General features: G+C 33.1%; 3 protein-coding genes and 3 long non-coding RNA genes across 6 annotated transcripts; 4 read left to right on the top strand and 2 right to left on the bottom strand.

Annotated features, from left to right (window-relative positions):
- The first annotated feature begins 272 nt into the window (after positions 1 to 272).
- Positions 273 to 18767, top strand: LOC134257288 (uncharacterized). The gene is made up of 5 exons (XM_062739924.1): positions 273 to 377; positions 9077 to 9098; positions 14842 to 14969; positions 16713 to 16760; positions 16847 to 18767. The coding sequence occupies exon 5, from the start codon at positions 16975 to 16977 to the stop codon at positions 17470 to 17472; it is 498 nt and encodes a 165-aa protein (XP_062595908.1). The 5' UTR covers positions 273 to 377; positions 9077 to 9098; positions 14842 to 14969; positions 16713 to 16760; positions 16847 to 16974; the 3' UTR covers positions 17473 to 18767.
- Positions 18768 to 35433: 16666 nt separating this feature from the next.
- On the top strand, positions 35434 to 48970 carry LOC134257294 (uncharacterized). Its single transcript, XM_062739926.1, has 6 exons — positions 35434 to 35634; positions 40554 to 40661; positions 45631 to 45652; positions 47199 to 47326; positions 47692 to 47739; positions 47832 to 48970. Exons 1-6 carry the CDS (start codon positions 35442 to 35444, stop codon positions 48968 to 48970), a joined length of 1638 nt encoding a protein of 545 aa, XP_062595910.1. The 5' UTR covers positions 35434 to 35441.
- Positions 48971 to 61031: 12061 nt separating this feature from the next.
- On the top strand, positions 61032 to 117058 carry LOC134257291 (uncharacterized). The gene is made up of 4 exons (XM_062739925.1): positions 61032 to 61200; positions 115663 to 115770; positions 116054 to 116075; positions 116992 to 117058. Exons 1-4 carry the CDS (start codon positions 61035 to 61037, stop codon positions 117056 to 117058), a joined length of 363 nt encoding a protein of 120 aa, XP_062595909.1. The 5' UTR covers positions 61032 to 61034.
- On the top strand, positions 62121 to 67211 carry LOC134257289 (uncharacterized). The gene is made up of 3 exons (XR_009989892.1): positions 62121 to 62265; positions 63655 to 63747; positions 66528 to 67211. It is a non-coding gene; the product is annotated as an uncharacterized LOC134257289 (long non-coding RNA).
- On the bottom strand, positions 69975 to 72078 carry LOC134257290 (uncharacterized). The gene is made up of 3 exons (XR_009989893.1): positions 71939 to 72078; positions 71145 to 71248; positions 69975 to 70344 (listed from the first exon to the last, which is right to left on the bottom strand). It is a non-coding gene; the product is annotated as an uncharacterized LOC134257290 (long non-coding RNA).
- Positions 78204 to 80064, bottom strand: LOC134257292 (uncharacterized). Its single transcript, XR_009989894.1, has 3 exons — positions 79910 to 80064; positions 78876 to 78956; positions 78204 to 78529 (listed from the first exon to the last, which is right to left on the bottom strand). It is a non-coding gene; the product is annotated as an uncharacterized LOC134257292 (long non-coding RNA).
- Positions 117059 to 131163: the final 14105 nt, after the last annotated feature.

The following is a 131163-nucleotide window of genomic DNA, read 5'->3' as shown; positions in this document are numbered from 1 at the left end:
GACTAGTTTTACGCATAGGTCTATTTGTCCGACGTGTTCATGAAATCAAGTTATTCCATTTGAAGACTCGAATCTCTACATTGATTAAACGCTGGTAACTGTTTGTAATTACGAAATAAATGAATACTGTGTAATTTGTATTTTGATTACGTGTGTTACAGCACATGGTTTATTATCTAAGTCCTTATAATAAATGCTTTATTGTCCCAATAAACAAAGTAACTTTAAAGTCACGTAAAATAAAATTGCGCTGATTTTTTTTTTACAAGATTACTGTCCAGAGTACAATAGAGACTCCAATAATGTGAACACTGTTCCATGTCATGGGACAACTGACTGTCCAAGTAAAGCATTCAAATCCAATGAGGTTTATGAATGTAAGTATCAACTCAATAAGCATTTATTACATTTATCTAACTAATAAAACAGGCTCGTAGCATCGTTTTTGAAAGGTGGGGCAGCCAGAGAATTTTTTTTACGTACCTGAAAAAAGTTGACAAGCAAAAAAAAGGAAAATTTGCCCAAAGACGAAAATCCTATTTTGTGGGGTTGGGGGGGGGGGGGTGTAAGTATACTTTTTCTGAGTGTCAGTACCAATTCTAATACTTAACATTTCCTATAGTATAAGTAAGGTTGGGGAAAAAGTGGGGGGGGGGGGGGCAGGCCCCCCCTGCCTCCCGTTGCTACGCCCCTTTAAATCTGTTAAACACACATTTTTTTTTATTCCAGTGCCCATTGGAATAGTAAATTAATACTTAGAAACCTTAAGATATAAAAATTCAGTCGTACAATGTTGTTTTTTTTTTCAAATATACATGAATACATATACGAGGGTTGTCCAAAAAGTTCGTGGAGAATGACGTTTTTGTCAAAATAAATGGTTCTATATGCATCTATTGTATATCAAAATATTTCTTATGAAAAACCAAGTCAGAATGGTTTAATTTTTATTGATGGAACGTAATATTTTTGTAAAAATCGGGGTCTTTTAAGATCGCAGGTTGTGCGCACGGACCAGTCTGACGTTAAGATAATTTCATTGTAATGTCAAACATTTTGATTTTGACTTTACACATGTACATGGACATGGACACACACTTCATTTATTTTTTAAAGCGCTATGCACTTCCAAGTGCTAGCAATAATCTTTAAGTATAGATTTTGATTTATTTTATTTTTGAAATTTAAAACAATGCATACCTAGATGCTGTCATGAGACAGTAATACCCGCACTAAGGTGTTTGCCTCTAAATACACACTCCTTCATATTGAACTCTCCAAGGAAAAAGTCAAAATAATTCTATAATTATCACCGTTCATGTATTCATCTAATTAAGCATAAATTTTTCAGGTGACCATATGATCTATGAGCCTCATATATATGTATTTTGTATACTTAATTCCTTACCAGTCTGAAATAACAGAATTTAATTAATGAAGTAAATTACTTAATTAGATTCTGATAAATAGTTTGCCCATAATTTGGAACTTTTTAAATTTACTTTCTCAACGACATAAAATATTATTTACGTACAAAGCGTTTTTGATAAATTTAACAAAATGCAAACTGATTTTAGTACTTGGTCAGGAAAAAAAAAACCCATTGAAAGTACAACTTAATTAATTTGTCAATGCCTATCCCCCCACCCCCCACCATCACACACACACACACTCTCTCTCTCTCACATTTTTTAAAATAGACGTAGATGGCAAAGTTATCTTAAAACATCATTTATTATGATAGTTTGAAATTTGTTCTTGTACTAAACAGTTTTTCGTGTGAACATCTTAATTTCTACATTCACATTGGGTTTGCGTCACATTATCATATTTTTAGATATCACTGCTCGGCACACCTCGGCCGATTCATACTTTATCTAATGAAGGCGACGGAATCGGCAAAGGTTTGCTGAATGAAATTATTTAGCACATATGTATGCTGACGATGCAGTTTGGTCAGTTAAAATCATTTGTGTTTTAATTGGATTATATGGATTATATTTCATGAATTCGTTGTCTGGACATATGACATTCGGTAAGTACAAGATTTAGTATAGATTGCATAAAAATAAATAAATGCAAATGGTTAGGTTGAAGTTCAAAAAGGCTCAAAGATCATCGCATGCCACAGTCGACAAATTTCACATTGTCAAGTTATCTCCCATTGTGGACATTCAGTATATACAGGCGCAGATCCAGATTTTTTTTTTCCCGGAAAGAAGGGGGGTGTCACACCTCAGTCAAAAAAAAAATCCAGTCCAAGATTTCCTGAGAAGCAAATTAAAAATAATAATAAAAACAATGATGGTGGGGTCCCTGTTTTCTAAGGGAGAGGATACCCACAGTCATTCTTATTCTCTTCAGTAAATAGTCTTATTTAAATAACTGCAAATTCCGGGGGGGTGTCTGATCTCCCTAGCCACTGAATCCCTGTACCTGAAATGACAATTGATCTTATGACTCTATAATAGTAGAAAACTTTTCCATTTGACTTTATAATTATACATATTTTGTTTCCTGTGTTTATGTCTGTTTGTCTGTCCACAGAAACTTTAACCTTGCCCATAAGTTTTAAGTGGATTGGGCTATACAAATGGCTTCCACATTTCATAGGTAAATTTCTTTTGGCAAAACCTTTTAATGGGTACCACCAATTTTGACCTCTTGACCTTGGAGTTTGACCCACTTTTACAAGAAAAATACCTTAAACTTGGCCTAAGTTTTGAACAGGTGGTGCTAGGACTTTCATGCTCTTACATGTGTAATTATTGTGAACTTTCAACAGGTATAAATATTTTTGACCTTGACCCTAGATTTGAACCCAATTTAACTTTAATCTTGGCAATAACTTTTGAACAGGTGAGGAAGTAGTCCGAAGTACTAGAGATTTCTCTCTTATTTCACATGTGTATTCCTTGTGACAAGACTTTCCCTTTGATACCAACAATTTGACCCTTTGACCTTGACCTTGGAGTTTGAGTACATTTGAGAAATTTCAACTTTTGCCAAAAGCTGCCATAACAGTTGCTGTCACAATAAACAAACAAAGTACTAAAAAAAAACACAGTATACATATTTCATATTCAACAGATATACTTCTGGTCATATCTCTAGTTCTCCCTTGAATCAAACATGGTGATATAAATATTTTAAAAATAATTATTATAAGAGTTGAAAAGGTTGTGCATATTAAAATATACTAAGCTCTGTGGATGAATTAGATATACCAGTTTAGCTTTATTTCGCTACCCAAAGCACCTTGATTAACTATTTACAAGCATATTCTGAAATGTACTGTTTTCTGTCATCCATCTGTTTGTCTGCAAACTTTTCACATTCTTAATTTCTTAAGAACCACTTGGCCAATTTCAACCAATGTTACATGTAAATATGCAGGGGAATTTTTCCAACATAAATCCTCTCAAGAACAGCAAGGACATTTATTGTCCCCCATTTTCGCTAAAGGTAGGGGACATTAAATCTCATTTGTTTGTCAGTCTGTCCATCTGTCACAATAAATTTATCCTTGGTCATCATGGTCATATCTTTTGAATGAGAAGAGACAGGACTTATACATTAAACATGTGTATTAGTTTTTTACTGGGACAATACCATTCTAAATACACTATGATTTTTATTACCCATGACCTTGAAGTTTGACCCACTGTCATAAGCAAATTGTTTTAAATTGATCATTTTGAAAGAGAAATGAAAGGGCATTCATATTACCTGTGAAAAGACCTTTCCAAATGTATCATGACTTTTTGACTCTGTGACCTTGACCTTGACCTTGAAGTGTAACTTACTTTTCAATAATGTTGTATTTCCTTTTCATTGAGAAGAGATACGACTTTCACATTTCAAATGTACATTACCCATAACAAGATGTTTCCCAACATGCTATGATTTTTACCCCCTGACCTTGATGTTTTACCAAAATTTCAAAAGAGTGAACTCTCCCAAAAGAGGATTAGGCCACTGTGTAAAATGAAATAGAAGTTTAGGGAAGACGGGGCTTTTTGCATAAAAAACGTCATTTTTCGACCTCCATTTGACCCCCGGGGCAAAATTAAAATTCCGAAACCTTACTACACATCTACATGACACCACCAACCATCTCTTAAAAGATGATTAGGCTGCTGAATAAAATGTAAGAGGAGTTCAAGGAAGAAGGGGCTTTTAGCATTAAAAACGTCATTTTTTGACCCTCATTTGACCCCCTGGGGCAAAATGAAAATTCCGAAACCTTACTGCACATCTACATGACACCACCAACCATCTCCCAAAAGGTGATTAGGCTGCTGAGTAAAATGTAAGAGGGTTTAGGGAAGAAGGGGCTTTTTGCATTAAAAAAAGTCATTTTTCGACCCCCATTTGACCCCCCGGGGCAAAATCAAAATTCCGAAACCTTACTGCACATCTACATGACACCACCAACCATCTCCCAAAAGATGATTAGGCTGCTGAGTAAAATGTAAGAGGAGTTCAGGGAAGACGGGTTTTTTGCTTAAAAACAGTCATTTTTCGACACCCATTTGACCCCCTGGGGCAAAATCAAAATTTCAAAACCTTACTGCACATCTATATGACCCCATCAACCATCTCCCAAATGCTGATTAGGCTGCTGAGTAAAATGTAAGAGGAGTTCAGGGAAATAAGAGAGGAATCCCTAGTACTTCCTCACCTGTTCAAAAGTTATTGCCAAGGTTAAAATTAAATTGGGTTCAACTCTAGGGTCAAGGTTAAAAATATTTATACCTGTTTAAAGTTCACAATGATTACACATGTTAAGCATGAAAGTCCTAGCACCAACTATTCAAAACTTAGACCAAGTTTAAGGTATTTTTCTTGTAAAAGTGGGTCAAACTCCAAGGTCAAGAGATCAAGAGGTCAAAATTGGTGTTACCCATTAAAAGGTTTTGCCAAAAGAAATTTTTTGACTGAGGTGTGAACCCCCCCCCTCCCCTTTCCGAAAAAAAATTCTGGATCTCCGCCTGTATCTACTGAATGTCCGCAACGGGAGATAACTTGACAATGTGAAGTTTGTCGACTGTGGCATGCGATGATCTTTGACCCTTTTTGAACTTCAACCTAACCATTTGCATTTATCTATTTTTATGCAGTCTATTCTAAACCTTGTACTTACCGATTGTCATAGGTCTTGTCAACGAATTCATGAAATATAATCCATATAATCCAATTAAAACACAACTGATTTTAACTGACCACACTGCACCGTCAGCATACATGTGCTAAATAATCTAATTCTTCATTAGATGAAGTATGAATCAGCCGATGTGTGCCGAGTGGTGACATCTAAAAATATGATAATGGGTGACGCAAACCCAATGTGAATGTAGACATTTTCAATCAGATGTTCACACGTAAAACTGTTTAGTACAAGAACAAATTTCAAACTATCATAATAAACGACGTTTTAACATAACTTTGCCATCTAGGTCTACTTTAAAAAATGTGTGTGAGAGAGAGAGTGTGTGTGTGTGTGATGGCGGGGGGGGGGGGGGGGGGGGAGAGAGAGAGATAGGCATTGACAAATCATTTGGGTTGTATTTTCAATGTTTTTTTTTCCTGACCAAATACTAAAATCAGTTTGCACATTTTGATAAATTCATCAAAAACGCTTTTTACTAAAATATTATTTTATGTCGTTGAGAAAGTAAATTTAAAAAGTTCCAAATTATGGGCAAAATATTTATCAGAATCTAATTAAGTAATTTACTTCATTAATTAAAGTCTGTTATTTCAGACTGGTAATGAATTAAGTATACAAAATACATATATGAGACTCATAGATCATATGGTCACCTGAAAATTTTATGCTCGATTTGACGAATACATGTACGGTGATAATTATAGAATTATTTTGACTTTTTCCTTGGAAAGTTCAATATGAAGGAGTGTGTATTTAGAGGCAAACACCTTAGTGCAGGTATTACTGTCTCATGACAGCATCTAGTTTTGAGTTGTTTTAACATTTTGTCTCTTACGTCGTTTCCACCGCATAAAAACTTATTTTTTTGATCGGATGCTGCCCCGTGCGGACGGCCGACGTCGCTTTTTTGTCGAGTTTTGACACATATTTGTTAGGGTTTTTGTTTAGTATTTGTACTGTATTACTTTGTATACGAGGGGCATTTCAAAAGTTCTGGCAACTGTTTAATAAAAGATTAACCGTTTTACGGCAATTATTGAGTTTGATATCATTGGAAAGATCAGAAAAATATACACATATTGTGACGTCACTTTATAATTTTTATGACGTTATAACTCCGAAAATGACGTCAGAATATAGAATGATAAGCATACTGAAAAGTCGCGTTTTTATCCACATGAGACGATCGTAAAAGTTCTGTCAAAGGCTTATTTGAAAAAATATTTCAAAGAAAATTTTAATTTCAAAAGAGGTAGAGGAGGACTATGATATTATTTATCAGCACTTCCATTATTCATTGTATGATTTGTTTACGAGCATGGTTTATGTCCGGTTTTGCTATCATAGACATTCATTTAAGATTTTTATTTACATGATATGGCTGACTTTTCGGTCTTTTATGTAGCTCTCCATTGTTTGAAATAAAACATGTCCTGTATTAAACTGAAGTATATTAATGCAGTTTTCATCAAATATATTTTGAGTAACAGGACTCTTACCGTTTACGAATAAACTGTACTAAATCTTGTCCCGGATTGGATTCTGTGCGTATTTTTTCATATCAATTCAACTTCGGCGCCCCCAAACTCACTACTGCTTTTGACTTCTGAATCCAAAAAATGAATATAAGTTACTCAGAATGTAAAGTCTTATTTATTTTCCATGCATTAAAATTTGCGAATTTGTGGAGGTACGGCGGGGTTACAACTGCGCCGCCGCCATTTTGGATTTTACGAGAAAATATTGGGCACACTAAACTTAACTTCTCTTGAGCCTTCATCGATCCCACAAATCTGGTTAAAACACCTGACGAATTTATGCCATCTAAGTTTGTAACACGATCGCCTATTTTTCTTTGATTGTCAGCTTTGTTCTTTTTGTCACATTTAGGTCTCTTTTACGCAAAAGTTTGAGCGAGATTCGATAAAACCATGCTAAATTTGACACTCGCTAAAACCATTTCAGAACAAGAAGGTCTCCAAAATAAAATACCATATGATAGATTGTAGTCTATGTAAACATTCCACCAACTGGCATTTGCGTCCGTTAACTTGCGTCCGAGTAATGAGCAAAAGTTTTCTTGAAAATTTTAATTTGATCAAATTGTGTCTTTTGTTACGTCATTTTTATTGTCAGTATGCTAAACATTTTATATTCTGACGTCATTTTCGGAGTTATTACGTCATAAAAATTATAAAGTGACGTCACAATATGTGTATATTTTTCTGATCTTTCTAATGATATCAAACTTAATAATTTCCGTAAAACGGTTAATCTTTTATTAAACAGTTGCCAGAACTTTTGAAATGCCCCTCGTATAGTAAGCGATACTTAAGATATCATAAAAATGATAAAATGATTATTGCCTCCTTATTTGTGTTACATAAAATTTTTATTAATTTTTGACTTGTCTTATATAGAAAATAATCAATGTAATCCGAACACTTTATATCAGCGTTTATGCCATTTTAACCTTGGTTCGTGCGCACTATCCGCGACCTTTAAAGACCCAGATTTTTAAAAAAATATGCTCCATCAATAAAAATTAAACATTCTGATTTTTTTTTTCATAAGAAATATTTTTATATACAACAGATTTATATAGGACCATTTTTTTCTTCACAAAAACGTCATTGTCCACGAACTTTTTGGACAACCCTTGTTACAACGCACTTTGAAAAATTACGCACTTTGAAAATTTTTTTCAAAGTGCGTTAAAATTTGGGACCAAGCTAACGCACTTTGAAAAAAAATATTTTTTTTTCAAAGTGCGTTAATATCGACCATATTAACGCACTTTGAAAAAAAAATGTAAAGATTGATCAATATTGCTTCAAATAATCGGTATGATAAATAACAGATCCTGGTTTGACATTTTTTTTTTATGATAAAGTCACTGTAGGATCTGAGATATTGACGTTTTAAATATTTAAGGTTTTGATAAAATAAAAGGGAAAATTAAAGGGTCTTGAAAAAAAGAGTTACGAAAGTTTAAGTTCATTAAATCATGTCTTCTTCTTTTTTTTAATTCTAGTCTTTGATAAGTAGATGTAAAGGTGTATAGGGGGCACTAACAGAGGACAGCTTCAAGCAACTTAGCATTTATCATAATAAAAAGGGGCCAATTTGATTGTTCAAAACTATGAAAATTCTTTCTCTCTCATACGTTTTACTGTACTTAAAAATTTCTAGTTTTCATCTGTTTTAATTAACTCATTTATTATTGAAAGTTTTCAACGTCATACCAGTTAGGTAAATACATAATTATATGAATGCTTTGAGTATAGCATAGACATCGAGACTGGGCGAAGGGCCAGGGGAGGGGATGGGGGGCTAAGCCTCCCACTTATTTTGGAAAGATATATACATCGTATAAGCATTGAAAATGCAGCATACCTTTTTTAGGTTTATTGCTCCCCTCTCCCGTTTGTTACCGACACCTTTGTATTGGAAAGATAAAGATTTGGACTGAGGGATCTTATTCCCGTCTTCTCCTCTTTTCGACGGGAGTAAATCAATTCATTTTTGAGGTTAGGGTTAGGCTTAATTTTTTGAAAAATAAATAACAAATAAAATCTTTCCATGACTAAAATATGATTTTTTTTTCAAAGTGCGTTAAGGGTCTCCATGGTAAAATATATTGATGTAGACTCTTAACGCACTTTGAAAATTTTTTTTCAAATTGCGTTGATTTTGTCCCAATTTTAACGCACTTTGAAAAATTTTTTCAAAGTGCGTAATTTTTTCAAAGTGCGTTGTCACAACCCTCGTACATGTATATACTGTTTGAATTTAACATAGTTTTTTTTAATTTAATTCAGGTAAGAAGAAATACTATTTGAATAACTTACCTTCCTCAGTCATTATATTAAAGCGTTTTTATTGTTAAATGGTGAATTTTAGATCCAGTTTGTGTACAGGAAGGGTATGTATACCAAGGAAAAGAGAATTAAATTATGAAAATGATAGAAAAGATATTAGTAAAGAACAAATTTTTCAACATCTGGTGAATTCAGAGAAACGAAATTTAAGTTTAATGGCATTTTAGCATTGTAACTGATCGTTGTCTTCATTTTCTACTGGCATGCATACTTAGTTCAATATTTATTATTTAAGTGTTAAGTGAAAACCATTTCTAAAAAGACATCAAATAGATAATAAAAATGTTATATACATGTAACTAGGAAAAAATAACAACATTAGAATACTTACACTTCTTTCCTTGGTCTGTCTTCAGCTTCTATAGTTTCTCTATGGCATTTTTCTGCAGAAAAAAATACTCGTAAAAATTATTCATCCATGAATTTTAGAGCAAATATAAAATTTTATCAATATAGTCAAATTTACTCTCCTGAAAAAGTAGACAAAAATATAATTCCTGGAAAATCTGTATTATCCAATTGTTTAATTAAGGATTCATGGATTTTTAGATATAACAAGATTTGTATGTGAAACACTGATGCCCCCGTATGGCAACATAGCGAAGGTTAAGCTTTCTCAAATGCAGATCAAATATACTGGTTCCCAAAGAAGGGCCTTTTCAAAAGAAATACAAATGTGAAAAATAACACCCTAGCACCACCTGTTCAAAGGTTATGTGAAGGTTTTTGTTTTTAAAGATAGGACAAACTCCAGGGTCAAGGTCAAAATGTCAAGGGCGTTGGTTTCCAAAAAAAAAGGCCTTGTGTTTAAGATTACAAATGGGATGTATGAAAGCCCTGGCCCCTACCGTTCAAAAGTTATGGCCAAGATTAAAGTTTGTAAAAGTAGGTCAAAGTCTAAGGTCAAGGTCAAAGGGTCAAAATTGTTGATATCCAATAAAACGTCTTCTAACAAGGAAGAATGTATGAAAGCTCTAGCCCTTACCGTTCAAAAGTTACGACCAAGGTTAAAGTTTTTTTCATAAGTACGGAAATCTCCAAGATCAAAACGTCAAAATTTTTGGTTTCAAATAAAAGGTCTTGCCATAAAAAATTGGGATATGAAACATGAAATTCCTAGTATCTACCGTTTAAAAATTAGGGCCAAAGTAAAATTTGAATTTGTTGTGTAAAAGTGGGTCAAACTCCAAGGTTAAGGTCAATGTGAACTTTATGACAAAAAAATAAAAGGGGCACAAATAAGATCAAAAGCAAAATGGATAGAGAGCGGCGAAAAAAATACAAAATATTTTTTAAATCTTGAAAAACAAAATCAAACGTCTAATGTAATTAAAGAACTTAAAACGCCTACTGGCGATTTAATAAACAATACAAATTCATTAATCGGAGAAATGAATAATTATTATACGAATCGTTTAAAACTACAAATATTCCAACCGCTAAGATTTCGAGTTATCTAAGCAATATTGAAGTACCAATGCTGAACGAGAAGGACAAATTAATGTTAGATGAATTCCCTACACTTGATGAATGCAAAAATGCCGTACTTGAAATGAAAGGAGAAAAGTCTCCTGGCTTAGATGGTATACCATGTGAATTCTACCAATGTTTTTGGAACATTATAGGGCCCATTTTTTATGACGCACTTAAAGGAATCTTTAAACAAAAAGAAATGTCTGAATCTCAAAAGTTGTCTGTGATATCTTTAATACACAAGAAAGGCGAAAAACAATTGTTAAAAAATTATAGACCAATTAGCTTAACAAACACTGATTATAAAATCATAGCTCGTGTTTAAGCTAAAAGGTTACAAAATATATTATCATATACAATCAATAAAAATCAAACGGCTTATGTTAAAGGCAGATACATGGGTAAAAATGCTCGGCTAATCTTAGATATTTTTGAATATTGTAATTCCGAGAAGAGAGACTGCATATGATTATTTCTCGACTTTGAAAAAGCTTTCGATTCCGTAGAATGGAACTTTCTTCTTGAAACATTAAAAAAATTTAATATTGGCGATCAATTTATTACATGGGTAGAGATATTATATAAAAACCCTAAATTCAAAATGAAAAATAACGGATGGTTATCTAAAACATGTAATATGACGAGAGGAATCCGACAAGGATGTCCAATATCAGCTTTACTATACTTATTTGTAGCTGAAATTTTATCCATAAAAATCAAAAACGAACCAAATATATCAGGAATTAGTATAAATGATAAAGAAATTATTAATATACAACATGCAGATGACCTAACAGTTGCTCTGAATGACAAGAAATCTCTCGATTTTAGTTTGAAAATTATAAACGAGTTTTGCGATCACGCCGGATCAAAAATCAACATAAACAAGACGGAATGTATCCTGTTAGGGGGGCTCAAAGATATGTATGATGAAATCGACGGTATTAAAGCAACAAATAAAGCAATAAGATGTCTAGGTATTTATATAGGACACGATAAAGAAGAATGCTACAATAAAAATTGGATGAAAATCTACCACGACATTGAAAAGTTATTTGAATCTTGGAAGCGTAGAAAATTAACGGTTTTTGGTAAATCGTGTATAATCAAAACATTAGCAATTTCAAAACTAGTTTATGTTGCATCTATATTGTGTATACCAAATAAAGAATATATCTGTAAGGTCCAAAGACTTTTATTTAATTTCTTATGGGACAAATCGGAAAGAATCAAACGAAATACACTGATCGGCGATTTAACTGACGGAGGATTATCAATTACAGATATTGAATGCAAGTTCAAGGCTCTGAAAGCAGCGTGGATACCGCGACTGATATCTTCTAAGGGCACTGTATTTGAAATCTTTGAGAGTTTTTTGAAAAAATCGAATTTAAATCTGAATTACGTCTTACAATTTTCTGAAACTAGTTTAAAAGCGCTTGACAGAATAGGCAAGCTTCCGCTTTTCTACAAACAAATTCTAATCTCATTTAACGAATGTAAAAAAATGTGTAACTTCGAAAATACATTACCTAATGATATTTTAAAACAACCCATTTGGAATAACAATAATATCAAAATAAAAGGAGAAACATTATTTTTCAACAACTGGGTCAACAGTAATATTCTCTATTTAAAAGATTTAATAGATGATAACGGAAACATAAAAACACTACAAATGCTTTCCACTGTTATTAAAAGAAAGTCGAACTGGCTTTGTGAATATAAAACTTTATTATCAGCAATTAAACCATTGTGTAAAAAATGTGACTTATCTAATGCCAAATATTTAAACATAAAGAATGAAATGAGATTTCATTTTGCAACAGGGGATTCAAATCTAAATGGTAAGAAATGCCATTTTTTTTATAAAATTTTGATACATAAAAAATTCGTGAAACCGTGTTATCAAATTAAACTTTCTCAAGAGTTTTCAATTCCTGTAAACGACTCAAATCTATGGCAAAATATATACATGAGAAAAATCAAAGATATAAATGACAACAAAGTCGCTGAATTTAATTATAAAATGCTTCATAATATTCTCTGCAACAATACCTATTTAAGTAAATGGATAAAGGACAAGGGGGACAACTGTACTTTATGCAAAACAACTGAAACCACAAAACATTTACTTTTTGAATGTAAAATAGTTGAAAAGATTTGGAAAAAATTAGGAACTTTTTTAACTATGGATATAAAATGGAAACACATCGTTCTTGGCTTTTATCTAGAAAAGAACGATAAGGTTGAATCTTTGAATTTATTAATATCTTTTATAGCGTATAAAATATATAAATACAAAATGTACTGTAGAATTGAATCTCTGAAAGAAACTGAAATAGATTTGTTAAAATATGTCAAAAATACACTTATTCAATATTCTTCTGTATTACGTCTTATGAATTGTGATAAACATATTTTTTCAAAATTTGCAGAAACATTAAGAATATGATGTATACATGTTTTTTTTTTTTTAATTAGGCAGCTACTTCGAGAGAACAGTCTCAAGTAGCATCGTCCACTGGGGAGTGTTTGGACTTTTTGTGGTTTTAGGACCCCGGTGGACCATAATTGCTAGTTCAACTCTGTTTCAGTATATATTTTGTATATTTATACTCTGCAACACTTTGTCTTTAAAAAAACATGATTCCATTATATGTATATGCACTATAAAAAAATGTTATAATCGAAAACACATCGGATTTACTCTTTATTTTTGTAATAACTTGGCAAAAATATGTAAACAATTGATGTATTTAACAACATATAGATTTTCATGTTTCTCTATCATTATTTTTGTTTATGTATTGTTGTTATTTATAAAAAATACTGAATAAAATCTTATTACAAAAAAAAAAAAAAAGGTCAATGTGAAAGGGTCAAAGTACTTGGTATCCAATGAAAGGTCTTCTCACAAGGATTACATATGTGAAGAACATTATCACTAGCCCTTAGCTTTCAAAAGTGATGGCCAAGGTTTAATGTTTTTTCATAAGTACGAAAATCTCAAGGTCAAAAGGTCAAGGTAATTGGTATCCAATGAAATGTCTTGCCATAAAATGTACATATGTAAAGTATGGAAGCCCTAGCCATATCCATTCAGAAATTAAGGCCAAGGTTAAGAATTTTAAAAAGTAGGTCAAACTCCAAGATCAAGGTCAAAAGATCAAATGTTTTGCTGTCAAATGAAAGGTCTTGTCACAAGGATTAAGTATGTAAAGTAAAAGTACTAGCCCGAACCCTTTAAAAGTTATGGTCAAGGTTTGATTTAAAGTAGGTCAAAGGGTCAAAGTTCATGGTATCCATTAAAGGGTCTTCTCACAACGATTACATATGTAAAGTATGAAAGCCCTATCCCTTACCCTTTGACTTTAGAGTTTGACCTACTTTTAAAAAGCAAACCTTGACTATAACTTTTAAAGGGTCAGGGCTGGTGTTTTCATACTTTATATATTTAATCCTTGTAACAAGACTTTCATTTGATAGCAAGATCTTTGACCTTGGAGTTTGATCTACTTTTAAAAAATTTTAACCTTTGCCATGACTTTTGAAGGGTTAGGGCTAGGGCTTCCATACTTCACATATGAATTTTTTTGTGCCAAACCCTTTCATTAGATACCAATTACCATGATATTTTGACCTTGGCCTCGGATATTTCCAAACTTATAAAAAAAAAACTTTAACCTTGGCCTACTTTCATATTTCAGAATTGTATTTCCAGAGAGTTTGCATTTAAGAAAAGTTTAATCTTCGCTAAGTTGCCATATGGGGGCAGCAGTGTTTCACAAACACATCTTATTTAAGTAGTTTCACTGAATTTTGTAAATGTTGAGTTATTTTGACTTTATTAGTGCACGGTCTTGTTTCTTTCCTTTTTTTCCATATTAGCATGACACATTTGTACCAATTTATCCTTATGTTTTTTTATGTGTATATTCGTTTTATATGAGTTAACGTTGTAATGTTAATTAAGTTTGATATTCATGTCGGTTATAATGCTGTAAATGCATGATTCTATGTGTACATTAATCAAACTCAAGCTATGTTTGCTATCATTCTCAAATTTTGCAACCTTATGCCACCTGAGCACAAATAATCGCATCAGTATCAATTTAAAACAGATTTCATCTATAGTTTATATGGTCTGTGGGAAATAGTAGACTAGTATTGAGTAACATATATATATGCTTTATTGAAATGAAATTTGTTTCATGATTACTTACAAATTATCAAACATGAAATAGAAATCAAATCTACCATATAAACTATCAAGTTGTTTATTTCTTTTCTTTTTTTTCTTCCTTGTTAAAGTACAACTCTGATTGATGGTGGACCCTCATCCTTGCCGAAGGATACCATAGCACTGAGCGTGGCAGGGGGAGTCCTTTTAGTTGTCCTCAGTGTGGTAGCTCTTCTGTGTTATAGATTCAGAAGATCACGTGAGTAGAAGTTTTAGCATTATTCAATATCAATAATGTAGAAGATCAAAGTTAACCATATCAATAAATATCGAAAGATAAGGAAGGATAGTGTATCGTAATAATTCGTCAGATATGCAAATGTTTTTGAAGGTTCTTCGTGAAACCAATATTTTCCTGACCTTGAATAATATTCCTCGTTAACATTTTTTCAATATCAATGTTTATTGTATTCATACAAAGGATCTTTTATTTTTAGCTCACCTGAGCCGAAGGCTAAAGTGAGATTTTCTGATCAAAATTTGTCCGTTGTCTGCCGTTGTCTGCCGTTGTCGTTGTCGTTGGCGTCGTTCTTGTCGTCGTCGTTAAATTTTCACATTGTCATCTTCTTCTCTTGGCCAATTTAAACCAAACTTGCCTCAAAGTATCCTTGGGTGAAGGGAGTTCACGTTTGCGCAAATGAAGGGCCACGCCCTCTACCAAGGGGAGATAATTATGAATGGTATCTTTTAAAAACTTCTTTTCAAGAACCACTTGGCCAGGAAAGATGAAACTCATTTGGAAGCATACTCAAGTTGTATAAATTCAAGTTTTTGCACATGTGCGGGGTGGGTCCACATAGGAATATACATAGGAAAAAATCTTTAAAAATCCTCCTCTCAAGAATCACTGGGGCAGGAGATAAAACTCATGTAGAAGCATTCTCTAGTAGTGAATATTTAAGTTTGTTCAAGTTGTGACCCCAGGGGTAAAGTGGGGCCACAATAGGGTATCAACGTTTTACATAGGAATACTTAGGAATTTTTTTTCTTTAAAAATCTTGTTCTCGAGAACCACTAGAACAGGAAAGAGGAAACTCATGTAGATAGAACCATTTTCTGGTAGTGAATATTCAAGTCTGTTCAAATCATAATCCCCCAGGGTAAAGTGGGCCACAATGGGGTATCAAAGTTTAATATGGGAATACATGTACATAGGAAAAAATCTTTAAAAATCTTCTCAAGAACAGCAAAGCCATGATTGGTCATAGTTATATAGAAGCATCCTCTGGTAGTGTGTATTCATTTTTATTCAAATCATGACCCCTGGGGCAAGGTTGGGCCATTATATGTGATCAAAGTAGGATAACATTGAAAAAAAATCTTTAAAATTTTCCCTCTTAAGAACAGCAAAGCTGTGATTGGACATAGTTATATGAAACCATTCTCTGGTAATGTAAATCCAAGTTAGTTCAAATCATGAATCCTAGGGGTAGAGTGCAGCCACAATGGGTGATCAAGGTTTTAAGAAGGCATACATGGGAAAAAATCGTTAAAATTCTTCACAAAGCCATGATCGGTCATCAATTAAAAAAGCATTGAAAAGCGTAATGTAGATTTAAATTTGTTCAAATCATGACTAATCAAGAGAATAGAGGAGCCATCAAATTGGATGATAACATAACAAAGGAATATATATGCTATATTTATAAAAAAAATTGCATCTAATAAACAGCAATGCCATTAAATGTCATATTAAATCAAAAGCATTCTTAGGAAGTGTAGATTAAAGTTTGTTAAAATACCCCCTCTTCCCTCGAACCTACTTTTATAATATATTTAGACTTTTCAATACTGAACTGATTTTTGCTTTTACCAAGGTAGTTGCTCAGGTGAGCGATGTGGCCCCGAGGGTTTTAGTTATTCATAAACGAGAATAACTATTAATATTTTCAGATACGTGTATATTTGATTGAAATTATATCTAGAATGTTATTCATTGTAGAGCAAACCAGAAATAGAAAAAAAGAAAAAATCCATTTACTATCTCGAGGTAAAATTTTAAATAAAGAATATTCTCAATTTAAAAAAATCATAGCTCATTTTTTCACTGATTAATATAACATTTAAATTTGTCAGATATACCGCCATTCTACAAAACTTCAATATTCGACAAAGCAAATGCTTTTCTAAAAAATAATGGGAAAATTCTGTGTTTGATTGGAGAATGGGGATCTGGGAATTCGACAACAGCCAAAGAAGTTTATATGTCCATTACTGGTAGGACACCAGTTGTAATAGAAGACATACTGAAGTTTGATGTGAGTACTTGTCAGGACTCTATCATCGTAGAGGAACCATTACCAAGAGAGAACATTTCTGAAATAGAAACAAGAGATATTTTGGAAAAGATAATCTCTTTATGTAAACAAATACAGACATCTAATGACATATTTCTAATAATCACTTCAACTGAGGATGCCTGGGGAAAAATAACAGGGGAAATCAGGGATTGCGTAGAACAAAGTAATGATTTATGTTGTCTTTATACAAATTGGAAGAGTTTTACAAACGCAGACCGGATTCAGATCCTTCACACCATTTTCGAACATTACAATCCAGATACACCGTTTTCTAATGTAGAACAAACTGCATCAAAGAAGCACACTGAATCATTAGGTTTCCCAGAAATTTGCACATTGTTATCGAGATGTAGAGAATTTCAAAAAAATCCTGTTTTGTTTCTGAATAGACCATTGCGTTAGTTAAGTTTATATTTAGAAAAAATGTGTCAATCTCCAGAGGGAAAAGAAAAGTTTGCAATATTGGTATTTATGAGTATAAGTGATATGAAAATAGATGTGAATAAATTGAACGAGAAGCTTAGGGAAATATTTAGAACGTGTGGTCTCAACGCAAGCAAAAATGTACAGTTACAAAGGATTATACCACTGGAATTTGTATTGCAGGTAGAGTCGTCAGTTTATGTGTTACAACATGAAATTATAAAGAGAATAACTCTATTAACATTTGGAAAGTTCCACCTCCCAGATTTACTTAGGTTTTCTTCGAAGAAAGATTTGGTAGGCTGGATTAAACTCAAGAAGACACATATTTTTACACCGTTGGTGGACGGTACACAACAAGCGTCGGATATAGAACCAGTTCTTGAAATTAATGAGGAACAATGGATCGAATATCAGGAGAAAATGGAGCGCACATCTCAGCCAAGATGTGAGAAAAGTAATTAAATCAACGACAAACATTATATTGACCTCTAAAACATATAGATCTTTTGGAATGTGGATTTTTCATTTGCTCGTAAACATGGCTTAAATTGAAGAATGAAAAATCTATAGCGTTGATTGACTGTATGTTGTTTTACGTTCCATTTAAGAATTATCACCTTGTATAGAGACGGAATCATAGGTCAGTGAAGGACTTCAAATTTGACCTTTACTTGGCACTCAGGGTCATTGGGTCATTGAGCAGTTAGGAATCTTTATGGTGCCAACGCCTGTCGTGACGTGGAGCCTTAGTTTTTAAGGTCTCATCCGAAGGACCCGTAATTTTCACTTCAAAGTGTCTACCAGTGAAGGAACAGTTGTTAACTTTTTTATCGACTTGACTTAGGTCTATGGCAGGCGAGATTCGATCTCACGATCTTCCAATCACGGATTGAGCGCTCTACCGACTGAGCTTCCGTGATATACCAATAAAGCAAAATGCATACTTGTTACTGTACAAAGAAAATGTTTTATTTTCATGAATTTATTCCCTATAGCTATATAATTGCATTTAACTTATTCTTTACATAGAAATTAAATAAAGTCTGGAAATATTCTGTAGTAACTTAATGTTTTTTACCATGTCTCGATATGACAATCAAAATGTTTTTCCGGTCAGATGAGATTTCTCAAGTAAAAACATTAACTAAGTTCGCTCCTGAGCTTTTGAGCAGATTTATATCTTAACCTACATTTCTAAAAATTGTATGTTGTTATGTATGTTAAAATTTTTTAATATTCCACAGAGCCATAATAAATTTGAATTACCCTAATATTTGAGGTCAATTAATTAAGCATGCGGAGAAATTTGTTATATCTTTCTTGTCCAAATGTCTTTTTTGTCACAAATTTAAATGTCTCTTTGAGGAGGATCTCTACACCTATGAAGTATAACTGATTATATTGCATGCATTTGTTTCTAATAATAGACTCAACATCCGATAAAATAAGGTTCCCTTTATTTTTGAGAAATATTCAAAATATTTTATTTATTTTGTTAACATCCCTCCTTTCTATATTTTCAAAAGCCCAGTGCTTTAAATATTTCTCTTCGAAGTTTAATGTAATAAAATATTGAAATAATAACCAACAAAGTTATAAATAAAATCTGCATAATTTTTATTCAAATGTACAAAAATAGACAAAAAAAAAATAAGTTAAAACAGCATTTTCTTGAGAATAGCTGGTTGGATCTTCTCCAATATCTGAAAAGATACATAATATTAGAGGATAAAAACAATGAAAAAAAGAGAAATTGGACAAAATTTAAAAACTGTCAAAAATTTCAAACGTCACAAAAATTAAGGTTTGAAAGACCTGCTTCAACAGGTTGACCCCACCAAATGGTCAGTTATCCCCCGTTTGGTGAACAATCTCCAATATCGGTGACGGATTTTACTGACCGATTGGGAAAGAAAAATGTTTGTGCTCAATTCTATAGACTGGCGTGGAATGGCGCATAATTTTAAACAATGAGGAGTAAAATATAGATATTTATCGGTGTTTTGGGTGAAAAAAATCGGAAATTCAACATGTAATTTTTTGTGCAGTGTCGTTCAAAGAAAAAAAGTCACGCACGTAAAAACAAGTGCAATGTTTCTTACTTAAAAAGAAAATTCCCTCCTTTTTCAACGATGCTGCATCTGTCAATCATGTTTTTTACTTTCTATTTCGATTATCCGGGCAACCAATCAAAAAATGCTTACGAATAAAAACAATGATCTTTTTTTCACCTGGTCAAAAGTCGGAAATTACTACGGAGGCATATTTGTGTCAATTTTCAATTAGGAAATCAGAAGAAAAATAACTTTTCGCCATTATTTTGTTTATTTTGTGTATAATAGCTAATATGTTCTCTATAAAAATAGTAAATGAAGTTACTTTGTAAATCTTTTGTTGAAAATCTTTTGTCATATATGAAATTCATCTGTAATACACATATTAAACCACAAAAGGTCTCATGGAATATGCAACTTCATCCTGAAAGAAAAATAACGAAAGATATTACGCTCAAGTCTAGGAAATTTTAACTTTATAGCAATAAGTGACCACCATACCAGGAAAGTAATGAGGAGATCTTGTTTAGCGGGATTTTTTGGAAAGATCCAAAAAGCGATTGAAACTTAACTTATTAAGAGATAAACTACTTAATAAAATATTATCTTTATCCTACTTAAAATCAATATTTTTGATCGATTGATCAAGAAGTTCAGATGTGTTTACAGACAACTATGAGTATCGTTTTTAGAAGTTACGGAGAAATTTCACATGGAAATTTGATCGAACTATGTTAATTGTGGAGATTTTGGAGATTTCATGAAGAGTTTAAATTTCACCGGGTATAACCACACATTCAGGTGTACACAAATCGTAAAAAAGTATCCACTAGTCGATGGGAAGATGATACATGTCTTATCTTATCAAATTGCATTTTGGGAGATATATATTGCTGGAGTTTTTTGAAGAAAAAAGAAATTTCGGAGTGTATGGCGTTTTGACACGTAATGACGAAATAGCATATGAACAATGTTTTATATTTTTTCTTACCTAAAAATCATATTTATTCTAATAAGTTTGTAAATGTATTTTTTAATAATTAAATAAGTAGAAATTGAATAAATTGACAAATACAGTGTAATTCATTTTTGAAGAAAATATACGTATTGGGTACTACGCTGTATAAATTGAGGTGATACAATGTACATTCCATCCACAATATCGCACGTTGTGTTATACTCGGTGATTTAAATTATCGGTGTTAAGTGAATTTGAATCACATCATTTGGAACCAAAATGGCGTTTCAGCGGAAGTACGCCATGTTTTGACGTGTAGAGAGCCCCTTAGGATAAAATAAGACTGTGTTTGCACCCGTAATTTATTTGAACAAAAATATTGGAGGAAAACCTTTAAAAAATGGTTTATGTGTGCGACGTATTTACAGTGCAAAATTATCAAACTAAATGCTCTGTAGTGACAACAGACGCACATTTATCCCCATTTTTTATACCCCCCGCTTGTTTGTTTTGATTTTTGATAAAACTATACATGTATAAATTCTAAAATTATACTTGATATGAAATTTTCATTATTTTTTATGACAGGATCCAGCCTCCTTAAGCACAATATTAGTGAAACAAGCAACTTTCGTTTTTTTTTTTTTTTTTTTTTTTTTTTTTTCTTTTGGTTAAAATCATATACATTAAAATGAATTTGATTTTACAGTAAAATTCGGTTATAAAATAGTATATCTGATTGTGTTTCCATAAAACAGAGATCTTCTTTTATATCAAAAATTATGGTGGCATATTTCTGCGATCCACATACCATACAAATTATGTACCAGTCTATATAAAAATCATGCAAAAGGTGATTCACCCAGGTTCTCAGAATTCAATGATTTTCTACACATAGATTTCTCTTGACCTATGATCCATGTATGTAAAATAAAAAATGTTTTGAATCATGGTTATTATGGAAACCTGATCAAAGTAATTTCCTTAGCAACCAGCCAATTTTTCTATTTGAAGGCACTGAAAATCACTGATCTTTACAGCCTGAAATTATATATAAAAACTTTAACAATAATTCTCATTTATTGGTATGATAAAGACACATACTTTATTTGTTTAAAACACACAAGACATTGATATTTTATTTGAAGCCAGTACTATGGTAGACATTAGAAAAAACGTGGGTTTTTTTAAAAATTCTATTCGTTGCCTAGCAACAAAATTGGATGTTTTGATAACTAAAAAGTGAAAAATGGCAAAGGGTTGGGTCAAAAATCTTATAATTTTTTTCTTTTTGTGGCAGATACAATTTTTCAAGCAATAGAAAATAACTCTCATATAAGTTTAAAATGAAAGAATAATTTATAATCATTAATCTCCATGGCAACAGAAAATTTTCCCTAGCAACAAGGCAAAAACAGTTATTTTTTGGCCTTTTTGGTACAGATTTTGATACTAGTAGATTCAAATAGATATCTTTTCTTTAAAATGCAATTGGGCATAAATGTCAATTTAATTAGGTTCTGATAAAGTTATTTTGGTACTTTATTAACCTATGGATATAATTCTGAATACCTAGCGACCACTTTTGTAACCACTTTACCTTTTTACATACAGTCATTTATTTTGGAAGTTGAAATGAGATTTTCAAAAAAAAAAATGCCTTCTGAATGAAAAATTAAAACAAATAGATACAAGTAGTATATATCAAAATATCTCTGTTGATAAAAAGATTCCATAGAGTAACTAATTCTTGGGTTGCCCTGGTAATAAGTTGCACACTGGCCAAAAAAACAAACTTTTTGTTTGCAAAGTACACTACAGCTGTACTTGGCCCCCAGTTTTTGCTTAATGGACAAAACTAACTGGTTCTTCAAGTATCTTTAGCATTCGTTTTTCCACAAAAAGTATATTTTTATGATAACCATGGATATAATAACGTGATATTGAATTAATGTAGCTTAGGTACTATTCTATTAGCCGCAGAACTGTAGCTCTCTGCTTGAGAAAATTCGGACAGATAAAGCAGAGAGCTACAGATCCAAGCGTTGTAAAAACTTTCAGTTTACGCCGACCATTTTTTGTCGCTTCCGTCAGGTATTTTTTCTTCTATTTTATACTTCCTCCAGCTTTAAAAAGGTATCTTATAATTATAATTGTACATGTAACTTAAATTCTTGATAATTTACATACCATTCAACGCTAACAAATAGCTGCTTTTGGTTACGGACGTCAAAACGGAACTCTTTTAAACCGACAAACTATAAAACTACATAAATATACAGGACCGTTTAAAGGTAAATAAACTTCAATAAATTAAAAAAAAAAAAGAAAAAAAGAGTTAAGTATATTATTAGTTATAGGATGCGATTCTAAAAGCCAGAGAAAGTTTAAACTACACGAAATAAATACCTGAAGTAGCGACAAAAAATCATCGGCGTAAATCGAAGGTTTTTGCGACGCTAGGATCTGTAGCTCTCTGCTTTATCTGTCCTAATTTTCTCAAGCAGAGAGGTACAGTTCTGCAGCTACTATTCTATGTAATAGATAAAGGCTCTCACCAAAATTTGTTAAATTTTACAGGCAAGAACCTCTACAAATATTTGTGAAACCTCGTTAAGATTTCTCTAAAGGTTGAAAGTTATTGATGACATTTTTTTATGAAAAGTCTATTGGTTTTGCAAGTATCCGGAAATCAATCGCTGTACTTTGAAATTTAAGTGACTTTTACTTTATATACATTTTTATGCCCCCCCCGTTAAACGAAGTTTCAGGGGGTATATAGTTTTTGTCTTGTCCGTCCGTCTGTCCGTCTGTTTGTCTGTTTATCCGCAAAAACTTGAACCTTGCCCAAAACTTTTGATTTAGTGGAGCTAATTTTCATATTTCACATGTGTATTCCTTGTGATGAGACCTTTCTTTGGGTATCACTAAATTTGAACTTAGAGATTGACCACTTTTACACAAAAATTCCAATTTTTTACTTTGGCCATATTTTTGAACAATAGATACCAGGACTTTAATACTTCAAATATGTATTTTTTGTAGAAAGACCTTTCCTTTCATTGGATACGAACACCTTGACCTTGGATATTTCCTTACTTATGAAAAAAAAATTAACCTTGATGTACTTTCATATTTCACTATTGTAATACCATTCTTTGGGTACCAATACATTAAATTTGCATTTAAGAAAAGTTTAATCTTCGTTATGTCGTCATATGGGGGCATCAGTGTTTGTTTCACAAACACATCTTGTTGTACATGGTATAACAGGTAAGACAACAAAACAGGGAACTTCAGATCATATGTATTTTCTGATGATATAACGGAATTTACATGATACAGTTTATTGTCTATTTGTATTACCAGAATGCAGTATTGTGATGCTGAGGGTGTGTATCCTTATAAACAAGATGTGTTTGTGAAACACTGATGCCCCCGTATGGAAACATAGTGAAGATCAAACTTTCCCACATACATTGGTACCCAAAGTAGGGTCTCCTGACTGGAAATACAATTGTGAAATATGAAAGACCTATCACCATCTATTCCCAAGTTATGGCCAGGTTAAGTTTTTTCATAAGTACAGAACTCTTCAAGATGAAGGTCAACAGGTCAGGGTTATTGGTATCCAATAAAGTCTTGCCACAAAGAATACATATGTGAAGTATGGAAGCCCTAGCCCTGAACGTTAAAAAAATATTGCCAATGTTAATGTTTCTACATAAGTCCGGAAATCTCTAAGGTTAAGGTTAAAAGGTCAATGTTATTGGTATCAATAAAAGGATTTGCCACAAAGAATACATATGTATAGTATGGAAGCCCTGGCTTTTACTGTTCAACAATTACTGCCAAGGTAAAAGTTTTATATAAGTACAAAAATCTCCAAGGTCAAGGTCAAAAGGTCAATGTTTTTAGTTTCCAACAAACGGTATGGCCACAAAGAATACATGTGTGAAGTATGGAAGCCCTAGCCCTCACGGTTCAAAAGTTATGGCCAAGGTTAAGATCTTTAAAAAGTAGGTCAAACTCCCAGGTCAAGGTCAAAGGGTCAAAGGTCTTGATATCAAATGAGAGTTCTTGTCACAAGGATTAAATGAATAAAGAATGAAAGCACTAGCTCTAACCCTTAAAAAGATATGGTCAAGGTTTGTTCTTTAAAGTAGGTCAAACTCCAAGGTCCAGGTTTGAAGGGTCAAATTTCTTGGTATTCAATGAAGGGTCTTCTTACAAGGATTAAATATATGAAGTATGAAAGCTCTAGCCAGACCGTTCAACAGATATGACCAAGGTTAAAGTTTTTTCATAAGGACAGAAATCTGCAAGGTCAATGTCTAAAGGTCAAAGTTATTGGTATCCAATGAAAGGTCTTGCCACAAAGAATAAATATTTGAAGTACAAATGCCCTGCAATCTACTGTTCAAAAGATATGGCCAAATTAAAATATTAGAATTTTTGTGTAAAAGTGGGTCAAATTCCAAGGTCAAGATCAAAAGATCAAATTTGGTGGTACCCTAAGAAAGGTCTTGTCACAAGGAACACACATCGTCAAAATGAAAGTCATAGCTCCACTAAATCAAAAGTTATGGACAAGGTTAAAGTTTTTGCAGACAAACAGAGAGACAGACAGACAGACGGACGGGCACGAATTTGACCTACTTTTCAAATACAACTTTGAACATAATTTTTGAAAGGTTAGAACAAAGGCTTTCATATTTCAAGTATTCAATCCTAGTGACAAGACCTATCATTTGATATCAAGATCCTTGACCCCTTGACCTTGGAGTTTGACCCTATTTTACACAAGAAATCCAAACTTTTACTTTGGCTCTAGTTTTTAATCGGTAGTAAGAATTTCATATTTCAAATATCAATTCTTTGAGGCAACACCTTTCATTTCCAACCAACAATTTTCACCTTTTGACCTTGACCTTGAACATTTCCATACTTACGAAAAACTTTGGATCTTTCATACTTTACATATGTAATCCTTGTGACAAGACCTTTCATTGGATATCAACAACTTTGACCCTTTGACCTTGGCCTTTGATATTGACCTAGTTTTTACAAACTTTAACCTTGGGCATAACTTTTGAACAGTAAGGGCTAGAGCTTTCATTTTTTTTTCACATATGTAATCCTTGTGACAAGACCTTTCATCAAATATTAACAAATTTGACCTTGACCTTTGAGTTTGACCTACTTTTTTACAAACTTTTACCTCGGCCATTACTTTTGAACGGTAAGGGCCAGCACTTTCATACTACACATATATGTAATCTTTAGAACAAGGCCTTTCTTTAGAAACGAACAACCTTGACCCTTTGACCTTGCCCCTGGAATTTTTCCTACCTTTAAAAGCGTTAACCTTGATCATAACCTTTGAACAGGTGGTGCTAGGGTTTTATATTTCACAATTGTATAATTTTTCAATATTTTACCCCAGAGAACTACATTAGTTCAATATGACTACATTACATGCCTTTGTAAAGGAAACATAGAAATATATGCTTGATTATTTCTTAATTTGATAATTATATAAAATTAATTCATCTAATCATTTGTGTAATTATTATTGAAAGCGATACTCAAGATATATATTCATGTACTGTCATTTTCAATATGCATTTTGATTTCATATTAATTTCTTCATTTTTAGGAGAGAAAAGTGCGTTATGTTCTAGAAAAAAGAGCCAATAGGCCCATATTACTCACTTAAGCACATTTGCCTTGAAAGAACAGAAATCAGATCAGTTTGAAATGTCTCTGGGGACAAACTTGAATTTACACTATCTGAAGATGCTTCCATTTCAATATTACTAATCACAGTTTTATTGTTCTGGAGCGGAAGAATTTTCAAAAAACTTTTTCCTAATATATTCTTTTGTAAAGTTTCACCCCTTGTTGTGGCCCTGAACTACCCTCGGGTGTCATTAAATCTACACTACGTAAGGATACTTCTGTATTAATATGACTAATAATGGTTTTGCTGTTCTAAAGAAGAAATAAGATATTTCTTAGATATTCCTATGTAAAACTTTAGACCCCTGTTGTGTCTGTGCCCAACCCCTGGGGTCATGTTTTGTAAAAACTTGATTTAACACTACCTGATGATACTTCTCTATATGTCTAATTATGGCTTAGCGGTTCTTGAGAATGGTATACTTTCACCACCTGTTGTGGCCCTGCCCTACCCACAGGGGTTATGATTTGAATAACATTGAATCTCTATAACAAGAAGATACTTCTATGCCTAATCATGGTTTGCAGTTCTCGAGAAGAAGACTTAAAAAGACATTTACTATACATTCATACATTAAACTTTGAATTCCTCTTGCGGAAAGTTATGGTAAAATGGTTCTTAAGAAGTTACAAATGTGAAAAGTTTAGAGACAAACAGACAGGCAGATACCAAACAAAATGTTAACAGAAAGAACTGAAAGAATTAGAGTAGAAAAATTTCTTTTGTTAAAAACTGGCAGGAAATAGTTGAAAAACTTTAAAATTTTTCTTACCGTTACTTATTCAATAAAATGTGTGCCCCCCATCTTTTTCTCCCCCCCCCCTTTCTCTTCCTCTCCCTCTCTTTCTCTCTACACAAACTTTCACACTAGTTTTTATTACCTCTTTTTTGTCTTTGCTCCATTTCATACTGTCTTGTATATTTATTTACATGTATGTCTGTTTTGTATTTGTGTAATTTGTGTGATTTGTGTGAAAGTAAAAATAAAATCTTAATAAAAAAAAATGTTCACAAAAAAGCATTTATACACCAATGAAATGTTTCTAGAAAGCTGTAGAATTTTTTAAATAAGAATTTTTAAATGATGAATTAATCTCAATGATAATAAATTGTTTTAACCCTAAATAAATAGAAAATTTCAAAATTTGGTTATATTACACAGTTGCTAAGCAACACTAGCTTCAAAGCATATTCATGGTAACCATAAAATATATAATTTCTTAAAGTAGGAATTTTAAAGCTTTCTGAGTGTTTGCTGATTGCAATGCTAGCAAAAGAATTACTAGTAATTATTAATGGAAGCTAAAATTTCAAATATTTTGGTCACAGATCGTTTGCTTTGTGGTCATTATGCATTAAGTTGAGATGGCAACCCAAGTATAATTTGATTATTGAATCTTGTCATCCATACAAATGTTTTCTTACACAATAATATTGTATCTGAAGCTATTTATTTTTCATTTATAACGTCTTTTGTGGAAGATCTCATTTCAGTCCTAAGAAATTTAGCGAAAAAAATGCCTGAAAATAAAAGTAAATTGTAGATAAAAAAGTGGTCGTTAAGTGTTCAGAATTGTACCCATGGGTTATTAAAGTACCAAAATAACTTTATCAGAACCAAATTAAATTGACATTTATGCCCAATTGCATTTTAAAGAAAAGATATCTATTTGAATCTATCAAAATCTATACCAAAAAGGCCAAAAAGTTTTTGCCTTGTTGATAGGGAAAATTTTCTGTTGCCATGGAGATTAATGATTATAAATTATTCTTTCATTTTAAACTTATATGAGAGTTATTTTCTATTGCTTGAAAAATTGTATCTGCCACAAAAAGATAAAAATTTATAAGATTTTTGACCCAACCCTTTGCCATTTTTCACTTTTTAGTTATCTAAACATCCAATTTTGTTGCTAGGCAACGAATAGAATTTTTCAAAAAACCCACGCTTTCAAAGTCAATCTGTAATAGAGAAAGTTCTCTACTTTTATGTGAAAGTCATGCAAAATCTGTATTAGCTTGGTATTTTTTTTAGATTGACCTTGAATATTGTCAAAGGAAAATCAGCAAAATGCAAAAACATACATATTTTCTAATGTCTACCATAGTACTGGCTTCAAATAAAATATCAATGTCTTGTGTGTTTTAAACAAATAAAGTATGTGTCTTTATCATACAAGTAAATGAGAATTATTGTTAAAGTTTTTATATATAATTTCAGGCTGTAAAGATCAGTGATTTTCAGTGCCTTCAAATAGAAAAATTGGCTGGTTGCTAAGGAAATTACTTTGATCAGGTTTCCATAGTAACCATGATCCAAAACATTTTTTATTTTACATACATGGATCATAGGTCAAGAGAAATCTATGTGTGGAAAATCATTGAATTCTGAGAACCTGAGTGTATCACTTAAAGATCACTTTTGCATGATTTTTACACGGACTGGTACTTAATTACAATTTTATTTTTTTTACGCAGCACAGTTAAGGCTACAATTAGACGGGGGTATTATTTATATGGGAAATGTTTACTATGACGTCACACAAAACTATTAGGTCTTCAAATTACCGTAAAAGTTGACGCAGTTTGTATGCAGTGTGAGGCTGATAAAGCTACATTTTGAACAAAAATAATCTGTTGTAATCAAATAAAATATTATTTGCAGATATATAAGGTCATTAACTTGGATGCGATGTCTATTTTACTATTTAATGCATGGACCGTCCGTATATTCTCAAGGCAAGTGAGGCTGTCGTATATTTGTATATTTGTCCTAGATTCATTTAAAAAGTAACAGAAGGGTCCTTTATAGCAATGGCACACCCTTATATGCCAAATTTGTTTTTACATTTAAAATGAAGAACCATTAAGATATTTGAAAAGTGCTTTGAACCTAATGTAATCTTACAAAATAAGTTTATATCTAATTTAAAAAAGAATTAAGGAAAATTTCGGTTACTTTGTGATTATTGCTGAGGTAAACGGTAAATCTAATCTTCTTACCATTCACAAGACCGCGTCAAGCATACTTTATGGTTTTTATCACTAAGCAGAATCAACAACAAAGAATCAGAGAAGAACAGAATAATCAAAGGTGCTGCAAGTTTGATAAAGCTTACGTTTGTTTAGGAGATGATCCCAAAACACACTATATATATGCCCATCAACTTAAAAGTCTTCTGAAACAAACTTTTAATATGTACCAGAGAGTTTGCATTTGTTTCTACAGGTTTTGATCACAAGCATTGACACTATATTAAAAGCATCCTCCGCTGGACAAGCAGTAATGGAATTCACAGGACCCTGAAGTATCAGAGCTCCATTACAATTGGGCTTGGCATTCAACTCCATCATCGTTTTGATTTAAAGTTTCCTACTATAAAATATACTTTGCATAGTCTTGGTGTTTCCTCAGCTTACTCAGTAGTGCTTGAGTATGAAGTCAATGCTGCATAAACGACAGAGTCTATACAAAAGGATAATTTAAGTGGCAACACCTCGGACTAGTTTGTTGCTGATTATTTGGACCAAAACAATCGCACTTTAGATAGACACGAAACATGCCATGACATAAGTATCATTGTTGGATTCACACGGAAGCAACAAAAGGAAGTCATCATTCTACGAGTTGGAATTACGACCAAAGAACTAAAAAATGCAGAAATTGATTTTCACTTTTGTAAGCTAGACCAAAGAAATTAAATCGATATTTTTTCACAGATTTAAACGTCACAGAAGTTGAAGATACTTCATGTAATAATTCATTTCACTGCAGCGTTGTTTGGCCAAAGGGAATTCCAAGCCGGTCTGCTAACTGTCATATGGTAAACAATAGGGATTATTCTTGACAGTCAAATGTTAAGATCTTGCCCATGTTACACATGAACCTAAGCGATGCTTTTTGGTATTTTTTCACGCTAGATTTTGTTTGCAAAAAGGCTAGAAAATATCAAAATATTCTGGTACTGACATTTGAAGAGGCTTTATATTGCAAAGCATCGAATATTTTACAATAGGAGGCGAGGCACATAGGCGTTGGAACCTGGGGGAGGGGTGCAGCCCGCCCCCACACTTTTTTTGCAAAGATAGACATAATATAGGGATTGAACACTTGGGCGTAGGTTTATCCCTCCCCCCACTTTTAACAGGCACCTTGCATTTTCCGTTTTTTTAAGCTTATCAAGTTTTTGTTAGGTTTAAAATTGTTCTTTTCACTTAGCCCCCCCCCCCTTTCAATTTGCTTCCGATGCCAATGCATCAGGAGACAATTATGATAAAGTCGATGCAGAGATCAATACAGTAGATATACAAGAAGACGTGGATGTATTTGATGATCTATTAAATGGAAGCATCGCCAGCAAAAACTTACAACAGATTGATGCCTTGAAAAACATTTAAAAAAATGCATCTGTTTGAAGAATCAAGACTTACGACAACTCTTGTTTTGTTTCAGTAACTTGTGATTATTCGAAATGCTGCAAAAGTTTATCACAGCTGAAAGGGTTGGATATTGGTACCTGCATCTAGAAACCCTGAAAGATATGTTGCCGTACTTTGCTGCAAATGGTCACAACAAAAACACACTAAATGCGACCATCTTTATTTATCATCAGCAAATGCTTCACCTTGAGAATACTCATCTTACTCTTCACAATGCCTTTATAACGATGGTTATGATAAATCAAGCACAAAGGCCTCATCTCATTTACACAGGTCAAAATGGCTTGTCTCTTCTAAAATACTTTTTAGTCTGCAAACGCTATTCCGATCGAATAAACAATCTTTCCTGATAAATCAAGAGAACGAGCAGCATTTTATTGAAATGCTTTCCAGAAAACTAAAAGAAAATGCATATCAACTATGACTACGTAAACAAAAAAAAAAATGATGCTAATGTCAGCATAGCAGAAGCTGCATCTGAACACACTTCATTGGTTTAAGATTTACTATTTTTATTGATATACATTAAAGAGCCAACATGTCAGCCCATACAGTTCCGATTAGACCAATGTCGACAATCTACTCCTCAAAATATATGGAATATATAGAAGACAAAAATGTTCTAGGAGAAAAGTTTGGCTTCTTCTGCCATCCCTGCACGCATCTACAGGTTGTGATACAACCTCTCGATTCTTTGGCGTTGGAATAAGTAATGCATTAAAAAGCTTCGAGAAAGTTGTCGATTTCAATCTAGATCTCAGCTTTCAACTTTGAGTAAGCTAATGTTATTTCATGCCGAAATAGAGAAGATTAGAGCAGAAGCCATTTCTTTTCTTCATGGCGGATTACAACACGAAACCTTGGACACTCTGCATCATCGAATTTACGCGAAAGGCTATTTCTTATCAATATATTACCACCTACATCCGCTGCAGCTATTAGTAAATACCACAGTTTCCGTTCTTATTATCAGGCAATGGAATTGATGAATAAGACAGCAGCTAGACTAGATCCCCTGGGTTTGGGAGTTGTCCTCTGGTGGAAAACGGATCTATTAAAACTCATCTGGCCCCTGCCCCAGAAAAATTGTTACAAATAATCAACTGAAATTGTACCTCTAGGATATGTATTTCCCGCAAGCACGGAATCGACTGCATTGAATCTGACACATCTGTTTCTTACTTGGTTATTACATGAAAAAGACATTAATGGTTAATCTAAAAACCAACCTCTATGATAAACGTGATGACTTTTACTTTTCTATCATAAACTTCCCTTACCGATGCAGCAATATACCTTCATCATTTGCATATGGCGTTTATATATCTCAGTCGATTCGATATGCAAGAGCATGCTCTAGGTATGACCAATTTTTTAAACGAGGGAAATTATTGACAAACAAGTCGATAAAACAGAAATATCAGCAGTCTCGTATAAAGGCATCATTTCGTAAGTTCTATGGTCGATACAATGACCATGTCAGCAAATACAATTTATCAATGAGTCAAATGATGACTGCCGTTTTTTATACTTATTGTTAGTCCATTCTTTTAACATTGGATTAACGACGCATTTTTTCATTATCTACCGATAATTACAATGTGCACACGACGGGTGACCGGTCGGCAGAGGATGCTCACTCTTCCATGGCATCTGATCCAACTCTGACGCTTTGGAGGTCCGTGTTTGCTCTGCTCCTCTTTTGTATTGTTTTATGGACTCTTAATTTTGAATACGGTTCGTTATCTCATGTGTTTCATATGTTTCATGTATGAGGAATGGGAGGATAACTGTTTAAATAGATCTAATGAAGAGGACAATAATGACCAAATAAAAGAGCTCTTTTCCATTACAAATGAAGAATTACAATTCGATTTTTCATTTTGTTTGATAAAAAATATATTTGAAAAACTATGTATATTTTAGGCCGATATTTTGATTAAAACATTGTGAGAATTTAAAACGAAGATGTACATTTTTTCTCTCTTGTAAATAAGTGGAAACGTAAATGGTATGTGACTTTACAGAAAAAGAATTTTCGATAATCTACTTTTAAACTATGCAGCTTAAAGTGTTGAGGAGGGGAAGAAGAAGGGGATACTGAATCAACAAACATAAAATAAAAAATGATAATGAATACATCTTATACTTTCATAAAATACCTAAAATTTATGTCGCAATTAGTTTCAGGTTTCACAATTTTCGTGCTAATTTGACTGGAATATATAACCAAGATTTTCTCAACACCGTGTTTTACCGTAAATTTCGACAAAAAGTGGTGATAAACAAATGATGGCATAGAAGAAAACCCCAGTATTATTTCGATGAAGGCAATTGTAAGATATTTAGAAGATTAACATAGAAGAACCTTTGGTCAAAAAAGCATTTATGACATTTTGGGAGCGTGAGGAAGAATACGTACTCTATTTATGTTTTACAATACGTCGAATTTATTGCTCCTGTCATGGGATATCTGGGTTATATGAAGTTATCCCTTTCTCCAACTCATTCAGTATTTGCCTTTTGTCGGGACTGTTTTCCAGACCTTCTTTCCGTGGTCTTGTATAGCTGATTTTAGCAATAATAGTTAAATTGATAATCTTAGACGAATTTATCAGATGTTTATACGCCCAACTTACGAAAGAATTTATTCCTTTCACACAGAGAATATTTAATTATTAACCGTTAATCCAATTCCATGTCATACTTGTGGACAATAAGCTTATTTTATATCTGTGTATACTGATGTCTTGTAAAACAAATTTCAGTTTTATGGAAATTGACAGGTATTTTCAATTGAAAAGTTTTATCCATGAAGTGGAGACTCTACATCTTCACCGTTTCAACACCTGCGTGGCGCAGAGGTTAGAACGTCTGCTCTAGCGTCGCGGAGTAAATTGATCCTCACGTTGCAGGTTCCAATCCCACTGTGGGACTTGGAGAGTATATAGGCCCCGTGTCGCAGTAGTCGCTAGCGCGTAAAAGATCCCTCCCAGCTCACTGGTCCTGAGTGCCGAGTATCGGACGAAATTTTCAGCTCTCCAACGGAAAGTGGTTCCGTCTCCATAAGAGTGAAAATTTCTCGAGAGGGACTTAAATAATATACAATCAATCAATCAAAAAACTTATGAACATATAGGTACTTTATTATATTTAATCTGCAAAACAGAAGAGCATAAAATTAATCAACAGATACGAGGGTTGATCCAAAAGTAATGTCACAACTTTGATAAAATTGCTATAAATTGACGTAAAGCAACAAAATTATACATGAAGGAAGCTTTATTTATTTCAAATCAGACCTAAAAAAATTCAAAGGAATATGATGTATACTTCTCAAAATATCGGATTTTAAACAATGCGCGTTTATAATAGTCGCCGCACCTAAATATAACGTCATATGACGGATACACCCCGTCATACTTTTAAGCGTTTCCCCTTCCTTTCGTTAAAAAATATTTGTAATTCGCAAACACTTTCATCAGTTCCACTTTCTTTAAGAATTCTTGGTACTATTATACACTAACTCTTTTCATAATTAATCCCTCTGTCAAAATTTTTTGAACAGTAGCATAAGATAAACTTAAAATTTCACATGTCACTCTATACGCCTGTCTTTTTTCACAACGTCAGACACCACTTAACGTTTCCGTCCGATCTCCTTTCTTTCGGTCTTTTTGTCCTCTGCTATTCATTCAGTGACCAATCACCCGCCCAAAATTGCTGAAACCATCTATCAAGATGTCTCTTATTTACATTCTTTATTCTGTAAGTCTGATTGATTAACGAAAATGTCGCTAGTGATGATTCCCATATTTTGAAGCAAAAATGCATTACAACTCGTCGAGCCTTTTTTTCCCACTTCGACAATCCCTTTGCTCAATTCAATAGAGTAAAACAACAATGTTTATGATCAAAAATACCAATGCTGTCATTTAATTTTCATTTAAAGACTAGAAAATGACAAGAATTATGTCTTTAAAAAAATTGGGAGATTAGGTACTTTTTTAAAATCTTTTTAATATGTTTGTCGTTTTTATTCCAAGAAAAAATACACTTTAAAACGTGACGTTCCGTTGTGACGCGGCGACACCCCCTATGCTCTATGTTTTAAATATCTATAAAATAAATTCAAATTAACATTATTAAATTAAAATTTAAATATTAAATAGATTTATATTTGTGCATCTTTTGGTATATTGTATTTGATAATATGACGCCAAATATAAAAGATATGGACACTGTGACATTACTTTTGGATCAACCCTCGTATCTGACCCACATTAGCAAAATAAAACTGACGTAAAAATTTATAGATTTATGGTACTTGTATATCAAGACACAGATATTTCTCTTTCAGATTTTTTTTTTTTAAAAAGACCATACATTTATCGTTTTCTTACTATCAAAGGACTATCAAAGGCTAATTTAAAGTTTTAGTAATAGGAGCAGACTCAAAGTCAAATAAAAGTACTCAAAGGTATATTCTTTCCATCGCCAAAAATACTTTATATCTTTTTATATATATAATGATCATCAACAAACTGTATTGCTCTAAAAGAGGGATCCCAGGTGGAATATCCTAACATTTTTCAAATATTAAAAGTTTTTTTTTTAAACTGTCTTCTCTGAACAGTTTTTTTTAAATCGCTGATAACCTTTCATGCTATAAATATTTCCGTCAGGTAAAATTGATATCCGTATAGTTAATCGGCCATTTTGATCGATGTGAACAAATAGTCGAGTATTTATGGTGCAATTGAAACAAACCTATATCATGTTTGTGAAAACTAAATCATGTCCAAAAGATGTGGGTGAATGGAAAACTCGTGAAAAGAACTTTAATTGTTCTTATCCAAAAGAAGTTTATCATTGTTTATCTGACGGATACGGAAGTTTGGGAGAAACATGTATCAAAGGGCTTGCAAGCTGGGTTGAGAAAGGTAAATTGTTTAAAACGAAAGTATGTTAAGAAGTATATTATGTAAATTATTTATTATAAGAAATAGGATTTGCCTGATTTGATGACTAAAAAGATAAATCATAGTATGTTGTAATATATTATAATTTAATGCGCATTATAATAGCATATTAGAAAGATTTAATTGTCAAAGACTATCGGAAACTACGGAAGCCCTATAGTGTAAACCAAAAATACTAGTAAATAAAGAAAAAACGAAATTATTAGATAAAGAAAAAACGAAAGTATTAAATACGAAATCATTAAAATAATTTGTTTTTCTTTATATATTAATTCGTTTTCCTTTATATTTTAATCTCGTTTTTTTTAATTTAATAATTTCGTTTTTTTTATATGTTAATTTAATTTTTCTTTATATTGTAACGTGATGATTTCCACAAGAAAGGCAAATGTTCTATTTACCGTTTATTTACATATATATACACATTATAACACAACACTTATATTGTTAGACATCAATACATCGGTCCATCTGCTTAAAACAGAACTGACATCCATTTGCATTAAACTCCACTGCAGAATTAACTCATTAAATTCAAGGTTCCAAGCCAAAATCATAAAACACCGATAGTGACCAACCTTAATCAGGAATATAAACAAAACCCCCATATTCCCATGAGAAACATCAGCGACCCCAGATTGGACGCTGACAGACCTATCCCGTTACCCACTAGAATAACAGTGCAGAGCAATAAATGCTCAGCATGCATGATTAAAAGATAAAACAAATAAATTGTATTAGTGAAACTCTAAATTATGACATTATATTAATTTTTTTTTTATTTACATTTCCATTGTATATAAACAAAATTCCATATAAATTGCTTGCTACATAGTGGTATATATACAAAGGATTTTAAACTCACACACACACCCTCCCTTACATTCACTCACACATATCGGATTTAACTGGAATTATACAGAAAAAATTAAGGCTGCTTTTATAATTCCCTACTTCAATTGTTCACCAATCATTAAAAAGCGATTATCAAAAGCAAACATACTTAAAGACATTAAAATTATAATCAGATCAAAATAAACATGTCAATTTGATTCAAAGATTTTCTTCCAGGAGTCCCATTTTTTATCAAAAAATGACAGTTTAGAGTTATTAATTGATACACACCTCTCAATATTATATTTCAATTTTAAATGATTTATCAATCCAAGAAAATTTGGTTTTTTACATTGTAATAAGCAAGTAAAAATATATTGCTTAGTATATAATATAACAAAGTTTATAATTATGTTATCTTTAGTGAATGGCAATTCACCCAAAATAATATTTTTGAAATTAAAACCAATTCTATTAGTAGTTGTTCTATAGATATGCATACTCAAATTTCTCCATAAATTCACTACATCATAACAAGTTACAAATACATGTTGAATAGTTTCAATATCCTCTTTACAAAAGCTACATGAATCAGATGTTTTTATATTAATTTTTTTAAGATAGTACCCGACAGGTAGAATTCTATGAAGAAGTCGGTATTGAAGCCATTGTACTGAAGAATCATTTGTTGTCTTGAAACACACTCGAAAAACATCTTGAGTGCATATCTCATTCACTCCATGAGAAGACAACTCTGAATTCCACTTTGAAATTGCTGTAGGCTTTAAAACAATTTTTGTTTAGGACATTATAAATAATTTTTGAACATTTTGTATTCGAAAAAATATATTCAAAATAAAAAGGTAAATAAGGTAGACAACTTTTGTTCAATATTGTTCTCTTAATAGCCATATTTTTAAAACATTTTGCAATGGCACTAATAACACTATTGTACTGCATTACATTTACAGTAGGAAGATTAAAATTTTTTTGGAAAGCAGACTTTGAAAGAAAAATGCATTCTTCAGACAGAAAATCTCCAACAGTTTTGACACCTTTCTGATACCAATTTTCTATAAAAATACTCTTATTTTCAATCTTAATGTTTGAGTTGTACCATATTGGAATATTACAAGCCTTAGTTTTTATGTCCATGTCATGTTCTACCTTTTTCATAACATATTTCCAAGAACTAAAAACATCCAACCAAAAAGGGTTATTCTTTGACATTATGACATTAGAAATGTATTCATCTCCATAATCTAAAATTTGTTTTATAACATAATTTCCATTAATTGCCAGGAATATATCAAACCATGGTTTGTTTGTTGCAGTCAACAGTCTTTTGACCCAAGTGCATTTCAAGGATTTCATAAAATTGTCAATATTTACCATCTTTAAACCTCCAGACAGATTATCCTGAGTAACTATTGTTCTCTTAATCTTATCACATTTTGATTTCCATATAAATTGAAAAATATCTTTATTTAATGAGGAAATTTTGTCAATGCTAGGTGCAGGAAGAGAAATAAATAAATGATTCAGTTTTGGTAATATTAGGGTTTTAACAACAGTAACTCGACCAATGGATGTTAGTATTCGTCGATTCCATTGTTGAATCAATGATTTTACCTTAGGTAGAATTAGATCATAATTTATGTCAGTTATTGTTTCTAAATCTACTGAAAAATTTATGCCTAGCAAGGAGAAGGTTGTTGACCCCCAATCTAACTTCCATCTCGGGTGGTGAAAAACTTGGTTTGAAAATTTTTTTGAACCAATCCAAATAATTTTTGTTTTAGTACTGTTTATTTTCAGCCCAGATAACCGTGAAAAAAAATCTAAAGTGTCAAGAGCTGCAAAAAGTGATTTTGGTGAACCATCAAGGGCAAGCGAAGTGTCATCAGCATATTGGGAAATTTTATGTTCTTTCTCCTGAATAATAATGCCTTTAATGTCTTTATTTTGTTTCACAAGAATAGCAAGGATTTCAGCACAGAGGAGAAATAAATAAGGTGCAACAGGATCTCCCTGTCTACAACCTCTTTGAATATGTATTTGTTCAGATAAATGTCCACATTGCAGAACAGATGCTTTAAAATTTGTATTCAAAATTTTGATCCAATCAATGAATTTATTTCCAAATCCAAAATAATTAAGTACTTTGTAAATAAAAGACCATGATATTGAGTCAAAGGCTTTTTCAAAATCAATAAGAACTAAGAGACCTGGTATATTTTTCGACTCAGTATATGACATAAGATCATAAATAAATCGTGTGTTTTCCCCTATATATCTACCTTTGATAAAACCAGATTGTGTATCTGAAATAAGGGAATCTAAGGTAGTCTTTATTCTATGACTTAGGCAGCCAGATATAAGTTTATACAGCACATTCAATAAAGTTATCGGTCGCCAATTCTTTAAATTATATTAATTTTGCTTTTCTTTATTTAATAATTTTGTTTTTCTTTATTGAATAATTTCGTTTTCTACTTTTAATAATTTCGTTTTCTACTTTTACTAATATTGTTTTTCTTTATATATTAATAATTTCGTTTTTCTTTATGTATCAATTTCGTTTTTCTTAATTTAATAATTTCTTTGTTTATTTTTGGTTTGCACTATTGGGCTTCCGTAGAAAATTTTGAACCGGATATAATTACCACAAGTTTAACGAATCGTTAAAAGTTTTACCTAGTTAAAACCATTTACCATTCTGTCTTTCATACTACAGAAGTGAAACTAATAATTAGAAAAAAACGATCAGTATGTACTTGTCCTATCTCTTCAAAGCAGGTAACATTGTTCATGTTCGTAGGGCTCATTATTTGAATTTTAGATGACTAGAATTTAATTTTTCAATTGGTTATCAAACTTACACATATAGATCTATTGCTAAAGGAGTAAATTCTTTATAAGTATCAGTATGTGCCAGTTCTATTTCTTCAAATATTCCCAACAATCAAAATGAACATTATTAAGGCCATCATCGAAAAAAAAAATTGTTTGATGTAGGTAGGTAGGACTTCTTTTTTTTTTTTTTTTTTTTTTTTTTTTTTGCTTTACAAAATTGGGCAAAATGATTTCCGTCATATAAATTACAGACTCAGAAATTTACTGATGTTTTCATTACACACTGGATATATATATATTGATTTATAATTTATTGCTAAAAATTTTCAATTAAAAAGCATCCTAGAGAAATTATAAGTGCTATGGAAACTGCAAAAAAAAAAAATTCAAAATTCAAAATGCTGAAAAAATGATTGGGAAGGAGCAATTTTGACGGGTCGGTCGGAGTACATCAAACAAATCGTTTTTATTGTTGGCCTTCCAACACCTATACTGGAACTCAAAACTCCATAAAATCCTTACAAAAATATGAACAAAACGGGTTTCGGTAAGTGTTCTACCAAGCCTCTTTCTTCGCTCCTCACTAGCAGTAGAAGTGAAAATTCAGGAGTACTGTACAACAGAAATTTGAAAAGTGGTGTAATTCAGATGTGAATATTAAAGAAAAACTCCAAGGAACTTTAAAAAAAACCCAATATTTACCAAAATACATAAAATCACATGTACGACATTTCGTCACTTAATAAAACCTTTACCCACGATGGATTGAAGTTCGGGCTCTATGATATCAAAGACAGCCTCTTTTTATCATAAAAATCGAACTCATAAATATCTTTAACTAGTCCTTAATATGGTTGGATATATTGACAAAAAACACTGAACATGTTAAAATTGTATATACGTTAGGCCACAGAACCATAGAAACTACTTTGACGTAGAGGTGTATTTGTCAACTCATTCATGAGAGCAAGTAATTACATTTGAAGACTCGAATCTCTACGTTGATTACACGCTGGTGACTGTTTATAATTACGAAATAAATGAATACTGTGTAATTTGTATTTTAATTACGTGTGTTACAGCACATGGTTTATTCTCTTAGTCCTTATGATAAATGCTTTCTTGTTTCAATGAACAAAGTAACTTTAAAGTTACGTAAACAATAGAATTGTGCTGTTCCTTTTTACAAGATTACTGTCCGGAGTACAATAGAGACACCAATAATGTGAACACTGTTCCCTGTCATGGGACAACTGACTGTCCAAGTGAAGTATTCAAATCCAATGAGGTTTATAAATGTAAGTATCAACTCAATAAGGATCTATTAAATTTATCTACCTAATAAAACTGTTGAACACACATTTTTGATTCCAGTGCCCATTGGAATAGTTAATTACCACTGAGAAACCTTTAGATATAAAAATCCAATCGTACAATGTCGTTTTTTTTTTCAAATATAAATGAATACATATTTATGTTCTAAATTCACCAGATCAAACGAACAAAAATTATTTATAAATAAAACTCAAAAACACTTTAAATAGGATGAGCTCGCATGCGTGAGTGCAACAGACTTTTATAAAGTGTATACAGTATACAAAGCACAGTCTTTAGTTTAACTTCTGAAATCCATATCATTCTACAAAAGAGAAAGATTCAAATAAAGCGACAGTCAACATTAATACGAACAACATGTACGAAATAACGATCCTGGAAAAAGTGGGTGGGGCGGGGGATTAGTCTGTTGCAATGTAGCAGCGAACTTCGAATGACTTAATACACCCGAAAATCTACCTTATAAGTGACTGCGTAGCACGGATTCAACCTATTCACCCGTAAACAAATGAACAACCAATCGATCTCCTTTACCGATGGACTTAATCTGCATACATTACAAATACACGTGTTTTACCATAACTTTTATAAATATATCTATGTTCTAAATTCACCAGTTCAAATGAACATAAATTATTTATAAATAAAACTCAAAAGCGCTTTATATAGGATGAGCTCGCATGCGTGAGTGCAACAGACTTCGACGATAAAGAAAGCATTGGTATAAAATTATTAAAATGCTTATGACCCCGCACCAGATATCAAGACTTAAAGTAATCCAATTTTTACGTTTTTCCAGGCCTTGAATAATTGAAAATTATCATAAAAATGTATCTGAATTCTTAATGTGACGCGTATTAAATCAAAGTCATTTTTCAAACTTCATAATATTATAAAGGAAAATAAATATAACTTTTCAGGGATGCAAATGAATTCACCTATAGGATGCATTTTCCAATTGAAATTTTTTCAACAATTATATTCTTGTTAAAAAAAATTATAGGTTTTCAAGAATTTGAAGAAAACTGCACATATTTTTATACTTGAGTTCTGCGGTACCTTAATTTCTTCTATTTACTACACATTTGTCATTATGCAAAGTTTATAAAGCATTTGCTATGAATGCAAAACTTCATAAAGCACTTATAAATTCATATCAAACTTTGAAAAATTGGTATAATTTAAGGCTAGATCGAGGACATTTCTATAAATATGTTCAAAGAACTTTCAATCACATTAAGGTTCATAAATTCTCTGCTCACTCGTATAAAATGTTGCTTGAACCTTAATGATTTTCCAAAAAGAAATGTATTTATAAGTAGAATACAAGTAATTGGACAAAAAAAGACACTTCAACTTGCAAATCTATATAGGAATATTAGACATTTAAGTCATTCAGAGTTATTTCTCTTATCAGGGTATCAATGAACCTTAAGATACATGAAATGCAATTTGTTGTATATAAAGATTCAATTTCAAGCTTCCTTTTGAGACTTTCATGACGTTTTGAATAAAACATTAAATTAAAGATTTATCCTTCCCGGCTGAAGAGTTTTCTTTTCTTTTTATCATAACGTCTTCAGATGAACTCAGAAAGCCTTCTACGTTGATTTTGATTAGTGAATCATACATATCAGCATTTGCAGTTGAGAAAGCAACCCCGTTAAAAAGCTATGAAGAACAAAATTACTTATATGAGCTTATGATTTTAAGTGCACACAGAATTTCTGTTTCTTGTACAAGACTTTGACTTCCAAGTACAGAAGAATAACTTTTACAATACGAAATAAATTCAAATACAATCATAAATTATACTCATCTCATCAAACAATATTATTAACCTTTTCTAAACATCTCTTGATTATTAGCAATAGGACAAATGAACTGAACTACACCTACCAGAATGGAAATATTAGTCCTCTCTGGTTTTGACTAGAGGTGATTTGTCCGAACTTTGATTTTAAACGCAGCTTTGGAAGTCTTCCAACAAATCCTTCAATGAAAGTTTTGCAAAACATCCAGTCTGTCTGTCCTGACTAAAGATATTTGCAAAAACTTTGCTTCAAAAGTTTCAAAATCAGATTGTGATTTAAAACTGCTTTATTATTACCGAAACATTTTCTAAACGCTCAGAATCCAACAGAGCTTGTGCCTATAAAAAGCACCGTTACAATTTAGCTCCTTCACAGAATAATCAAGTCAATGCCATGTTAGTAGTTAAGCTATTAAAATATAAATACGTACATACAGCAGTTTCGCTTTGTCATTGCAAATTTCAATTTTTATGTCTGCAAATACATTTCAAAACAAATTGCAGTATACTTTTATATATCTTTTGAAGTTTATATACTTGTATTTAAAACGAGTTTCCAGCTTCAATTAGATACTATAATTTTACAAATCTTTAAAAAGCAAGGAGGCAACTATATCTAAGGCCATGCCAACTTCGTTGACAAGATACATATTGATTTCAAAGAGACTATGTGAATGATACATCCCGTCTCTGAATATATAAGGCCTCATTCTCCCGGACCATACCAATATAATGAAGATATTCACAGACGATGAATAGCTAATGTGTCAGATATGTCAGTTCCCACCAACTTTATAAAATACTCAAATCCAAAAAAAGGAATCAAGATACTTACAGGTCTTGTAAAGGTCTTTGGCTAAATATACTACATTCCAAAAATGCAAACTTTGTCGAAAATTTGAAAATTTCAAAAAAGACTTGTACAAACAATATACATCATGTACCATTCCAGCTTCAACCTACTTACAGAATTTGAAAGGGTCTTGCCTGTATCACACTACATCTCAGACCACGCCAGCGTCTTAAAGCTACTAAACTGAATTTTATATGGCCTTGTCTGTATCAAACTACATCTCAGACCATGCCAGCTTCTTCAAGCTACTTACAGAACTTGAAAAGGGCTTGTCTGCATCATACTACATCTCAGACCATGATAGCTTCTTCAAGCTACTTACAGAACTTGAAAAGGGCCTTGTCTGCATCATACTACATCTCAGACCATGCCATGTAGCTTCATCAAGCTAATTACTGACTTTGGTATGGACTTGTCTGCATTACATCAATAGTAATGGGTCTTGCAAAGATTATCAAGATATCAAATTTTGAGTCATATTTTCTTCATAACAGATAGAAAACACTAAACTAGGTCATGACATATGCGTAATGAAGGCTATCTTAAAAACTCTCTTAAACCAATACTCTTAAAAAGAATGGTCTGAACCGAATCAAGCTATCATATTTATCAGCATCGGAATACATAATGTACAAATTATGGAGCATCAATAACATGCATTTACCTTATGTTCCTCATTTCTACGTGTTGAAATAACGTCCAGAAATAGGAGCATAAAAACCACTGTGGCTAAACAAAAGTTTTATCGAATAAAAATTTTACCTAAAATAAAACGATGTTTCATCAATTTACGAGTTAATATCAAGAACTATATATTCAATTACATTATTTCCAAGATTTGAGACAGCTTCAGAACAATGAACTAGCTATATGCAGTTCTATGCATCAATGTGTCACAGTGCAACGTAGAATTGTTCAAACCATATGATGAAGTTCAAATACATTTAATTTCCAAAATAGTGTGTCTCGTAACTATGAATTAGAAACATTGGAACTTTGTTCATAATTGCTACCAAATTCGAACCCATCATCATATTGATATAAAATTATATATACATGTTCCAGGTACATATGTGTATATATTACTACCATGACTTTACCAGAATTATACCCTATCTCAAGTTACAAATGTATTTGTTTTACAGAGCTTAATTCAAGCTGAAAAGCGGACATTAATCTGTGTCCAAATGCTTACCAGATTTTCTGTTCTGCGCGTGCCTCTATCTGATGTTAGAGTCGTAGTCGTAGCTTAGTAATAATGAAAGAAACAATACTGGCAGAAGATAAGACGTTGACAAACGTTTCAATCACTCAAGGTTTCAGAAATTACAATTAAATTAACAGAATGAATTTTGCTGCCTTAATGTGAAAAACACAGAGGGTGCTTATATGGTCCTCTTTACATTATCGTAAATAATCGAATAAACAGTGTTTAAAATTCAAATGGTTTTTTTTTTCTATACAGTTGTTTCTTTTTTTTTTTTTTTTTTTGACTTTGAGAAAGTCGCAAAAAAGAAATTACCAGTTTGTAGCTGCACCCCCACAAAAGGTCCAACGTACGTGTCAGAGATGTCCGGAACCTCGGCTCTGTTTGTTTGTGCATAATCTGCAACTATTTCTGCATGACTTCATGAGTAGAGGCTAGGCTCGTCTAGTATAAACTGATTTCTATCTCCGATCTAAGCGAACATAGTCGTTTGCAATTTGGCAGCGAACTTCGAATGACTTAAAACACCCGAAAATCTACCTTATACGTGACTGAATCATGCGTTGCACGGATTCAAGAAAGAAATCCGGACCGCTATGAAATACGACCGGACGTACTAGTATTTCATAGCGGTCAGGATTTCTTTCTTTAGTAGTGTTCTTAAAAATTTCCAATTCAACATGTAACTAAGTACAATGTATGTAAATAAATAGTGTTTAGTAGTTTAGTAGTAGTGCTAGTTGTTGTTGTTTCTCTTTTTCCTTTGTTCTTATGACTTTTTAACTTTTTTCTTTGTCCTGAGGAAGGGACAGGGCGTCCCGAAATTTTGACAATTTTTATTGTTCGTGTTTTTAGTGCTTTATATATATATATATATATATATATATATATATATATATATATATATATATATATATATATATATATATATATATATATATATATATTTTTTGAATTCAACATTCTTTTTTTCATTAAATTCAGGTTAGAAGAAATACTATTTGAATAACTTACCTTCCTCAGTCATTATATTAAAACGTTATTATTGTTGAATTTTAGATCCAGTTTGTGTACAGGAAGGGTATGTATAGTAAGGAAAAGAGAATTGACTCATAAAAATGATAGAAAAATATTAGTAAAAACCAAATATTTCCAATGGATGAAGGGCTCTACATGAAAAAAAAAATGTCTTACTGTGGTCTGCATTACGGCATTATTTATATTGAGGACATTTCATGAGATAGCACAATTTATTTACATTCATAGAATCAATGTATGTAATTTAGATTTATTCAGTTATCTCTAATACTATACTACAGTAATAGACACCACACAATATGACACTTCTTCCATAATCGGATGTTCTCCTAGAGAAATACATAAGTGATAACAACTTAATTTCAATAAGATGCATTAGGCATTTTATTGTCAAATCATCAAATGCGTTTATGTCCAAAACTTGAAGATGACCATTAAAGCAATAACTTTGTTATTAACTTGCGTTGTTAAAAACTGCTAGGCTAATACTTTAACGTTACATTGTCTAGCAATTGCACCGATAATAAAAACAAAGGGTCCACATTTATTTTGAGGGATCGACAGGGGATTCTTACCCCTCCATTGCGCCTGATTCAACATCTGGTGAACTCAGAGATACGAAACTTTAGTTTAATGACATTTTAGCATTTTACTGATCGTTGTCTGCAATTTGTACAAGCATATTTCGTTCAATATTTATATTCATCATGTGTATTATTTAAGTGTTTAGTGAAAACCATTTCTAAAAAGACATCAAATGAAAATTAACTACATTAGAAAACTAAACGTGTATCACCTGTATACTTTGTCAATCTTCAGCTTCTGTAGTCCTTTTTTCTATTGTATTTTTCTGCAGAAAAAAATACTAGTAAAATTTGATATTTCTCTATGAATTTTTTAGAGCAAATATCAAAATTTATCAACAAAGTCAAATTTACTCTCCTAAAAAAGAAGACAAAAATATAATCCCTGGAAAATCTGTAATCCAATTGTTTAACTAAGGATGCATGCATTTTTATATATAAAAGTACAACAAATATCCCAAAAACAATAAGGTATGAAATCAAATTGATTAAATATAATTGAGCAAAGTTCAGAAATTCTCTGCAATTTTTTAAAATTTAGTTAGTTTTAATTTTGTTCCCTTTCGTTGAATTTTGTAAATGCTGAAATATTTTGAATAAAATAGTGCACAGTCTTGTTTTTTTCTGTTCTTTTCCATTTAAGCATGACATATGTAGCAAGTTTGATATTCAGGTCGGTTATAGTGCTGTAAATTCATGATTCTATATGTACAATAATCGAGCTCAAACTATGTTTGTTTTCTTTCTCAAAGCTTGCAAACTTATGCTACAAGGGCACAAATACTTGCATTAGTATCACTATATTTAAAGCAGTATTCACCTATAGTTTATAATGGATGGACTATGGGAAATAGTAGATTAGTTTCGAGTAACATATATTCATGCTGTATAAAAATGAAATTTGTTTCATGATTACTTACGAATTATCGAAGATGAAATAGAAATCATCGATATACACTATCAAGTTGTTCATTTGTTTTCTTTTCTTTTTCTTATTTGCTGAAGTACAACTTTAATTGATGGTGGACCCTCATCCTTGCCGAAGGATATCATAGCACTGAGCGTGGTAGGGGGAGTCCTTTTAGTTGTCCTCATTGCGGTGGCTCTTCTATGTTACAGAAAGAGAAGATCACGTGAGAAGAACTGTCAGCTTTATTAAATATCAATTACATAGAAGATCAAAGATAATAAACCAGCATTAAATTTTTGATAAAAAAGCTTCAAAATATTAATAAATATCAAAAAATAGAGAACGATCGTGTAACGTAATGATTTATCAGATTTGCTAATGCTTTTTTAGGGTTAATCGTGAAACTAATATTTTCCTGATCTTGAACATTACTCCTCGTTAACATTATTTCAATATCAATGACACAATGATTATTGTATTCATACAAAGGATCTTTTATTTCAAAAGTTATTTATAATCGAGAACAAATATTAATATTTTTACAGATATATTTGATTGAAATTATATCTAGAATGTTTTTCATTGTAGAGCAAACCCGAAATAGAAAAGAAGAAAACATCCATTTACTATCTCGAGGTATCATTTTGTAATTTTTTAGAAAATATTTTCAATTGATCAAGCAAACTCTAACAATTTAGACTGATTAAAATAACTTTTATATTTGTCAGAGATACTGCCGTTCTACAAAACTTCAATATTCCACAAAGCAAATGCTTTTCTTAAAGACGGTGGTAAAATTCTGTGTTTGATTGGAGACTGGGGATCTGGGAAATCGACAACAGCCAAAGAAGTTTATATGTCCATTACTGGAAGAACACCAGTTGTTATAGAGGACATACTGAAGTTTGATGTGAGTACTTGTCAGGACTCTATCATCGTAGAGGAACCTTTACCAAGAGAGAATATTTCCGATATAGAAACAAGAGATATTGTGGAAAAGATAATCTCTGTTTGTAAACAAATACAGACATCTAATGACATATTTCTAATAATCACTTCAACTGAGGAAGCCTGGGGAAAACTTAGAGGAAATATTAAGGATTGCGTAGAACAAAGTAATGATTTATGTTGTCTTGATATAAATTATAAGAGTTTAACAGACGTAGACCGGATTCAAATCCTTCACACCATCTTCGAACATTACAATCCAGATATACCGTTTTCTAATGTAGAACAAACTGCATCATCAAAGATGCAGGCTCAATCATTTGGTTTCCCAGAAATTTGCATATTGTTGTCAAGATGTAGAGAATTTCAAAATAGTCCTTCTGTGTTTCTTGGTAGACCATTGCGTTATTTAAGTTCATATTTAGAGAAAATGACTAAATCTCTAGAGGGAAAAGAAAAGTTTGCAATAATGGTATTTATGAGTGTAAATGATATGAAAATAGATGTTAATGAATTGAACGAGAAGCTTAGGAAAATATTTAGAGCGTGTGGTCTCAATGAAGACAAAATTGTGCAGTTAGAAACGATTATACCAAAGGAATTCGTTTTACAGGTAGAAACGTCAGTTTATGTGTTACAACATGAAATTATAAAGAGAATAACTCTCATAACATTTGGAAAGTTTTACTTCTCAGATTTACTTAGGTTTTCTTCGAAAAAAGATTTGGTAGGTTGGATTAAGAAGAAACATATTTTTACACCATTGGTGGAAGTTAAACAAAAAGCGTCGGATATAAAACCAGTTCTTGAAATTGATGAGGAACAATGGATTGAATATCAGGAGAAAATGGAGACTACATCTCAATCAAGATGTGAGAAAAGTGAGAAAACAAATGACAAACATGATATTGACCTCTAACATTTATATTCTTTTAATGTAGATTATTCATCTGTTAATAAACACTACTCATGTTGAGAAATGAAACAAACTATAGTTTGATTGATTGTATGTTGTTTTACCTTGTCACTGATATAGACACATAACTATAAACCGGTGAAAGGGTCAAATTTAGACCTATGCTTTGCACTCAGGGTCTTTGAGCACTTAGGAATCTTCATGGTGCCAACGCCTGCCGTGACGTGGAGCCTGAGTTTTTAAAGTCTCAACCAACTTCAAAGTGCCAAGCAGTGACGGAACAGTTGTTTACCTTTTTATCGACTTGACTTAGGTCTATCGCAGCCGAGATTCGATCTCACGATCTTCCAATCACGGAGTGAGCGCTCTACCGACTAACCTTCCGTGATTTACAAATGAAGGAAAATGCATTCTTGTTACTGTACAGACAAAATGTTGTATTTTCATTAATTTATTCCCTATAGCTATAAATTAAATTTAACTTATTCTTTATATAGAGATTAAATAAAGTTTGGAAATATTCTGTACTAACTTTATATTTTTTACAATGTTTCGATATGACAATCAAAATGTTGGGGGTTTTTTTTTCGTTCAGAGGAGATTTTTCAAGTAAAAACAAAAACATAAACGAGGTTCACTCCTGAGCTTTTGAGCAGATTGATATCTTAACCTATATTTCTAAAAATTCGATGTTAGAATTATTACAACAAATTTGGATTCTACGATGTCAGTTTACTGTTACTTTTTAGTTATAACGCCATGATTATATTCAAGCTAAAAGAATTGTTTAAAGAAACTACATTTTTGGCTGTATGTTTTATTTAAGAAAAAGATATTTTTTTCTTTTTCGAAATATATAATTTATGAAAGTATGTTAATTTTTTATTCCTATTTTTCCATGCATTCTGCAGAGTCTCATGCAGAGTTTTTTTGTGCGGTGGACTGTTTTATACTGGTCCTAAATTATCTATTAAATAAACAGCCATGGATTCTATCATCATATTTGATAAATATAGCAAATATATTGTGAAAATGAAGGAAAAAATATCCTAATATAAGCTTTAAATTAGCACTATTTTACCAACATCTAAAAATTAACATCTCAGACCCCCAGTTTGAATTTTTTTTTCTGAATATATACAATATATTTCAACTTTTCTTCCCAAATTCAGTTAAATGTCATTACTTACTTACAATTTTTTGCTTGTTAAATTTAATGCCAAAAAATGAAAATGTTTGAGTGCAAAAAAGTCAAATACGTGTGGAATAATTTGGAACAATCTTTCTTGTCACATATTTAAATGTGTCTCTTTAAGGTGAAAAAAGACTGTATTAGCTTCCATAATTTATTTTAAAAAAATATATTGGAAGAAAAACTTTTGGTTTATGTGTGCGACGTATTTACAGTGTGAAAGGTCAAAGTAATTGCTCTGTAACGACAGAAGACGCGCATTTACCCCAATTTTTTTGTTTTGATTTTTTATAAAACTATATGTATAAATTTTAGAATTATACTTGATAAGAAATTCTCATTGCTTTTGATGGCAGGATCCAGCCTCCCTTAAGCACAATATTAGTGAAAAAAGCAACTATCGTTTTCTAGGGTTCAAATCATATACATTAACACCCCTACTAATGTGTTCGGAACCTTTTGTTTTTCGGGTTTTGCAAATTATAAAATCCGATGAGTTCAGAGTAGCTCTGACAGTGGCTCTGGTGAGCGTTAGCGAGACTTCAGCGAGATAGGGTAAATTATTCACGGAAATGTGGCTAGGAAGTGACTAGCACGTGAAGACATGGTAAACAGAAAAGTTATGTTGCGTTTTAGTTTCACCACCCTATAATATAATTCTGTAGAAATGTACTTCGATTGATCTTTCTTGAATTCATTCAAGTTTAAATTATAAGTATTCTCTATGATACAATTTTCTGCTGTCATGAATTAAAATTTCTTTTTGGAACCAGGACTATATTTTTTGGCGTCAGATTAGCAAATGACGCACCATGTGAATTTAACTGACAAATCAGATGAATGAGAATTGCATTTTGGGTTACTATACAAATACTACAGGAATTTTTCTTTATTGTACTATCGGTGAATACAATACAAGGTGGATTCTCTGGCGAACACACGTGATCACGAGTAAAGTTATGTAAAAAAATGTTTTGTCCATTTAAATGCATACGAGAAGCTGCTCGTTCTCCTTACCCTTGAAGTGTTGGTGTTCTGAACTTGACACTAGCTACGTTTACATTTTATTTAACATATATTTCTCGAGTTATCAACAAATTAAAAATTCCCGTGATATTTTCATACTTTCTAATAGTTTGCATTTTGTTCAAAAGAATTTTTTTTGTAATCCATTGACATGATCATAGATTGAACTAAACCACGTGTTCGAAGTAACATGTAAACATGAATTTGGCGTAAATTTAAACATATTCGATCAACAATTGGTCAGATGCTCGTGGTAAGATCCTCTGTGCGCATTAATAGCAATTGCCATATAAGGCAAACAAAGGTTTGTCTGTGTAAATGATATCACACATTTTTTTTACTAGCGTATCGGTCGCTAGTAAGCTGAAATTTTTGCAGTAAACTATGATAAGATGTATTAAATATTATTTAACCACTCCACCCCCTTAAGCCACCCATTTCTATTGAAAATCATGAAAGTTTTTCAGAAAGGTGTGGAAATACATTTTTCACAGGACATGCTTTCAGAAGAAACAGACTATAGCAATTTCCTGTTTACTGCCAATTTTATTTATAAAACCGGTTATACCCTATAACCTTTGAATAGGTAAACCTAAACCACGTGTCTAGAATTTAAATCACAATAACATTAGTAGGGATTATTAAAATGAACTAGATGTTACAGTAAAAGTCGGTTATAAAATTGTATTTCAGATTGCGATCCACATACAATACAATTTAATTACATTTTTTTTATTTTTTACGCAGCACAGTCAGAGCTACAAAGATAAGGGGGGTCTTATTTATTTGGAAATATTACTATGACGTCACACAAAACTATCATGTCTTCAAATTACCTCACAATTTTTTTGGCTACACGTAATTGTAGAACAGATCTATACTATATCAAATCTAAGTATAACATACATTTTTTTCCGTTCATCTCATCCCACACAGCATGATATAAAGGACTTCTTGATTGCAATGCACGTGTCAAAATGACGTCATATCGTAAAAGTGGACGCATTTTGTATGCAGTGGGAGGCTGATAAAGCTACATTTTGTATTCTGTTATAACATGTATAATCATACACAATTATTGTTGATTTTTGAGGTCAATACAATGATTTAGCCATCTAAGGAGTACAATATTCACCGAGCCCGAAGGGCGAGGTGAATATTGTACTTCGAAGATGGCTAAATCATTGTATTGACCGAAAAAACAGCAATAATTGTTTTATTATATGATTCACTGATAAAATGATACAGCTCATTACTTGTTTGCATTTTATTAAGTCCTAGCCAAATACAAGAGAGAAACAGAATTAAAATGTTAATAAACCTTACCAGTCGAATCAATTTGAAATGTTTTTATAAATCAATTTTAGTTGCCATGAAAGAAATATATAATGTCAGTCTTTTTTATAGGATAGATTTTGAAAGGAATAAGTATTATCAGGGAAAACTGACTGCCAAAAAGTAAAAAAAAAACTTGTTCAGTAAAAGTGTTGGAGGGGTACCACCCTCACCTAAAATATATATTCGCTTATGTTTTGTTCACATGAAAATAAAAATCATAGTCGTTTAAATAGCTTTTTAAACCAATTTGTTTGAATTTGGAATTTCCGAATCTATTTTTAGATTAATGTAGAGGAAATGAATCCTTGTATTGACCTGGAACGTCACGTGCAGGTCAATACAACGTAATATTTTTCTAACATAGTTGGATCTCAGCCAATCAGAGAGATGAAAATTATTCAATCATATAATAAAATAAAATATTATTTGCAGATATATCAGGTCATTAACTTGGATGCGATGTCTATTTTACTATTTATTGCAAGGACTGTCCGTATATTCTCCAGACAAGCGAGACTGTGGTATATTTGTCGTAGATTCAATTAAAAAGTAACAGAAGGGTCGTAATATATCGATTTATTGCAAGAGCACACCCTTATATGCCAAGAATTTTTACATATAAACTGAAGATATTTGAAAAGTGCTCTGAACCTAATGTTATCTTGCAAAATAAGTTTATTATATCTACATTAAAAAGAATGGAGGAATATTTCGGTGACTTTGTGATCATTGCTGAGGTAAACGGTAAATCTAATCTTGTTACTCTTCACAAGACCTCGTCAAGCATACTTCGTGGTTCTTATCACTAAGCAGAATCAACAACAAAGAATCAGAGAACAGAATAATCAAAGGTTCTGCAAGTTTGTTAAAAGTTGAAATTTGTTTAGAAGATTATCCGAACACACACTATATATCCCCATCAACATTAAAGTCTTCTGAAACAAACTTTTGAATATGTACCAGAGAGTTTGAGTTTGTTTCTACAGGTTTTGATCACAAACATTGACAGTACATTGTAAACATCCTCCGGTGGACAAGCAGTAATGGAATTTACAAGACCCTGAAGTATCAAGGCTCCACTAAAAATTGGGCTTGGCATTCAACTCCACAATCGTTTTGATTCATAATTTACTAAAGGTTTTTCCTCAGCTAAGTGGTGCTTGAGTATGAAATCAATGATGCATAAACGACAGTTTGAGGGTCTACACAAAAGAGTGATGTAAGTGGCAACAACGCGGTCTAGTTTGTTGCTGATAAATAATAAAATAATAGCACGAAATGATTAGACATGACAGATAGATAGACACGAAACGTTCCATGACATGAGTATCATTGTTGGATTCACACGAAAGCAACAAAAGGAAATAATCACTCTGAGAGTTGGAATTACGACCAAAGAACTAAAAAAAATCAGAAATTGATTTTCACTTTTGTAAGCTAGACCAACGAAATTAAATCGATATTTTTTTAGATTTAAACGTCACCGCAGGTATATTAAGGTTACAACAAAATATTCGACTTGTCTAAATGATATGACGTCAAAAAAAGCTATATGACGTGAAGTTTAGAGATAGGAATGTCTTAAAATCGATATCTAAGTTTGATTTTAGGTTGTAAAAATGAATCAGAATAAGCAGAGGAATAATATAAACGGAATGTTGTCGTTTCTGCGTCCCTGTAATTATCACAGAGGTTAATAACCAAACCCGTGACGTCATAACTGTTGATCATGCAGTAGCAGAGTGAAAGTGAAACGTAACGTAAATTCGTGTAAACAAACACAAGAAATCGGAGTTTAAAAGCATTTATAATGAATGACATGTGTGATTCATATGAAAATAAAGCTTATGAATAAGGTATGCAAATATAATTCTACAATTTCTTCGTAAAATTAAAACAGACAGGGTGTTTACTTGCCGATCAGCCTATCCTCTGTCGCTCTTAACATAAAAGAAGTTCAACACTACGCCGCATACTTTGAAACTTAGTTTTTGATTCTATTTAAAGTTCTTATTCTATTGTTTTTGGAAAGCGCTGCTAGAATCGTATGGTTTACGGGAATTGATGCATTTTTCCCGATGTTATGAACAAAGTGTAAAATTTTTGGAAAGGTTTCGTCATAAAGTGTTGAATAATTTTTGTTGTGATAGGACAGTAGGATTCTAGCAGCACTTTTCGTGGTACAGAGATGTTTTGACGTAACTATTATTTCAAATTGAAATTAATTATCCCCGGGGTAGTGATGAACTTTTCACTTTCTCATTAAGGCATATTTTCTAATTATAGACGTCACGTGATGACGTCGTGATGAAGTGCTTCTTGTAGTTTTAGTCCCATTAAAGTCTATAGAATGCATAATTATAGCAAAAATTTCATCCTTGACTTTTCCGATTTATAAGTCTTACATAATTATAAAAAAAAGATAATTCACCGAATTCTGATCCATGTCCTCCCTTAACAAACCCGCGACAGAAGTTGAAAATACTTCATGTGATAAATCACTTCAGTGCAACGTTGGTTGGCCAAAGCGAATTTCAAGCTGGTCTACTGCCTGTCAAATTGTAAACAATTGGGATTATCCTAGACAGTCAAATGTTGAGATCTTGCCCATTTAGACATGAATCTAAGCGATGCTTTTTTGTATTTTTTCATGCTACATTTTGTTTGCAAAAAGTCTAGAAAATATCAACATATTCCGGTGCTGACATTTGATCAGCCTTTGTTTGTAAAGCATCGAATAAATTTACGATAGAAGACGAGTCACGTGACAATGTAATCAAAAGAATTGTTCTTAGATAATGGGTGCTATTCATACAGAGATAAGTTTCTATGGAGTGTTCGCACTTATTAAAAATGAGCAACTAAGAACTTAAAAAGTTTTTGGAAACAGTTTATGCAGAGACAAGTTGCTCTCACATATTGACTGGCAAAGATTACTCGCGGGCTACATGTATAACTTTTTAAGAGGAAGGGCACGTTCTGGTTCAATTTGCCTTAAGAGCTACTTTACGATCTGAACTATATGATTATCACCTTCCCACGAACGATCCAGACACTTCTAATACAGAAGAATAGTCTGACACAACTGACTGTATCAAAAGGAAATCTGATCAGGAGATAATTAACATGAAGTCGATGTACAGAAAAATACAGTAGATATACAAGAAGATGTGACTGTATTTGATGATCTATCAAATGGAAGCATCATGGGCAAAAATTTACAACAGAATGACGCCTTGAAAAACATAAGAAAAAATGCATTTGTTTGAAGAATCACGTAAAGTACTTACGACTATTCTTGTTTTGTTTCAGTAACTTTGATTAGTGGAAATCCTGCAAAAGTTTATCGCGGCAGAAAGGACTGGATCTACAAACACTGAAAGATATATTGCCGTACCTTGCTGCAACTGGTCACAACAAAAACACACTAAATTTGACCATCTTTATTTAACATCAGCAAATGCTTCACCTTGAGAATGCTCATCTTTCTCTTCACAATGCCTTTGTAATGATGGTTATGATAAATCAAGCACAAAGGCCTCATCTCATTTACACTGGACAAAATGACTTGTCTCTACTAAAACACCTTTTTGTCTGCAACCTATTTCAATCGAATAAAGAATCTTTCCTGATAAATCAAGAAAACGAACAACATTTTATTAAAATGCTTTCGAGAAAACTAAAAGAAAATGCAGATCAAGACTACATAAACAAAAAGATGATGTTGATGTCAGCATAGGAGAAGAGCATCAGAGCACTATACATTTGTGAAAAAAGATTTACTATTTTTATTGATATAAATAAAAGAGCCAACATATCAGCCCATATAGTTCCGATTAGACCAATTTTGACAATCTACTCCTCAAAATGTCTAGGATATATAGAAAACAAAAATGTTCTATGAGAAAATGTTTGGCTTCTTCTGCCAACCATGCACGCACTTACATGTTGTGATACAATCTCTCGATTCTTTGGCGTTTGAAAAAGTAATGCATTAAAAATCTTCGAGAAAGTTGTCAATTTTAATCTAAATTTCAACTTTCAACTTGAGAAAGCTTGTGTTATTTCATACCAAAATAGAAAAAAATAGAGCAGAAGCTTTTTCTTTTCCTTATGGCGGATAACGACACGAAACCTCGGATACTCTGCGTCATCGACGAATTGTGAAAAAAGGTCATTTCATATCAATATATTACCACCTACATTCGCTGCAGCTACTATAGTAAATACCATAGTATCCCTTCTTATTTATAAGGCAATGGAATTGGTGAATAAAACAGAAGCTAGACTAGATCCCTTGGGGTTGGGAGTTGTACTTTGGTGGAAAACGGATCCAGTTAAAACTCATCTGCCCCCTGCGCCAGAAAAAAATGTTCTTAATATTGTAAATCGCTTTTTAATCGCGAGAACTTTATTTTTGCGTAATTACGCGAGATAGTGTGCTAGCTAAAATTTTATTCTCGCGTATATTAGTATTACTTAAGATAGTGTAGAGCAATAACTACAATTCGTCAAAATTTTGTCTCGCTTATTAAGTGTCAATGATTATCACGCGAAAATAAGGTAATCAACTGCAATTGTAAAGGAGATTGTACCTCTAGGATATGTACGAGCTCGTATTTGCCGCAAGCACGGGATCGACTGCATTGAGTCTGACACATCTGTATCATACCTGGTTCACCCCTACTAATGTTATTGTGATTTAAATTCAAGACACGTGGTTTAGGTTTACATATTCAAAGGTCATAGGGTAGATCTGGTTTTATAAATAAAATTGGCAGTGAACAGGAAATTGCTATAGTCTCGTTCTTCTGAAAACATGTCCTGCGAAAAATGTGTTTCCACACCTTTCTAAAAGACTTTCATGATTTTCAACAGAAATGGGTGCATGGCTTAAGGGGGGTACCAATTTATACATCTTATAGTTACTGCAAAAATTACAGCTCACTAGCGACCGATACGCTGGTAAAAAAAAGTGTAATATAATCTACAGTGACAAACCTTTATTTGCCTTATATTGCTATTGCTATTAATGCGCGCAAAGGATCTTACCAAGGGCAACTGACCAATTGTTGATTGAATACGTTTACGACAAATACATGTTTACAAGTTACTTCGAACACGTGGTTCAGGTCAACCAATGATCATGACAATGGAGTGCAAAATTTAAAAAAAAGTTCTTATGAACAAAATGCACACATTAGAAACTAAGAAAATATCACGGGTGTTTTTAATTCGTTGTTAAGGTAAGTCACTCCTGAAATTTGTTATATCAAGGATTTTTTGAGAAGTATATTTTGGATAAGTACTCATACAGTGTAACTCAAAATCGCAAAGAAAATAGGGGGTCAGTGTGCATCCTACTGATCTACGGTACATTTAAGTTGACCTTTTTGCACTTAAATTTCATCTCTTTGGTTAATTACTTTAACCCTTATTATATTTGATTAGATGTAAGCATGGTAATAAATTTAATCTAATTTTACGTAAAATAGTTCGAATAATATTTATCATTAAACAAATCTTGCAAATTAATGTGCGTAAATTATTGTGTGACCTTTTTGCACTAAAAAATAACATATTTGGGGTATTAAAAAACTTAATAGGCAATAAAAAATTTTCTTATATCAAACTTTTTACGACTTGAGTGCTGATCAGTCACAAGTATCGAGTAGTTTAAAATAATGAAAGAAAAAGGTGGGGTCAGTGATGTAAATTTTGAAATATTTGTCAAAATATGTGATTTTCAGGCAAAAAATGGTGTAAATTTGACCATGACTTCTTTAATGTATTTTCATTTTTTGGAAAAGTTTGTTGAGGGAAGGTGTAAAACTTGGTCTAAAAATATAAATTAAGACCTATATTAAATATTTTTAGCAATATCAAAACGGAAAATATTATCCGAGTAAAAGTATGCGAGGCTAAATTTCCATTACATTAAATTTTATAAATGTGCAGATTTGCAGAATTTTCTGCTAAATATCCTTCCACCAAAAGAAATAGTCCCTCATAAATCTTGCTTCTTTGTAGATTTTTGAGCAGTTTTTTCATTGAATGTTAAAAAATTTACATTGTTGAATTTAAATATGTTATAAAAATTGAATTTTAAAAAGTAGTTTTGAAGTAAAAGCTTCTGCGTGAACTTTTCTAAAAAGCTGACGAGTGACTTACCTTAACTAGAGAAAAATATGTTTAATAAAATGTATATATAATAGGTGTCAAGTTCATCTTACAGCAGCACTTTAAGGTTAAGGAAAACGAGCAGCGTCTCGTATGCATTCAAATGAACAAAACATTTTTTACATAACTATACTCTTGATCACGTGTGTTGGCCAGGGAATCCGCCTGGCAATAGTATCCACCGATAGTACAATAAAGGAATTCATCACGCGTAAAATTCCTGTAGTATTCGTATAGTAACCCATAATGCAATTCTCATTCATCTGATTTTGCAGTTAAAGTCACATTGGTGCCTCATTTGCTTAACTGACGCCAAAAAATATAGTCCTGGTTCCCATGCAAAAGATTTGTCCAAAAAGAAATTTTAATTCATGACAGCAGAAAGTTGTATCATAGAGAATACTTAAAAATAATTTAAACTTGAATGAATTCAAGAAAGATCGATTTAAGTACATTTCTACAGAATGACTATAGGGTGGTGAAACTAAAACGCAACATAACTTTTCTGTTTACCATGTCTCCACGTGCTAGTCACTTCCTAGCCACATTTCCGTGAATAATTTAAAGGCATCATTTCGTAAATTCTATGGTCGTTACAATGACGATGTCAGCAAATACAATTTATCAATGAGTCAAGTGATGACTGCCGTTTTTCATACTAATTGTTAGCCCATTATTTACCCATTGGATTAACGACGGATTTTTCCATTATTTCCTGATAATTTCAATGAGCACACGGCGGGTGATCGGTCGGCAGAGGATGCTTACTCCTCCATGGCACCTGCTCCACCTCTGATGCTTTGGAGATCCGTGTTTGCTATACTCGTCTTTTGTAGTGATTTATGATCTCTCTCAAATCGGATGTCAACTTCCTGTTTCTCTGTGCGTCTGTCCGTATTATAAATGAACAATTTTTTGTCGCAGTTTTCTCAGCAACTACTCATCGCAGACTCTTGAAATTTTAACACAATCTTCTTTATGGCATATCATAGGTAGGATTAATTTCTGTTCAAATGTGATGTCAACTTCTTGTTCATCTGTGCGTCTGTCCGTTTCATACATGTTTCACACATAGCAAAATTTCGTCACAGTTTTCTCAGCAACTACTCAATGTAGATGCTTGTAATGTTAATACAATCTTCTCTGAGGCATGCCATATGTAGGGATTGATTTCGGTTCAAATCTAATAACAACTTCCTGTTTATCCAAGCGTCTGTCCGTTCATTCATGTTTCACACATAACACATTTTTGTAACAGTTTTCAAAGCAAATACTCATCGCAGATGCTTGAAATTTTAAAACAATCTTCTCTGAAGCATACCATATGGTGGGATTTATTCTTCTTTCTCCCTGTTTTAGACGAATTTATCACATGTTTACACGCCCAACTTACAAAAGATTTATTTCTTTGACACAGATAATATTTAATAATTCACCGTTAATCCAATTCCATGTCATACTTATGGACAATGAGCTTAAATTATATCTGTGTATATTAATGTCTTATATATCAATTTTCAGTTTTATGGACATTGACAGGTATTTGCAATTAAAACGTTTTATCCAAGAAGTTGAGACTCTAAATTCTTCACCGTTTCGATGCCGGCGTGGCGCAGTTGTAAGAACGTAAAGACCGGTTCTTCGGATGAGATCGTATAGGTCCCGTGTCGCAGTAGTCGCTGGAATGTAAAAGATCCCTCCAAGCTTATTGGCCCTGAGTGCCGAGTAAAGGACAAAATTTGCAGCTCTCCAACGGCAAGTGGTGGTATCAATCAAAAACTTATGAAAATGTAGATGCTTTATTATTTTTAATTTGCAAAACATTAGAGCATAAAATTAATCAACAGCTATCCGACACAGATTTGCAAAATAAAATTGACGTAAAAATTTATAGATTCACGGTTTATCAATAACAGAGACTTTTCTTTAGAGTTATTTTAAAGACCACACATTTATCGTTTTCTTTCTATCAAGGGACTGCTAATTTAAATTAATCAGTAATAGGAACAGACTCAAATTCAAAGTCAAATAAAAGTACTTGGAGGTATATTCTTTCCATCGCCAAAAATACTGAATATCTTTTTATTATGATCATCAACAAACTGTATTGCACTTAAAGAGGGTCCCAGGTGGGATATTCCAACACATTTGAAATATTACAAGTTTTCTTTTTAACTGTCTTCTCTGAACAGTTTATTAAATCACTGATAACTTTTCATGCTATAAATATTTTGTCAGGTAAAATTGATTTCCGTATAGTTATTCGGCCATTTTGATCAATGAAAAACAAATAGATGAGTATTTTTGGTACAACTGAAACAGACCAATATTATGTTTGTGAAAACTAAATCATGTCCGAAAGATGTTAATGAATGGAAAACTCGTGAAAAGAACTTTAACTGTTCTTATCCAAAAGAAGTTTATCATTGTTTATCTGACGGATACGGAAGTTTGGGAGAAACATGCATCAAAGGGCTTGCAAGCTGGGTCGAGAAAGGTAAATTGTTTAAAACGAACATATGTTAAGAATAACTATGGAAAGCCGTAGGGTACCCCCACATTATTATTATTTTTTCCTATATAATTATACCAAAAATAATTATGTCATCCAAACTTGCTTTTTACAACATTATTATTATTTTCCTGCAACAATTATTATCTTGTCTGTTAAATGTGTGTACACACATTATTATTATTGTGTCCTACAATTATAATGATTCACTTTACAACAATAATCTTGCCAGTCTATGGAAAGCCGTAGGGTACCCCCACATTATTATTATTTTTTCCTATATAATCATACCAAAAATAATTATGTCATCCAAACTTGCTTTTTACAACATTATTATTATTTTCCTGAAACAATTATAATCTTGTCTGTTAAAAGTGTACACATTATTATTATTGTGTCCTACAATTATAATGATTCACTTTACAACAATAATCTTGCCAGTCAATATGTAGACACATTATTATAATTTTTCGCCTCATGATTATAATCTTGTCAGTCGATGTGTACACATTATTATTATTTTGTCCTACAATTATAATGATCCAAACTTTACAATAATAATCTTGCCAGTAAATGTGGACACATTATTATAATTTTTCGCCTCATGATTATAATCTTGTCAGTCGATGTTTAAAAACATTATTTTTATTTCACCTCAAAATTATAATAATTATTCTTACTTTTAACAATTATAATCATGTTTGCCCAAGCGAACACATTATTTTTATTTCGCTTCAATTTCATGCCAATTTTATTCCACATCGATCATACAATTATAATCTGTCTTACTCCAACAATAATAATCGCGACCAAAAAATTTGCAACATTATTATTATTTAGACGCTTGAAATCAAACGTTTCTGTGATTTTGATGTACTGAACAATTATAATCTTGTCAGATTTTCTTTGGGAAAGATTATCATTATTTGGACGCTTGAAAAAGTAAACGTTTGTCTGCCGAAGACAATCACGTGGTTTACGGCCATGTGCTTCCCTAGTATCTACAGTGCCGAGGACGGCGCCAGTGAAAGGCAGGCGGTTTGCCAGTAAGTAAAGATGATTTTGTTATATTAATGTACAAGGAAGTGAATTCCATTCATTCAATAAAGGAAATGTCTCAGAAATCAGCTGTCAGTATGCTGTTATTAAACGACAGCTTCGGAAGAACTAGTTCGAATTATCTCTGTACTTTTGTATAGGAGATTGAGATTGCATCAATGCATGCCATTGCATTGTGAATTTATGTTCCAAATCTAGAAAAGTGGCGTAAAGTTGAATGATATATCTTTACGAACAGTATATGCTTGTATTTTACAGATTAGCTTGAATTTTCTCTGCAGTAACTTGAGTAAGCCATTTACGTTGAATGTCAGTTGATTCTTACTGTTATTAGACTCTGATAAATGACTTTTGATGATTTCATATATTGATTTGTCTTGATTTCCTGATTTTATTAAGTTATCTATTATTGGACCAAAACTTTTCTCTTAATATGACTGCAAACTTCTATGTATGTTTGTTGTTTAACACAGGCACAGATAGACATTCTCCGGGGGGGGGGGCGTCCATGTAACATGTAAACTCGCCATAACTTCAAAAACCTATTTTGTGTTGGGGGGGGGGGGTAGTTGAAGACTTCTATCATTGGAATTTTCATATTTACATACCAATTTAACAAAAATTCGCATTTACCAGGGAGTTCTTCGTTTTCCGAGGGAGAGTCCAAGGTAACTTTTTTCTTGCTTTAGTATATATAGATTTGAAAACTTTGCAAATTCCATGGGGGGTCCTCCCTCCCCCCTCTAGATCCGTGCATGGTTTAACGTCCGTGTCGAGACATTTTCACTCATATGGAGACACCACCACTTATAAGTAGAGAGCTTCAAGTTTTGACTAATACTCGGCACTCAGGGCTATTGAACAGTGAGGGATCTTTTTTTTGCCAGCACCTATTGTGACATGGGACCTTGATTTATATGGTTTCATCCAAAAGACCTGTCTCCACATCCCAAAGTGGGATTTGAACCCAAAAGATAATGATCAACTCCTTTCTCTGCAACTCTAAGAGCAAAAGCTTTAACCACTGCTCCAAATGGGCGACCCTATGTTTGTTATCAAGAGCGATGTTATTGTTAAAATTTACTGGGTGTGTTCAATAAACTGCACAATAAATCACTTAGTATATAAACATAACCAGGAATAACTCATGTATTGGATTTGTTTTAGCTCACCTGCTCAATGATAAAAAAACAATTTTCAATATTCTGTTTTTCAAGCCACAGCTGCCATTAAAAGAGTCAATTGACAAATTCTTAATATGAAACATTTCAGAAAATATTGAAATTCTACATTTTTTGTTCAATCTTCAGTCACCATGAGAAATAGAAAATATGCTGTAGTTTTTAAAGAATTATTTGCACATGTACATTTAATTTTAAGAGCAACAAAGAGTCTTGATTTTTAGAGGCATGCAGGTTTTAAAGAAAGAAAACAGTGTTGTAAAGAACGAAAATGATTGCAGATGACACAGAGGTAAAAAGAACAAAAGTGGTTAGAAAGAATTAAGAAATAATATATTTATAACAGTGGCAGATTTATCCAGGGGGGTAGGGGGGTTTAAGAAAATGTAATGGATACTCAGAAAGTTTTACATTGAGATTTATATTTTTATTCATTCTGCAGAAATATATTGGTATGTTTAGAACAGTCATCTACTTTATAAATAATTATTTGCAATTTAGCTTACCTGAGTCTAATGCCCTGTTCACACAGAGAGTTTAATTCGAAATATTTACATCCACTGAATATTTTCTCCTTTCTTTCTTAAGAAACCCCATTGCGTTCATCACTGCATAAACTACAGTAGGCATGTCGCCTGTACAGATTTCTTAATCAGTGGCTGTTCCATCAACGAAACATATAAGAAATAGATAAGAAATAGATAAGATTCGCATCATTAATACAATAATTAATCTTTTTAATCCTACTTACGCGGGTTATGTATTTTTTCTGCAACAGCTGCTTCCTTTCATTCCAGTAATAACAAACAAAGAAAGCATTTTATTGTTTAAATAACAAACAAAGAAAGCATTTCATTGTTTAATAAAATGTAAGTTACTGTATATTAAATTTGAACAGCATTCACATGGAGAGTTTAATGCAAAAAAGTTTAATTTGAATTAATTAACTGCACATTAAATTACTTCGCATTAGCTCCGTGTGAACGCTAAGCGACGCTAATTCAAATTAAATTTTGACTCATGCGCAAGGCCTGAATTAAGGGGATGAAGGACCTTTAGCTGAAAAAATACCTGTCATTTAATTTTTTTCATATTTTGTATATATCTTATTTAGTATGTCCTACATACTATAAAGCAGACATATCAATAGGTTTCTAGACTTATTTCTGAGATATTGAGTGACAAATACCATACCCCACAGTGTCTGAGCGGAGTTTTTATTCACCGTGTTTCTGGGTCCATTACTCGGTCGATATTTGAAATTTTTTACCATAAATAAAAAATATACCAGCGGAAATGTGTCTTTTAAAATATTGTAGAGTATGAATAGGGTTAAAAATTCGAAAAAGCAAGATTCTTTTGTAACACCACATCTGGAGACGGAAATTTACGACTTTTTTAGGACAACTTAAACCATAAAAAATTAATTTGCAAAAAATCTTATCATTCAATATTTTAAAATTTACGTCGAAGTTCAAGGTCGTCATTGTATTGATTAACTGTAAAAATATTGATTGGTGAAGCTGAGCTCAATATTGCACGGGGCAAAGTTAAACGAGTCATGATCATGAGAAAAACGTGTCATGTTTACATTTCTCGAGTACGGGAAAACCCAACTATGACGTCACACATTCCTGAAATAAGCGAAATAAGACATACCCACAGAACTTTTCCGCCAACAACCATGTAAAAATATTTTTTGCGTTCTGAAATTTACAAAATACCCTACCTTGTACATATTATGGCCCATTTTTATTATTTCATACTTCCCGCTTTTACCGTGTATGATCTTGCTGAACTAAGAGATCCACTATGACGTCAAAGACGCACTGGACGCGCAGAGTAGGAAAACGGCAGAGTGGATTAATCTATTCCGTAATTTGATAATATTTGCAAAAAATTTTGAATGTTTTCAGATATTTTATACTAGATGGTAAACGCAAACAAACAGTCAAAAGAATTATACAAGTACTGTGGTTTCAATCTCGTTTTGTACATATTTTTCAGAGATTATGACGTAAATCAACTGAGTCACGTGACCATACATCCTTCATCCCCTTAAGGCATAGGCCCCATGTCAATAGTTAGATTTAGATATCAGTGCTAAGTTTTAAGGAAAAATATGTTAATCACTAAATTGTATAAAAAACACTATGATTTTTATGTCAATTGAATCTGCTCGGTACACATGATGTGAATAACAAATGACGTCATAATATCATTGCTGATCTCCCTAATGTAGAAATAAAATTTTGATTTGCATAAGTTTAATTTGCTCTAGCTGTTGTGTGAACACAATTAAATACGCATTATTTTACTTCTCATTAATTTACTGTGAATTAAACTCTCCATGTGAAAAGGGCATAAGGCTCAAGTAAACTTTTCCTACTAAGAAGTGTCTGGCATCTGTTTATCATACATAATGATCCCCAGGTTAAGGATGGGGCCACAATGGAAATCAAAGTTTTACACAAAAATACAAAGGAAAGATCATTAGAAATCTTCTAAGGCCATGATTAGTCAAAGAAATAGAAAGCATCATCAGTTGGTATAGATTTAAGTTTGTTCAAATCATGCCCGCTTCCCCTCCCCTTAGGATTAGTTTGGGCCCAGTAGGAATTATTACTTTTCAATACTGAGAGCCAAAGAGCTAAGGTGAGCAATGTGACCAATGGGTCTTTATTTGACCTTTGTCATTTCATTGCAAAATATCCTAGTGTATGTTCATTTTGCGAGGGTTTTTTGTCGCCCCATACTTTGCCGTTATGAAATTGTCAAAAGAAGTCTAAATATTTTTTTTTAAATTCATGCAAGTTACAAAGGATGTGAGAAAATATGGAGGGTTTTTTTTTATAAAGGGAAACAACTCTTGCAAATGTACATTTTTTATTCATGTAAGAATTTTATGCCAAGTCTGTTCACACAAGAAAAACCCAGTTTGCTGTCACATTGGGAGCCCTCCACTTGTCATAAGTATCATGAAAAAACTGCTCCACCCTACCAAGTTTTCCCATGATTATGTGTGTCAATGATAATTATAAAGACTCTTGTGTTTTTAATGTTATTTTTCAGGGTTCAGGAACCATAAATTTTATGTTGGTGTTTGAACTTCACCCTGATAGACTTTGAGCACATCATAAGTTTTAGACCTATGGATGAAAATCTGGCAGTTGGATGATAAGGAAAACACAGCCGTGATAAATGTCAGAGAAGTCTCCTTAGAAAAGTGTGCCGGTCTGGAAAAAAAGTTGCAATGTGAATAACTTGGAAGAAAAAAGAGTCATGTTAAATTTCAGAGAATTCTTGATGAAAGATTGCATGTGTTGTTCCTGTTCCATGAACTTTGTCTTTTTAACATTATTTAACACTTCATTTGAAATGATGCATTTTTGATACATTTTCATTATTGAAATATTTACATTTGATACTCTATTTAACCAGTGGGCCAAGAAAGGTGAATACTCATGTGGTATCATTGTCAGATAGGGTAGATTCAAGTTTGTACATATCATGACCCCCTGGATGTAGAGTGGGGCCACACTGAGAGTTCAAACTTTTAGGGAAAAAGGCCACAGTCAAAAATATATAAACATCCTTATTTAGTGTACGTTCAATTTTGTCAAATCATACCCCTCCCTTTTAGGGGTATGTCAGGACCATTTATGCATTTAAGTTTTTCAATACTAATCTGATTTTTGCTTTTTTCTTAGCCACATTGCATAGGTGAACCAGTTGGTCCCTGAGCCTCTTGTAAATCTGTATATTATATATATATATATATATATTTTCCAAAAATTTTGAAGGTATGCATTTTCTAATTTTTTAACGAATATTTTGCAATTAAGAGATTTTTAAAAAATTTTAGCGGAAAAACGCCAAAATAAGCCAAAATTAGAAAGTAATTTGCACATTTAAAGTAATTTGCACATTTTATTTAAGTTGTCTGGTAATGATGTGTTATTGAATGGATATTAAATAGTGATTTATTCTGGTGTTCTTTTGGACTTGAATGACAAACATATAATGGAAGGCATGTTGGAAAAGTTGGAGCTCTGTCATATACATGTGATAATTGTAGACCCAAATATTGTTCACCAACATTGGAAATACATGTTCAAAATATGGGAGCTACTATATGGCCTATATACTGTATGTGTACTTAAAATAGTGGGCTTCATATTTGTGTCTGTAAATATGTAAACTGTATACACATGACTTTTAATGAGTTACACAGTACATTCACATACATGTACTTGACCTTGAGAGGGAATTCACACTCAAATCTAGTATTAAAAAAAATTTGAATGCAAGTAGATTTCCAAACAAGATGTGTTTGTGAAACACTGATGCCCTGGTATGGCAACATAGTGAAAATTAAGCTTCTCTTAAATGCAAATTTAATATATTGTTACCCAAAGTAGGGTCCCCTAACTGGAAATACAATTGTGAAACATGAAAACCCTATCAACATCTGTTCCCAAGTTATGATCAGGCAAAAAAAATTTCATAAGTACATAAATCTTCAAGATCAAGGTCAGAAGCTCAAGGTTATTGGTATTGAATGAAAGGTCTTGTTACAAAAATTACATATGGGAAGTATAAAAGCCCTAGCCCTTACTCTTCAAAAGTTATTGCCAAGGTTAATGTTTTTTCATAAGTCCTGGAATGTCAAGGTCAAAAGGTCAAGGTTTTGGTATCCAATAAAAGGACTTGCCACAGAAAATATATATGTGAAGTATAGAATCCCTAGCCCTATTACCATTTATAAGTTATTGCTAAGGTTCAAGTTTTTTCACAAGTCAGGAAATCTCCAAGGTCAAAAGGTCAAAGTTATTGGTATCCAATAAATGATCCTGCCACAAAGTACACATGTGAAGTATTGAAGCTCTAGCCCTAACCGTTTTAAAATTTTGGTTACATTTTTTTAAAAAGTAAGTCAAACTCTGAGGTCAAGGTCAAAGGTCTAGGTATCAAATGATAGGTCTTGTCACAAGGATTAAAAAACTAAAGTATGAAAGCAAAAGCTCGTACCATTTAATATATTTTGTCAAGGTTTGTTTTTTTAAAGCAGGTCAAACTCCAAGGTCAAAGTCAAAGCTCTTGGTATCCAATGAAGGGTCTTCTCATAAAGATTACATGTGTGAAGTATGAAAGCTCTACCCCTTGCAATTCAAAAGTTATTTCCAATGTTAAAGTTTTTTACGAAGTTTTGGGGGTATATAGTATTTGTCGTGTCCGTCTGTCTGTTTGTCCGCAAAAACTTTAACCTTGCCCATAACTTTGATTTGGTAGAGCCATAACTTTCATATTTCACGTGTATTTCTTGTGACAAGACCTTTCTTTGGGTACCACCAAATGTGACCTTTTGACCTTGGAGTTTGACCCACTTTTACATGAAAATTTTTAACTTTTACTTTGGCCATATTTTTTTAACAGTAGATACCAGGACATTTATACTTCAAATATGTATTTTTTGTCAAAAAACCTTTCATTGGATACCTGGAAACTTGACCCTTTGACTTTGTATATTTCCGTACCTGTGAAAAAAAAACTTTAGCCTTGGCTATAACTTTTGAATGGTAAGGGACAGGGCTTTCATACCTCATATATGTACTCCTTGTGAGAAGATCTTTCATTGGATACCAAGCATTTTGACCCTTTGACTTTAACCTTTAAGTTTGACCTACTTTAAAAAAGCAATCCTTGACCATAACTTTTAAAGGGTTAGGGCTGGTGCTTCCATACTTTACACATTTAATCCTTGTGACAAGACCTTTCATTTGAAAACAAGAACTTTGACCTTGACCTTAAAGTTTGACCTACTTTCAAAAATTTTCAACCTTGGCTATAACTTCTGAATGGTTAGAGCTAGGGCTTCCATACTCTACATAAGTATCCTATGTGGCAAGACCTTTCATTTGATATCAATTACCTTGACCTTTTGACCTTGGAGATATTTGTACTTATTGAAAGTACTTTTACATTGGACTACTTTCAAATTTCACAATTGTTTTCCAGTGAGAATACCTTACTTTTGGTACCAATTAATTCAATTTGCATTTGAGAAAAGTTTAATCTTTGCGTTGTTTTTTTAGTAAGTAAATCTCCAAGGTCAAAAGGTCAAATTTGGTGGTTTCCAACGAAAGATCTTAATACAAAGAATACATATGTGAAATATGAAAGTCATAGCTCCACTAATAAAATCAAAAGGTATGGGCAAGGTTAAAGCTTTTGCAGATAAACAGACAGACAGATGGACATGACAAAAACTATACAGCAAAACTCGGTTATAACGAAGTCACAGGGACCTATGAAATTACTTCGCTATATCCGTAATTCGTTATAACCATACAAGAAATTCATTAAATTTATATAGCTGGGGATCCAAGATGACTCCGCTTTATCCGTAAATTCGCAATATCCGTGTTCGTACTAAGCGTGTTTTGCTGTATACCCTCCAAACTTCATTTATGGGGGCATAAAAGTATAAGCACAAAACAAGACTAAGTAATTAATTTATTATATTGTTTCTGGCATTAATTTTTTTTAATTCACACAAGAGAGAAATGAAATATCTCTAAATTCCAGTCTTATCAGTGTCCTGTTTGTGTGGGATTTTTACCTGCCATTACATATGTACATATTCTGCATTGTTAATCTTGAAATGCCTAAAAAATGGACTATGCTCTCTCAAATAAGATAAACCGTCAAGTCAAAAGCTTATAGGCTCAGTGTTGCAGAACTAATAGTACAGAATTAAGTGATAGCAAAAGGTCTAACAGTCTATAAATCCATCTGAATATAATCAATTCTTTCTCCCTCTTCAGATCCTTTTCTCTCCAACAAACTTTTTTTTCAAAGTGGGTTATGACATCATTCATAGGAAGAACTGAAATATAAAAAATCATTATACCACCAGATTCATGATGAATTAAATAACACATAACTAGAGGCCCATGGGCCACAATGCTCACCTAGGTCAATTGGTTCTAGTGTTCCACAGAATTTTAAAAAAATTTCCTTTTTTCAATGAAAAATGACCCAATATTGTGGCTTCACCTTAGCATAAACATTTGTAATGAGGTTTACTTAATCTTAATCTTAATAACATGTCCTACTGTCCTTCCATCACACTAACTTCATATGCTTACATGATATTTTAACAATAGAGTTTACTTATTTTAAAAAGACCTTTCATATATATGAGTTGTACACCATCCTGGAAAACTTTGAACTTCATATGCTGATACATATATTTTATTAATAAGAGTTTCTTATTTCTGACCTTGACATTAATTTTTGTTAAATTATGTAAAGTTCGGTTTCAAGAGTTGTTTCAGATATTTTTATCGAACCTTATATATATGCAGATAGTGCCAGATACATACTGATGGAATCTATTCAATTTCATAATCATTATTTTATTTGACCTTTCTTTTGACCTTGACCTTTCTTTAAATTAGTGAGTAAAGCTTAGTTTTAAAGAAACTATTCAAGAGACTTTGATTAATCTTCATATGCTTAAACTATAAACATTGATAAGAACTATTAAATTGCATGAACATTCATCATGATATTTTAATAAAAATTTATATGCTAAACATTTTGAATAGCATTTACAAACTGAAACAAAAAATCTGCCCCTGTGTTAAATAATTAAATCTTTCTAATCATTTCTGTCCTCTTTACCTTTGTCATCCACCATTTTTTGATGGAAAATCTTCTTTCTTTACAACACAGTTTTCTTTCTTTAAAATCTGCACCCCTATAAAAGTCAAGACTCTTTGTTGCTCCTGAAATTAATTGTGCAAATAATTCTTTAAAAACTAGAGCATAATTTGTATTTCTCATGGTGACAGATGACTGAGTAAAAAATGTAGAAATTCTCAAATTTAGAATCTATTATCTATATAACTCTTAAAAGCTGTGAATTTAAAATAAAAAACACCCAGAGGCATTAGATCCGCTCGCATACTTGCTACACTAATATCCAGTAACAACATCTCACAGAGGGTCAAGTCAGAGGTCAGATTCTATCATCCAATCAAATTGTCGCCTGCAAAATCATTGAATATTTGTTGAAAGGAATAAGTCTACAGTTGTTACGAATTTGACCTTAGATGTGACCCTCTATGTGATATTGTTAGATGTTAGAGTAGCAAGTATGTGAGCAGATCTAACATTTAACTTTAATTAGATTGACCCAGAGGTGAACATACTTACTGTAAAATCACATATTTTCGTGTGTTCAAACTTTCATGGTTTGAGAAAAAAATTTGGATCCTGGGAATTTGATTTTGTGTCTGAAGAATTGTTGAGTAGTTTTATATGTAACACTGTACATTTCGTGGTGGACATGAATTTGTGGGTCTCTCCACACCTCGAAAACAACGAAAATTAAACCCCCACGAAAATTTGTGACTTTACAGTAAATATGCAATGTTCATATCCCTTTTAAATAAATGGAAAAGGTTGTCCTTTACCTGGAACTTTTTTTACCATCCCACAGCAGCTCCTTTCTTCAACTTGTGCATAATCTGCAACATAACAGTTATTTCATAAAAATTGTTTTCATCCAATCATAGATAAAATCAGCCAATCAAGACAATTTATCAATAGTCAGACTTTTAACTTAGGCCTAAAATAAAATATTGTTTGTTTGCAGTTGCCGACCGACCCACTGAAAATGCACCCGACCCAAACTTTTTTTTAGCCATTTTGAAATATTTTTTTTTCTCCAATTTTTCAGGATATTAAAACTGTTTCATTTTCAATTTTAATCTTCATCAATCTGACATTATACCAAGAGTGCAGCTTATTCATGTATAGTAGGCCTGTGAAAAACTCTATTTTATGTTATCTAACAAAAATCTGGAAACAATTTTTTTTTTCAAAAAAAAAATATTGCCTACCTACCTACCCAGACTAAAAATTATAGTTCGGCAACTGCAAACAAAAATTTTTTAAGCTTGGCCTTAATGTTTTTTGTTTGTTTTTATGTTGTTTAATGTCCCTCTCAAGAATTTTTCATTCATATGGAGACGCCACCATTTGCTGGTGGAGAGCTTTAAATTTATTCTATACTCAGCAATTACGGCCATTGAGCAGCAAGGGACCTTTTTTTGAGCCAGCAATTACTGCGACACAGGACCTCGGTTTATACCATTTCATCTGAATATAGTAGTTTCATCTGAATGTAGTAGTCCTGGAAGTGCTAGCCACGGATTGCCCTGCTACCTCTGATCACATGGTATATGTCACGCACCTGCTGTGACGTGTACCTATCATCGCACACTTTTTCTGTTACCGGGTGCAGAGTACAGACAAATCTTTTCAGCTCCATCAATATTGTGCATTCATTACTATATAGTAAATTGCATATGAAGGACTGGTCTCCATGTCCAACAGTGGGATTCGAAGTTGGAACCCACAACATAAGGATCAACTCTTAACTTTGCAACTGTAGAGCAAACAGTCTTATATGGGCAACTCAACTGACCCAAGTCGCAATGTAAATAACAATAGATCTCAATATGAATAACTTACTTCAGAGAAAATTCAAGTTAAAACTGTAAAGTACAAGCTATTAATAAACTTTAAAAAATATATGTTAGTAAATATATACACTATATCATTCAACTTAACGCCACTTTATCTAGATTTGGAACATAAATTCACAATGCAATGGCATGCATTGATGCAATCTCTCCTATACAAAAGTACAGAGGTAATTCGAACTAGTTCTTCCGAAGCTGTCGTTTAATAACAGCATACTGACAGCTGATTTCTGAGACATTTCCTTTATCGAATGAATGGAATTCATTTCCTTGTACATTAATATAACAAAATCATCTTTACTTACCGGCAAACCGCCTGCCTTTTCAGTTTCACTGGCGCCGTCCTCGGCACTGTTGATACTAGGGAAGCACATGGCCTTAAACCACGTGATTGTCTTCGGCAGACAAACGTTTACTTTTTCAAGCGTCCAAATAATGATAATCTTTCCCAAAGAAAATCTGACAAGATTATAATTGTTCAGTACATCAAAATCACAGAAACGTTTGATTTCAAGCGTCTAAATAATAATAATGTTGCAACTTTTTTGGTCGCGATTATTATTGTTGGAGTAAGACAGATTATAATTGTATGATCGATGTGGAATAAAATTGGCATGAAATTGAAGCGAAATAAAAATAATGTGTTCGCTTGGGCAAACATGATTATAATTGTTAAAAGTAAGAATAATTATTATAATTTTGAGGTGAAATAAAAATAATGTTTTTAAACATCGACTGACAAGATTATAATCATGAGGCGAAAAATTATAATAATGTGTCCACATTTACTGGCAAGATTATTATTGTAAAGTTTGGATCATTATAATTGTAGGACAAAATAATAATAATGTGTACACATCGACTGACAAGATTATAATCATGAGGCGAACAATTATAATAATGTGTCTACATATTGACTGGCAAGATTATTGTTGTAAAGTGAATCATTATAATTGTAGGACACAATAATAATAATGTGTACACATTTAACAGACAAGATTATAATTGTTGCAGGGAAATAATAATAATGTTGTAAAAAGCAAGTTTGGATGACATAATTATTTTTGGTATAATTATATACGAAAAAATAATAATAATGAGGGGGTACCCTACGGCTTTCCATACCAGTCAATATGTAGACACATTATTATAATTTTTCGCCTGATGATTATAATCTTGTCAGTCGATGTGTACACATTATAATTATTTTGTCCTACAATTATAATGATCCAAACTTTACAATAATAATCTTGCCAGTCAATGTGGACACATTATTATAATTTTTCGCCTCATGATTATAATCTTGTCAGTCGATGTTTTAAAACATTATTTTTTATTTCACCTCAAAATTATAATAATTATTCTGACTTTTAACAATTATAATCTTGTTTGCCCACATTATTTTTATTTCGCTTCAATTTCATAACAATTTTATTCCACATCGATCATACAATTATAATCTGTCTTACTCCAACAATAATAATCACGACCAAAAAAGTTGCAACATTATTATTATTTAGACGCTTGAAATCAAACGTTTGTATGATTTTGATATACACATTATAATCTTGATTAATTTTTGGGAAAGATTATTATTTTCTCGCTTGAAAAAGTAATCGTTTGTCTGCCGAAGTCAATCACATGTTTAAATGTGTGCACATTATTATTACTCTCCGAAAAAATATATATTGATAATAATCTTGCCAGTCAATGTGGACACATTATTATAATTTTTCGCCTCATTGAATAATCTTGTCAAAAAAACATTATTTTTATTTCGCACAAAAAATTATAATAATTATTCTTCCTTTTAACAATTAAAAAATTAAGATTTCAAAAAATTCCTCTCTCCTCTATCAAGTACTTCGTATTGACATAACAAGTATATTGGACTGAATTATCTTTGAAACAAAATGGCAGTATAAATAAGCGAAATGTTCGATGATTGCAATATAATCAGGAGGACCAAAAACAATTTGAGGATTTTTTTGTTATAAAGAGTCAAAGAATATGAGGAACACACGGTTAGTAATATTTTGAGTAACAGTTTTAAAAACTTAGAGAAATAAATCTTGACTTCAAATTTTTTGTGCGCAAAAATATACAGTTTTTTTGGACGCTTGAAAAAATATATATTTTTGTCTGCCGAGAGACAATCACGTGGTTTAAGGCCATGTGCTTCCCTATGAACAGTGCCGAGTGCGCGGCCAGTGAAAGGCAGGCGGTTTGCCGGTAAGTAAAGATGATTTTGTTATATTGATGTACAGATAAGTAAATTCCATTCATTCGATAAAGGAAATGTCTCAGAAATCAGCTGTCAGTATGCTGTTATTGAACGACAGCTTCGGAAGAAACCAGTTCGAATTATCTCTGTACTTTTGTATAGGAGATTGAATGAGATTGCATCAATGCATGCAATTGCATTGTGAATTTATGTTCCATATGTAGATTAAATGGTGTTAAATTAAATGATATATCTTTCCGAACAGTATACTCGTATTTTACAGTTTAGCTTGAATTTTCTCTGCAGTAAGCCATATACATTGAGTCTTACTGTTTGTCTTGATTTTCTGATTTTATGAAGTTATCTATTATTGCCATATAAATTTAATAACAGCAAACACCTATGTTTGTTTGTTGTTTAACACAGGCTTTTTCACTCATGGAGACCACCAATTATTAGTGGAGAGCAATCTAATTAAAATTGCCCAAACTTCAAAAACCTATTTCGTGTTGGGTGGGTGGGTAGCGGTGGGGGTGGGGGGTAGTTCATGACTTCTAATGCTCTAATGCTTCAAACCTTTGACTTTTCATACCAATTTAACACAAATTCGCATTTACCAGGGAGTTCTGCGTTTTGCTAGGGGGGTCCTGGGTAACTCTTTTCTTGCTTTAGTATATAAATTTGATAACCTTGCAAATTCCTTGAGGGGATTTTCCCTCCTCCCTCTAGATCCATGCATGGTTTAATGACCCTGTCGAGACTTTTTCACTCATTTGGAGACACCACCACTTATCAGTGGAGAGCTGCAAGTTTTAACTAATACTGAGGGCCATTGAACAGTGAGGGATCTTTTTCATGCCAGCACCTACTGTGACACGGGACCTTGATTTATAAGGTTTCATCCAAAAGACCTGACACCACGTCCCACAGTGGGATTCAAACCCAAAACCTAAGGATCAACTCCTTTCTCTTCAACTCTATGAGCAAACACTCTGACTACTGCTCCACATGGGCGACCCTATGTTTGTTATCTGACAAGAGCGATGTTACTGTTAAATTTTACAATTTACTGGGTGTATTCAATTAACTACCAATAAACTGCACAATTAATCACTAAACACAATCAGGAATCACTCGTGTGTTGGATTTGTATTAAGCTCACGTGCTCAATGATTAAAAAAAAACAACTTTTTTTTTCAATTCACGGCCATTAAAAGAGTCAATTGACAAATTTTAGATATGAAACATGTCAGAATTTCTGAAATTCTACATTTTTTTTGTTCAATCATCAGTCACCATGAGAAATAGAAAATATGCTGTAGCTTTTTTAAAGACTTATTTGCACATGTACATTTTATTTTAGGAGCAGCAAAGAGTCTTGATTTTTAGAGGCATGCAGGTTTTAAAGAAAAAAAACAGTATTGTAAAGAAAGAAAAAGATTTTCAACTCAAAGAATTCCAGATGACACAGAGGTAAAAAGAACAATAATGGTTAGAAAAAATTAAAAAATTGTATATATTTATTACAGTGGCAGATTTATCCAGGGGGAAAGGGGGTTATGAAGAAAATGTAACAGGTACTTGGAAAGTTTTACATTGAGATTTATATTTTTATTTAATTTATTCTGCAGAAATATATTGGTATGTTTAGAACAGAGAGTCATCTACTTTATAAATAATTATTTACAATTTAGCTTACCTGAGTCTAATGCCCTGTTCACATGGAGAGTTTAATTCCAATTAAACCTAAGTTACTGCAAATTAAATTTGAACAGCATTCACATGGAGAATTTAATTCGAATAAGTTTAATTTGAATTAATTTACTTTGCATTAAATTACTTCGCATTAGCTTCATGTGAACGCTAATCAAAGCTAATTCGAATTAAATTTTGACACATGCATAAGGCCTGAAATACGCACAGGCCGCATGTCAATAGTTAGATTTAGGTATTACAGTGAATTAAACTCTCCTTGTGAACAGGGCATAAGGCTCAAGTAAACTTTTAGGGTTAGGATGGGGACACCCATACCAAAATAAAGTACAAATTAAGTACCAAAAAAGTACAAAAAAAGGTCAAATAAAGTATACTTTTTTCGACTAAATTTGGAACAAGGGATTTGGTCGTTCCAAATTGAGTCAAAAAAAGTATACTTTTTTGGTGCTTTATGAGAAAAAGGATAACAAAAGTATACTTTTGGTACATTTCTATATTTGACTAAAAAACATAAAAAGTACAATTGGAAGTACAAAAAAGGTACATTCTTAAAACTATTAAACATACAAAAATACAAAAAAAGTATACTTTTAGACAAGCATATAGATATCTGTGAAGTACAAAAAAAGTATACTTCTAGAAAAAGTACAAAAAAAGTATACTCCTAGAAAAAGTACAAAAAAAGTACATGTATACTTCTGGAAAAGTACAAAAATGTATGATAAAAAGGTTAAAAAAGTACAAAAAAAAGTATACTCCTAGAAAAAGTACAAAAAAAGTATACTTCTAGAAAAAGTACAAAAAAAGTATACTTCTGGAAAAGTACAAAAATGTATGATAAAAAGGTGTAAAAAAAAAGTACAAAAAAAGTATACTTCAAGAAAAAAGTACAAAAATGTATGCAAAAAGGTACGAAAATGTTTAAAAATAGTACTTCTTTTAGATTGGTGGGTTTAAAAAGTACAGTAAAATGTCAAAATGAAAGCATGGAAAAAGTATACTTTTAAGTTGGTACAAAAAAAGTAGGAAAAAAGCACCCACCCTAAATAAGCAAAAAGACCCCCTCCCCCTTAGTGCCTTACCATTTATTTTGCGGGAACAAAGAAACCAGAAAAATGACCATTAAGTTCTGATATACCAAAAATTAAATCTTAACTTACAGAATTGTAATTCAAAATCATGAAATTTTGACAATGTGATATATCTTCATTACATCATTCATTATTTTCAGTCCTATTATCCTATAAATCTTCCATAAATAATTTAGAGACTAAATTGGAATATAAAATCATCAACTGGATTATACATATAATTTTGTAGAATAATAGTTTGTTACTTTCACGTCTAGTCACTACATGGTAGGTACCGAGAAGTGGGGGTGTTCCCTGCCCCCCGAAATGATTTTGCTTCCAATGGGCTTGCACTGAACAAAGTTATGTCACTGACTGATCACACTCACAGATCGCCTACATTCCTTCAAAGTCTATTCACCCAATCTTTCTCTCTTTGATCTTTATTTGAATATGCTATGTGATTTCACCCTTCAACATGTTTACGCACTTTTCCTTGGGTTGAACCTGCAAAAAAAAAAGAAATTTCAATAATCAAAAATTTTTTTTTAGTTCTAAAATAAACATCACATATCTCAAAAAGCAGAAGTATAATTCTTAAGCTAATAGTAATACATGGCAAACTGACATAGTATCAATTTATTCACGTAAATTCAAACTAACTTGAAAACCAATTAAAACATAAAGCTCTGATGTGGAATTGAACAATTCATATACATTGTACTATTAATGTCTTTTCTCTGCATGAGTATATTAAAGACACACAAACCTCCAGTTTGATCTGTTGATATGATTATTAAAATTTGCATTTTACAAAGTCAGACCAGATTAATTTCAATTTTAATATACTTACTTGTAATAAGACACAGTTATATTGTTGAGGTATTCTCCTATGGTTCTGCATTTTAATGAAGTCACAGCAAAAAAGGCACTTCTGAAAATTATAGAAGAAAAATCAGATAACTTGAAAGATTTAAAACTCTGAAATTAAATTCAAACACTAACATTTATTCATGCATTTTCGTTTAAGTTTCTGAAAAAAAAGTAATAAAGTGAGTTTGAAATCCCTGTCTAAATTCCTTACGTTATATAACTTGCAATTTTATATAAAATAAAAATACTCATGTGCCTCAAAATGTAAGTCGCCACCCCCCACCCCCATCCCACACACACACTTTTTGAAGTTCTTTTCAGTCTGGAAAGATGATCAGTATATCTTGAATGATAACTAAGAAGTTCAACTTTAATCCCCCAGTATTCAATATTTATTTAAATTCTGATACTTAACCCCCCCCCCCCCATCTCAATCTCACCTCACCACCACTACACACACTATATATCCTCCCTTTTAACAAACATCCATTTATTTATTTATTTTACAAACTTTAATCTTACAAAATTCACTAGACTTCATATGTTTTTTTTACCATGCCAAGACGAGGCTATGTAGATAGAATGTTCTATCGTTAAAATGATATTGTCCTACGGACCCGGTTTAACTGTGGTGAGAGCTTGTACCGAGACACAGTTAGATTATTCTAACTAGAGGCTATGCAGCTGTGGCCTAGTGAACGTTTTCAGATACTGACCAGTGCTGATGTATTATCTTATTGCATAAATATTATATTAAAACATTTTAGGAATTAGATATGACAGGAAATTAAATGGTTCATGTTTCACATAACCAAAGAAAAAACATGTTCCATTAAGTTAACTCAAATGTAAATATACATTGTCATACGGATCAAAACAAACCAGAAATCAAAAACACAAATGCCCATATTACGTAAAATCTACATTGAATTTCTTCGTTGAGTACATTTCTATAGTGGTGAAATACATTTCCTACCAACAATATCCAAAATTTAAACATAAATATAGCCTTACCGACTTCAAAATCTCCTTTTTTGGTCTCAGCATTTCAATCACACTAATTTTTAAATCGTCTCAGAAAAAATCCGCGCTTCGTTGTTGACCAATCGTAGACCTCGAAAGAGTCACGTGATTAAAAAAAGAAATGAATAATTACAAAATTAGTTCATCAAAAGATCAGAAATTCTCTTAAAAATGTTTTTAAAATCATGAATTTTATTTTGAAGCCGTTTTTTGTGCATAATTACTCGATATCTAGCTATACCATAATCGTGACAGCCATATATTGTGTAATAATCGTCGTCGCCATTTTGTTTGTTTGTGTTTTGTTTTCAATAAATATTATCGAGTTAAATTTGTAAAGCCACAAGAAATTCAGAATGCCTTGTTAACTGCTTAAATCCTAATCAATTTTGCCGTCTTCAATCTCTATGTCGAAATATCTTTTATACAGCATGGACTTTTGCACATGCTTCTTATAAATCATACGTTTTTGTATACCTGTAAACATGATGAAAGTTCTTTGTGATAAATAAAACGATAGGCATGGTGCATCTTGGAGGCTTTTGTATTTATATTCGTACCTTGCTATTTTCGTTCATTTTTACACTTACGTGACACTTATCAACTATATGTTTATCAACTATATTTCACTCTTATTTAACCTGTATTTCTCATTAATCAGTGTTAATCCATTTTGTTAACCATGATAGCCAAAATTATTACGAGTGATTTCGTTTTCACAGAAACTTCCTGTGAAATGTGCAAGTTTTCACTGCACCGTCTAGACAACAAAGGTCACCGAGTACAAACACCTGTGTCACTTGAAATATAAACATCGTTTGCACAGAGAGAGAAAGAGAGAGAGAGAGCTGTAAAATATAAAGGGAATACTTTGTTCATGTTAATATACATAACTGTCTTTGCAGAAATTTTACCTTTAAATAATTTATTTTCACATAGAGAGAGAGAGGGTATTATTTCTGTTCAGATCTACGATGTAATTTTCACCAGGTTTACTAAATCTTGATGATTATAATGTGCTTAAGACTTAATTCTGTTAAACATAAAATGGACACAGTATGATAGAAATACAGATACATACATTTATAAGACACCCCTCCTTTCCCTGCAACAAATATAGTCATACTCTCATGCTAACACTATAGTTGAATTATGAATGCTCAAATTAGAATAAAACTTTCCTAAATTTTGAAAATACTTTAATAATTATTTTTATATGAAAAAATTGCTTAATGACATAAGATTTGATAAAAATTGATATAAAATTTCAAAATTAATTTTAACACAATGGAAAAAAAACTAAGTTCAAATTAGGTACATAAAAAGTACCTCCTTATTTTTCTAATTTTGCCAAAAAAGTTTAAGTCCCAGAAAAGTACATTTCTAGTACAGTGAAAAAAAACTAAGTCCAAATCAGGTACAAAAAAAGTACATTGGAAAAAAACTAAGTCCTATAAATTACAAAAAAAGTACTGTGGAAAAAAACTAAGTCCAAATAAAGTACAAAAAAAAGTACATCAGCTTTCAGAGGCTCTCTGGCCAAGTACAAAAAAAGTATACTTTTTCTGACCTTTTTTTAAAAAGCACAAATTTAGTACTAAAAAAGTAGCATAAAAGTATACTTTTGGTATGGGCACAATGGAAAATTTTTACACAAGAATACAAAGAAAAGATCATTAGAAATCTTCTAAGGCCATGATTAGTCAAAGAAATAGAAAGCATCATCAGCTGGTGTAGATTTAAGCTTTTTCAAACCATGCCTGCTTCCCCTTAAGATTAGTTTGGGCCCAGTATGAATTATTACTTTTCAATACTGGAAACCAAAGAGCTAAGGTGAGCAATGTGACCCATGGGTCTTTTATTTGACCTTCGTCATTTCTGTGCAAAATATCCTAGTGTGCATTTTGCAGGGTTTTTTTGTAGCCCCATACTTTGCTAATAAAGATGCGAACTATAAAATTGTCAAAAGAAGTTTTAATTAAATATATATTTTTTTAAAAATTCATGCAAGTTACAAAGGATAGTGTGAGAAAATAGGGGGGGGGGGTGATAAAGGGAAAGAACTCTTGCAAATAGACATTTTTTTTATTCATATAAGAATTTAATGCCAGGTCTGTTCACACAAGAAAAACCCTGTTTGTTGTCACATTGGGAGCCCTTCACTTGTCATACTTATCATGGGAATAATTTTCCATTTAACCAAGTTTTACCATCATTACGTGTGTCAACGATAATTATAAAAACTCTTATTGTGTTTTTAATGTTATTTTCAGGGTTCAGGAACCATAAATTCGATGTTGGAGTTTGGACTTCACCCTGATAGACTTTGAGCACATCATATTAAGTTTGAGACCTATGGACGAAATCTTGCAGTTGAAAGATAAGGAAAACACAGCTGTGATAAATATCAGAAATCTCGTTAGAAGAGTGTGACGGTCTGGACAAAAAGTTGCAATGTGAATAATTTGGAAGAAAGAAGAGTCTTGGCAAATTACAGAGAATTCTTGATGAAAGATTGCATGTGTTGTTCTGTTGTTCCATGAAATTTTTCCTTTTAACATCATTTAACACTTCATTTAAAGTGATGCATTTTTGATACATTTTCATTATTGAAATATTTACATTTGATACTCTGTTTAACCAATGGGCCAAGAAAGGTGAATACTCATGTGGAATCATTGTCAGATAGGGTAGATTCAAGTTTGTACAAATCATAACCCCCTAGGTGTAGAGTGGGGCCACACTGAAAGTTCAAACTTATAGGAAAAAAAGTCACAGTCATCCTTATTTAGTGTAGGTTCAATTTTGTCAAATCATACCGCTCCCTTTTAGGGGTAGGTCAAGACCACTTATGCATTTAAGTTTTTCAATAGAAAACTGATTTTTTCTTTTTATTTAGCCACAGTGCTCAGGTAAACCTGTTGGTCCCTGAGCCTCTTGTTAAATCTGTATATATATTTACCAAAATATTGATGCATTTGCTAATTGAATATTTTGCAATTAGATTTTTTTTATTTTTCCTGAAAGTAATTTGCACATATATTTTATTTAAAATTGTCTGGTAATGGTTATTGACTTACCCATTTGGTGACAAGAGGTACATTATTAAATTTTAATTTTTATTCAAAATTGAAAATCAAAACCAAATACAATGTATTGCCACTCAAGACATTGATGGTAGAGATAGAATTCACTAAAATTAAATGGATATTAAATTGTGATGATTTTTTTTCTGGTGTTCTTTTGGACTTGAATGACAAACATGTAATGGAAGGTATGTTGGAAAAGTTGGAGCTCTGTCATATACATGTGATATTTGTAGACCAAATACTGTTCACCAACATTGGAAATACATGCTCAAAATATGGGAGCTACTATATGGCCTATATACTTTATGTGTACTTAAAATAGCGTGCTCCATATTTGTGTGTGATAATCAGTAAACTATATGTATACACGACTTTTAATGAAATATGCAATACCTTCACATACATGTGTGTACTTGACCTTGTATACCTTGACATTTGTATTCAAATTGTTTAAAAGGCATATTTTGATTACCTTCAAACCTACGATCATCAAACTTGGTCAGGCGATGCATCTTGGGACTCTGAAAAATGTCAGCCAAAATGTAGGTCAGGGTGACCTACTTTTGATATTTTATGGCTATATTTAAGTATCTTAGGTATTTATTGGCTTAGAATCATCAAACTTTGTGAGTTGATGCATCTTGGGATTTCGGAGAGTGATGACCAAAAATTAGGTCACAGTGACCTACTTTCGACATTTTATGGCTATATTTAAGTATCTCTGGTACTTATTGGCTTAGAATCATCAAACTTTGTCAGTTGATGCATCTTGGGTTTTCGGATAGTGATGACCAAAAATTAGGTCACAGTGACCTACTATTGACATTTTATGGCTATATTTAAGTATCTCTGGTACTTATTGGCTTAGTGTCATCAAACTTTGTCAGTTGATGCATCTTGGGTTTTCGGAGAATTTCGACCAAAAAGTAGGTCATGGTGACCTACTTTTGAATATCTCAGGTATTTATTGGTTTAGAATTATCAAACTTTGTCAGCAGATGCATCGTGGGACTCTTAAAAATGTCAGCCAAAATGTAGGTCACGATGACCTACTTACGACATTTTATGGCTATATTTAAGTATTCTCCGATACTTATTGGCTTAGAGTCATCGAACTTTGTCAGTTGATGCATCTTGGGTTTTCGGAGAATGTCGACCAAAAAGTAGGTCACAGTGACCTACTTTCGACATTTTATGGCTATATTTAAGTATCTCTAGTACTTAAGTACTTAGAATCATCATACTTTATCAGTTGATGCATCTTGGGTTTTCGGAGAATGTTGACCAAAGAGTAGGTCACAGTGACCTATTTTTGAATATCTCAGGTATTTATTGGCTTAGAATTATCAAACTTAGTCAGCAGATGCATCTTGTCGACTAAAATGTAGGTCAGGATGACCTACTTTCGACATTTTATGGCTATATTTAATTATCTTAGGTATTTATTGGCTTAGAATAATAAAACTATGTCAGTTGATGCATTTTGTGTTTTCCAAGAATGTAGACCAAAAAGTAGTCCTAATTGGCTAAGAATCATCAAACTTTGTCAGGTGATGCAACCTGGATCTTAGGATACTTTGTGTTAGAGGCTTCAAATACAAGTGATAGGTTGTACAATTTATCAGAAGAGCGATTCAAGGCCCTTGGGCCTCTTGTTTTTTGTGGCAAGTCCTTTCATTGGATACCAAAAACCTTGACCTTTTGATGCTAGGGCTGTTTTACTTCACATATGTAATTCTGTAACAAGACCTTTCATTCAATACAAATAACCTTGAGCTTCTGACTTGGAAACCCTCGCCCTAACCATTCATAAGTTATTGCTAAGGTTAAAGTTTTTTCATGAGTCTGGAAATCTCAAACGTCAAAAGGTCAAGGTTACTGGTATCCAATAAATTATCCTGCCACAAAGAATACATATGTGAAGTATGGAAGCTCTAGCCCTAACCATTTAAAAGTTTTGGTTAATTTTTTTTAAAAAGTTGGTCAAATTCTAAGGTCAAAGGTCTTCGTATCAAATGATAAGGATTAAAAATATATATATGAAAGCACTAACTCTAACCCTCTAACAGATTTGGTCATGGTTTGTTTTTTGAAGTAGGTCAAACTCCAAGGTCAAAGGGTCAAAGCCCTTGGTACCCAATGAATGTTCTTCTCACAAGGATTGCAAGTCTGAAGTATGAAAGCTCTAGCCCTTACAATTAAAAAGTTACTGCAAGGTTTAAGTTTTTTGAGCACACCTGAGCCGAAGGTTCAGATAAGCTTTTCTGATCACATTTTGTCGGGCGTCCCTCTGTCTGTAAACTTCTCACATTTTCGACTTCTTCTCAAGAACCGCTGGGCCAATTTCAACCAAACTTGCCACAAAGCATCCTTGGGTAAAGGGGATTCAAGTTTATTCAAATGAAGGGCCATGCCCTCATTCAAGGGGAGATAATTGGGAATTAATGAAGATTTGGTGGCATGTGCTAAAAATGCCAGAAAAGATTAAACTTATGGGGAAACATCCTCAGGTAGTGTTGATTCAAATTTGTTCAAATCATGACCCCCCGGGGTAGGACGGGGCCACAATGGTCGACCAAAGTTTTACATAGAAATATATAGGAAAATTCTTCTTCTTAAGAATAGCAAAGCCATGATTGGTCAGGGAACTACTTTTGGATTTAAATTTTTCATAAATAAACCAATTTCTACTTTTTCCTAGCCACAGTGCTCAGGTGAGCGATGTGGCCCATGGGCCTCTTGTCATTAGTATGTAAATCTCTGAGGTCATGATCAAAAGGTCAAAGTTGGTGGTACATGTATGACCAATGAGAGATCTTAACACAAAGAGTACATATGTGAAATATGAAAGTCATAGCTCCACTAAATCAAAAGTTATGGGCAAGGTTAAAGTTTTTGCGGACAAACAGCTAGACAGACGGAGACACGACAAAAACTATATACCCCGGAAACTTCATCTACGAAGGTATAAAAATATAAGCACAAAGCAAGACTCAAGTTATAAATTTATTATATTGGTTCTGGCATAAACAAGAGAAAAATGAAATATCAGTTCATAAATTATAAATATAAATTCCAGTCTTATCAGTGTCCTGTTTGTGTGGGATTTTTACCTGCCATTATATGTGTACATATCAGTATTCTGCATTGCTAATCTTGAAATGCCTAAAAACTGGACTATGCTCTCTCAAATTAAATAAACCATCAAGTCAAAAGCTTATAGGCTTAGTGTTGCGGAACAAATAGTACAGAATTAAGTGATAGCAAAATGTCTAACAGTCTATAAATTCATCTGAATATAAACAATTCTTTCTCCCACTTCAGATCCTTTTCTTTCCAACAAACTTCTTTTCAAAGTGGGTTATGACATCCTTCATAGGAAGAACTGAAATATAAAAATATCATTATACCACCTGATTCATAATGAATTAAATAACACATAACAAGAGGCCCATGGGCCACAATGCTCACTTAGGTAACTTGGTCCTGGTGTTCCGCAGAATTTAAACAAGAAGCCCATGGGCCACATCGCTCACCTGAGAAGCTTTGACAATTCCGTTCTTTACCAGATTTCCCCCTTGCGATACATATTCTTACCCCACCATACCCAACTGATCATAATTTAGATTATTTGAAATTTACACTATCATAGGATGCTTTGATTCCCCATTGTAAAACTTTGATTCCCCATTATAGCCCGCCCTACCCCCGGGGGTCATGATTAGAACAATTTAGATCTACACTACCCAAGGATGCTTCCACATAAGTTTTAGCTTTTCTGGCCCAGTGGTTCTTGAGAAGATTTTTTAATGACCTCACCCTATTTTGTCTTTTCTTGATTGTCTCCCCTTGTGAGGGGACTTGGTGCTTCATTTTAACAATTTAAATTCCCCTTCACCCAAGGATGCTATGTACCAAGTTTGGTCAAAATTGGCTCAGTGGTTCTTGAGAAGAAATCAAATGTGAAAAGTTTACAGATGGAAAGACAGACAGACGGCTAGACAGACGGACGGATGACGGACAAAATGTGATCAGAAAAGCTCACTCGAGCCGAAGGCTCAGGTGAGCTAAAAAATGTTCCTTTTTTCAATGAAAAATGACCCAATATTGTGGCCTCACCTTGGCATAAATATTAATTGGGTTTACTTAAAGGAATATGAGCTGCATGTTTGACATCGGAAAAAATTTATTTCAAAATTGTAATTAACTAATTTAATGACAGAAAAATAATTCATTTATAAACTTCTATTGTTCATATTTGCGATGGAAAATTTTTTTTATTTGCTTTGATTGAAGCAAAATTGAATTACTGTCGTCCTGTACAATAATGATTTCTTATGTAAAACTGTATATTCGGTTGAAAAGAAATATTTCTTCTGAAACTTTTAAACTTTATTTTGGGCTTATTGGTCATAAGGGTTAAATTAATCATAAAACCACATTTTACCAGCAAATTAAAATTTTCAAAGATACAGCTCATATTGCTTTAAAATTAATAACATGTCCTACTGTCCTTCTATCACACTTTGAACTCAATATGCTGATACATGTTAAGAGTTACTCCTCTGCATGAACATTTCTGACCTTGACCTCAATTTTTTAAAATTTATGTTAAGTTCTGTTTCAGATATTTTTATCAAACCTTATATTCCGGTATGTGCAGATGCATATTGACGGGATCTATTCAACTTCATAATCATTATTTTACTTGACTTTTCCTTTGACCTTGACCTTTCTTTAAATTATTGAGTATAGCTTAGTTTTAAAGAAACTATTCAAGAGACTTTGGTTAATCTTCATATGCTTAAACTATAAACATTGATAAGTACGGAAGCGTATTAGTGCCACTTGGACACTTCACTTTTTTTTTAATTTCTACACTTTAAAGTGTAAATTTTACACTTTAAAGTGTAAATTTTATACATTAATCTGTAAAATTTACACCTTAATCTGTAAATTTTACACTTTAATCTGTAAATTTTACACTTTAATCTGTAAATTTTACACTTTAATCTGTAAATTTTACACTTTAATCTGTAAATTTTACACTTTAAAGTGTAAATTTTACACATTAATCTGTAAAATTTACAGATTAATCTATAAAATTTACAGATTAATCTGTAAAATTTACACATTAAAGTGTAAATTTTACACATTAATCTGTAAATTTTACACTTTAATCTGTAAATTTTACACTTTAAAGTGTAAATTTTACATTTTAATCTGTAAATTTTACACTTTAATCTGTAAATTTTACACTTTAATCTGTAAATTTTACACATTAATCTGTAAATTTTACATTTTAATCTGTAAATTTTACACTTTAATCTGTAAATTTTACACATTAATCTGCAAAATTTACAGATTAATCTATAAAATTTACAGATTAATCTGTAAAATTTACACATTAAAGTGTAAATTTTACACATTAATGTGTAAAATTTACACTTTAATCTGTAAATTTTACACTTTAAAGTGTAAATTTTACATTTTAATCTGTAAATTTTACACTTTAATCTGTAAATTTTACACTTTAATCTGTAAAATTTACACTTTAGTCTGTAAATTTTACACTTTAAAGTGTAAATTTTACACATTAATCTGTATAATTTACACTTTAATCTGTAAATTTTACACTTTAATCTGTAAAATTTACAGTTTAATCTGTAAAATTTACACTTTAATCTGTAAAATTTAAACTTTATTTGTTTATTCACACAGTCAATTTAGCATCTTCAAACATCCTCAGTAACACATTTTTAAGCCAACAGACCATGTTTCGTGTATGATAAAATTTAATCCTCATGTTTTATATTAAAATAAAATTTTTCTTTGAATATAAAGTGAAGAGCATATCAAACATACATGCACATATTCCCGATCACAGGTGCTTAAGGACCCCTCCCCCCTCCCCCCAAATATAGATTCCAGGGTATGTTAGACTTTTTTCACATGAATAATATATGGATGACACAATTGTGATATAATCTATAAATCCTATAAATTCAGAAAATTTGCTAAAACTAACATTTTATTGGCTTACAAATGTTTTACCGAGGATGTGTGAAGATGCTAAATGTGAATAAACAAATAAAGTGTAAATTTTACAGATTAAACTGTAAAATTTACAGATTAAAGTGTAAATTTTACAGATTAATCTGTAAAATTTACAGATTAAAGTGTAAAATTTACACTTTAAAGTGTAAAATTTACAGATTAATATGTAAAATTTACAGATTAATGTGTAAAATTTACAGATTAAAGTGTAAAATTTACAGATTAAAGTGTAAAATTTACAGATTAATGTGTAAAATTTACAGATTAAAGTGTAAAATTTACAGATTAAAGTGTAAAATTTACAGATTAATGTGTAAAATTTACACTTTAAAGTGTAAATTTTACAGATTAATCTGTAAAATTTACAGATTAATGTGTAAAATTTACAGATTAATGTGTAAAATTTACAGATTTAAGTGTAAAATTTACACTTTAAAGTGTAAAATTTACAGATTAATGTGTAAAATTTACACTTTAAAGTGTAAATTTTACAGATTAATGTGTCAAATTTACACTTTAAAGTGTAAATTTTACAGAATAATCTGTAAAATTTACAGATTAATGTATAAAATTTACAGATTAATGTGTAAAATTTACAGATTAATGTGTAAAATTTACAGATTAATGTGTAAAATTTACAGATTAATGTGTAAAATGTACAGATTAAAGTGTAAAATTTACACTCTAAAGTGTAAAATTTACACTTTAAAGTGTAAAATTTACAGATTAAAGTGTCGAAATTAAAAAAAAGTAAAGTGTGCAAGTGGCACTAATACGCTTCCGTAGATAAGAGCTATTCAGTTCATGAACATATTTTATCTAGACCTCTCTAAAATTTGTGTTAAGCTTTAAATTTTAAAGAAATTATCTAACATATTTCTATTTAAAATTTTATACGGTGAACATTTTGAATAGTGTTTTCAAACTGCAACAAAAAAAACTGCCACTGTGTTAAATAATTTCTTAATTCTTTCTATCTATTAATGTCCTCTTTACCTTTTGTCATCCACAACTATTTACATATTTCCAACTATTGGAAAACTTCTTCTTTCTTTACAACACAGTTTTCTTTCTGTAAAACCTGCATGTCTATAAAAATCAAGACTCTTCGTTGCTCCTGAAATTAAATGTGCAAATAATTCTTTGAAAACTAGAGCATAATTTGTATTTCTTATGGTGACTGATGATTGAACAAAAAAATGTAGAAATTCTCATATTTAGAATCTACTATCCAACTCCTAAATGGCTTTAATGCTGTGACTTTAAAAAACACCCAGAGGCAATCTAATTAAAATTAGATGCTAGATCCCCTCACATACTTTAACATCTAGTAACAACATCCCACAGACGGTCATGTCAGAGGTCAGATTCTATCATCCAATCAAATTGTTGCCCGCAAAATCCCTGTATATTTGTTGAAGCGAATAAGTCTACAGTTGTTCCAAATTGGACCTCAGACGTGACCTTCTATGGGATATTGTTAGATGTTAGTGTAGCAGGTATGACAGCGGATCTGACATTTAACTTTAATTACCGGTAGATTGACCCAGAGGTGAACATACTTACTGTAAAATCACATATTTTCGTGGGTTCAAACTTTCGTGGTTTGATGAAAAATCTTGGTTCCTGGGGATTTGATTTCGTGGATGAAGAATTTTTGGGTAGTCTTATATGTAAAACTTTACATTTTGTGGTGAACATGAATTTGTGGGTCTCTCCACAACAATGAAAATTAAACCCCCATGAAAATTTGTGATTTCACAGTAAATGTGCATGTTCATACCCCTTTATAACAAATGAAAAAGGCTGTCTTTTACCTGGAACTTTTTGTACCATTCCACAGCAGCTCCTTTCCTCAACTTATGCATAATCTGCAACATAAGTTTTTTCATATAAAAATGTTTTCATCCAATCATAGATAAAAATAGCCAATCAAGACAATATTTTCATCAATAGTCAGACTTTTAACTCTAAGTTTTTTGTTTGTTTTTATGTTGTTTAATGTCCCTCTCAAAAAAATTTCACTCATATGGAGACGCCACCATTTGCTGGTGCAGAGACGTATAATATTATACGTCTCTGGCTGGTGGAGAGCTTCAAATTTATTCTATACTCAGCAATTACGGCCATTGAGCAGTGAGGGACCTTTTTTGAGCCAGCACCTACACAGGACCTCCGTTTATACCATTTCGTCTGAATGTAGTAGTCCTGGAAGTGCTAGCCACGGATTGCCTTGTTGTCTCTGATCATACAAGCTATATTTAGCCTATAGGCTAAATACTAATAGATTAGTACACTAAAAGAATATCTGTTAGTAAATATATACACTATATCATTTAATATAACCCACTTAATCTACATATGGAACATAAATTCACAATGCAATTGCAAGCATAATGCAATCCCAATCTCCTATACAAAAGTACAGAGATAATTCGAACTGGTTTCTTCCGAAGCTGTCGTTCAATAACAGCATACTGACAGCTGATTTCTGAGACATTTCCTTTATCGAATGAATGGAATTTACTTATCTGTACATTAATATAACAAAATCATCTTTACTTACCGGCAAACCGCCTGCCTTTCCAGGCGCAGATCCAGAATTTTTTCAAAGGGGGGGTTGAAGTATTTTTCAAAAGGGGGGGGGGGGGGGGTTGAAGGCGAAAACAGTTAAAACGTACGTTGTACACATACATATAGTTAAATAATTTAAATACAGGTTGGAGTATGGTTTTTGAAAGTAGGACGTTGATCAATCTGGGAAAAAGTACTTGTATACATTACCAAAAAGTTTTTGAAAAAGAAAGGAAAATAAATCTCCGAACCTGAAAATCCTATTTTGTAAAGGAATGGGGTTTTATTTTGTTTTTACAACCGAATTTCTTTATATATTACAACATTAGCCTTTCACCTTACATTATCTATAGTAGAAACACAACAAAAAATTGGAACTTTCTTATTTCTCTTTCTTTTTTGCAAATCCAAAGGGGGGGTTGCAACCCCCGTAACCCCCCCCCCCCCCCGGATCCGCCACTGCTTTCACTGGCCGCGCACTCGGCACTGTTCATAGGGAAGCACATGGCCTTAAACCACGTGATTGTCTTCGGCAGACAAACGTTTACTTTTTCAAGCGTCCAAATAATAATCTTTCCCAAAAATTGAAGTCAAGATTATAATTGTTCTGTACATCAAAATCATACAAACGTTTGATTTCAAGCGTCTAAATAATAATAATGTTGCAACTTTTTTGGTCGCGATTATTATTGTTGGAGTAAGACAGATTATAATTGTATGATCGATGTGGAATAAAATTGTTATGAAATTGAAGCGAAATAAAAATAATGTGTTCGCTTGGGCAAACAAGATTATAATTGTTAAAAGTCAGAATAATTATTATAATTTTGAGGTGAAATAAAAAATAATGTTTTTAAACATCGACTGACAAGATTATAATCATGAGGCGAAAAATTATAATAATGTGTCCACATTGACTGGCAAGATTATTATTGTAAAGTTTGGACAAAATAATTATAATGTGTACACATCGACTGGCAAGATTATAATCATCAGGCGAAAAACTATAATAATGTGTCTACATATTGACTGGCAAGATTATTGTTGTAAAGTGAATCATTATAATTGTAGGACACAATAATAATAATGTGTACACATTTAACAGACAAGATTATAATTGTTGCAGGAAAATAATAATGATGTTGTAAAAAGCAAGTTTGGATGACATAATTATTTTTGGTATAATTATATAGGAAAAAATAATAATGTGGGGGTACCCTACGGCTTTCCATACCATGAATCATCCCATAAAGCGCATGTGTTATAAAGCATCAACTCGTATTTCTTTACGCCTTATATTATTTCGACATTACAAACATGTGGGGATATGAAAAATTAAAAAAGAAAAATAAATATCAAATTGATAAATGGTCAAAAATTCGCATTATAAACTGTTCAGTTTTTCATATTCCATCAACATCGTTGTTGGAGCCTGTAAGCTTGAATGTTATGAGGATGGCTGTCTCTGCTTGCATAATATTAATGACATTCCAATAGAGCTCATGAACTGCAAGAGGGTCAACACCTTATGTATCGTATTACTGAATTCCCCTAACTTAACCTAGCGTCCTATCTGTATACCCATAAATTTTAGATTGTTGAAACTAAAATGATCTGATTACTTTGTGGGATTTTTTATGTGTAAGTGTGTGCATTGTTTGTTCACAAATATCACCGACTTATCAATACACAGATTGAGAGTTCATCATTTAGAATATGTGAGAGCAAGTACAATAGTAGTCAGTACCACTGACTTATAGATAGTAAAGATTGAAAGTTTGACATTTATAAGATGTGAGAACAAGTATTAGTAGCCAGTACATAACTTCTCATTATGCTTTGATAAAAATAAATCAGAAGTGTTTTGCTTTATTTCATTTTATTATTAAAGCTGTTAACGTCAACATCTCACCGAATTACTGGCCAAATTAGCAGACCGCTCAAAGTTCATATTAATCATATTAATTTAATGTAACATAAAAACATAAATCTAAGCATATAATAAAGGAGTGTAAAAGCAAACATCACACTGGTTTATTTCGAAACAAAATCAGGTCTATCAGACGCGTGCGCTAATGATTTATGGTTCAGGCCCTTATCATGCACATCTATAAAACCCGTATCTTATTTTCGGTTTTCTGTTTTTAATAATTTCGTCGTTTTTCCTTGATTAAATTATTTCGTTTTCTGTCCTTCATAATTTGCTAACGGGGGCTTTAAAACTTGCTCTGACAGAAGATGTCTTCTTTGTAAGCACAGCACTGACACAGACAGTTTTAACAGCCCTGTTACAGGCCGCAGCTACAAAATACTAGGAAGTTTGTCCTGTCATACTGACAACTGCATTTATCTCATCAGTTGCAAAGTTTGCTCCAAACAGTATATTGGTGAAACAGGAGATCTCCGCAGGAGAGTCAATAACCACCGTTCAACCATTAGAACCAAAAAACTCAATGAACCCGTTGGGGAACATTTCAACCTTGAGGGTCACAAATGGGAGGACATGACAGTAGTGGTGACTGATCATAACCCAAGATGGACAGACGCTCAGAGAAAAAGCAAAGAAAAGTTCTGGATGCACAGATTGAAGTCATTCCGACCCAATGGTATTAACAAACTGAATGACTTCACCAGAATGAACGTAAACTAAACCCGATTCCTGATGATACCAAACAAGATTATTCTCTCAATTTAGTGTAAACTCTACAGTTAATTTGCGTCACCAACTCTCGAACAACCCACATAATTATGTATTGCTTACGCCTTTGTCAATTCATTATTAATTTTTTTTTTTACCGATAATCAGTCCTAAAACATTTCAAATTTAAATTTATAATAGATCATAATTCATATGTTAAAATGCCCCTTCTATATTATTTTTCTTTGGTTATTCTTTATCAAGTATAGTTACGCCATTTTGAGAGAATGAAACAATGTACGATTTACTGATTGTCGTAATTAATTAGCATAATTAATTCGTTCAATTATGTAAATCACACTTCACCCGAGTATACCCGATAGACCGGACGCATTTCATAGCGGTCCGGATTCTTTCTTTAATAGTGTTCTTAAAAATTTCCAAATCAACATGTAACTAAGTATGTAAATATATAGTGTTTAGTAGTTTAGTAGTAGTGCTAGTTGTTGTTTGTTGTTTTTTGTTTCGCTTTTTCCTTTGTTCTTATGACTTTTTAACTCTTTTCTTTGTCCTGAGGAAGGGACAGGGCGTCCCGAAAATTTGACAATTTTTATTGTTCGTGTCGTTGGTCATTTTTAGTGCTTTATATATATATATATATATATATATATATATATATATATATATATATATATATATATATATATATATATATATATATATATATATATATATATATCTTGAAAATAAGACGGATTTAATAATAAGCCACCTATTTCTTGCATTAAAAATTACTCGAAAATAAGCCAGTTTTGAAAATAAGCCGGTCATAACAATGCCATTTAGGAAAGATGTTAAACGTTTGACGATTTCCGCGTCTTAAAAAATTGATGAGTGAAAGCTTTGACGATTTTTTACAGTGCAATATAAAAATGAGTTATCTTTCTTTAATTCATTTAACCTTTACAATTTAGGCATACGACATAGTACGAATGAGTACGAGTATCGACACTATTAAAGTATGTAGCTACTAATGAACTTACGTAAAATTACTAATAAAGGGTAGTTTTAAAGTTAATTTTTTTTTACCAGTAAGCATGTTACGCTAGCTAAAAAAACTTCATTGCGAAACCAGCTAACATAGTGAAATTTTTTTAATGAAATTGTCAGAACAATAATTATCTCATCCATACCTGTACAAGCTAACAATATGTTTAAAGTTGTTATAATTAAATAAGTAAAGGGATAAAAGGAAGTTTTTGTTTGTAAAGCATTTAACTCTTAGGTAATACTGCCCGAGGCAAGAAACCTGCTGATCGGCAGGGCTTGGTAGTAATTACATTTCACTGTACCGTATATATAATTGAGTTTGTTTAAATATGTGTTTGTTTGATTAATTTTTTAAGTGATTTAATGGCAAGCGGAATTTTATATATTATTTTTACTTTTTGAAAAACAAGTTGATATTTCCTGTAAATTTATATGCTGTATACAATTGAATTATCTTTTCGTGATCGGCATTCTCAAAATATAAAGTAGATTACACCAAAGACCTAAAGAACGTACACCGGGAAATGCCAAGTATTGAAAATAAACCATGATTGTGCTCTCTTCTCTTACCAGTTTTTTGTATTGATAATAAGTCGCAATTTAAAAATAAGCCCCCACTTTCTTACCAAAACTTAAAGTAAGCCGCGGCTTATTTTCAAGATTTTAGGGTATATATATATATATATATATATATATATATATATATATATATATATATATATATATATATATATATATATATATATATATATATATATATCATTTTTCTTTATATTTTAATTTCGTTTTTCTTTTTTTTAATAATTTCGTTTTTCTTTATCTGTTGATTTCGTTTTTCTTTATTTAATTTTTTTTTATTGAATGGTTTCGTTTTCTACTTTTAACAATTTCGTTTTTTACTTTTATTAATATCCTTTTTATTTATGTATAAATTTCGGTTTTCTTTATTTATTTTTGGTTTTCATTTTTGGACTTACGTAGACAACTCTTCGAACCAGATATAATCAAGATTATTTGATTTTATATCAAATAGTAAATTATTAATTTAGGACAGGGTTTTAATGTTTGGTTAGTTGGGACGAAGTGTATGTACACAAGTTATTACATCAGGAATATACAAATCGTATTACGAGTCAAACTGTGTACGAATTAGTTATAAAGGTGCACCGGAAGTTATCCCCCTTTTCAAACCAAATCAGACGCTTTTTTCAACACCAAAGCAATCAAAAGCCATCACGTTACTAGAATCGAAATCATGCCGCCAGTTAGAACGAGAGTGACCAAGAGAGCGTCCAGGAAGCGGAGGGAGACCATGGGCACCCCATCGAGAGGCAGAGGGCACCGGTGCAGTCAAAGCACTAGGCCCAGGACAAATCTCACGCCAACACGCCAGGCCCCGGCCGAGGCAACAGACGCCGGTGGAATTCCCCAGAAGCTCTTCCTCTGCCATCCGATACTATACAACCTACGCTGACATCACAAATAGATCAAAGCATCCCTGAAATCCCCAGTGGAAGCGGTGAGTCAAATTTAAATTTTTCAAGTCAGCCACTACAAGAAATCAGTTGTTATGATTCCGTAGGTTCACATGTCCCTCAGAAGATTAAAAACCAAATATGGGAGGGCAAATTTATCGATCTCTCACTGCTTACTAAAACAGCTTGTGAATTACAGGATTATGAATCACAAGGGGACATAAAAATTAAAGAAGGGCGGCTATGCATTGTGAAACCAAAAAGAAACACTTTTCTCACAATCGATAAGTGGACATCGGCTTTTATTATATTGTAATGGTGGAAGATTTATTTTTGTATATTTATTATATTATTCTTGTGTATTATTATTACTACTATAGATAACTATATTGCGTAATACATAGTATTCAGTCGGGAACGTTGCTGGCGCAGCGCGTGGGTCAGGCCGTTCTTAGTAACGCCAGTGACCGGCCTGACCACCGTGATACGCCTGTTGCAGTCACAGCTAGGCACCAGTAGTCGAAGGACGTACATCAAATTTTATCGTTAATATTGATATAGGTAATAATCTTCCACCAATCCCCAGATTTCACTTGTTATTTATATATTTATTACCTGATTGTTAACTTATTAAACCTGTAAAACGTTATCATTGTTTTTGTCACTGTAAATCGCAGAACTTTGGGATTATTATGGAAACACACCAAGTTTCCCGTTACATTTTTGGGGGCTCGTCCGGCGATTTACAGTTGATCAAAATTGAAAAATCATTTTAAACAACCGTTAAATTAAAAAAAAAAGATTATAGAAAGAAATTATGGCTTCAGCAACAAAACTTTTTAGTGACATGTTCAACAGATTTAAGCGTTGGTTAAGACCTAGCTTTCTTGATTCTCGCCAAGACTGCGAATCTGAACAAATCGGCGGATCTAACAGAAACGGAAATGTTTCAATCGAAACTCGGAATGAGTTCTGTAGAAGAGAAAATATTGACGATGTAGGGTCATTTATTAATTACATAAACAATGATGGAAATGACATACCTGCTAGGCCTAAATGTTCGTTTTACATGGAAAATGATAGCCCTAGCCATAGTCCCAGGATGTGTAGGCGAGAAAAATCCATCCCTAGTAACAATTATCAATATGATCGTGGACTGACACATGAACAAAATGTTCATCATTTCTCACAAAATGTTCCCAATCATAGTTTTTCTGATCAAAATGCGACATGTTCGCTACAAAGTCTGTCATCTCCATGTGAAAATCAGACGCTGAAAACAAAATACAAAAGTCACGTGACCCATGATAGGGATTTAGCAAAGGGGAACAACTACGATTTACATTTTAGAACTAACCGGTATGGTTTTTCACAAAGTACTCCATTGACAAACTGTAGAATTGGTACCCCTCTTGCAAATGATGAAAACATAGCTTCCCTTTATCCACAATGGGCAGAAGAAGAAAACCCCAAAATTAAATTTTTCTTGTGCAGACAGCACCCATGAACCCCTCCCTCAAAATCCAAATCATTATTTGGCACAGAAAATTCCCTGTGAAAGACCAGCCCACTCAGAAAGTGAAATTCATTTTCGCTCAGATGTGTTAGACCGAAATGGTCAAATACCCTCATCGCAGTTTCCTAAAAATCCAAATCATTATTTGGCACAGAAAATTCCCTGTGAAAGACCAGCCCACTCAGAAAGTGAAATTCATTTTCGCTTAGATGTGTTAGACCGAAATGGTCAAATACCCTCATCACAGTTTGTCCGTGAGAACTCAGAACAAACTCCGTGTTTGTCAAAGTCAAAAATTGACCAAGAAATAAACTCATTAAATGGTAAACAAAAAATACAAGCGCCTAATGTAGCGACAGGTGCCCGAAATTCGGTTGGTCCATCACTTTTGAATGAGTACTTATTAGACTCGCGCGAGCGACAGCGAAAACAAAAAGAACCTGATCTTTTTACAGGAGAAAAAGTCAATTGGGCAGACTACATTTGCCACTTTGAGCAAGTTTCCATTTGGAATAAATGGTCGCAAACCGAGAAGGCAGCTCAGCTCGCAATGAGTTTACGTGGTTCAGCGCAAAGAATTCTTGGTGACCTGACACAAGCACAATTAAGTGATTACGAGTTATTAAAATCTGTGTTAACTCAGAGGTTCAATCCTGCTGAACGCGAAACAGCATACCGCTGCGAGTTCCGTAATCGCAGACGACTACCCGGAGAATCAACTGCTGAGTACGGTTATACTTTAAAGAGACTTGCGAGTCGCGCATTTCCGGAAATACCTATGTCGTTACGAGAGAGTATTATTGTCGAACAATATGTCAATGGTCTAAGCAATCAGGAATTAAGACGTCATGTGCAGTTTGCACACCCAGTCACATTAGATAGGGCAATCTCATTGGCCCTTGATTTTGAGGCATTTGAAGGAATACAGAATATTCCTCGAAAACCGCGAGATACCGAAGCTCAATCTGTAAGAGCTTTAAAATCAAATAACGAGGTGAGCAAATCTGAAAGTCGGATCTCTGAAATAGAAAAATCGCTCGACATTTTAAAGATATCGGTTCAAACTTTGGCCGAAAAAGACAATTGTCATACCAAACCCTCTAATCAAAGCAAACAAAATGACGCGCGCAAGAAAATGAAGTGTTACAATTGCCATCAAACAGGACACATTTCTAAATTTTGTTCTCGGAAATCTAAGACGCCTAACATGGCATCAAAACAGGCAAATGTTCACTCCGAGCCAAGAACCAGTGATTTAAACTAAACGGGGCTGAGCTCGGGGCCAAAAGCCCAGCCCAAATAAATACAACTGATAATAAATTGACAAGGCCATCTTTTATTAGGTTGTCAGCTATTTCGCACAGCTGTTGGTTTGCTAAAGTTAGGATTAGTGACATGAGCGTGAATATGCTCATAGACACGGGCTCATCTGTTTCTCTGCTATCGATGGAGGTATACGAGAAAATGAGTCCTAGTCTAATTTTAACTGAGGTAGCAGATACGTTAACAACAGCAGACGGCGAACCCCTACGTGTTAAAGGGAAATGTAATTTTCCTATTTGGATAAATGGATCCAAATTTGATCACCCGATTGTAATTTCGGAATTGGGAGGTCTGTCTGGTATACTGGGGTTGGATTTCCTGTCTGACAACAAAGTCGTGTTGGATACTTGTAGAGGAATATTAATGTCCTCAGAATTTAATATCCAGTTGTATAGGGAAAATAGTTTAGATCACACTTGCGCAAGAGTACTAGTTAGTGAAAAAGCACAAATACCCCCTGAATCTGAGATGTTGCTTTCTAGCAGTATTGAGGGAAATATAACAAATAATACAACTTGCATTATTGAGCAAATAAAAACTTGTGGCGTAGATGAAAAGAGAGAACTTGATGTTCTCGTACCCAAATCATTAGTAAAAACTTCTGAATCTTCTGTAGTATTATCTGTTATAAATCCCACTGACAAGATTGTACACATACCGAAAAATAAACAGTTAGCAACATTAGAACCCGTCGATTCTGTCATAGTCGACGAGAAGTGTGAGAATTCCGAAATAACGGATCTTGAGAATTCTCAACTGACAGACTCTGATATTCCCGATTATTTGAACATAATGTTCAGTAGTATATCAGACAGACTTTCCATTGACGAGAAAAATAAATTAAAACAATTTATCATGCAATATACTGACATATTTGTCGGACCCGATGGTGACTTAGGTCGAACTGACCTTACCGAACACAAAATTGATACAGCTGACGCAAAACCTATTAAGTTACCTCCGAGACGTGTGGTTACTGCCAGTGGTTACTGGCAGTTGGTAATGCGACCCGAGGATAAACGAAAAACAGCTTTCGCTACTCATAAAGGCCTTTTTGAATTTTCTGTCATGCCTTTTGGACTTTCTAATAGTCCCGCAACATTCGAACGTTTGATGGAAGCCGTGTTGTGCGGACTTCAATGGGAAAAATACCTCGTCTATTTAGACGATGTAATTGTATTTGGAAAAACTTTCCAAGAAACTCTAAACAATTTAGGTTCCGTATTCGATCGGTTCAGAAAGGCTAAACTGAAATTAAAACCAAAGAAATGCGTGTTATTCAAAGAAGAAGTTTCATTTCTTGGCCATGTTGTTTCGGCTGATGGCATAAAATGCGATCCGGACAAAATTGCCGTGATCCAGAACTGGCCAATACCTGAAAATATTTCAGAAGTTCGAAGCTTCTTAGGACTTGCGTCCTACTACCGCAAATTCATAAATAACTTTTCTTCGATCGCTTATCCCTTAACAAGGCTTACTCAAAAAAATAGATCATTTCAATGGACAAAGGAAAGCGAAAATGCTTTCCAGACGCTTAAATCACTGTTAACGGAAGCTCCGATATTAACATATCCGGACTCGGAAGAACAATTTATTTTGGATACCGATGCAAGTGCATTTGGTGTTGGCGCGGTACTATCACAAGTACAAAACGGAGAAGAGAAAGTAATAGCTTATGGAAGCAAAACCCTTTCGAAAACTCAAATCAAATATTGTACAACATATCGCGAGTTGCTCGCAGTTGTAATATTCGTTAAACAATTCAAGCATTATTTGTTTGGAAGACATTTTATTCTTCGTACCGATCATTCAGCTTTACAATGGTTAAAGAATTCCAAAGAACCGGAGGGAATGTTAGCCCGGTGGATATCATTCCTCGATACGTATGACTTTGAAATAAAACACAGAAAAGGCTCAATGCATGGAAATGCAGATGGACTCTCGAGATGTCCAAAGCGCAAATGCAAAAGACTCGAATGCGTCCAATGTAAAGATAAAATTCATGAAAAGAATGAAAACTTGTCCGAATCAGATAGGCAAAATGTTGCCTCAGTCATATCTGAACGTATTGCAAGTGTTGAAAACGAATCTGATAATAAACAAAATTCCAGTCTAACACCTATTGAATCAAATTGGTTGACATTTGACATTGAACGCATGCAAAGTGAGGACAATACGATTAATACCGTTCGCGACCTTTTACTAAAACATAAAGAAAAACCAATTATTAACACAACAGACAAAGACCTGGATGTTTTACTAAAACAATGGCCATTACTTAAGGTTGAAAATAACCTACTTTATCGGAAATGGGAAAATGAGGACCACTCTTCCACTATGCAATTAGTGGCCCCTAAATCTTTAAGGAAAGAATTAATGATGCAGCTCCATAATAGTAAAACTGCTGGTCATCTTGGGCGCGAGAAAACTTTAAATAAAATCCGTTCTCGATTTTACTGGCATGGTATGTCCAGTGATGTTGCCAGATGGTGTCAAAGCTGTGAGCTTTGTCAAAAACGTAAACCAGGTCCGAGGTTAGGGAAATCGCCAATGAGACACGTAAATGTATCAACTCCGTTAGAAGCCATTGTGATCGATATTATGGGTCCTCTTCCAATAACCGACAATGGTAACCAATACATAATGGTCGTAGGAGACTATTTCAGCAAATGGACAGAGGCATATGCATTGCCTGTACATACAGCTCAATCTGTAGCTGACAAATTAGTTACGGAGTTCATTTGCCGATTTGGTACACCTCTTCGTATCCATACAGATCAGGGACGCGAATTCGAATCCCACTTATTTTCAAAATTATGTCAACTTTTAGAAATTGATAAGTCTCGTACCACACCGTACAGACCCCAATCTGACGGCATGATAGAAAGATTTAATAGAACTTTACAGCAAATGTTATCTATGTTTGTAAATGAAAATCAAAGTGATTGGGATGATCATCTCCCATATTTAACAATGGCTTATAGAGCGTCTGTACAAGAGAGCACAAAATGTACCCCAAACAGAATTATGTTAGGAAGGGAAATTTCAGTTCCCATTGATATTATGGTGGGTTCACCATTAGATATAGATAGACCCTCGTGCCCTGTTCTGTATGTAAACTGGATAGAAAAAGCAATGCAGTTAGCTTTTGAGTTTGCACATGACAACCTACAATGTAGTTTTCAGAAACAAAAACACTATTATGACATAAAAACAAAACCTAGACAATTTGAAGTAGGTTCATTGGTACTACGTTGGTATCCCCCAACTGGAAAACAAAAAATTAGGATTAGGATGGACAGGTCCTTATGAAATTGTAAGGAAACTATCTGACATTACAGTAGAGATAAGAGACTGTAAAAGCTCTAAACTCAAGATTGTTCATGTTGATCACCTTAAATTGTTCAAAACAAAAGAAACAGAATCCCAGAGTGAACATTCTCAGTTTTATTCAGATGATAACTCTGTATCTGATGACAATGTTGAAGATATGATGGCAACGCAATGTTTCACAAGAACCGGAAGACTTGTTAAACCCCCGTCCAGATTTTCCCCATAAATATATATAAGCATTTTTTTTAGAAGGGGAGGGGGGTGGAATATATGTGTTATAATAGATGATTACAGTAATTTTACATTTTATTTCAGAGAATGGACTTTGAGGACTTTACTTTGGACCTCCTGGTCGATGACAAGGAGATGGATTTCCTAGAAGACGCCCCTGTCTTTGCCCCTCTGATTTCGGACCCCTCAAAGAACATTGAGTTCTTTTATGCGGCTGGCATGACTTGTCCGGTGGATGGATGTTCCCCTACTGTGACATTCCCTACTAAGGCAAGGTACCAGAGGCACTGGATTGAGAGACACCTTCCACAAACATCCTCATACTCGTGCGCTGTTTCTTCCTGTCGTATCCTTTGCCGCAGGCAATATGACATGAAAATTCATCTCAGAAACTGTCATCATGTGGACCAAACTTCTTTGGAGAATGTTCTAGGAAATTGCGAGAAGGTTTCAAGGCCTAATAAGGGTTATATTAACCCAGGATGCTTCATATACTATGGCAGGACTTGCCAAACTGTGACAAAGCCAGTGACCTCTGTTCCTTCTTCATCTGACAAGTCATCGTCAGCCTCGTTACCATCTGTGCCATCTCTTGACCTGAGTCCTCCTGTCCTTGATGATCCTGTTCCTGATCTTTCCTGTGTGGAGCCCTCCAGTCCGTGTCCTCCTCCGAGGAAGCGTGTCCTGTCCCTGCAGGAGTACCAGTCACGGGACCACCCTGCTGTAGGTCTTCCACTGGACGTCTCAACCCAGACCCGCTGCCAGGACCTTCCTCCATTTCAGTTTCCTGCAGTGCCAGAGACCCAGGAAGAGCTACACGCCTACCTGCAGTGGCTGGACACGCTGTCCGTCTCCATTCAGCATCAACGCGCGACAGCAGAATCTAAACTTCAATTGATTGCTTCATCTTCACCTGCGCTGTTGGCTGAGAGGGAGAGACGCCGTAAACTTGAGGCTGAGAACCTTCGTCTAAGGAAAGAGCTTCTAGAACTGAAATCCACCAGCCTTCTTTTTCCAGAGTCGTGAGTCTTGCTGTGTGTAACAGAACTGTATTAAATTATTCAATATTTATATTTTGAGAGACATTAATCGTTTCCCATATTTGTTCATCATAATATGTTTATAATTAAACATTTATATGACTATGTGTACATGAAATACAAGTTATGTCATATGTATATATATATTATTATATTTATTATATTTTTAATGAGAATAATGTATGTTTTGCATACGTTATGTCTTAAGAGGGGAGGAGTGTAATGGTGGAAGATTTATTTTTGTATATTTATAATATTCTTGTGTATTATTATTACTACTATAGATAACTATATTGCGTAATACATAGTATTCAGTCGGGAACGTTGCTGGCGCAGCGCGTGGGTCAGGCCGTTCTTAGTAACGCCAGTGACCGGCCTGACCACCGTGATACGCCTGTTGCAGTCTCAGCTAGGCACCAGTAGTCGAAGGACGTACATCAAATTTTATCGTTAATATTGATATAGGTAATAATCTTCCACCAATCCCCAGATTTCACTTGTTATTTATATATTTATTACCTGATTGTTAACTTATTAAACCTGTAAAACGTTATTATTGTTTTTGTCACTGTAAATCGCAGAACTTTGGGATTATTATGGAAACACACCAAGTTTCCCGTTACAATATTTACAAGCGTAATGATAGAGAAATTTCCAAAACGGGCTCAAGAACTACTCAAGTATCTCAGAGATATCAGAATCGGTGCTACTAGGTCAAATAATTGGTTTAAATATGACGAGCAATTTCGTTTAAAAATGGCCAACCAACCCCAGCTGTCATGGGGTCAACTTAATCAGGAATTTTGGCTTTTGTACATATCTAACAAGCATGAAACTACTCAAACGTATAATCGTACCTCTTCTCAAAGTCAAAGTTTTTACCCAAGCAATTCAAACCGTACTTCGGCATTTTATTGTAATCATTTTAACAAGGGAGTAAGTTGCCCTTTCTTCCCTAGGTGCAAGTACAGACATGCATGCAGCAAGTGCGGAGCTAACCACCCAAGTGCCAGGTGTTCAAAATAATGGTTCAATATATTCTTTGGGCACAACACCAATCAAGTTACAAAATTTATGTAAACATTTAGTTGGATACTCTGATTGTGAATTCATATTCCAGGGTTTTAAGTATGGTTTTAATCTCCAATATTTGGGCCCCAGGGCACCCCGCGAATCTTTTAACCTCCCTAGCCTCAAGGCCAATACAGTAATAGCTGAAAGTAAAATTCAAAAAGAAGTAGCATTACAAGTAACAGCTTTTCAAAAAGCTTGCCTGACTTAATCAATCACGATCTGTAAGAGAAGTGATAAACCTTTTGAGCAATACCTTTTTTGTGTTTGAAATTTGTCTTTTTTATTTGAGAACCTTGTAAAAATATTTAATTAGTTAACTTGTAGAAGAACGATGCCTTTGCTGCATTCTGAAGAGTTGTTAACAGAATGGTTAATGTATGTGGGTTTACTGCCAATCGCAACTCATCGGTCCCACTCCTCGGGCCTTATCTAGGGATAAAGACCCCAAATGTATTGTTAATTTATACGCCATAACACCCCCCCCTTTTTTCACAAACTTTGAAATAAAAGCATGGATGATGTACATAGACCTAGTATCTGTGGAATATGGAGTTAACTTTATTCAATGTAATGGTATTATCTAAAATATGCTATAGAAGGGACTTCTAACTCCGTTTTTACTATGAACAGGAAATGTATAAATTTTTATTAAAGATCCGATGATGTCGTTACATATTCGAGTTTGTTTTTCGACCTCTGACGAAAAGACCCGAGATGATGCATTTGACTTTTCTGCAAGTAGATTGATCTACCCCTGGATCTAAATTCAAAGCTACACCTATTCTGAAATCTGTTCAGTTGTCAAATCATTCATATTGAACATTTTAGAGAATGGATATAACTAAATACATATGTTTTAGGAAAGCATTTTCTCCAATGAAGTAAACAGCAGTAGTTTGTGTTCATTGATCTTTTTTTCTGAAAGGTGGGTACTATAATTTTTTGAGAACGAAATTGGTGAAACCAACATTTAGGCCTTTGTGGAAAAGAAATCCAAGATTTCGCACAGGTAATTTCTTTCGTCAAATCGTCTGGAATCTGGTTGAACTGCGACGATCGTTTGTGGTGATTGGACTAGTCCATTAAAATATGGAATAAACCAACAGAGGGGAAACAAATTAGAGAAATCATTTCTTTTGTTTTGCATGTCCATATTCTGATACATACGATTTATATGTAGTTTTAAGGAATAAGATAAAATTTGTAGACATAATTTCTGAATCACAAGAAGATGGAGGCTACAATAACAAACTTTATCTAATTCCATATGGAAGTTAGCACCCCCATTCATACAATAGAACAATCCAAGAAAAGGCGCTAAGATCGATTCACCCCTTTCGTAGAATATAAATGGACTGATCCAGTAGACAAAGTATAGAAATGCAGAAAAAAAGATACACGGACACGTTGAACCGGTAAATCACATGGAATAATCTGTTTCATGCAAACAGAGTAGTCAAAGTAAATACTGCATTATTTTGCATCAGTAAAATCATTGTTTCCCTGAAAAATGTTTCTTTTAAAATGCAGGTAAAAGATTTCCAATGTAAATCAGCTTGCACAAAATCTAGCTGTCTGGGTATGATCTATTAGTTTCGGATCAAGCAATTATCAATCCTTATACAGCCTGACGCCGTGACGTCAGGCAAAAACGAGTTGCAGGCCCTTTTGTTCACCCACCATTTCCAAGCCTGCAGGTCTCCCCCTTAGGCCTTGTGCCTAAAAAAGATGGTGACATGCGACTCATACATCATCTCTCTTACCCAGAAAACAAGTCAATTAATGATTTTATTGACCCTGAAGCATGTACAGTACATTACAGCAATATAGATCAAGCAGCAGAAATGATAGCTAAGGTGGGGAAAGGTGCCTATTTAGCTAAGACGGACATTAAGTCAGCATTTAGATTGCTCCCAGTATCCTCAGGTGACTTTGACCTGCTTGGTTTCAGATTTCAGGACAAATACTATTTTGATAAAATGTTACCTTTCGGCTCTTCAATCAGCTGCGCATTATTTGACAGGTTTGCATCATTCCTACATTGGCTCACTCAAAACTACTCCCAAAATGATCTGATAATTCACTACCTTGATGATTTCCTTTTCTGCGGCCCACCAGGCACATCCACTTGCCACAATGCCTTAAATGTTTTTAAATCCATATGTTCAGATATTGGTGTCCCAATTGCTCATGACAAAACAGTCGAACCTACACAAGTCCTAACATTCTTGGGAATAGAATTGGACACGGTCAATATGACCATGAAACTCCCCTCAGAAAAATTAAACCAGATTAATGGCGTATTAGAACACTTTTTGAAGGCAAAGAAAGTCTCCCTGAGAGAAATGCAGTCACTTATTGGCTTATTAAACTCTGTGTGCAAGGTCATCGCCCCTGGCCGGGCGTTCTGTCGCCGCCTTATAAATTCAACAATAGGTATTACTAAACAGCATCACAGAATAAGGGTAACAAAGAACATAAAAGCTGACCTCACAGTATGGAAAACTTTTTTGCAATCTTACAATGGTATATCGGTTATATTTACCCAGCCCTGGATTCACAATGACACAATTCAACTTTTCACAGATAGCTCAGGGGGAACTAATGGAGGGTTTGGTATTTACTTTAGGGGGAAATGGGCTTATGGGGTCTGGCCAAGCCTTTGGGTTGAACAAGGTATTACTAGGGACATGACTTTCCTGGAATTTTTCCCCGTCGTGGTTGCTATTATATTATGGCAGAGCCACTTTGCCAATTCCAGACTTGTCTTCCACATTGACAACATGTCAGTTGTCCACATCATCAACAACTCGACGTCTAAATCTGATAGGGTCATGAATCTTGTCCGCAAGCTTGTGTTAATATGCCTAAAGTCAAATATCTTTATTAAGGCCTTATATATCCCCACAAAACAAAACTTCATTGCAGACTCCTTATCTCGATTTCAGTGGGGCAGATTCAGGCGACTGGCACCGCAGGCAGACCTAGGGCCCACCCCACTACCAAGCCACATCTGGGAAATATAATGCTTGAAGCCGATCGATTACTACAATGTTCAATAGCACCATCAACACATCGAGCATATTCAACAGCGCTGAACAAATTTCAAAACTTCATTTCAGAATTTAATTATCAAATTATTTGGCCAGCACCAGTGCAACAGCTCGTGAATTTTATTGGTTTCCTCTCACTTGATAATATGTCATACAGAACAGTATCACTGTACCTAAATGCAATCTCATACATACACAAAATACATGGCTTTCAGGACACAACAAAATGTTTCATAGTTTCTAAAACCCTGGAAGGGCTGCGTAGATCAGTAGGTACAAACAAAGACCAAAGAATCCCTATTTCATTTGAGCTTTTTCACAAAATTATCCATTCCCTGCCCAATGTTTGCAGTTCCGGATATGAATCCGCTCTCTTTTCAGTAGCATTTACTCTTACATTTTATGGTTTGTTAAGAGTAAGTGAAACACTGGCACTCAGTTTCTCAGACATTACAATAAAGAATCAAAACCTTTGCCAAATTACTATTCAAAGATCTAAAACGGACCAAATCGAACAATCTGTTAAAGTAGATATGGCCTCTCATACGGAATCCATTATCAGCCCAATCACAATCTTAAATAATTTTCTGCTTTTAAGAGAGGGGTTACAAAGAAATGACAAGCTTCTTACACATCTAAATTCTAAGCCCCTTACAAAGTACCAGTTTCAAGCCATTTTACAAAAAGCATTACAATTCATTGGGGTCACAGGGCACTTTAGGTCACATAGTTTCAGAATTGGCATGGCAACCGAGCTTGCCAAACAAGGTCTCTCAGATACTGAAATAAAAGCAAAAGGAAGATGGCGGTCAACTTCATATTTAACTTACATTAGGAGACAGTAAAGCTGTCCCCTGTGATTGTAGCACCTACTAACTCTACCAAAGATTTTTCAGGTACCCCAACCATTTGGATACTTGGATCATCAATTCCATTCTGGGCAGGCCAGCATGCTGCAACCTATCGACCAGGGGGAAGTAACCTTAATTTACCTGCCACAATTTCTTGGCTAGGGCGTAGGGGTATGCTTTGGGATCAGTTAGACAAGGCAGTTTCGGATTATTTACTTCAGTATCCTACACCCAAATTTCTACTGATACACCTTGGGTCTAATGATTTAACTACACCAGATTTAACAAGCATCAAACTTATTCATCAAATACAGTGCAGCCTGTATCGCTATAACGCACTTCTCCCAAGTACCACTTTAATTTTTTCTTCAATATTACCTAGGCTGTACTGGCATGGTGTCCCTCCCAAAGCAGGTGCAAAAATTAACAAGAAAAGGCAAAGTTAACAAGTCTATCAAAAAGTTTATAACTACTGAAGTTAATGGCTGTTACATAAATAATGACTCAACCATTAAAATCTCGGAAATACAATTGTTCAGGCATGATGGTACCCACTTGTCAAAAACTGGTCTTGAGGTTTACCAAAATAACCTGCAGTCTGCTCTACACATGTTTTTAAACAAGAGAACCAATGTATATCCTCCAAATTAACACAATGTTTTATTACAAATACTCAATTTTTGTGGGGGGACATAGTGTCTATGTCCTGTGGCAGGGACTGGGGGATACTTTTGTGTATGTTGGGATCAAGTGGCCCCATAACCTGGTTGTCTCCCCACCCTGCCTCAAAGCAGGGGGGCGTTTTGGTATGTAATACAAAGTACATGTAGCACATAAGTTGTCTAAAGTAACATTATATGGTAACATCCGTGGTTCATGGCCTGTCATGGCTGGTTCCACCTCCACCTCGCACAAGCGGGGGAGGCCACAGTCTGGTAAAGTAAGTGGGTACACCAGGTGGCGCTGGAGACAGGGAGAAGCGCAGTCCCGCATTCACTGGTCCAGAACGTGGTGACCGTTCAGATCGGGCACTTGTGCTTACACTCGGCCCCCATGTGCCCATGGTTATTTTGGTACATTTGTAGGTATCCCCCGTCCCCCACAAAAAATTGCGGCCTTTTTATCTCCAATTATGTTGACCCGTACGAAAGTTCGAGGCGGAATAGGCACGGCTTGGGCACGGCTAAGGCACGGAATCCGCACGGGTTTTTAAACAGCGGCACGGGTTCTGCATGTCCAAGACACGGACACGGCTTTTGAGTCTGAAAGTGAGGAATCCTCGCTCACAGAAACCCGTGAGGAGGCACGGAATCCGTGTCCCTGGGAGATGGTTTTTAACTCGGGCGGTTTTTGCTTCAATCTATTTATTTATATCTCACGGCTTTTTACTGAGCATGCTCAATCATAACTTCCTTTATTTGAATATTGAATTGGAGGGATTCATGGTCATGAGCTAAGAATGTGTCTTTTTTACTCTAGTTAAAGGATATTAAACTAATAGATGTCAGTTGGAATTGTATTTATGTCAGTCTTGGAGGATTTTCTCACTTTTAAACTAAATGCAGTAAGTCTAAGATAGAATAAATAGTAGTTCATTTTCAATTTTCATGATCTTTCTGTACTATTTGCAATGTTGTTATTGAACATGATGAAACACTGCATCTCTGTTCATTTGAATGACTCTAGTTGTACTCTCACTAATTAATCCCCAAAATTTTATGTGTCATTACTGTGCTACAAAAAGGTTTATTTAAATTAAATTCTTTCTCAGATTGTCCAAACTAAGATAAAATTACAATTCCCAGAATTGTACATTATCAGTTAAATTCTTAGTTAAAAACTAGCATGGATTGTAACTGATAAAGCAATCTTAATCTTTAACAGAAAGTATATCAGGACACATTTATATAAGATTTTCAACTTTTAAAATTCTAAAGCTAAGCATAATGATAACATAAAACATTGTGAAGTTTGGTTTCAGTCACCATTTTGGCATTCACATGCAGTTAAATCAGGAGATTCTCTACAAGCCCTGACCTAGATCTAGACAAAAGCACAGATCCCGTGACTCCATATATGGTATGTCACACGGCTTTTTTGACACGGGTTTCCAAAAATCCGTGTCTCCATATATGGAAAAGGACACGGGTTTCAGATACGGGTTTAAAGAATCCGTGAGTCCATATATGGAAACAAGCACGGCTTTCCGACACGAATTTTCGAAAACCGTGTGATCTCATTTAAATAATTCGGCCAATATCCCGTGCCGTGTCCGTGCCTCGACTACTTTCAGGCACGGCTTTCCATACATACTTTACATAGGAGCAGGAATTTTATAAGCACGGGTTTCTGGAAAGGAATTCGTGCCTAAGCCGTGTCTAAGCCACCCGGACTGTTTCGTACGGGTATTGTAATAAATGTGTGTTTTTGTGCTCAAAGTGTTAATAATAAAGTGATAGAACTTAATACAGGTGTTATCATTACAGGCGTTTACATGATAGGATGGGTCTGATCTGAGTTGTCTGTATGTCTTCTATCTTAGTAGTGGATGGACTCGAAGCAAAGCGCTTGCGCTGCAAGTGCATTGTATGAGGGTAGTACACTAAGCGGAAAGTTGTGTAAAGGGATCATGCTCCCTGTATCTATAATTAATCAAGATTATTCGATTTTATATCAAATAGTAAATTATTAATTTAGGACAGGGTTTTAATGTTTGGTTAATTGGGACGAAGTGTACACAAGTTATTACATCAGGAATATACAAAGTCGTATTACGAGTCAAACTGTGTACGAATTAATTATAAAGGTGCACCGGAAGTTATCCCCCTTTTCAAACCAGCAAATTGTTGAAATCAGACGCTTTTTTCCCAGCCCACCCACCCCTGTAATTAATAGTTGAAAGGTCATTAATAATTATAAATTAAAGAGTTTTCTTTTCTGCTGTGTTTTGTTTTATCTTGCAGGAAACTGGAATATGGATCCATGGGGATAGCAGGCATCCATCAGTGTAGGAAAATGTGAGCAGCACAGAGCCTATGACCATCAAGGAATACACGCTTATACCAGTTCATTAGACTTTCTAGTGCATGTAGTGTAAATTGTCTACCATGGACACTTCTATAACAGGGGAAGCCTGGTTAATTATAAATGGGGAAAATCATGTTTGGGAATTTATCCTTTAACTCCCTTTTTTATTGTCGCAATTCCGGGATGGGGGGATGGGGACTGGGGGATACTTTTGTGTATGTTGGGATCAAGTGGCCCCATAACCTGGTTGTCTCCCCACCCTGCCTCAAAGCAGGGGGGCGTTTTGGTATGTAATACATAAGTACATGTAGCACATAAGTTGTCTAAAGTAACATTATATGGTAACATCCGTGGTTCATGGCATGTCATGGCTGGTTCCACCTCCACCTCGCACAAGCGGGGGAGGCCACAGTCTGGTAAAGTAAGTGGGTACACCAGGTGGCGCTGGAGACAGGGAGAAGGGCAGTCCCGCATTCACTGGTCCAGAACGTGGTGACCGTTGGGATCGGGCACTTGTGCTTACACTCAGCCCCCCATGTGCCCATGGTTATTTTGGTACATTTGTAGGTATCCCCCGTCCCCCACAAAAAATTGCGGCCTTTTTATCTCCAATTATGTTGATTGTAATAAATGTGTGTTTTTGTGCTCAAAGTGTTAATAATAAAGTGATAGAACTTAATACAGGTGTTATCATTACAGGCGTTTACATGATAGGATGGGTCTGATCTGAGTTGTCTGTATGTCTTCTATCTTAGTAGTGGATGGACTCGAAGCAAAGCGCTTGCGCTGCAAGTGCATTGTATGAGGGTAGTACACTAAGCGGAAAGTTGTGTAAAGGGATCATGCTCCCTGTATCTATAATTAATTACCACACGTTTTACGAATCGTTAAAAGTTTTAACTAGATAAAAACCATTTACCATTCAATCTTTCCTACTACAGAAGTGAAAATAAGAATTTATTTTGAAAAGTATGTACTTGTCCTATCTCTTCAAAGCAGGTCACATTGTTCATGTTCGTAGGGCTCATTATTTGAATTTTAGATGACTAAGATTTAATTTCTCAATTGGTAATCCAACTTACACATATAAATCTATTGCTAAAGGAGTAAATTCTTCATAAGTGTCAGTATATGCCAGTTCTATTTTTAAAATATTCCCAACAATCAAAATGAACATTGAATTAATACACATTTTTCAAGGTTAGTAGGTAGGTAGGATATTTTTTTGCTTCACAAAATTGGGCAAAATGATACCCGTCATATAAATTACAGAATCAGAAATTTTCTGATGTTTTCATTACACACTGGATAGATATATTGATTTATAATTTATTGCTAAAAATTTTCAATTAAAAAGCATTCTAGAGAAATTATAATTACTATAGAAACTGCAAAAAAATCAAAATGATGAAAAAATGATTGGGAAGGAGCAATTTTGACTAGTCGGTCGGAGTACATCAAATAAATCGTTTTTTATTGCTGGCCTTCTCACACCTATACTGGAAGTCAAAACTCCATAAAATCCTTACAAACATATGAACACAGCGGGTTTTTGGTAAGTGTTCTACCAAGCCTCTTTCTTTGCTGTGCACAAGCAGTAGAGGTGAAACTTCAGGAGAACTAACAACAGAAATTTGATAAGTGGTGTTATTCAGATGTGAATATTAAAAAAAACTCCAAGGAACTTTAAAAGAAAAAATGGAAAAATAACACCAATATTTACCAAAATACAGAAAATTAATCGTACGACATTTCGTCACTTTACACAACCATTACCCACGATAGATTTAAGTTCGGGCTCTGTGACATCAAAGATAGCTTCTTTTTATCATAAAAATCGAATTCATAAATATCTTTAACTAGTCCTTAGCCATATGCGAAATTAGTTTAGTAAGAAATTAATTCACTGATTATACACCGAGTTCGCTAAAATTTAGATTAAAATGATACTTGATTTTCCTGATTGAAAATGTCTATGGTAGTTTTTAGGAATCAGGTTTTACAACAGTCTTCTGGTATTCCCATGGGAACCAATTGCGCAACTACAAGTAGACCAATGTTACCTGAAGTAGAATCTATAAAAAAAAAACTACATAAGAATAAAAAGAACTACTTGCTGTGAACTTCTACTCGATCGACATTAAGATGTACATGTATCGACGGATTAACAATAGTTACTTCCATTCAATGTCGATCGGAAATATTTCAGCCAACTTCAAATATAAAACACCAGAGAGTCTAGCACATCTGCTTCATATTTGGATATTTTATTGAGACTGTATTAACCGTTGTCCCGTGTCGCAGTGGGTATTGGCACAAAAAAATCCCTCACTGATCAATGGCCCTGAGTGCCAAGCATACGTTAAATATTTCAGCGCATCGTCTACAAGTGGCCACCTCTCAATATGTGTGAAAAATTCTTGAGAGGGACTTTAAACAGCACACAAACATACGAATAAAACAAAAATACTGAATTATATTGATTTCAAACTTTGACAATACAATGTAGTTTGCTATCAGTTTCTGGTCTTCAGTCCTGGTTCCTAAACGCTAGTTCAACTAATCCAATTAAATGTACATATGGGTTATTGCACTAAAAGGTATATGAAATATTCCTACATTTTTTAATAATTAGGAATGATGAGATTTGTGTTTTCTGCTACCCTTATTCTCTCGAGTGAAAAAGATAAGGTTCTTGTTGCTGGTGAGAAATGCAAGAAAAGACAACATGTGAGAGGATATAGTAGCACAAAATACGGGATGTGTAAGTAAGGATGATTAAGGGAGGGTGTGTTTGTGCAAAACGGTGTGTTTTTTTAGGGTGGGCGTGTGTGTGTGTGTGTTTAATTTGGATGTTATGTCCTGTTCGAAAAGGAAGTGACGTAATTTGCATCAGGATCGATGTTGGATTTCCCCTTGATTTATAGATATGCTTTTTGCGAGGGTAGGCTCCGGGTTGAGGTTTTCTTGTTAGCTATGAAATGAATGTTTGACATCTTAATTTTTTGGCTAAAGATTTGTTTTGCCTAATTTAATCTTTGGTTGGAAATATTGACGAAAAATCTCTGAACAATTAAAAATTGTATACGTTAGGCAACGATGCCATTGAAACTAATTTGACGTAAAGATCTACTTGTCCGACTCGTTCATGAAAGCAAGTAAATAAATTTGAGGACTCTAATCTCTACATTGATTAAACGCTGGTGACTGTTTGTAATTACGAAATAAATTAATACAATGTAATTTGTATTTTAATTACGTGTGTTATAACACATGGTTTATTCTTTTAGTCCTTATGATAAAGGCTTTATTGTTCCAATGAACAAAGTAACTTCAAAGTTACGTTAACAGCAGAATTTTTTTTTTCCTTTTTGTTCTTTTTTTTTTTTTTTTGTTCTTTTTCTTATAACAAGATTACTGTCCGGAGTACAACAGAGATACCAATAATGTGAACACTGTTCCCTGTAATGGGACAACTGACTGTCCAAGTGAAGCATTCAAATCCAATGAGGTTTATAAATGTAAGTATCAACTCAATGAGGATCTATTATGTTTTCCTACCAAATAAAACTGTAAAACATACATTTTTTTATTCCAGTGCCCATTGGAATAGTTGATTAATACTGAGAAACATTTAGATATAAAAATCCAATCATACGTCGTTTTTTTTTTCCAAATATAAATGAATATGCTGTTTGAATTCTACATAGTTTTTATGAAATTCAGGTAAGAAGAAAAAATATTTGAATGACTTACCTACCTCAGTCATTATATTAACTATATTATATTATTGTTGAATTTTAGATCCAGTTTGTGTACAGGAAGGGTATGTATAGTAAGAAAAAGAGAATTGACTCATGAAAATGATAGAAAAATTATTGGTAAAAACTAAATTTTTTCGAATGTATGAAGGGCTCTACATGACAAAAAAATCTTGCTGTGGTCTGCAATACGGCATTACATGTATTTAAATTAGGGACATTTCATGAGATAACACAGTTTATTTACATTCATATAATTTATGTATGTAATTTCAATTTATTCAATTATCCCTAATTTTATTATAAAAACCACAGAATTTGACAATTCTTCCATAATCGAATTTTTTTCCTGGAGAAATACATTAGTGATAATATCTTAATTTCAATGATAACATGACATAGACATTTTGTTGTCAAATAAAGTATTTTATTTATTGTCATCATTTATGTCCAAAACTTGATGATGATCATTAAAGCAATAAGTTTGTTATCAACTTCAACTTGCGTTGTCAAAAACTGTTACGCTAATTCTTTAACATTACATTGCCTAGGAATTGCACCGATAATAAAACCAAGAGTCCACAATTATTTAGAGGGGTCCACAGGGGATTCTTACCCCTCCATTGCACATGATCAACATCTGATGAATTCAGAGAAACTTAACTTTATGGCATTTTAGAATTTTTACTGATCATTGTCTTCATTTTGTGCAAGCATATTTTGTTCAATATTTATTATTTGTTAAGTGAAAACCATTTCTGAATAGACATAAAATAAATTATAATGATGTTATATAGCTAAGAAAAAATTAACTACATTTGAAAACTAAGAGTTTATCACTTATTTATTAGGACTATCTGTATTCCTTTCTAGGGCATTTTTCTAGAGAAAAAAAATACTTGTAAAATTTATTTATCTATGATTTTTGTTTTTAGCGCAAATATCAAAATTTATCAACAAAGTTTAATTTACTCTTTTTAGATATAAAAGTACAACAAATATCCCAAGAACAATAAGGAATGAAATCAAATTAATTAAATATAATTGAGCAAAGTTTAGAAACTCTCTGCAATTTTTAAATTTAATTAGTTTTAATTTTGTTCCCTTTCGTTGAATTTTGTAAATGCTTAGTAATTTTTACTAAATTAGTGCACAATCTTGTTTCTTTTTCTGTTCTTTTCCATGTAAGCATGGAATTTGTGGCGAATTAATCCGTATGTTTTTATGTTTATATTTGCATATATGTTTTACTAGTATGTGAGTTAACATCTTGTCATGTAAAGTTTGATATTCATGTCTGTTATAGTGCTGTAAATGCATGATTCTATGTGTACAATAATCGATGTTTTCTTTCTCAAGGCTTGCAAACTTATGCTAACATGACACAAATAATTGCATCAGTATCGATATATTTAAAACAGAATTCACCTATACGAGGGATGTCCGGTAAAATCGCGGACAAAGCGTTTCCTCGAAAAATGATGGAAGTAATAAGCTGAAATTTTCGGTGAATCTTTATTTATTATATTAAAGTGCAATGTAATTTTTTTGATAAAATAGAGACAAAATTAGAGATTTTATAATGCTTCAATTGTACAGGGTAAGGTCCTACAGCACACGGTAAAAAAAACCAAGGTTTTATAAGAGAATACTGATTTGAAATAAAAGAATTAGAAAGATAAGATTAAGGATTTCAATCCCTAATGGGACCAAATTCCCTTCCCTTAAATGTCCGTCAAGTACACAATACTCTGATATTATATTAAAGCATTTTATAGTGGAAAAAGATTGCCCACGAGAAATTTTTAAAAAGTTCATTAATTAAGCAGTAATTAATTAACAAAGATTGCATTGAAGTCTATGGGAAAAAGCGTTTTTTCAAAATAAAAATTCAAATAATTTGAATATCAAAAAATCCTGTGGATGAAAGATGCATTGAAATATTATAGATAGAATGATAATTGAAAACAATTTTTTTACCAGCTAAATTTTTTTTAATTGATTTTTTTTATTTATTAAAAAAGGGGTGGTAACTCTTACCCAAATTCAAGGTCATGAATTAGGACACATCCCCTAAACATACTTATAGTAATAAATGGGAAGTATGTCTAAATAAACTGAGTATTCAATGCCTACATATCTGTTATGTTTTCAATTTCATTGATTTTCTTCCTATTAGGGATTGAAGACCTTAAGTTTAAAATTATCCTTATTCGATTCCACAATTTATTTTGTAGTCTTCTTAAAAATGTTAAAGCATTTGGTTAATTTTTGGCAGTTTTCTGAGCATTCGAAATGGGAAACACACGAAAAATGTTGACGTTTGATGACGTTGACCGGGTCAATATAAGATTGTATATTTGTTGAATGATGTTGGAATATTGTTCGTATTTTACTAATAAATCCTCAGAAGATCGCATGTTTGTGCGAGATTGGTTTCTCAATTGTTTATGGAGACTACAGTATAGGCATCAATGAAATCCTAAATTTAAGTGGGACTTATCTAACATTATTTTTAGCGCAAAGATGAAATTTGGGGTACCTGACGCTGGTTTAGACACTTTGACGTTATCATCCGTGCGCTGTAAGGCGATACAATATATAACATAAAATCTCATAATTCGTTTATTTATGCAAATATCTACATGAAATTTGCTGTATTTATTCAGAAAATATGTACTAAGGAGTAGTGAAAATTTCAGAACGCACCGACTATTATTATTCACATAAGAGATCTTGTCCACGAATTTACCGGACAACCCTCGTAGTTTATAATGGATGGACTGGGGGATATAGTAGATTAGTATCGACTAAAATATTTATGCTGTATAAAAATGACATTTGTTTCATGATTACTTACAAATTATCAAGGATGAAATAGAAATCCACGATTTACATAATCATTAAATTGTTCTTTTTTCTTTTTTACTTGCTTGCTCAAGTACAACTCTAATCAATGGTGGACACTCACCCCTGTTGACGGATATCATGGCACTGAGCGTGACAGTGGGAGTAATTGTCCTTTTAGTAATCCTCAGTGGGGTGGCTCTTTTGTGGTACAGAAAGAGAAGACCACGTGAGTAGAAGTTTCAGCTTTATCTAATTTATCAATTATATAGAAGATCAAAGATAATAAACCGGCATTAACTTTATATTAAAAAAGCTTTAAAATATCAATAAATATCAAAAGATAGAGAACGATCGTGTAACGTAATGATATATCTGAATGTTCATCATGAAAGAAATATTTTTCTGACCTTGAGTATTGTTTATGGTTAATATTATTTCAATATCAATCACACGATGATTATTGTATTCATACGAAGGATCTTTTATTTCAAAAGTTATTAATAAACGAGAACAAATATTAACATTCTTTAGGTAAATTAGTATTTGATTGAAATTATATCTAGAAGTTTTTTCATTGTAGAGCAAACCACAATTACTAAAAGAAGAAAAAATCCATTTACTATCTCGAGGTATAATTTTGTAAAATTTTGTAAAATATCTATGATATAAATTCATAAAGTAAAATTTTACAATTTTTACTGATTAAGAAAACTTTTATCTTTGTCAGAGATACCGCCGTTCTACAAAACTTCAATTTTCTATAAGGCAAATGATTTTCTCAAAAATGGTGGTAAAATTCTGTGTTTGATTTGAGAATGGGGATCTGGGAAATCGACAACAGCCAAAGAAGTTTGTATGTACATAACTGGAATAACACCAGTTATAATAGAGGACATATTGAAGTTTGATGTGAGTACATGCCAGGACTCTATCATCGTAGAAGAACCTTTGCCAAGAGAGAACAATTACGATATAGAAACAGAGATATTGTGGAAAAGATAATCTCTGTTTGTAAACAAATACAGACATCTAATGACATATTTCTAATAATCACTTCAACTGAGGAAGCCTGGGGAAAACTTTGAGGAAATATTAAGGATTGCGTAGAACAAAGTAATGATTTATGTTGTCTTGATATAAATTATAAGAGTTTAACAGACGTAGACCGGATTCAAATCCTTCACACCATCTTCGAACATTACAATCCAGATACACCGTTTTCTAATGTAGAACAAACTGCATCATCAAAGATGCAGGCTCAATCATTTGGTTTCCCAGAAATTTGCACATTGTTGTCAAGATGTAGAGAATTTCAAAACTGTCCCTCTGTATTTGTGTATAGACCATTGCGTTATTTAGGTTCATATTTAGAGAAAATGACTAAATCTCCAGAGGGAAAAGAAAAGTATAATGGTATTTATGAGTGTAAATGATATGAAAATAGATGTTAATGAATTGAACGAGAGGCTTAGCAAAGTATTAAGAACATGTGGTCTCAATGCAGAGAAAAATTTGCAGTTAGAAACGATTATACCAAAGGAATTCGTATTACAGGCAGAGTCGTCAGTTTATGTGTTACAACATGAAATTTTAAAGAGAATAACTCTTATAACTTTTGGAAAGTTTTACTTCTCAGATTTACTGAAGTTTTCTTCGAAGAAAGATTTAGCAGGCTAGATTAAACTCAAGAAGACACATATTTTTACACCATTGGTGGAAGGTTCACTCCAAGCGTCGGATATAGAACCAGTTCTTGAAATTAATGAGTAACAATGGATTGAATATTTAAAGAAAATGGAGAGTGTATCTAAACCAACATGTGATTAAAGTGATAAAACAAATGACAAATATAATATTAACCTCTATATTGAATCTAAAATAATAATACCGTTTGGAATGTAAATTATTCATTTGTTAATAAGCACTACTCAAGTTGAAAAATGATACAATCTATAGTTTTGATTGATTGTATGTTGTTTTATGTCCCGATCGAAATATAGACACGTAATTATAAACCGGTGAAGGGCTTCAAATTTAGACCTATACTCGGCACTCAGATTCTTTGGGCAGTGGGGGAACTTCATGGTGCCAACGCCTGTCGTGACGTGGAGCCTTAATTTTTAAGGTCTCATCCGAAGGACCTGCAACTTTAACTTTAACTTTTTTATCGACTTGACTTAGGTCTATTGCAACCGAGATTCGATCTCACGATCTTCCAACCACGGAGTGAGCGCTCTTCCGACTGAGCTTCGTGATATACCAATGAAGGAAAACGCATGCTTGTTACTGTATACATGTACTGACAAAATGTTTTATTTTCATTAATTTATTCGCTATAGCTATATAATTGAATTTAACTTATTCACTACATAGAAATTAAAGTCTGGAAATATTCTGTAGTAACTTGATATATTTTATCATCATTCGATATGACTATCAAAATGTTAGTTTTTTTTCTGTTCAGATGAGATTTTTCAAGTAAAAACAAAAACATTAACTAGGTTTGCTCCTGAGCTTTTGAGCTGATTTATAGCTTAACCTATATTTCTAAAAATTCGATGGTATAATTCTTACATCAAATTTGGATTCTACGATGTCAGTTTAATAAAATTTAGCTAAAACTCCATGATTAAATTCCATGCCAAAAGATTTTTTTAAGGAACTATATTATTTGGCGGAAGTTTCTTTTTATAGAAAATGATCTTTTTTTTCTCTTTTGAAGTATTTAAAGAATGTTAATTTTGGATTCCTATTTTTATATGCAGCCTGCCCACAGAGTTATTTTGTGCGATGGACTGTTTTATACAGGTCCTGAATTATCTATTAAATAAACAGCCATGAATTCTATCATCAAATTTATAGCAAATATATTGTGAAAATGAAGGAAAAAATAGTCCTAATTTAAGCTTTTGATTAGCACTATTTTACTAACATCTAAAAATAAACATCAGAGACCCCCATTTTTTAATTTTCTTTTCTTAATATATACCACATTTTAAACTATTCTTAAATTCAGTAAAATGTCATTACTTTCAAGTAAATTTTTTGCTTGTTTAATTTTTATGCCTTTCTTAATATGTTTGATTGCAAAAAGGTAAAAAAAAAAAGTGAGCATGCGGAGAAATTTTAAAATATCTTCCTAGTCACAAATTAAAAGTGTCTCTTTAAAATAAAGGATATGGAGATAACGAACAGTATTCAGTCTCAAAGTCCATAAAACAATATAAATAAGAGCAGAGCAAACACGGACCCCCGAAACATCAGAGGTGGGATCAGGTGCCATGGAGGAGTGAGCATCCCCTGCCGACCGGTCACACCCGCCGTGTGCGCCTTGTCATGAACAGCGCAGGGGTAATAAGGAAGCGTACAAAATATTCTACCTTGACTAAATCAGTGCTACATTGTTCATTATGACGTCATAGTAGGCGAGATGATGTCAATTTTAAAACACAGGTTTTCGTAATATTCAATTTGGTATTTTGAGATGGAATTTAACTCTAGAAAATAGATAGAAACGTGTAAAAATTAACAAAAATAAAATGTTTTTATTTTATTATGCTGAATCTGTCATTTTGATTGAATTCTACAACCGATGACGTCATATAAGTACATCGAGTAACTTGGGAATCGATCATGTCGTGTAATGAGAATTAAGCTAAGACAGCAAGTACAAAGATATGTAAAGTGGTGTTTAAAAGGGAATACCATGAAATATTTACGTTTGCAAATGTTTTCCCTTATATAGACTACTGAAAGCAAGCGTTTCTATTTAAGAAATAAACAACGTTATTCAGTGAACATGGCGTTATGAATAGTAATTGCTCTGCTGGCATATTCCATGATCCGCGCTAGCACATCATGGAAAATATGCCAGCAGAGCTATTGGTATTCATAATGCCATGTTCACTGAATAATTGTTGTTTATTACTTATATTTGCATTCTTTGATTTTTTTTCAAGAATATCAGAGGAAATCCTGACTTACATAAGGACGCAGCTTCTTGTCTTCAGTAAAGAAAAACATACGGCTTTAAAATCAGTAAACCTGATTAATGTTCCTTTTCTCTAATATTAATCATCACATTTTTGTTTTGATGCAGTTGTGACGTCATCGATCAACGTTATACTAAAACCCTCTGACAAAAATCAATAATTTAACACTATGATGAAAAATGAGAATGCTTTTATAATGATTAATACTTCAGAATGCTTTTCTATATACAGTCAAACATGTTTTAAGAGGCCACCTTTGGGAAGTCTGGAAATTGGCCACTTAACACAGGTGGCCTCTTATTCCAGTTTGCCTTCGAAGTAGCCAGTCGGTCAATAAATAAACAACATTAACAACTACAGTTAAATTAATTTATCAGATAATTAAACAGGTCAATTTCACAAAATCTTTTATGTGTATATAAGTCCTATATTAATTCAAATGATATGCTTATTTAAAAACAATATCAAATAATTCCAAATTTTTAAGGTTTTGTGGATGTTCCTGTTCCTACAAAACAGTTAAACTTCATACATTTAGTGTGCTTCTGTTACATTCAAATACTTTGAATCGAATTATCATTTGAAGAAATACATTGTGCCTTACTACTATCTTTTTTTAATAAGAAAAAAATACATAAGCTTTAATTAAAAGACAGTTTAATGGTGAATGAAATAAAGCATCAAAATTTATTTCAGTAAGTGTCAATTAAAGTCATTTATAAATTCCACTATCATATGTTCAGGTAATGATCAAAAGTGTAACCCCCCCCCCCTTAATTAATCGACAATCAACTTACTTGCTGAAGTTTTTAAAGTTTGGTAAATTATTAATATTATTTTTATAAAGCTGTCAGAATTAATAATTTCTATTTAACATACACAGACACACAAATAAGATTATTCAGTTGACCAGAGAGGTGTATTTACGCAGTTGAAAATCATGCTAAGTACTACAACACAGGTGTCAAGTGCAGTAGAGCGTAACTAATCCCTGTCGATCGTCTCTTCATAGTGAAATGCACGAGATAATCATGCCATACAAAGCATTTTGTTTTCACAAGAGTAGCAATTAGGGCTTCTACATAGAATCAAAATCTAAAAGGTGTGAAAATACCGATAGCCCCTTCTTTAGCTATGGAAAACCATTAATTGTGATTATATTCTTTAAAATTTTCAATCGTCGATCTTGAAAAATAATTAAAAATTGGTTTAACAGGACAAATATTTTTTTTTCATTAACACTTACAGAGTTAAGCGTATCTAAAAGTAATTTATTTAAATAGGTAAAATTTACTATTGGGCACACAATTACTCAAGCGAGTGTGTATAAAAGACGTGACAGAATCGCGGCGAGTGACGAAATGGCCGCCTATTACAGTGTTAATACGGCCGTGGGGAAGGATTTGGGTGGCCGCTGGCCGCGTTACACAGGTGGCCGTTTATTCCAGTTAAAATATATAGTAAAAATCTTCGGGGGGAACTAAGAGTGGCCGCTGACCGCAAGTGGCCGTTGATTTCGGGAGGCCGCTGAGACAAGTTTGACTGTATTTTTTAGTTTTTGTATTTATTTTTAATAGCTGAAATCATTCTTGAAATAGATATACTAGTTAAAGAAATTTTCTCTTTCTAAATGTTATTATCCAAGTGTGAAGAGTTATCGTTCTTTGTACAAATATGCATGATACGAAAAAGTAAAAATATGGCAGTTCTCTATAATTTTAAAAAGTTTTATTATCAATTAAATACATTTATATTGACCAAAACTTATTTTTAAAGATATAAATTAGAAATTTTAAATATTGTGAATTTCCCTTTTTTCAAAGAATGTTATGTAAAACTTATTTTTATTCCTCTTACGAAACATTTCATATATATACTTCTCAACACACATTGTAAGTGTAGTAGAGATTGTTCTACACGAGAGTGATAAAGCAATTGCACTCATAGCAGAAACAGTTGCATCTATAGACCTATGAACGCAGTTGGAGACTATAGAATCATAGTGGGAGAGAGCAGTGGATTTGCAAATATAACTGTATAAATACAGGTACGGGGTTAAGAGGTCATAGATGTTCGACGTAATTTCTCAGTGACGTCATAAAGGGTCCACGCGCGTTCAGTGGATTACATACATGCCGTTGGGTTTGAAAAATAATGCATTTCACACGTCAGAAGTCACAATCAGGCAAATTTAAAGTATGAATAAGTCACAAATGTAAATATAAGTAATAAGATATCATTTTTTTTTAGTTTTATTGGGATGTAAAACGGGTTGGCACATGATCAAATCTTCCATAAAGCCCTTCGGGCTTTATGGGATTTGATCACGTGATTAACCCGTTTTACATCCCAGTAAAACTCAAAAAATGATACCTTATTTCTTAATAGTATCTGAAATTCATGTAAAGTTCAGTTAATCAAACAGGTATGCTAATTCATTTTCATCGATTATATTCTTTTTCGACAGTCAGCTATATACGTATCCCGGTCGGCCTTTCCCCTGTCATTTGTGACAAAATTAATGCAACAGAACAACATAAGCTGGGTTTTCCAAAACATAAGATTTGTACAGAAAGAAAGTTTGCCTTCTGACAAACTTGGAAAGTTCTGCTAGAATCCTGGGTTAACCATGGTTTCACGCAAAATCTCTGTTCATATCTTTAAAATTCAAAACATAAGGTAAGGTTTGGTACGATTGTGTGGAATAATTATTTTACTGACAGGACAGTGGGATTCTAGCAGCACTTTTAAGGTAAAATAGATGTTTTTCACCTATATTATTTACTCAAAGAAATTATTAAACTCTGGGGTATTATTGTTCTGTTGGCTTTTTTATTAAGGAAAATGTCGCTATTAATAGAAGTCACGTGATGCCGTGGCGGTGTGTATGTCTTTGCGTTCGACACTCTTTTATCTGTATTCAATAGTTAATAACAGTTTATGTTTATCAGCGGTTTTAGTAACTTATCAAACTGAATTTTCTTTAAAAGTCTAAATTTCCCGAAAAATTACTTATACGCTTCCTTAACATACCCGCGAGGAAATAACGGAAAAAATCTGTCGTCAATTCAGGGTATAAATAATGGACTAAAAATTGGTATATATTTAACGATATAAGACTGTGTTTACTCCCATAATTTATTTGAACAAAAAATATTGGAGGAAAAATTTTCAGTGCTTAAAGGTCAAACTAAATGCTTTGTAGCGACAAAGGACGTGCGTTTACCCCCATTTTTTTTTATTTTTAATAAAGCTATCTGAATAAATTCTAAAATTATACTTGATAAGAAATTCTCATTATTTTTTATGACAGGATCCAACCTGCTTAATAAAGCTGACATGAACTCTTAAAAAGGCATCAGTTTTCATCTTTGTACGACTTGCTACATTCCTGTACGTCCTTGCCAGACATATTTCTTCGATTCCGACATATTTAATCGAAGAATTTTGGCCACCTGTAACTGCTATATATATAGCCTTGTAGAATTGTTTCACTTGAGTGATTTTCTAGCCTGGCTGTCGACATGTACACATCTCCGATAGCAAAGAATTAGACCTCGAATTTGATTGGCTAAAAATCTGTTTCTAAAATTGCACCGGAAAAACATCGTAGCGTTTTTATGGAAAATAAGACACTATGAAATTTTATTATTCAATGCAATATCTAAAATCTGGGATTGAATTTTTAAACCCACGCATTCTTTAATTTTTCTCTTTGCCCGAGACTATAACATGCAATTATGTGGTGCATTTTTACTTTCCACTCGGCGAGCAGAGTTTTGACGCTGATTACGGAAATAAAAGAAAATATTTACATTCAGTGTAATTTTCCTTATGAAATCCATTACAAATCCACGATGTTCAAATTTCTATAACACACGCGAAACCTTGTCACCGCACGTTAGAATGCACAGTAGGAACTACATGCATTTTCAATACTCTAGGAACACCAAAATGTAAAATGTTTCATTTCAATTTAATGAAAAACTACAACCCTGAAAAATTAACGAAAAAATTAACGTAATGTGCATTAAGAATTTATTTGTCACTTTTTTACCTCGCAATGTTTGTTTGCGTTATTTAACTTGAAATCACTCGGCACACCTCGGCCGATTCGTACCTCATCTAACTGTAGTTCACGGAATCAGCCGAGGTTTGCCGAATGATTTAACTTTGCAACGTCATTTAACGTCATTTGACGTCACACACGGCTCTTACATCTTTTAATCACGGCAGTTTTGAAGGGCGCTAAAATCACATTTTAAGATTAACGAAATAAGAAATTATGAAAAAGGAAAATTAGAGAATGTAAATATAAGCATTGAATTCATATTTTTGGATGTCTTCGGTCCTATAACACACCTGGCCGTGCCGACAAATTATCATACCGCGCTAACGCGCGGTATTCAATTTGTCGGCACGGCCAGGTGTGTTATAGGACCGAAGACATCCAAAAATATGCATTCGACAAATTATCATACCGCGCTAACGCGCGGTATTCAATTTGTCGGCACGGCCAGGTGTGTTATAGGACCGAAGACATCCAAAAATATGAATTCAATGCTTAAATAAAGACAAGCATGCCAGATATGGTTGTGTAGATAAATTATCGTAGAAGACATATGTATAAACAGTTTACCCGTGCATTTCTCCTGAAAGTGTAAATGAGCGCGATTCTAAGGGAGGGGGGTACTCGGTGTAAATCGGAGTTAGATACCTTGTGTTATTATTATACTATGGGTCAAAAATTTATTACAGAAACAAGTGCCTGTGGCACATCTATACACATTGTGTCCTAAATATCTGCAACGTTTGACGAAATTGTATGCAGCGGTTTATGAGGAATTGCGCTGACAAACTGCTCATCTCTATATTCAAGATATGGCCAAAATCTAAATGTTAAAGTGCGGAAATTCCCGAAAAAATAAAGAATTCTGAATTTCCTGGTGATGTGCAAATCTACACACACATTGTCTCCTATCAATATCTGCAAAGTTCGACAAAACTCTGTGCAGTGGTTTATGAGAAGTTGCGCTGACCAAAAAAGCAAATAGGACTGACTGAGGGGTCAAAAACATTATACCTCACGCAACTTGTTGTGAGGGGTATCATAAACGAGTTTGATTCTGTGGTACAATGATAATGAAAATAGAATTTAATGTGAATTAAATTTCTAGACATAAATAATTAATGACTGTTAGAAAAGCATATATAGAGAGAGAGAGGGAGGGAGAGAGAGAGAGAGAGAGAGAGAGAGAGGGAGAGAGAGAGAGAGAGCAAACACCCCGTGAGAATACCACATTCTACCTACAATTAGCTTTTTAAAAATTCTCTTGTCTGTTGTACAGGTCCAGGTTCGACACGTGCGTTTGAGCATAGGCGTCGGAACCGGGGGGGGGGCTTTTTTTTTTATAAATATATACTTACATGTAGTATAGACATTGAACACTGCTGCGTAGGTTTAGCCCCCCCCCCCCCCAGCACTTTCCACAGACAAGTCGCAGCATAGGTTAAAAAAAGAGAAAAATGTTAGTGTTTGGAGAACAATTTTAAGTTCGAACCTACTCTCTCTCCCCCTCCCCCCGAAATAGAATTTTCGTGTTTTTGAAAAGGACATTTCCTTCTCTTTTTTTTAACTTGTCAGATTTTTTGGATGTATGAAAAAAAAAATCTTTGCACTTAGCCCCCACACTTTCAATTTGCTTCCCATTCATGTGATGTATATTTCACGTTTATTATATCCCCCGCTTGAAAAGTGGGAGGGTATATAGTCATCGTTATGTCCGTCCGTCTGTCCGTTACGCTTCGGTTTACCAATCTCTTATCCGCAAATCCTCTTATTCCACTAAGTGAAATTTAATGAAACTTTCACAGAATCTTCTAATAGGTTTATTACATATTACCATTGATCAGATCCTATTTTATTTTTTGATCCGACACGTATTTTGGGTTTAGCGACAACAGCAAAATATGGACTTTACCTTTATAACCGTATGGGAAGGCGGGGGTATCATTTAGTGAGTTCATTGCTAACAATACCTCTAGTTTCTCTTTCAGTTTGGGCGCTTGGGTTAACGTCTTGTCCAAATTAAAATTATTATTGAATTTATGAAGTTTCGACATCCCGCCTGAAAAAAATCCTTGATCTGTCCTAAGGCTAAATAAATGGTACAGCACAAAATGCGTAGGATCTCTTACCTGGTTACAGAGAGAGAGAGAGAGAGAGAGAGAGAGAGAGAGAGAGAGAGAGAGAGAGAGTTCCATATACGAACGAGTAAATAAGAATTATCCGTATTCAACCAGTGTCAAGTATCCCTACCCTAGCTTCCCAGATAGCAAGCTGACATTGGCCCAATGTTGGGCCACCGTTGTAAGTTACGTTGGTCCAATGTCGGAAAATGATATTGGGCCAATGTAATTTTGCTCATCGGCGCAACGTTGCGCCGACATGTTGGCGCAACGTTGGCCCAATGTCATAGAACGATAATTCTGACGTTGGTCCAACGTTGGGCCACTGTTGTCAGTTATGTTGGACCAACGTCAAAATTATCGTTCTATGACATTGGGCCAACGTTGCGCCAACATGTCGGCGCAACGTTGCGCCGATGAGCAAAATTACATTGGCCCAATATCATTTTCCGACATTGGACCAACGTCGGAAAATGTATATTGGGCCAATGTAATTTTGCTCATCGGCGCAACATTGCACTGACATGTTGTAGGGCTGAAACGATTCACCGAAATATCGATATTGTTCGATATAAGTGCTCGGTTCAATATTCGATTCACAATCTCGATTTTCGGTTCGATACGTTTTTTTTTATAATCGGGTTTGGTTAACTCTTTGAAATAGATCGGGTTCGACCTTATTTTAACAGTTTGACACACACGAGGGAGAAAATTGGGACGGTAAAGTTTCAGAGTAGGCTGTCTCTGCTATTATTTATACAAATAAAGTGTTCTTAATCAACAGAACCACAAGTATCAGAGATGTGCAATTAACAAATTAGTAAATTCAGGCTAGTAAAAATTATAACTACGCATGTAATACATGAAAAGTACAACAGATATTTTACTCATTTTTTGCTATCAAATTCCCAACCAGTGAATATTTTCCAGGCAGCATGCTCATACTGTCAAGAAATCTCCATAATTTTCTCCATTTTGCAGTACTTTCTGACTTATTTACTTCCAAAAACGATCATTTTTTTTCCTAATCCGAATTTCCTCCGTTTATTGTAAATACACGCAGATATCTCAAATTATTTACGCGATCACTCAGTCAACTGAAAGATCAGTGTGATTCACATGAAATATATTTTTAGTGTATTTAAGGATTTAATATGAAAACAAAATGAATTTATTTTCATTCTAAATGAGCTAGTTCAAAATAATCAGAAAAGGAAAGCTCTTCAGATATTTTTTTTTTAATTCATTTTTATTTTCTGTCATAATCTTTAATTTAATTTTATATGATTTAATTTTAATAGTGAGAATAAAATTTTAATTTTCAAGAGAATGACCTTAGTACCCTGACTTTTTCAATGATTAATTTTTTTTCAACATTAGTTTTAATTTTTGTCCCTATATTTGGGCTAGTAACTTTTTACTTGGGGCTAGTAACTTTATTGCTGCCACTAGCCCGTGGGTAGTACTTGAATTTTGAAATTGCATACCCCTGGTAGTATATTTCTATTGTATCACCACCTTTTACTCTTTGTTTTTGAAATCTGAATTCGTTTTCTTTAACCTTATGAATAGTTTCGTTCTTAAATTGTATCGTATTGAAAAAATTGAATTGTGACACAAGTATTGCAATACGTATCGTATCGTGGAGGGGGCGTATCGTTTCAGCCCTAACATGTTGGTGCTACGTTGTCCCAATGTTATACAATGATAATTCTGATGTTGGCCCAATGTAGGCCCAACGTATTTGTGCATATTCATGTAGGCCTTACGTTGGCCCAGTTTCAAACAATGATAATTCTTATGTTGGCTCAACATATCTGTGCACAAAGATATTTAGAAATCTATGGAATTCCATTGAAATCTAAGAAATTTCAGGAAGATACAATGAAAACTGAATTCAATTCAATTCAATGTTCAATTTATCATAGATCAAATCTATATTTTTTAATTAAAAAAAATTGTTTCTTTCACAATGTGTTTTCAAACAAATATTATATATACACTTATAGATGTACAATGTAAGCATATTTTTTTCTAAGTATTCTCACTGATCAACATTTCTTTGTAATAAAACAAACTATTTCTTTTTTTAAAATATGATATTTGACTTAATAACATTGGG

Source organism: Saccostrea cucullata, unplaced genomic scaffold (assembly GCF_032062105.1).
Source record: "Saccostrea cucullata isolate Sc308-1 unplaced genomic scaffold, CSIRO_AGI_Scuc_v1 ctg1885, whole genome shotgun sequence".
In the NCBI taxonomy this organism is placed as follows: domain Eukaryota; kingdom Metazoa; phylum Mollusca; class Bivalvia; order Ostreida; family Ostreidae; genus Saccostrea; species Saccostrea cuccullata.
The sequence above is the reverse complement of the archived record's forward strand: the minus strand, read 5'-3'. Positions and strand labels throughout refer to the sequence as shown.

Coding starts and splice junctions, on each gene's coding strand:
- LOC134257294 (XM_062739926.1), top strand. CDS start 35,442: ATGGTGCAATTGAAACAAACCTATATCATGTTTGTGAAAACTAAATCA. Junction 45,653..47,198: donor CCAGTTTGTGTACAGGAAGG/GTATGTATAGTA, acceptor TATTTGCTGAAG/TACAACTTTAATTGATGGTG. Junction 47,740..47,831: donor CATCCATTTACTATCTCGAG/GTATCATTTTGT, acceptor TATATTTGTCAG/AGATACTGCCGTTCTACAAA.
- LOC134257288 (XM_062739924.1), top strand. CDS start 16,975: ATGTCCATTACTGGTAGGACACCAGTTGTAATAGAAGACATACTGAAG.
- LOC134257291 (XM_062739925.1), top strand. CDS start 61,035: ATGTTTGTGAAAACTAAATCATGTCCGAAAGATGTTAATGAATGGAAA. Junction 61,201..115,662: donor TGCAAGCTGGGTCGAGAAAG/GTAAATTGTTTA, acceptor TCTTATAACAAG/ATTACTGTCCGGAGTACAAC. Junction 115,771..116,053: donor ATCCAATGAGGTTTATAAAT/GTAAGTATCAAC, acceptor GTTGAATTTTAG/ATCCAGTTTGTGTACAGGAA.